Consider the following 104735-nt stretch of genomic DNA (forward strand, 5'->3'; position numbering starts at 1 on the left):
TTCATTGTAATGCTCAGAAGTCATGATCCAATTTAATAGGTGGCCTGTCACGAACCAGTCTTCCTATGGTTGAGGTGTTCCCCCTCAGTAAAAAGGAACTGCCGTAGTCTGGTAGTGGTGCCATTTTAGGTAACCCCATAGGTGGCATGTGTTACGTAGTCATATGGCCAATACTGTATTCTGTAAATATAATTACAATACAGACTTGTACTTGCTCTTTAGAGAAGTTCTGTGCATCTTATGTTGAAAACCATATTCACAGAAACCTAGTTGCAGACTACTTATAAAATTGTAACCTGTTTCATGAACACCAGTTCTCTTTTAGGACAAGAATGACTGTGTAACCTTAAGGACAATGTCTCCATCACAGGTCCCAAGTGTAATATTATAGTAAGGGTATATCGTTAACATAACTTGTGATGGTTTAAATGTTCAGATTGGGCATGTCAAATCAATGAACTATATCAACGTTTTTATTTACATTTTACCTCACAACCTTTTGATAGTGGAAAGGAAAAACTTGATATGCATTGAATGTAGGATTTTCACCCTTGTGAAGTAAGATGTATCTTTAAAAGTATTGACTCAGGCAACAACTTTATTGTTCAAGCAAATATGGTGTAAACAGTACTGGAGGGGCAGAGCAAGCAGGCGGGCTTCCTTCAACTTTGGGGATACACTGAGGGTGGAGTTTCTGTCCCCGTCTGTGCCGGGGTGAAGCCAATAATGGTGGATAAATAAAGATAGTTCACTCAGGCTGTTTACCATTGTCTACTTAAAGGGGTGGTTCGCCCATAGACACCCAATGCGATAGCAGCTGGGTCAGGTCTACTTAGTTCATTGACTTCAATTGAAACAGAAGAATAGGGAGTGGGATGTCACGCTTCCTCTTCCATCTCTGGTGAAGCTCTTCATTCACCTGGCTACCCAGAGGTTATGCGGTAGGGTGCAGTTGAGGCCACTATAAAGTAGATGGGAGACAACGTGGTACCCAAGGTGGAGAAAGGGAGCTTAATGGGATGGGAAGGGAGAGAGGCGGGTACCTGTGAGTCGAGTGTTGTCGATATAAGGTCAAGTCAAATGTGAGTGTGCGTCTGCCTGACTGCCTGTCAGTCAGTTGCAATTCAAAGCATAGTCTACCTCGTCAGTGGACCGTTGCATGGTGATGAACAGGGCTCCTACTTCGGCTGGCGGACTTCTTCCTGGCATTAACGATGGTCAGCAGACTGCATCGAGGGGTGAAGGACAGCAGGAGGATCTGATAGGTGCTCATCTCCCATGTGGCTCAGTTGGTAGAGCATGGTGTTTGCAACGCCAGGGTTGTGGGTTTCGATTCCCACGGGGGACCAGTACGGAGAAAAAATGTATGAAATGTATGCATTCACTACTGTAAGTCGCTCTGGATAAGAGAGTCTGCTAAATTACTAAAATGTAAATGTAAATATCTCCTGCAATAGAAGTGTTGAATGCTAAATAAAGTTAATCTCATGGTGATTGGATGTCAAATAAATTCTTGCCAATAGTTGAGAAGAGCTGCTGCTGCTAGGCTAGTCTCAGATCTCTATGTCCACTTACCCACATCTACTAATCATAGACCAGGGGGTCAATCTGAAGTTATAGAAGGAATGAGGGAGAGAGAGAATTCGCCATCAGAGAAGGAGTACTGATCTAGGATCAGGTCCACTCGGCCCATATAATATTTATTATGATTTTACCTTTTTGCAAATTCTTGTACATTAATGAAATATTATCCATACTGTAAATCCATATGTACTTGTACTAGCTAGCACTGTAGTACCTAATATAGGATACTTGTATCAGTTGTTATAAATTAACTTCATGAAAATGAACTCCAATAAAGTTGCCCTCCAGTGGCCACCATGACTCCTCCAGCCACATCTGGAACTCCAAGAAACACACACAGAGCTGGGCAAAATAAATAAATGCAAAATACAATTAGCTATTCATAGGTTGCACCTCTGTCACTGGTTCGCGTCATGCATTTGTGGAGTTAGTTTTAGATGGCACGGTGCCCCGGGTGCATGGAGATTTTTTTTAAGGACTAATGGAATAAAATACAAACTCCGATCAACCGGGGGGCACAAGGCCATGCAATACGAACATCTCCATTGTTATGCACGTTCTCAAGACGCACAGCCAAAGATAGAACAATGAGACAGATTCTTCACCGGATGTATAAATGTAAAGCATCCGCTTGGCGTTTCCACTCACTACCAAACATGGTAGTGAGAGGAAGCCCAGTGGCCGGCAGTGGGAGATGGAACGAGATGGATTTTGGCCGACATTCTGCACATTTTCTCATCGATGAAACATTTGATCTCAATGCAGTTTTCTGTTCCCAAAACTAGAATATGTTATGAACAGAGTGGACTACTTTTGTAGACTTTAACCTTTGCCAAAGTTGTAAAAAGATCACGTTGTTTAGAAGGAGTGCAAAGGCGACTTGTTATCGCACACGCGCACTTCACAGAGTAGGCGTTCCCTAATGGGAATATGCAGATGTGTGCTAGCTCGTGTTTGGTTCTGCCCACTATGACTAATTTGTTCCCATTGGAAACGAATATTTGGCATAGCTGTACCCAAAAGTTGTGACAGATGGAGGCTAAGAACTGTTTCGTGTAATTAACATTATATGGAAATATGACATTGCTAAAGTAGGCAAATGTTTAGTAGAAATCTACTTTGCCATTCATTTGGCGACATGATAATGATGGCAATGTCATTCGCTAACAAAGTTCGTCAACAATAGCCAGCAATGCTAACGGTAGCTAGCTTAAATCTGAGTTGGTCTCCCCTCGATTTTAGCTAGCTAACGTTATACATCTAAAGTCATTCTGACGACATCCAAATGACTTAGAGGTTTTCCTAATAATCATTTGACTCCTTTTGCAATGTCATATTTCCAAACCACTAGTGCACTTTTGATTAAATTAGCGCGCATTGAGTACGCTTGATCAGTCGGAAATGGTTCTCAGATAGGGGCTTGCTTGTTCTTGAGAATAGCGATAGCCACCATAGTGATTCTCTCGAGTGGCGAATTTCAGTGCATAATTCAGATATAGTTTACTAGCTGGTTGTGCTAGAAATGCCAATCACGCTACCTAATAGCTTCAATGCATCATCCAAATGTGACATTTCAAGACAAAAAGGGCATGCCTAAACTGTTCCTCTATGTCCTCTTGGTTGTGAAGGTAGCTACTAATCCCCTTTCCAGAGATTTAGGCCCAAATGTACAGTCCATGGGGATCTAGAATATGAAGTAAACGCCTGACTATTTTGGGTCACCACCTGTTTGGATGTATTTAAGATGCATTAGTTTGTATCCATGAAGCTGTCCATGTCCGCCCAGTTCATCAAGGAATAACGTCGAGGTCCGATAGTTTTTTTAAAATCTGCTGTACAGCCAGAGAACTCCGATTTCCCCACAATGTATGTAAATGAATGACACCATTTATTTTGCTCAATGACACTAATATCTCCTAATGCCTCAAACCGAGTAGAAAATACAAGTTAATCAACTCAAGCAAACTGGACATAATGTCAACCTGTGCAAGAGGAAGACAAGCGTGCCAAGTAGCCTATGCTAACGTTTCAGCATTATAAAGGCTATTTTTCATCAAATACAACTGAGTTATTTTGCAATAACTACATCTTTCTCGTTATAACGTGACTTTTCTCATGAGTTATTGAATTATTACCCAATGTGATCTAATTTCGTAATAATTATATAAAAAATATTGCTGAGTGGCAGCAATATACCACTGTAGTATCTTGTACAGCTGAAGTTCACTGCATCCACATTTCTGCGTGAAACACGTGCCATTTTCCAGCTATTCCACCGGTTGCATGTCACTAAAGGCTCCAGTACAGATAATGCAGCTCAGCCTGTGCACCCATATGTATACTTGATAACAAATGTCCACATGGCAGTTGGGGGCGGGCCACAACCTGCTGTATCTGGGCTATTCGCCATAATTGGCTAAATCCATACCCAACCCTGCAGTAAATCGTGACATACTCAGTATGGGACATGATCGACTTAATTACCAAAATGATCAAATTTACTCTGTAGTAAAAGTTGACTCATATCGATGCCACATAGGCCATTTGAAACCAGAGAAGTTGGTTCTTAGGGTCAGTTGACCTTTAAACAATTTTTTTCTCAGAGCCTGAAATGAAGTCTTGTCTTGCAACATTGATATCAATACTATTTACAGGAAATATTTGAACATATTTTATTTATTGATGAAATACCAAACAAATCACTGGTTTTTCCTCATTTGTTTTCTCTTATTTACAGCAGGTCAAATATTTCAGCAAACATACAACAAATACTTGGTAGGTAATTAATGTCAAACTTTATAGTACATCAAGATTAGGGGAAATGGGAGTTTCAGATACTTTATAAAGCAAGTTTCACAGATTTACAAACATTATAAATGATAATAGAAAAAAAGGACGCATTATTCATTTAACTACTGCAAACAAAATTATACTTTAAAACAAATCATACTTTAAAATCTGTACAAGCACTTTCTTAAACATCCATAAATTGCCACAGAAGAGGAAATGGAGGTCTTTAAAAAGTCCAGTTTGCCGGATACACAGATTGATTTAATTTCTATTTTACAATAACTCTTTAAAAGAGGAAAAGGATGAAATAAACCTGTACATTTGTACAATAGGTCCTGCATTTTACGTATGTGGTCTTAAAGGGGAAAAAAAGCAAAAAACATGAGATGAGGAAGACAAAATCCTTTCACTTCTCTTGACCTTCTCTTTTCCTCTTTTAACACAATGATTCTCACTTGATGTGCATCGGCTTTTCATCTGTTTTTAACCGCTTGCGTTTAGGCTGCACAAACTCATCCTCGGAGTCTTCTGTGAGATCCGCCTCCTCTCCAGCTGGGGCCTGGGGCTCCTCAGGTACCTCTGGTACCTCAGGCTCCTCTGGTACCTCGGGGAAACTCTCATCTGGATAGAGCTCCAGCAGCCTCTCCTCAAAGTACAAACTCACAGCTTTCCCTGCCTCCGCCACCTCTGAGTCCGCCTGCCGGGAAGGAGGGAAGGAAAGAGGGGGAGAGTATGAGGAAGGGCGAGGTGGGGTGTGCGGATACCATTGAACAGGAGGGATGAATGGGTAAGGAATGGGAGGAGTACATTAGTGGGTTAACATTCCTAGTGGCAGAGTTGGCAGCTGAACCTTTACCCTCCATGTGTATTAGAAACAGCTTACCTGCACATTACTCTGTTTCTCCTCATCATATACCTGGATTATTCGAGACATCTAAAAAAGGGGCGATAACAGTACAATAAAATACAAAAAAGCAGAAGGGGAGGGGGGGGGATTTCACAGTACAGACAGGTTATAGGTAACAACCATGTGTACCGTCACTACCCTAGGTCTTTGGGCCTAAGGAAAATACATCCCTTAGTGAACTTGTGTCCAAATATGATTTGCATCTGTCATCCCTCCATAAACTCTTGTTTCACTTACTGAGGTTGCAGCTTACAGTCATTGGGTAAATCTTGTCATTTCATTTCCCAGCTAGTCTAGTCTATGGTCGGTCTTTACCTGGCTGCTTCTGCCTGCTGAGATAATTCTGAACAGCATCCATAGCCTTGCTAGGGGTCCTGGCGTATTCCTGGGAGTGACAGGTTTCACTTCCTCTCCCTGCTAAATTGTTTAGCTTGATATAGTATCCTTGACACTGACAGTTCCTTCACTGATACCTAGTAAGTGTCCTTGGAAATCATAACTTATGCATATGTAGCATATATGGCACATTGAGCTGAACTGCTGACTATGTCAACTGCAACCAATAGGAAATCTTTTAACGTCACCATCACAACTCAGTTCCTCATTGATTTTCTCAAGGTATCATATTGTTTCCCTCTGTTCCATTTCAAATCAATGTTGAAAACCAACCACTTTGTAAATTACCTTTCCCCTAAACACATCACTTGAAAACATGTTCGACACTATCAAAAAGATCCAATTCAGATAGACACATTTTGACTTACAAAGCCAAAGATGAAAATCCCACACACATGGGACAACTCTTTTGCATTCAAAAGGTTAAGTATTTGGGTTAGTATCAGATTTAAACTATTCATTATTACACTAAAAGGAGAATGTAGCTTTTTTGTTTTACAACCAAATCTAATTTTGATGTAAACAGCATCTTAAAAAAGGTACTAGACCCTTTTTTTGTGCATTTTCACTTTTGAGAAACTTACCACTAACCAGCGCTTCATTTCCTTATCCTCTTTGTTCCATATGTTGGCTCTGACAAATATGAACAAAGGCTCCAAAATCACCCAAATTAGTCATTTTAGAAACAGAAAAGCTATTAGTATATTGTTGCAGGTCTTTACATGTTGTACACATGAAATTGTGGCATTCTGAACTTAATCCACAACATTATATTTCATTTTGTTGCAACTCGACTGCTACGTCCATTCTACAGGTAACTGCCAAAGTAACGGAAACACGCGAGTAAATGAGGGGTATAAAGTATATTGAAAGAAGGTGCTTCCACACAGGAAGTTCCAGACACTTGTAGAATCTATGCCAAGGTGCATTGAAGCTGTTCTGTTGGCTCAACACCCTATTAAGACAATGTCGGTGTTTCCTTTATTTTGGCAGTTACCTATAGCAGCAGGCTACACTGAGAATGGAACAGCTGAATAGGGGAAACGGCTCGAGTCGCACAAAATGGAATATAATGTTGCAGATAAAGTTCGGAATGACAATTTCATGTGTACAACAGCCGAAGACCTACATCACTATACTGAGACCGTTTCTGTTTCTAAAATTACACGTGGCTGTTTTTGGAGCATTTCTTCATTTTTTCCCCAGAGCCCCCATACAACGAGGATGAGGAAACATATTTTTTTTAAAGGGTCTGGACCATTCTATAACATTTGGTTGTAAAAAGCTAACTTCTGCTTTAAGATCCAGGACTTGTGTGGCACAGTCAATGACAAACTACAATGAACAAAAATATAAACGCAACATGTAAAGTGTTAGTCTCATGTTTCATGAGCCGAAATAAATAATCCCAGAAATGTTCCATAGACACAAAAATCTTATTTCTATAAAATTTTATGCACAAGTTTGTTTATATCCCTGTCAGTGAGCACTTCTCCTTTGCCAAGAAGCTGATTAAACAGCATGATCATTACACAGGGGCACCTTGTGCTGGGGACAATATCGTCTGACAAGGGGTGCTGAGGAGTATCTCTGTTTGTGATTAAAGCCCTTTTGTGGGGAAAAAACGAAATCTGATTGGGTAGGTGTGCAGCCATGGGTGCCAGTCATGCAAAATCCATAGATTAGGGCTTAATACATTTATTTCAATTGACATTTCCTTTTGTGAACTGTAACTCAGTAAAATCTTAAATTGTTGCATGTTGCGCTTATATTTGTGTTGATAGAAACAGTTAGCTATAATGAATACAGACAAAAAGGAACCCATTAGCTGTTTAAAGGGTAATCTCTGCAAGAAAGTTATTTAGAATGACAATCTCTGAACTAATATATTGTGGCAAAAATGACAATTATAGTCAATGCTTTATAGGTTTGCTTGTTTTGTTAACTCCTCAGTAAACAAATCAAGAAGTCTTATGATAGCAGACTATCCCACTACGTACAAAATAACTGACCAGAAAGACATTACATTAGTGGCCATGAAAATATTCAGGTTAGAAAAACAGCAAATTAGTTTGGCAACACCACATTCACAACAAACATTATAGCGTGAGTACACAGTAACTGCATTCAGTCATCCAGTGTTAATCCCTGTGGGTGCACAAGTCCATGCCAAACGGTGTGATAAAGATCAACCTTCTGAATAATGTATTCCCAATGTCAGCATACAGTATTAGTGTGCATGTGGCCTCCTGCATCCACTCAACTATCAGTCAGCCCCATCTCCTAGTTAAATAAAGGTTAAAAAAATAAAATAAAAAATAAAACGTATTTTTTATTTTTATCTCTTCATGCCTGGAAGTCATGCCCACTCACCTCGTTGTACTTGGCACAGTTGCTGAAGACCAGGCGCACATCCGAGACAAAATCCTTCGGGCTCTGGTAGTGTTGGACATGCTTCAACTGTAGCTTCTGTTTCACCAGGGTCAAGTCCATGGGCTTCTTGATGATCTTGTAGTAATTAGGGATCTGGTGAGAGGGAAACACTGTGGTTTGAGAGCCATATTGGTTCATTAATTTAACATACAGAACATTATGGTTATAGTCACAATGATGAAGTAATGTGGTGCTGGGGGTATAGGGCAGGGTCAATAAACCAATCAAATGTATTTATAAAGCCCTTTCTACATAAGCAGTTGACACAGAGCTTTTACAGAAACCCGGGCCAAGACCCCAAAGAAACCAATGGTAGAATCAAGAACACAGTGGCCAGGAAAAAGTCTCTAGAAGGAAGAAAACTAGAGAGGCTGTACTCAGTAGAGGTGAAGAGTACATTTGGCCATCAAGGTCAGATATAATAACGGTGGCATTGCCTTTTACATGCTTGAGATACTTACAGAGGGAGGGACAGGCTCCTGGAACCCCTCACTGAGATCATGGCAGAAAACATACAGCAGGAGGCGCTCACACCTCTGCAGGGAGTGAGAGATAGGGGTGGTGGTTATGCAGGAGAACATTACACAAGTCCTTATCATTCCTCAGCTAGCAGAGAGAAAAGCAGAGCGAGAGAGACTGAGGCATGTGTCCCAATGTCTGAACGCAGCAAATAAAAATGGAAGGAGTAGCACATCAGGCTTCATGAGGACAAACATACTAAATACAAGTTGCCAGGAACTCACATACTCCATTTTAGTCATTAAACAGACACTCATATCCAGAATGACTTACAGGAGCAATTAGGGTTAAGTGCTTTGCTCAAGGGCACGTCGACCGATTTTTCACTTAGTCGGCTAGGGGATTCGAACCAGCAACCTTCCGTTTACTGGCCAACCGCTATGCTACCTTAGAAAGCTGTACTGCCTTCATTCACACTGATTCACTCCTCTAAAGTAGGGCTCTACAACTCTGTTCCCAGATAGCTACCTTCCTGTAGGTTTTCGCTCCAACCCCAGTTGTAACTATCCTGAAACAGCTAATTATTATTATCAGGTGCGCTAAATTAAGGTTGGAGAGAAAACGTTCAGGGCGATATCTCTCCAGGAACAGGGTCAATGGAAATTCACTGATATACGTAGTGAGGAAATGTATTGAATTGGCAGTAGAAACTACTAATCCTATGGAAAGTCCTTTCAACTGTAAGCAGGGTGTGGGGTGTCAAACTTATTCCATGGAAGGCCTAGTGTCTGCTGGTTTTTCCTTTCAATTAAGACCTAGACAATCAGGTGAGGGGAGTTCCTTACTAATCAGTGACCTTAATTAATCAATTAAGTACAAGGGAGGAGTGAAAACCTACAAACTCAGCCCTCTGTGGAAAGAGTTTGACACGTGTTCTAGGTATTACAGGTGGATGGTTCCACTGACCCTCTGGTCCTCAGGACTCAGGCCCTGCTCACTGTTGTCCTTTTCGCCACGAGGCTCGTCGTCAGGCTGGTACTCCATCTCCGGGCTTGCCAGGCTCCGGCAGAACGTGCACATCCACTCTCCACTGAGAGGGGAGAAACAGAAAGAAAATGTGAAGCAATAACCCAGATATATAGACATGGGAAAATGATAGCTGATGTATAGCAAGATATCAGCAAGGAATGTAAAAGGCTTTGAGTTAAAGGTGCTATATGAATGAAATTCATTCTCATGCTGACATCTGTAGTCAACGCCAGCCTGTGTGTGCGCATCAGGGGCTGACCTCGGGGAGCACTTCAAGGTGGGGATGTGACAGGTGATGTGGAAGACTTTGGGGCAGCGGTCGCAGCAAAGCAGCTCTCCCCCGTTGTTGCACACAGCACACCAGTCCTCGTTGGGGTCATCCTCCTTCCCTCCTGCACCGCTCTGGTTGGTCCCCTGTGCAGTGCGTGGAGAGCGCAGGGCAGCAGACGCGGCTCCCTTGCCATTGGTCAGCAGTGCGGCAGAGGCCACAGTGGATGTGCTGCTGGTGGTGATAGGGGCGTTGCCAGGTCTGTTGGCCCCACTGCAGGCCTCCTGGTCCTGGGGCTCAGTTTTGACATGCTCCCCCACCTTCTTGAGGATGTCCTGGACAGAGGAGCCAGAAGTCACAGAGCCCAACACGGGGAGAGGGGGAGTACGTCTGCTCTCTGAACTACTCATCTGTGGGACAAACACACACAACAACAAAAAACTGAACCCTTTCAAGTGGGTTAAGTTCATTCAGAATTCTGGTTTAGCGTCAAGAAGTGAGGCCGAAAACCTCTGATGTTCAACAGACAAGCATCTTATATAGATAGCCTCAGGTAGACCGATACCTGCTAGATATAAACTTAGCAACAAAAAAAAACGTCCCTTTTTCAGGACCCTGTCTTTCAAAGATAATTCATAAAATTCCAAATAACTTCACAGATCTTCATTGTAAAGGGTTTCAACACTGTTTCCTATGCTTGTTCAATGAACCATAATTAATAAACATGCACCTGTGGAACGGTCGTTAAGACACTAACAGCTTACAGACGGTAGGCAGTTAAGGTCACAGTTATGAAAACTGAGGACACGAAAGAGGCCTTTCTACTGACTCTGAAAAACACCAAAAGAAAGATGCCCAGGGTCCCTGCTCATCTGCGTAAACGTGCCTTAGGCATCCTGCATGGAGGCCTGAGGACTGCAGATGTGGCCAGGGCAATACATTGCAATGTCCGTACTGTGAGACAGGACGGACAGCTGATCGTCCTCGCAGTGGCAGACCACGTGTAACAACACCTACACAGGATCGGTACATGCGAACATGACACCTGCGGGACAGGTACAGGATGGCAACAACAACTACCCGAGTTACACCAGGAACGCACAATTGCTCCATCAGTGCTCAGACTGTCCATAATAGGCTGAGAGAGGCTGGACTGAGGGCTTGTAGGTCTGTTGTAAGGCAGGTCCTCACCAGACATCACCGGCAACAACGTCGCCTATGGGCACAAATCCACCGTCGATGGACCAGACAAGGGGAGATGGTCGGATTTGCGTTTATCAAAGGAATGAGCGTTACATCGAGGCCTGTACTCTGGAGCGGGATCGATTTGGAGGTGGAGGGTCTGTCATGGTCTGGGGCAGTGTGTCACAGCATCAGACTGAGCTTGTTGTCATTGCAGGCAATCTCAACGCTGTGCGTTACAGGGAAGACATCCTCCTCCCTCATGTGGTACCCTTCCTCATCCTGACATGACCCTCCAGCATAACAATGCCACCAGCCATACTACTCGTTCTGTGCGTGATTTCCTGCAAGACAGGAATGTCAGTGTTCTGCCATGGCCAGCAAAGAGCCCGGATCTCAATCCCATTGAGCACGTCTGGGACCTGTTGGATCGGAGGGTGAGGGCTAGGGCCATTCCCCCCAGAAATGTCCGGGAACTTGCAGGTGCATTGGTGGAAGAGTGGGGTAACATCTTACAGCAAGAACTGTCAAATCTGGTGCAGTCCATGAGGAGATGCACTGCAGTACTTAATGCAGCTTGTGGCCACACCAGATACTGACTGTTACTTTTGATTTTGACCCCCTTTGTTCAGGGACACATTATTCAATTTCTGTTAGTCACATGTCTGTGGAACTTGTTCAGTTTATGTCTCAGTTGTTGAATCTTGTTATGTTCATACAAATATTTACACATGTTAAGTTTGCTCAAAATAAACGCAGTTGACAATGAGAGGACGTTTCTTTTTTTTGCTGAGTTTAGATCTTGGTCTAGATAAGGTAAAAGGAGCTGAAAGAGCTGGGCAGTTAGGTGTGTTACCATGCATGCGCTCCTCCCTCCATCCTTCCCTTGTTCCGTTTTGACGTTGGAGGTGGTGGTTCCCGAGAAACCACACTCCTTCTCGGCACCGGGCTCCTGCTTGACTCTGACCTGCTGTTCCATTGGGCCGCTTGCTGGCCCTGGCCTACCCGCAGATCCACAGCTTATGACACACACACACACACACACAATACCTCCCTTACATAAATATATGTATAACTATGTATGCCAGTGAGATTCATTGTTCAGGAGTGACTAGCTTACTCAACGGTTCAGTATCTGCAATGCTGCTTTCTACCCATCCTATGGATGTTTCACAGTTTTATGTAATAGTGTCATTTTCTCACAGTAATATGAGAGCCCTTGTGTTTGAGCAGAGGTCTAGTGCTTGGCCTGTGTGTCATTACCTGCCCCTGCTTCCTGTGCTGGACGTACTGGATGGCCGCACAGGCGTGTGGGAGTTTGATAAGCCTACGGGTGGGAGATAGAGAGTGAGCAAGGATGAGGCAGTAATATAGAAGTCATGTAAGAAAAACGATTTTCTTCGTTAAACGTGATAGCCATGACAGTGATTTGAGCAAATTATTTAAAATCATAGATCGGATTGAAGCTGTGTGTGAAGAAAGTGTTTGTGCTCGTTGTAGTAGAGTCGTCCTCCAGTACCTGAGGAGCCAGGGGAGTGTGTGGAGGGTCCGTGGGAGAGGTTCATGTTCCCGGGGGGCCCCAGGCCCAGCTGAGGGTATGTGCTGGCTAAGATGTAGCGACTCAGTAGGGCATCCAGGCTGCTGGAGCCCGCGTCTTCCAGCTGATGGCGCCACAAACATCCAGCCACAGGATAACACTGAATTAGTGGTCATTTTTAGTTCATCTTGTGAACATTTCTGATGAAGTATCGCCATGTATATGTATGAGCACCACATTTGATTTTATCTAAGTTGAGCCAGGTTCCGTTCCGCTTCCCACCCCCTCCCCCGAGCTCCTTCACTGAGCACAGATAGGTATAAAGCAGTATGGCAGAAACTATACTGAACAAAAATATAAAAACGCAACACGAAGTGTTTCATGAGCTGAAATAAATTTTGTTCACAAATGTATTAATATCCCTGTTAGTGAGCATTTCTCCTTTGCCAAGATAATCCATCCACCTGGCAGGTGGCATATCAAGAAGCTGATTAACAGCATGATCTTTACACAAGTGCATCTTGTGCTGGGGACAATAAAAGGTCACTAAAATGTGCAGTTCTGTCACACAACACAATGCCACAGATGTCTCAAGTTTTGAGTGAGTGTGCAATTGGCATGCTGACTGCAGGAATGTCCACCAGAGCTGTTGTCAGAGAATTGACTGTTAATTTCTCTACCATAAGCCGCTTCCAACGTCGTTTAAGAAAATTTGGCAGCACGTCCACCCGGCCTCACAACCGCAGACTACGTGTAACCACGCCAGCCCAGGACCTCCACATTTCTGTCTGTAATAAGGCCCTTTTGTGGAGAAAAACTAATTGATTGGCTGGGCCCTGCTCCCAAGTGGGTGGGCCCCATCATGACTGCGCCCCTGCCAAGCCATGTGAAATCCACAGATTAGGGCCTAATGAATTTATTTCAATTGACTGATTTCCTTATATGAACTGTAACTCAGTAAAATCTTTGAAATTGTTGCATTTATATTTTGTGCAGTATACATTGAATATTCATCATATTACTCATACTTATCCAATCCCCTCAGATCTACAAAAGGCAAAGGGGTGGGGGCCAGGAGAAAGGATGAGAATGGAAGCAGGCATGGTGAGATTTGGAAGTGCGTGACATGTGCCTGGTCCCAGAGGGCTGTGTGCACCTGAATGGGGGGGATGTTTGGTAGGCATGGCAGGTTCTCTGGGTTGGTGACGGAGGGGATGAGGTCGATGGCGCCCACTATGGGGCTGGCGGGGCCACGGTGGGCATGGGCGCTGGCCATGCTGGCACTGGTGGGACTGGTGGGGTTGGCAGCGCTCACGTTGTGGAGAGATGCCACTGGGAAGGGTCCAGCATGACCTGGGTTTGAATGCTACAGGGACAGAGAAGGAGGAAGTCAAAAACTAGAGATTTGCGGCAGGGTTGAATATTTATTAAATTGTTTAATTCTACCAGGTCTACAACGTGCTGAAAGGTCATTTTTGGAAGAATAATCACGAATCATGCCCATGCAACAGGAAACACGACTACTAGGACTGTGACAATACCAATATCGCAATATTCTTTCCATGGCAAAAACACAAAGCTGACCGAACTATTTGGTCCTTTAAAAACCTGCTGTATGTAAAATATAGTGTGCTATAGCTTGGACAATAAATAGTGACTCTAGACAACATCATGATGTTTGCTTCCGACATTAGGGATGTTTTCCTTAAGACGTTAAATCCGCTTTGTGTTTTGTTTCCTTGCCACGATACTAACGAGTATCGCAATACTGGTATAGTCCCGGCCGTAACGACTACCATTTACGTATAAGTAGAAAAAGTGTCAAACCCCAGTGAGATGTAACAAACGAAACCTGTGGTCGCTCATCTCAGAATCTACAGTCATCTAAACACAAAAAGGTACCCATACATACACAGTGAAAATCCTACTACCAAATGGCGACAGTTGCGCCAATCAGTAGTACCGGTTTCTGCATAAAACATATTACATTTTAGTCATTTAGCAGGCGCTCTTCTCTAGAGCAACTTACAGGAGCAATTAGGATTAAGTGCCTTGCTCAAAGGCACATCAACCGATTTTTCACCTAGTTGGTTCAGGGATTCGAACCTGGGACCTTTCGTTTACTGGCCCAATGCTCTTAACCGCTAGGCTACCTGCCGCCCTATTGTTTACTGTATATGTGATTGTTCTTGTTATTATTTTATGGATATCATCTTTGGATGTGTTGACTGATCAATTTCCCTTTTGTGGAGTAATAATGCATCTATACCTCAACTCAATTCATTAAATGTTTTTATCCCCTCAGGGACATAATGCAAGTGGTGTAGTCTGACCTGTCTCTGCAGCTGAGGCTGCATCATGGGGGAGTACTGCTGGCCGTTGGGCATGCGTGGCTGGGCGCTGGAGCTGGGCATGCGGCCCTGTCCTGGGGGCAGGCGCAGGTGGTGGGGGGGGTACATGTTGGGCCCGCCGTTCATGGGGCCCCTCTGCTGGGCCTGCATACTGATGAGGCGCGGGGGCTAGGGAGAGACACAGCAGAGGACAGACAGTTGTATTTTCGGGTAAAAGTATAACTGTCATGAACAAAATCATTATAGCAACAGATTATAATATTCAGTACTATTATAGGTCCAACAAAACATTTAACCTGGGTTGACAAAGGCACTATCAAACAGTGATGTAGTCGGGGGGTAAATGCTGATCACAGTTCACGGTGAGCAAATTAACACTTCCTATATTTTCAATGCATTTTTCCGCAATAAGTGGATAAATGCTTGTGCAAAATAAACTAAGTGAGTAAGCGGTCTTAAAGTGCATTTACCCTCCACTACACCACTGCTATCGATGAGAACAATGGTACCCTAAAAACATCAAGATATTCAGTCCTCCTCAGTCTTACCTGCTGCTGTACCATCTGAGGTACAGCCTGCCTGGGGTGCTGCTGGGATATTTGGGAGGCAATACGCATCTGTTCCTGGATCCTCTGTTGGTGTTGCTGCTGTTGTTGGTGCTGTTGTTGCTGCTGTTGTTGGTGCTGCTGTTGGTGCTGCTGTTGGTGCTGCTGTTGGTGCTGCTGCTGCTGCTGTTGTTGGTGCTGCTGCTGGCTGTTGTTGGTGTTGTTGGTGTTGGTGCTGCTGCTGTTGTTTCTGCTGGGCGAAGGCTTGCTGCTGCATGTGCTGCTGCCGGAGCTGGGCCAGGTTGATCTGCCCCGGGCTTTTGCCATGGCCCGGGTGGCCGTGGCCCGGGGAGATGGGCCCCACCATAATGTTGGGAGGGTGCTGAGCCTGGGGCATCTTCTCGATCACCAGGTTCCCTACAGTTGGGGGATGAGAGAGGAGAGGCTAAAGTAAGTGACTGAGTATGTCTACGCGAAACCAATCCATCAGCTATAGGTAGTCTATGCCAAACCAATCCATCAGCTGTAGGTAGTCTATACCAATCCATCAGCTGTAGGTAGTCTATACCAAACCATCAGCTGTAGGTAGTCTATGCCAATCCATCAGCTGTAGGTAGTCTATACCAATCCATCAGCTGTAGGTAGTCTATACCAAACCAATCCATCAGCTGTAGGTAGTCTATACCAAACCATCAGCTGTAGGTAGTCTATACCAAACCATCAGCTGTAGGTAGTCTATACCAAACCATCAGCTGTAGGTAGTCTATGCCAAACCATCAGCTGTAGGTAGTCTATGCCAAACCATCAGCTGTAGGTAGTCTATGCCAAACCATCAGCTGTAGGTAGTCTATGCCAAACCATCAGCTGTAGGTAGTCTATGCCAAACCATCAGCTGTAGGTAGTCTATGCCAAACCATCAGCTGTAGGTAGTCTATGCCAAACCATCAGCTGTAGGTAGTCTATGCCAAACCATCAGCTGTAGGTAGTCTATGCCAAACCATCAGCTGTAGGTAGTCTATGCCAAACCATCAGCTGTAGGTAGTCTATGCCAAACCAATCCATCAGCTGTAGGTAGTCTATGCCAAACCAATCCATCAGCTGTAGGTAGTCTATACCAATCCATCAGCTGTAGGTAGTCTATACCAATCCATCAGCTGTAGGTAGTCTATACCAAACCATCAGCTGTAGGTAGTCTATGCCAAACCATCAGCTGTAGGTAGTCTATACCAAACCATCAGCTGTAGGTAGTCTATACCAAACCATCAGCTGTAGGTAGTCTATGCCAAACCATCAGCTGTAGGTAGTCTATGCCAAACCATCAGCTGTAGGTAGTCTATGCCAAACCATCAGCTGTAGGTAGTCTATGCCAAACCAATCCATCAGCTGTAGGTAGTCTATGCCAAACCAATCCATCAGCTGTAGGTAGTCTATACCAAACCAATCCATCAGCTGTAGGTAGTCTATACCAAACCATCAGCTGTAGGTAGTCTATGCCAAACCAATCCATCAGCTGTAGGTAGTCTATGCCAAACCAATCCATCAGCTGTAGGTAGTCTATACCAAACCATCAGCTGTAGGTAGTCTATACCAAACCATCAGCTGTAGGTAGTCTATGCCAAACCAATCCATCAGCTGTAGGTAGTCTATACCAAACCATCAGCTGTAGGTAGTCTATGCCAAACCAATCCATCAGCTGTAGGTAGTCTATGCCAAACCATCAGCTGTAGGTAGTCTATGCCAGTCCCCTAGACATTGCCGTGTAAAATTATCTGCCATCCTACCATGATGCAAAGGATACAAGCGTAAAAAGAAAAAAGGCACAGACATGTAATGCACCGAGTCCAAACTGTGAAACTATGCCAAACAATCTTCCAATCTTCTGGTCACCATTGGGAAGCACTATCATCAGTGTGCAGGTAGAGCACATCTCCCGTTCTATGCAATGCTTTATACTGTACCATCGGTGGCCAGAAACAGATTTCCTTGCATACTTGTCTGCATGTAGAGTAGTAAATCCTCTCACCTAGGTTGACCACGTTCTTGGCCCAGAATGTGGGGTCACAGAAAAAGCGAACAGCTCCGTTAGCCTGAGGCACTGGCTCCAGTCCAGCCTTCAGGACCTTGCGCAGCTGGTAGATGATCTGCACAGACACATATGAAGATATTGGGATGTTATTGGTTTGCAGATACTTTATATACACTATAGTTTATAGAGAGGATCAATTTAGGATAGGGCAACTTCTGCATATTATAGTTCACTCTTTGGCCTTTGTGGAGAATAGGTTGTGTGTGAGCTTTTCCTTGAGACTGTTTGTGTATGTTTATCTGTTCTCCGTACCAGCCTCTTGCTGTAAAGCAGGGCGGTGCTGCTGCCACTGTTAATGGCAGAGTGGGTGAAGTTGAGCACATGGAGGATCTGCCTGGCCAGGTTGGCGATGTCTGTCTGCTGGGTCAACAGCTTCATGCTCCTCTCCTTAGTCACACTCTGGAGGACCAAGGGACAAACGGTAGGGAGAAACGTTACCAACAGGCATCCACCCGCCTATGCAATTAGGGTGAAGCCTGACCCTTTTTTATTAAATTAAAACAGTATCCAAGTAATGTCACAGAATAAACTTTACATCATCTGGCAATGTAGGAGCCAAATTAAGTTCAGTGATTCTTTGGTATTCATTCTTCTCTAGACAAAACATTGAGGGACGGTTTACCGAACCCTAATCTTGGATTAAAAATCTCCATTGAAAATGTGTTTTAGTCCAGGACTAGGTACAATCTCTCTAGGCCTGAAAGCATAAATTATTATAACTCAAGTAATTTGGGGAATTTTAAAGGCTCTGAGGGATGAGTTCAAATGCATTCCTTGCATAGGTACCATGATGGCCTTACCTCAAGCTGCTGCAGTAAATACTTGCCCTTCTTGTTGATTTCGTTGATAAGAGTGAACACGGCTATCTTGATGTCATGTTCCACCTTCTTATGGGTATCAGTAACTTCCTTTATCCTGGATGGAAACAGGGACGGAAACAAGGACACTCAAACTAGAGACACACTAGTAAACTATAAAAGAGCACTTTACTTCTCAACCCATAAACAAGCCCTTAAGAAATCTCTGTAGGGTGGGGAAGTGGCCCCTAGACGCTGATCTGATCAGTTTAGCCTTTCCCCACCTATGGTTAAGATTGGAGAACGGGAAGATGATTCTAGATCTGTACCTAGGGGAAAGTTCACCCTGCAGCTATGAAGTCTCCAAACAAGCCACGTTCACAGGAGAGATGGGAATGCTGCTGTACCTGCTTGTCACCTGAGAGTGAGAGTAGTGAACGTAGGTCTTTTTCTCCTGCAGTTTGACCATGTGTGTCTCGATGATGCCTTTCTGGTTCTGGAAGGCCTCCTCCAGAAACTGGTACCTGAGAGAAGAGAAACTCTGTTCAGCAAGGAACACCAAGGCTTAGATCACTGGACTAGATCGCTGTTTTTCTCATTGTGCCCGATCCTCACTGGATATGTGTGAATGTAATACAAAACCAAACGTATTTCCATTCACCACCACTGACCAGAATTCACTACAGATTTTGATTTCCTATTCTAAAGATCATATGTTGTCTATGCACTACTGCATGTCCTACCTGTGCTCCTTATGCTCCAGCAGTTGGCAGTCCCGGCAGGTGAGTGTGTCACAGGTTTCACAGAAGAGTTTCAGGGGCTCCTGTTTGTGGATGGGACAGAACACAGGCCTCTGTTCCGACACACCTACAGACTCTACAGAGACCGAGAGAAACAAAAGAAAGAATACGAAATAGAGAGAGAAATAACAAGACAACTTTTTTTATTTGTTTTTAAGAGTGAAAGAACATGTGAGATAAAGAAATACATTAATTAATACAGTGTATAGTACTGCATGTCAGCTATAGTGAGAACCAGCAGGGCCAATCTACTACTAATGGAGCACTGACTGATTCTGCAGCACGTTACCATGACAACAGCCAGTCAGCTGTGAAGTTATAAGGCCTGGATAAACTACAGCCATCCTAAGAGTCACCAAATGCCTACACCAAAGCCTTCTACTTGCAAATAGAAACCTCCGACCTACACGTCCAACTAGGCTATGTCAAATTGTCACTTGATATTCTAGGTTATCCATCACATATTGTGTTTAGGTTTGTTGGACAGTTTACCTTCAGAGACATCCTCTTTCTTGCGGATTTTGTGGTCCTTGGTGATTTTAACCCTCTGGTGAGCCTCGATGCAGGTTTTGCACAACCACTCTCCACATTCTGCACAGAACCCAATGGTATCTGCATTGTCCTCACAACTGGTGCACATCTGAATGAGACAAAACACACAACTTTGGCTAGATGCAGCTGATAATGAGGGAGTTGTATTAAATCAACCATCCACTTGAACTTAACTGAATTAAATTACAGTTAAATTGTGGTATACCTGTGCAGATTTTTCATCTGAAGTCTTGGAGGCCTCGGTGGTGTCCTTGACAAAGTAGTTGTCAATTATGTCACTTTGTTTGCAGTCTTGACAACAAACTACACACCGCATGACATTCACTAGAGTAGACAGAGGAAAGAGACAAGATAGAAGCACTGGTTAGGCCTATAGCCTAAGTGGTGAAATTGACAAAGAAATCATCATCTTGAAATCAGCAACAACAAAAAGATTTTCTCGCTAATAGTTTGCATACAGATACTACAGAGGTCAGAGGCTATTCAAAAGGCCTGTGTAGAAAAGAGATGGATGCAATCATCAAGTTGGATCAACTACTTTAACTTTTGCCAACTTGTCCCAAACACACAAAAAAATTGGGGGGGACGAAAATTAGTTTTATTGCATCTACAATCTGAACTGTGGGGGTAGCTTTGTTTAAAAAACCATGTCAGTTCACCTTTTACAATTGGTTGGTGCTTAAATGTATTAATAATAAAGATGCTACAACTGAATTGGTAAGTACCATAATAGCGGACCATGAAATACATTGTAGGGCCTAAGTAGGTGGGTGCTACACACAGGCAGTTCCCGTTTGAGGGTTGGGAATATAAATCCATGAAATTATCATATTCACCCCAATATTTCATATTCTTTTCAAGATTTCTGAATAATGACAGATTGATATATTCACATGAGACACAAATCAGTGAGCTGTATCAAAAGTGGGCAATGATATGTTGAAAATACATATCCCTTCAGCTAAATGTTGAATAGATAATCCTTAACTGCTCCACCCCCAAACTTAACTCCTCTCAACTCCCTTAAACCCATTAATTACATTTCCGAGTACATTACTGGATGCAGCACAAACCAGCTCAATCCAGTTTGAGCCAGTCTATACCGGCTCATGCTGCACACAGCCGGTTTGGTGTAAGCCCCAGCTGCAAGGGGCTGTGAGTGATTGGCTGTGAGTGCAGCTGAAAGGGTTTAGGAGACCACACCACCAAGACTGATCTGCCACTGCAGCTGTGAGACTTTGAACCGAGGCAAGTCAGGGCGCATACAAAACACATACATGCAGTGCACTGCACACAAACTGTATCGAAATAGAATTTCACATTTTTCAAAATCATGGTCTGTTATTGTTACATTATACCATTTATATGACCTAATAGGTGAGGCAGAATTTCATGCATGAATCTTTGAATATAACATAGAAAAGCAGACTAGGGGAAAACTAGGAAAATGGCCAACTTATTAAATAGACATAGCCTAATTGTGTTGCACCTGTCATGCCTGACCTTTCAAATAGCCTACATGTGTATGATGCTGACAATCTTGTACCATTAGTCCACATGTTTGTTTATTTAATGGTTAGGCTGTACTGCTACATATCTACATGGAATCTAAAAACAGATGCCACATTCAGACAATCGCCTTGAGGGCAAGGCAAATAAACCAAAATATAATGTTGTATGATTGGCCAAATACTTAATTTAGGCCTATGATTGTTATCATTTGAATCTTTGTAAATAAACAATGTGTATCTTCAAAATATGTTTAACACCATGATATCGATCTCATGGACTGAAAGTCCATGCATCCATAGTTCAATCTTTAAATGTGAGTGTTTACATTCCACAAACCAAATTCATCAGCTGTATGGAGTCTATACGAAACCATCGGCTGTAGGTAGTCTATACCAAACCAGGTGGCAATTTTATTTGATCTTTTCTAGACTTAGTGCAAATAAGGCAATATGAGATGGCACCCAGTTAGGCCTAGGTCTATTGCTCTTATTTAGGAGTTTATTTAAGTTTTACATCAAATCTCAACCATGTTGATAAGAGAGTGTGGGTCATAATAGAAAAAAAGAACAACCCTTGGGTAGTTCTGACCACAGTGGCCAAAATACCATAGGCATCAAATAGAAATAGGCCCAGATCTTTTTCTGCTCGTTGGCACTCATTGCCTTCTGGAAAATGCCATTATGACACATCGGCCTACACCTAGTCTGGTCCTCCAAGATCTGTTTGCGTATTGCAGCCAACCCCCTATGTTCATTGTCAATGCCAAAAGTTTGGCACATCAAAGACCATAAGGGGATGGCTGCAATACGCAAACAGATCTTGGAGGACCAGACTAGGTGTAGGCTGATGTGTCATAATGGCATTTGAGAAGGCAGTGAGTGCTGGCAAGCAGAAAGGGCAGTGTTCCTGGGCATTATCAAATGTATCGTAATGGTTGGGGGTCAAACGTGTTTAGCCCATGGCCTAACTACATGGTCTGTCCACATGACCACCCCTAGAAGGTCCCAACTATAATGGAAAACATTTTACCTTGATTTAATGCCAGAAATAAATGGGGGAATTGTGTTCTTGGTTGCCCATTATCCAGACCTAAGCCTTTACTTACCCATAAAATGTATGTACATTAGTTTTGAATGTCAGTAGTTAGCCTAAGGTTAATGTAACAAGATCTGGTTTACTAGAATTTAGTATTGTCAAAGTAAATAGTAATCCACAATTGTGCCTAGGGAGAAATAGGCATGGACTAAACATTACAGAAAACTGCAAAAAGTTGGTTAGTTGACTTCTTTGGACATTACTGTGTAGGTGAATTGAATTTGAACTGGGGGGAAAAAAACGGAAAAATGCTAAATAATTACACCTGGAAAGCCAATAATTTATTCTCAGCAGAAACCAAGAGCACCATGTTTCATCCGTCATTTGATTTGTCAATGGCATTATAGGTCTATGTATAATACATATAAAATAATTAGGTGGATGCCTATATTGGATGCCTATATTGTCCTATTACACGTATATATGCAAAATGTATTTTTTGCAAATCCCAACTCCACATGATTTGGGTTAAATGCCAAGATTTTTCACCTTGTCGGTTCCGGTATTCGAACTACCTACCTTTCGGTTACTGGCCCAACGCTTTAACTTCGAGGCTACCTACACCTATTCTGGTGTAGTTGTCATGTCATGCAACGATCATGTTGTGTGGATGGACAAACTTCCCACCTTGAGAAAGGATGGTGAAACTGAATTTTGGGTCCTAAGCCAAGGCGCTTTACTGATAAGAGAAACTGAGAATAATTGTATTCTGTATCTGGCTGTGGGGCACATGTGACATTCAATATGAATCCTCTTCTGGCATAAACAAACCATGCAACTCTATGTACATTTACTTGAAGAGCAGTGCAGATGCAAAGTTAGGTAACGTTAACAGAATGACGGCACAAACCATCATTCTGTTACCAAATGTTGCATATGGACTGTTCTTCGAGTAAATGTGTTTCTGTAACATTTTCAGTGGAAATTGTTAAGTAGTCCTTGTGCATAGAGTTGTATGGATTATTTAACTTTACAATCATTGGTTTTTGTTTGACACACATTTTAAAGCAAAAACTCCAAGTTACCTTGGAATTGCCCATAGCCGGCCTATCAGGCCCAGGGGCTGTTGCCTATTCAGTATGCTGTTGTATTACCATAACTAGATTAGGGCCATTGTGAAACATGTTATTTTAAGAGTCACAATGTGAGTAATATATATACACTATATATCTCCATATGACGGCTATTAATCAGTGAAAAACAATATTATCCTGAAACTCGCCATCAAGTCGACTTAGCATGTCATTATGCTTGCTGACCATTTGGCAGCTGCATGGTACTCAACGTTAATACATAATTGTTGATACGTGGTACCTACACTGCAGTAGCTAGCAATTTTACATCCACTGCCCACTTGAAAGTAGATTACACTCACCTATGTGGGTGTCTGGCTGTCCGTTCGGCCCAGGCACCTGTACGGTAACTTGTCGCTCTGGCAGTGGGATACATTTCAAGCAAAATGAGTGAAGACACGGTAAGAGTTTAGGTTCACAGTCACGGGTCTGGAGACTTTGTTTACACACAGCGCAAGTATCCATAAGGTTTATTGGGATGACGGGGTTGGCTGGTGGAACTGTTGGAGGTGGGGACATATCGGTTGTGAGTGTTGGTGAGGTTCCAGCTGTATCCCCAGCAGCCGAGGACTCGGTTGTCCCCCCATTGGTGTTCCCAACTGGGCTGCTGCTAGTGCTGCCTTCTTCCACTGCGCCCGCGCTGTTGCTGCTAGCGTCCCCTCCTTCGCTAACGTTAGCGGGTGTAGGCACCTGGGAAATATTCTCCTGGGATTGTGAATCCTCTCCTTCTTTCGAGTTCGACTCTATGACAATCACCGCATTCACATTTTTCAATTCGGTTGTCCCGCCATTGGTGTTCCCAACTGGGCTAACATTACTGCTAATGCTGTCTTCTTCCCCTGTGCCCGCGCTGTTGCTGCTAGCGTCCCCTCCTCCGCTAACGACGTCGTTAGCTGGTTTAGGCATCTGGGAAACATTCTCCTGGGATTGTGAATCCTCTCCTTCTTTCAAATTTGTCTCTATGGAAATCGGCGGATTCACATCTTTCAATTCTGGGTCTCCGCTATCCTCTCCCTGAGGTTCTGAATCTAATTTGGAAGAGCTCTCCATATCCTCTTCGCCTTTGTTGTCCGCCATCTTCCTTCCTCTTTGAACCGCAACCGGCAGGACGTCCTACGTACCGAGTAAAAAAACGTGTTGTCTACGTCATTACGTAATTTACGGTCTTACTCTTTGACTGTCTGTCAATAACAGAGTATTAACATTCCAAAATAATTCGTAGGAACCAAATATGACAAGACATTTTAGATCATGTTTGGATAATATCAAAGTAATGCTTTACATTTCCAAAACATTTGAAATATTAAAATAAAAAATCTAATCTCATGCACAAGAATTGTAGCATTTGCTTAGTTTAGTCACGCCCCCCAAAAATTAGGCCTGACTCATTGTCATATGACAGCAGGGAATTCTGCAATAGAGTACCACAGTATGAGTCATAATACCCATAAAACCTAGCGGTCAATCAGGGAAATGGTTCCAATAATTTTCCCATAAGGGATTTTAGAAACACTAAAAAAGGGCTGTTTCGTGTAGGTTTACCCTGGCGTAACGTTTTGATAACCGTGTAGATCTCTCTAGGACAAGGACTTTTATCAATTTATTTGCCTCTATTTACACCCCAAAATGAAACGCTAATTAGCTGCTAATTTTGCTATCTTAAAAAACTACAAATGCCATGATCATCTGGACAAAACTGCTGAATCGAGGTAAAAGTAAGAATCTCTGGATTAACTAAATTGAGTAATGAATAAATTAGCTACATTTCTTTAAATTGACAATTCTATGAACTGTCTTGTGCAAGTTTTAAATTGACACATTACCTGTTAGCAAAAGTGTAAGAAATGACATGCAGGAGCTTGCTGGGATTTGTAGTTTGCATGATGTCTACTTCCATGCTAATTAGCATTTTCGAATCGAGAGTAAATAGAGCCGAATATACTGATAAGTCACCTTGTTCGAGATTTACATGGGTATTAAATAATCACACCAGGGTAAGCCTACATGAAACACAGCCCTTATTTTAAGTGTTTCTAAAATCCCCTGTTGGGAAAATGAATGGTGAAATTACAATTGGAACCAATTCCGTTTGACCGCCAGGTTTTATTGGTATTATGACACCTCCACTGTGGGGCTCTATAGCTTCTCATTTTCAACTTGGTTAATATTCACTGACAGGCTTTTAACAGGCAAGAACCAGGGCCCATCTGTTGGTAGTACTGTTGACAGTAGACATAACCAATCCATGAACAAACACATGTCTCAACATCATTTTATTATAAGTGTATTTAAAAAAAAAAAAAAAATATTACATGTACAAAAACTTTTTGTATCACAAATGTTCTAAACATGCTAGCATGTTTTTGTGCACAGGTACTTGACTATATGCAAAGAAATCATGTGAATTTGGTAGACAGCATCATTAGTTATGCTTAACTCTACCTCATTTTAGAACTATTTAAATTGACAAACGTTTAAAAATTGACAAGAGTTCACTTCTTAAGTGATCTCGAGGTACAATGAAAAAGCTCTTCACACGGCCCATGGTTTTTCAATGGTCACTGTCTGACACTAATCTAAAGAAACTGTGGAGCCAAGGCAAATATGTTCTTCTGAAAGTATTGAGAGTCCTTTTCTTTTCATGTTGGTTCTCAGCTGCAAGCTTAACATTTTATTTTTTGTAGAAGAGGTCTCGCACAAGGCTCGAGTTCTAGAAGTCCTGTCGAATATTTTCCTTGTTCTCGTCACCCTGTTGCTGTTTGAGCTGTCCAACTTCATTCTCCAACTGGACGATGGCACGTTCAATCTCATAGTTCTTACTTACGAGGGACACCCAACTGTTACGAGAGACAGCAAGGATTTAAAAATCATTGACAATCATACCACATTTAGAGAACAGTAATGAAAAATACAACATTTACAGAACTGACTTTGACTCCAGCTCTCTCAGCTTGGCCCCGCCTGCAAGCTGATCATTCTTTCGTTGCCAGTTCAAGTCCTGAATCTGCTTTCTGCAAAAATGACAAACAGAAAAGGCTGTTAAAAAAACATTTATGCAGAAGCTTGTTGACAGTTTGTCAGACTCTTTCCAAAACTACAACTAAACAAGCTAACCATGAATGTGATACATGACTTGTAAATCTTAACAGAATATTTTCACACCATTTACTTACCTAAATTTCTGTAGTTCCTTTTGAGCCAATTCAATCATAAAGGCCAGGTTACTGTAGAGTGGAAATAATGACCAATATTAAGGCAATGTCAAAAAGTTCCTGTGAACCTATACTTTACTCTTCAGGACAAGCATGTGTAAACCCCCCCCCCCCAAAAACAGCTCTTCTTTCCTGTCCGATTTAAATCACTAATCGAGCCCCATTTGTTAAGTCAAATCAGTTTGGTTGTCCTCTGACTCTTTCCTGGACTTTAAGATAAATGAAGAGCTCTACTGTGCACAGGCAGCAGCCACTGACTCACTCATTGTAGACCTTCCATGCGTTGGTGCCATAGTGTGCCATGAGTTCCAGGTTCTCAATGCGCACTGCCTGATGCTCCAGCTGAGCCATGGAGTTGTTCACACAGTCCTGCCATGCAGTGATGTCATTCTTCTGCCCCGACGATGGAGCTGGAAGCTCATATCTGCACAGATTAAAAATAAAACAGTTGGGTGTACACTCCGGACAACGAGGGTTTAAATGCATCACGTTAGAACTGAATGGGTGAATGTTAACAATATTTTTTAACAGGACTATTTTTGCTATGTGCAAAAGAGTAGACTGGGTTGACCTCTTCATGCTGAGAAGTTCCAGAGGCTGCCGGGCTGCTAGCCTCTCAAACTCGTTCCTCATGATTTCAGTCTGATGGGTGATATATAAGCATTAGTATTTGCTTCACATAATGTAATTGTACAGCATCATAGATTACACAGTTGACAGTGAGTCAGTCAAAATCCATAATCATATAACAGCATGACATGTGCATATTCATTTATGGCTTTTTGTTAATAGAATGTGGAACTGTGTAAGTGATACTTACTTCAAAGGTAGTGAAATCAGGTGTGGGTATATAACTGAGATAGTTCTTTGTCGGTCTGTATCTGCGAGTCTCCTCTTCTACCAAGGCTGCAGCCTGTGTATGGAAATAAATACATATGAACAGACAGCATAGTACTACAGTAACGTTAAACTAGCTAGACTCGTACCTCTTTGAGGGGTGACCTAGCTAGCTACTGTATGTTATTGTACGTTAGCCGATGATGGCGGTTGCTTGAGGCATGATTCTAAAACGACCAGATGAGCAAGACCATGCTGTTTTTTTAAATTGGCAGTAGCCTGGTAACGTTACTTTGCTTCCATGGCTTGCTCATGTCTATCATAGGTCCTTGGGACGTCACCCCATTTTACGTTGACATTTTAGTCACTTAGTAGACGCTCTTACGCTTCGATCACACCGACAGTGTTATGGAACACCAGCAGTACATTAATTGTTGCCATCCCAATAAAGTTGACATGTGAAATGGTTAAGGTTAGGTAAGGGACGTTCTAAGGATCCCTGCTTGCTAACTATAGCTAGACTAGCGAACGTTAGTTAGCAACTGATAACAATGCCTATGGAGCAGATACTTACCGCCTCTCTGACGCCAGCTGCATCATAACCCTGGTCAAAATACGGTAGGGCATCTACAAATACGTCACCAGCTACTGATGAAGTTCCAGACATATTCAGTTTAGTTGTTTGTTTGTTTACTAGCTAGCACCGCTAACTAGCTAGTTGTTTTAGCAGCAAAACAACGCGGTCGTCACTAGTTACCACAGCCACAAAGTCATAAACCCCGCCATTTATACAATTTGTCTTATCATTTTAAACCTAACCACTCTGCTAACATCAACCCCAACCTTAAATTATGATCAAAAAGCAAATGTTCGTTTTCATGAAGTTTTACGATATAGCCAATTTTGACTTTGTGGCTGTGCTAATTTGTGGAACCCTAACAACGTGGCCGGCCCGAAGATTTTTATAACTAAACCAAGATAGATTACAGCCTGCCGTTTTCAATTGGAACAAATTAGTCGTAGAGGGGAGAACAAGAAAGCATGTGGGCCGAGCTTAACACGAGTTTGCGAGATCCTATTGGCGCGTTCTAGCCTACATCTGCATATTTCCGTTAGGGAACGCCACCTCTGTAGTGCGCGTGTGCAATAACTAAATTCGCCTTTGCACTCCTTTTGCAAAGGTAAAGTCTACTAAACTTAGTCCACTCTGTTCATAACATATTCTAGTTTTGGGAACAGAAAACTGTATCGAGATCAAATGTTTCATCGATGAGTTAATTTGCAGAATGTCTGCCAAAATCAATAACGTTCCATATTTGGTAGTGAGTGGAAAGGCCAAGCGGATGCATCACATTTGTACATCCGGTAAAAGATCTGTCTCATTGTTCTATCTGTGGCCTCTCGCTCCTGCTGTCTTCCGGGAGTCTGAACATATTTTCCTTTGGCGTTTGATGGTGGCCTTTGGCTTTATAGCGCCCCCTACGCCCTGGAGTAGTTCTTTATCTAAATTACTTTTTCATATGCAACATAGCTAGTAATAATATCTAATTTGCATCCTGAAGTTAGTGTTCATTATGTAATAGTTTATTTAGGTCAGTGTTTCCCAAATTCGGTCCTCGGGACCCCAAGGGGAGCACGTTTTGGTTTTTACCCTAACAGTACAATGTTGATTCAAATGATAAAATATAGATTTTTACTTGAAATCAACTGTGTACTGCTATGCCAAAAACCAAAATGTGCGAAGTTTGGGAAACCCTGATTCAGGTCATTAGGACTAATTAACACAAAAATAGCATGCCTTTAGGAAATAAAATATATTGTTGGTGACAGTAGTGGAGACATGAATGAATACCACACTTACATTTAGTATGAGCACATTTATTAAAGAAAATGTATTGTGGACATTTCACTTGCAATTTCTTTTATATATACATAGTACCAGTCAAATGTTTGGACACACCGACTCATTCAAGGGTTTTTTCTTTGTTTTTTACTATTTTCTACATTGTAGAATAATAGTGAAGACATCAAAACTATGAAATAACACATGGAATCATGTAGTAACCAAAAGTGTGAAACAAATCCAAATATATTTTATATTTGAGATTCTTCAAAGTAGCCACCCTTTGCCTTGATGACAGCATTCTTGGCATTCTCTCAACCAGCTTCGAGGTAGTCACCTGGAATGCATTTCAATTAACAGGTGTGCCTTGTTAAAAGTTAATTTGTGGAATTTATTTCCTTCTCTATGCATTTGAGACAATCAGTAGTGTTAGAAGATGGCCCTATTTGGTAAAAGACCAAGTCCATATTATGGCAATAACAGCAAAAATAAGCAAAGAGAAACAACAGTCCATCATTACTTTAAGACATGAAGGTCAGACAATGCAGAACATTTCAAGAACTTTTAAAGTTTCTTCAAGTGCAGTCGCAAAAAACATCAAGTGCTATGATTAAACTGGCTCTCATGAGGACCGTCACAGGAAAGAAAGACCCAGAGTTACCTCTGCTGCAGAGGATACGTTCATTAGAGTTACCAGCCTCATAAATTTCAGCCCAACAAATGAATGCTTCAGAGTTCAAGTAACAGACACATCTCAACATCAACTGTTCAGAGGAGACTGCGTGGCGAGAATCCGTCTCCGCACCACGTGCTCTCACCACTGGTGTCCCCAGGGCTCAGTTCTAGGCCCTCTCCTATTCTCCCTATACACCAAGTCACTTGGCTCTGTCATATCCTCACATGGTCTCTCCTATCATTACTACGCAGATGACACACAATTAATCTTCCCCTTTCCCCCGTCTGATAACCAGGTGGCGAATCGCATCTCTGCATGTCTGGCAGACATATCAGTGTGGATGACGGATCACCACCTCAAGCTGAACCTCGGCAAGACGGAGCTGCTCTTCCTCCCGGGGAAGGACTGCCCGTTCCATGATCTCGCCATCACGGTTGACAGCTCCATTGTGTCCTCCTCCCAGAGTGCTAAGAGCCTTGGCGTGACCCTGGACAACACCCTGTCGTTCTCCGCTAACATCAAGGCGGTGACCCGATCCTGTAGGTTCATGCTCTACAACATTCGCAGAGTACGACCCTGCCTCACACAGGAAGCGGCGCAGGTCCTAATCCAGGCACTTGTTATCTCCCGTCTGGATTACTGCAACTCGCTGTTGGCGGGTCTCCCTGCCTGTGCCATTAAACCCCTACAACTCATCCAGAACGCCGCAGCCCGTCTGGTGTTCAACCTTCCCAAGTTCTCTCATGTCACCCCGCTCCTCCGCACACTCCGCTGACTTCCAGTTGAAGCTCGCATCTGCTACAAGACCATGGTGCTTGCCTACGGAGCTGTGAGGGGAACAGCACCTCCGTACCTTCAGGCTGTGATCAGTCCCTACACCCAAACAAGGGCACTGCGTTCATCCACCTCTGGCCTGCTGGCCCCCATACCTCTGCGGAAGCACAGTTCCCGCTCAGCCCAGTCAAAACTGTTCGCTGCTCTGGCACCCCAATGGTGGAACAAGCTCCCTCACGACGCCAGGACAGCGGAGTCAATCACCACCTTCCGGAGACACCTGAAACCCCACCTCTTTAAAGGAATACCTGGGATAGGATAAAGTAATCCTTCTAACCCCCCCGCCCCCCCCCCAAAAAAAAGATATAGATGTGGTTGTTCCACTGGATATCATAAGGTGAATGCACCAATTTGTAAGTCGCTGGATAAGAGTGTCTGCTAAATTACGTAAATGTAAATGTGAATCAGGCCTTCATGGTCAAATTACTGCAAAGAAACCACTACTAAAGGACACCAATAAAAAGCAGAGACGTGCTTGGGCCAAGAAACACGAGCAATGGACATTAGACCGGTGGAAATCTGTCCTTTGGTCTGATGAGTCCAAATTTGAGATTTTTGGTTCCAACCTCCGTGTCTTTGTGAGGCGCAGAGTAGGTGAACATATGATCTCTGCATGTGTGGTTCCCACCATGAAGCATGTAGGAGGAGGTGTGATGGTGTGGGGCTGCTTTTCTGGTGACACTGTCAGTGATTTATTTAGAATTGAAGGCACACTTAACCAGCATGGCTACCACAGTATTCGGCAGCGATACGCCATCCCATCTGGTTTGCGCTTACTGGGACTGTCATTTGTTTTTCAACAGGACAATGACCCACACCCCCAGGCTGTGTAAGAGCTATTTGACCAAGGAGAGAAATGGAGTGCTGCATCAGATGACCTGGCCTCCACAATCACCCGACCTCAACCCAATTGAGATGGTTTGGGATGAGTTGGACCACAGAGTGAAGGAAAAGCAGCCAACAAATGCTCAGCAGATGTGGGAACTCTTTCAAGACTGTTGGAAAAGCATTCCTCATGAAGCTGGTTGAGAGAAAGCCAAAAGTGTGCAAAGCTGCCATCAAGGCAAAGGGGTGGCTACTTTGAAGAATCTCAAATATATTTAGATTCGTGAAACACTTTTGGTTACTACATGATTCCATGTGTTATTTCATCGTTTTGATGTCCTCACTATTATTCTACAATGTAGAAAATAGTAAAACTAAAGAAAAACCCTTGAATGAGTAGGTGTGTCCAAAGTTTTGACTGGTACTGAGATGTGTGTGTGTGTGTGTGTGTGTGTGTGTGTGTGTGTGTGTGTGTGTGTGTGTGTGTGTGTGTGTGTGTATGTATGTATGTATGTATATATATATATATATATATATATATATATATACATATATACATACATACATATACACAGTTGAAGTCGGAAGTTTACGTACACTTATGTTCGAGTCATTAAAACGTATTTTTCAACCACTCCACAAATTTCTTGTTAACAAACTATAGTTTTGGCAAGTCAGTTAGGACATCTACTTTGTGCATGACACAAGTCATTTTTCCAACAATTGTTTACAGATTATTAAACTTATAATTCAGTGAATCACAATTCCCGTGGGTCAGAAGTTTACATACACTAAGTTGACTGTGCCTTTAAACAGCTTGGAAAATTCCAGAAAATGATGTCATGGCTTTAGAAGCTTCTGATATGCTAATTGACATAATTTGAGTCAATTGAAGGTGTACCTGTGGATGTATTTCAAGGCCTACCTTTAAACTCAGTGCCTCATTGCTTGACATCATGGGAAAATCAAAAGAAATTAGCCAAGACCGCAGAAAAATGTAGACCTCCACAAGTCTGGTTCATCCTTGGGAGCAATTTCAAACGCCTGAAGGTACCACGTTCTTCTGTACAAACAATAGTACGCAAGTGGAAACACCATGGGACCACGCAGGCGTCATACCGCTCAGGAAGGAGACGTCTTCTGTCTCCTAGAGATGAACGTACTTTGGTTTGAAAAGTGCAAATCAATCCCAGAACAACAGCAAAGGACCTTGTGAAGATGCTGGAGGAAACAGGTACAAAAGTATTTATATCCACAGTAAAACGAGACCTATATCGACATAACCTGAAAGGCCGCTCAGCAAGGAAGAAGCCACTGCTCCAAAACCACCATAAAAAAGCCAGGCTACGGTTTGCAACTGCACATGGGGACAAAAATTGTACTTTTTGGAGAAATGTCCTCTGGTCTGATGATACAAAAATAGAACTGATTGGCCATAATGACCAAAGGCAATGCTACCAAATACTAATTGAGTGTATGTAAACTTCTGACCCACTGGGAATGTGATGAAATAAATAAAAGCTGAAATAAATTATTCTCTCTATTGTTATTTACATTTCACATTCTTAAAATAAAAGTGGTGATCCTAACTGACCTAAAACAGGGTATTTTTACTAGGATTAAATGTCAGGAATTGTAAAAAACTGAGTTTAAATGTATTTGGCTAAGGTGTATGTAAACTTCCGACTTCAACTGTGTGTCACACACAAACTGTACAATAGTTAAAAAGTACACAACTTCAGTCAATAGGATTGAGGTGTGACTAGTTTATGGCTTTCTAAACCCACATGGGAACAAGGTTTTTATCAAACTTTGAAGCACTTTCATCTGTCATATCAACTTGCTAAGGTATTCAAACAGGTTCATACAATGTCATATTTAGTTCACAATGCATAAGAGTAGCTAAACATAGTAAACAAAATATTTTGTTACAGAATGAGCTATACAGAATTGAGCTATTCAAAATCTGTTAGAAATGTCAATATAATGCATTATCTTAATGATTCAAACATTACTTGGAACATTTGTCAAGGACAACAAAATGTCAGAGAAAACATACATTAACCTCAGTTTAAATGTGATGTCATATTTAAAGTTACAATCATGCACACAATACAATTATTCTTACTTTGTTTTGTAACGGAGTGCTGAAGGGTAACAAGAGTAGGCTACCTTATTTTTCTCCAACTAGACAAGTTCAAAACTAAATGTAAAAATAACTATATCCATAACACTGAGAGCAAACACTCAAAACACTTGATTAAAACCAAACAAAAAAAATGAACAGCAAAAACACAAATAGGCACGGGTTAGTCTTGTAGCTGAAATGTTTTGTGTAAATTTCATAAGTACATGGTGTTTGCTCCCGCCTTTCTTCTGCCATGTCAAGTCTTCATCGAAGCTTGTTCGCACATAAATGCACATTTCCAGTTTTCCTCCAATTACAATCACACTTCACTCTGGCATGGAGTGCTTTTAGAGTATGGTCTTGTCTCAACCCGAGCCCTATATCTAAGACTGTGGGCCTATGTGCCAAACACCGTTATGTTCTGATCGATTCAAGTACATATCTATATCCGTGACATCATTTGCACACGTCTTGGCCAATCCCGCGGAAGATCCTCATCTTCTCCTACAGAAGCATTTTCAACCAGACCGCTGACATTGTCACTTCTTCGGTAGGAATTTCATCCCTGAAAATAAAATGGACAAAATAATTTACCTCACAGTAAAAAGGGTATTTGTTGAATTGAATGTTATCAATGGAGCACTACTAACCGAGTCCTTTGAGTCCCTTGAGGAACCCACTAGATTCAGGCTCAGGGTTTGAGGACAGATATTCTGCAGCTCTAAATTCAAAAAGCCCTGTGGGAGGGGGAGAAAAGAGCATAGTACAAATCACGCAAGGAAATACATTTAGGTGTTTCTGAACTGCTTTTACCAGCCCAGACTGTCATGTCAGATAAGAGGTGATTAGTTTGAGGAAGGAAGAACGTATTCTCAAAGTATTCCAACGGGGCCACTGATAGGCCTCTCCCTGACCTTTGCCCCCTCCCTTGCGCAGCTCCTTGTCATGGATGAAGCCGGCGAACATCTGGGTGTCCATGAAGAGCTCCAAGAACTGGCGGACTCCGCGGGAGGGGTGAGACTTGCGGAAGCTCTCCCTCTGCAGCTCCCAAGCCCGGCTGGCGCTGCTCTCACCCATATGGAGAGAGTAGTGGCCCACCAGCTCCACAAAGAAATGCACAAAGGCCTCCGACACCAGGGAACTCAGCCCACACTGCTGGCCTGCAGGGAATAAATGTTTTATTGTCACACACACACACCTGATAGGTGCAGTGAAATGTGTTGTTTTACTGGGGCAACCATAGTAGTACGGCGCCCCTGGAGTAAATTAAAGTTAAGTGCCTTGCTTAAGAACACGTCTACAGATGTTTCTTCTTGACAGCTTGGGTATTCGAACTAGCCCTTTTGGTTACTGGCCTGCCGCCCTAGGCTACGCTACCTGACAGACAGATAGGGAGGGGGACAGTCACTTATAATGTAGATGGTGTTAAAATGGAGAGGCGAGTGAAGGATGCTTCAAGAATTGGCTTTCTATACAATTACCCTATATCCAACACATGGACAGAGAGACAAGGGGACTGAAAGGAGACATTGTTTCTTCAATGTTTTGGCTGCGAGGCCATTTTCAAGATGAATATGTAGTAATAGGTAGCTGTGCAAACCTCCTGTGCAATCTCCTTCATCTTGCCTCAATATCTGCTCTCTCTCCTCCAGGATCTCCAGCAGTGCAGCCTGAAGCTTACTGGGCAAGATACAGTCCTCATCACCAAGCTTGGAAACAAGGAGTAGTTAACAGGACAGCCCAGGGCAACTCACATCATGCAAGAGATGGCCTACTACTGATGTGAAACAAGGCAACTGGCTACCTGTGTACTGTGATTCACCTATGCCAGGGATGCACAACTGGCGGCCTGCAAAATACATTTTGATGTTGGGGGGACGGGGGTGGGGGTATTGGTGTCAGTCAGTGTCTCAAATTACTGTTGAGTTAAAATAGTAGAATGTACAAGGTTCAAAATAGAAATTTGGTTGTGCATCAGCTGTTTTTATCTTGTTATGTCAGTCACTGACAGTCACACAATTAGCCTATGTAGGCAAACATTTTTTTTAGATTGGGTAAGTTAGTCTAACAAGGGCCCCCAAAAGGCTAGGGCCTGTATAATATCATTCACTAAGACTACACTATGTACTTTCACTCTGACTGCATATGTGGGTTTGCAGACCCGCGTGCCACTGCAGCACCTCATGATGAGTTCCAATTTTTTGTGGCCTCCACCCCCATCAAAGTTGAACATTCCTGACCTATGCATTAAAAATGGTTGTCATAGAAACTAGCCATCAATATCAGCAGCCCAATAGGATCTCTGAGTGAGAAAGAAGCGAAACTCCATAGCTACTACTATTAAATACTCTCACTATATGAACTTGGATTACATCCAAGATAGTCAAGCTCTGGTATGTGTGAAATCATCAAGTTGCATTAATATTCAACACTGTCACTTGGAACACAGACATGCACAGACAAAGTGTTCCTCATACCCTATTCAGTTGTGTTTTGGAACCACACCTATCTTTCAGGAGTTGCAATTAAATACACACCTGTTTGACAAACTTGTCCATACATAAATCCACAATAAGCACCTAGAATGCAAAACAGAGACAGAACCTTTAAATTATCAATGACAAAATTAACGCAGGTCAAATGTATTGGGCTTTGAATTAGACATCAGAGACTTTCTACCATTAACTGTTGGTAACACTTTGTTAGTCCTACTGTAAAGACGTTCATAGAACTACCATTAGGTGGCAGTATAATACTTTATTAAAAGGTAGACTCAGCGAAATGACATTGCCACTAACAGCACCACAGATATTGAGATGAGCGAGATGCAACACTTCGCTCTCACAGTCACCTACAGTATCTGCGTTACAGCGTGTTAGCCACAGGACCAAAACAGCGGAGAAGTTGAACCTTGCGCTTAACCTCTCTTAGTTGTTGTGGAAATTGACCCCCTATGCGGTTTACTTTCTGCATCTACGTCATATCACGGAGTCTACCTTTAAGTCTGGTAAACAACTGTGCGCAACAGATTTCTAAGTAACCCTAACCCTATATCAAGGAACTAGTCAGTCGGGTACTTGCTCATCAATTCTGACGAAATAGAAAATGTTTTCCTTTGTAGCATGGCCATCTAGTGACTAGCCACTGGAAATCAGACGGTGACCTTTGTCACTGACCTCCTCTATGGGCAGCTCCAGAAGCTCGGGCAGGCAGGGCGCCAGCGCCCCCATGAGGAAGGGAGTGGGAGAGCAGCTGATGTCTAGCATGCTAGCGGGCAGCACAGGCACAAATGTATGCTGCCAGGTGAACGGGTAGAGCAGCGCCAGCGCGGCATGGCCACAACGAGACAGCACACTGAAGAGAAGAGAGAGGGATGAAGAGATGTTGAACTCCTGAGAAGAGGCACCCACTTTACAGACAACGCATGTGAAATATATGGAGTCCATACGGTCTGTATAATACCATTCACTAAGACTACACTATGTACTTTTACACCGACCAACAGGAGAGCAAAGCACACAATACATTCCACCCTGGACCAGTGGTATGTTGTTCCTGCCCTCCTACTGTCACCCAAGCCGAGCTGGAGACGACAGTGAACCTGTGTGTACTAGAGGAAACTCCTTACCTGAGTTTGTCAGCAATGAAGATGACCCTCCTCTCCAGTAGCAGAGAGGCAAACACCTGTAGGAGTCTCCCAACGCTCAGGCACTGCAGCAGGCTCTCAAAGTCCACATGCTCCAGCCTTGAGTCTACCGGCCGGCACAGCGTCAGCACCTGATCACACAAGTACACACACAACGACACACAAACAAACACACAGGTTGGCTATTGCTCAGTTATTTGACCAAATACAACTCTTACAACAATAGTTGATTGCTGGGCAGAGACATTGCACATGATTGCGGATGTTGTTGACATAGTGTCTGCAATAAAGAGGTAGGAACTTAACTAAACGGTGTCACTCCTCTTGTTACTTCTCCGAACTCCCTAGGAGATTTTTTTTATTTGTTTTGCTCGAATCCTTGCCTACTTTTGAAAAAGGTCAAATGTAATCGAGGAGGGGAGGAAACAAATGTGCTTGTATGAAATGGGACTCTCCTCCACTAGCACGTCATCGTGCAAATTTGGTTTGCAGGGGCTGATTCCCAAAATAAATGTGTAAAGTAGTAAAAATGTCGCTAGTTGTGCAAAACATTTAATATGTAAAAGGATAAGTAGTGTATCGCTTTTAAATGTGTGCATGCTTTTCTCCTTCGCGAAAACTGCTGATTCAAAGGGGGTGTTGCGGATTTTGAAAGACTTACACGCCGGGAGGATACACTTGTGCTTCCTCGGCGGGAGGCGGCTATCGAGAAGAGGAAGACACTCCTCTGTTCGCCTATTAATGAATTGACACTCTCCTACATATGGCGACCACTTTGCAGTTTCCGGATCACGGAGGAGAGGAAGATGAAGTCGTCGAGGAGAGGACAGACTTTTGCCCCATCTCCCCCTGTAGTTACTCTTTACATGGAGTCCTAGAGGTCCTCTTAGTTGTGTGGTTGTGTTACCTCATTTCCTGAGCCCGGGAGGAAGCTCCTGAGTGTGATGGTGCGTCCAGGGGCAGGGAAAGGAGCCTCCATGACGCTACGCATGAAGGGGGACACTAGGGCTGGACAGATCTCCCTGCGCCGCTCTACCTCCTCCAAGATCTGAAAACACACACAGTATATTAGTGTTGCACGGTATACCGGTACCACGGTAATATCACGGTACAAAAACGTCATGATACCAACATTTTAGAATACCGTAGTACCGTTTCATATGATACTACAGATTTTTTCTAAGAACCTGCTGGCGCCTGTTATAAAATGTTTATAAAGTCAATTTTGTTGAATTGAAGCAACAACCACTAGTCTGTTGAATGTGCAGGTCCGATAATATCCACTTCACTTTCATGTGCATATCACGTGTGGCAGCTGTAATCAGCCAGCCGCATCCCCTATCCTGCTTCTCTCCGTCCGCTCTTCATGCGTGTTTATTCCGCCGTCATTTAAAAAATACATATAATTTAGCAGTGATAGCGAGGGGGGATGCAGACCCTGATGAGTCTTCAGTTCTTGCATTTGTAACATTGGAGCAGCGAGCAATGTTGACACATTGTATAATTTCATCGCTTGTTATAACCAAGAGCACAGACCAGTCTAAGTAGACTAGGCAAGGTCACTGTCATGCAGCCTCTGAGTGTCAGAGGGAAAATGGAGCACTGCTTTGTGACATGATTGATTGCAGCTTTACAGCAAAGAAAACAGCTCGTCTCTAGCCTAAACCATTAAAAAAAAAAGACCCATACCACCGGATCTTTTTCGTTCTATTGGGATTCACACGCATTTTATATAATTTCACAAACCATGTCACAGGCCGTTTGAAACTGATCCAGGGTCACTAATTATTGGTTTGATAACAAACAACAGCTAACAACCTGGTAACATGACAGTAGTTTTAGGCAAATTTGATTGGCACAAGAAGAAAGGAAAACTGTACTACTCATGAGATGTGCTTCAAAAAGGTAGGATTCACATAGTTTAGACTTACATTAGGCCTATATCAAAAATATATTTCTTTCTGGTGTCCCTTCAATTCTGTTTGGTGCCTAACGTTTTCAAAATTCAAAAAAGGCACTCGAACATCTGAGCCATCTCCGCTGCAGGTGCACAGTAACAGTTGAACAAGATGAGGAAAAATAAGAAATCCGCACACTGCTCGATAGGATCGCTGCTCTTTAATAAGCTGATGCAGCACTCCATCACTCTCCTTCCTGGTCAAATAGCCCTTGCACTGCCTGGAGGTGTGTTTTGGGTCATTGTCCTGTTGAAAAACAAATGATTGTACCACTAAGCGCAAACCAGATGGGATGGCGTATCGCTGCAGAATGCTGTGCTAGCCATGCTGGTTAAGTGTGCCTTGAATTCTAAATAAATCACTGACAGTGTCACCAGAAAAGCAGCCCCACACCTCCTCCTACATGCTTCATGGTGGGAACCACACATGCAGAGATCATCAGTTCACCTACTCTGCGCCTCACAAAGACACGGAGGTTGGAACCAAAAATCTCACATTTGGACTCATCAGACCAAAAGGACAGATTTCCACCAGTCTAATGTCCATTGCCCCCGTTTCTTGGCCCAAGCAAGTCTCTGCTTCTTATTGGTGTCCTTTAGTGGTGGTTTCTTTGCAACAATTCAACCATGAAGGCCTGATTCACGCAGTCTCCTCTGAACAGTTGATGTTGAGATGTGTCTGTTACTTGAACTTTATTTGGGCTGCAATCTGGAGGTGCAGTTAGTTGCCGATTTCTGAGTTGCAGTTAACTCTAATGAACTTATCCTCTGCAGCAGAGGTAACTCTGGGTCTTCCTTTCCTGTAGGGGTCCTCATGAGAGACAGTTTCATCATAGCGCTTGATGGTTTTTAACAACTGCACTTGAAGAAAAAATGTTCTTCAAAGTTCTTAAAATGTTCTGGATTGACTGACCTTCATGTCTTAAAATAATGATGGACCGTCATTTCCCTTTGCTAAAAATAAAGAGAAATGAGTAGGTGTCCAAACTTTTGACTGGAACTGTACACTGAACAGTGTGAAGTTCTATTCAAAACATTGAATTTAAGTGGGAGTTTCAGTGGGAGGTTTTTGGAGAACGTTTAGAAAGAGCTCGGCCACAGATTTTTTTACACCGTAGTATCGCAATACTACTCGGTATTGTGATACTTGGCCTGGTATCGTATAGTTTGTAAAATGTTGCCTTCGTGACAAGCCTACAGTATATAACTCCATAACTACACCCCTAAACACAAAGAATATCCTGATGACAAGTATCAACAAAGGACTACACCAGGACTACATAACATACTAGCTGCTTGCTTCATTGTCTATGAACAAAACTGTTATTTACAATAAATTCACACATGTTCCTCTTGCCTGAACAGACTCAAAAATGGGTGGAACATAACACATCCTAAAATATATAAATGATCATTCTCAAAACACACCATTCTGATTAGCTAGGACATTTGAATAGACTTTAATTTGAACCCTTTGAATCTGTGTACAAGCATGGTAAAATGTATTTTATAAACTGGTTTGAGCCCTGAATGCTGATTGGCTGAAAGCCATGGTTTTAATTACGTTGGTAACCAGTTTATAATAGCAGTAAGGAACCTCAGGCGTTTGTGCTACAGTGCATTCGGAAAGCATTCAGACCCCTTGACTTTTTCCACATTTTGTTACGTTACCCCCCCCCAATCTACACACAATACCCCATAATGACAAAACATTTTTTTTGCAAATGTATATAAAAAAAACTGAAATATACATTTACGTAAGTATTCAGACCCTTTATGCAGTACTTTGTTGAAGCACTGTTGGCAGCGATTACAGCCTCAAGTCTTCTTGACACTACAAGCTTGGCACACCTGTATTTGGGGAGTTTCTCCCATTCTTCTCTGCAGATCCTCTGAAGCTATGTCAGGTCTCTCCAGAGATGTTCGATCGGGTTCAAGTCCGGGCTCTGGCTGGGCCACTCAAGGACATTCAGAGACTTGTCCCGAAGCCACTCCTACGTTGTCTTAGCTGTCCTGAAGCCACTCCTGCGTTGTCTTACCGTTGTTGTCCTGTTGGAAGGTGAACCTTCACCCCAGTCTGAGGTCCTGAGTGCTCTGGAGCAGGTTTTCATCAGGGATCTGTACTTTGCTCAGTTCGTCTTTCCCTTGATCCTGACTAGTCTTCCAGTCCCTGCCGCTGAAAAACCTCCCCACAGCACGATGCTGCCACCACCATGCTTCACCGTAGGGATTGTGCCCTGTTTCCTCCAGATGTGACGCTTGGCATTCAGGCCAAAGAGTTCAATCTTGGTTTCATCAGAACAGAGAATCTTGTTTCTCATGTTCTGAGAGTCTTTAGGTGCCTTTTCGCAAACTCCAAGAGTGCTGTCATGTGCCTTTTACTGAGGAGTGGCTTCCATCTGGCCACTACCATAAAGGGCTGATTGGTGGAGTGCTGCAGAGATGGTTGTTCTTCGGGAAGGTTCTCCCATCTCCACAGAGGAACTCTAGAGCTCGGTCAGTGACCATCGGGTTCTTGGTCACCTCCCTGACCAAGGCTCTTCTCCCCCAATTGCTCAGTTTGACCTGGCAGCCTGCTAGGAAGAGTCTTGGTGGTTCCTAACTTCTTCCATTTAAGAATAATGGAGGCCACTGTGTTCTTGGGGACCTCCAATGCCACAGAAATGTTTTGGTACCCTTTCCCAGATCCATGCCTTGACACAATCCTGCCTCGGAGCTCAACGGACAATTCCTTCGCCCTCATGGCTTGGTTTTTCCTCTGACGTGCACTGTTAACTGTGGGACCTTATATGGACAAGTGTGTGCCTTTCCAAATCATGTCCAATCAATTGAATTTACCACAGGTGGACATCTCAAGGATGATCAATGGAAACAGGATGCACCTGAGCACAATTTCGAGTCTCATAGCAAAGGGTCTGAATGCTAATGTAAATAAGGTATACTTAAAAAAAAAATGTAATACATTTGCAAACATTTCTAAAAACCTGTTTTCGATTTGTCAATATGGGGTATTGTGTAGATTGAGTATTATTTGTTTCATCCATTTTAGAATAAAGCTGTATCGTAACAAAATGTGGAAAAAGGGAAGGGCTCTGAATATTTAACGAATGCACTGTATATGGCCAAAATACCAAGGCTAATGGCTGTATCGAGGCACACAGCATTGCGTGTGCATAAGAACAGCAATATATGGCAGGTAGCCTAGTGGTTAGAGCGTTGGAACAGTAATCGAAATGTTGCTAGATCGAATCCCCGAGCTGACAAGGTACAAATCTGTCATTCTGCCCCTGAACACACTGTTCCTAGGCCGTCATTGGAAATAAGAATTTGTTCTTAACTGTCTCACCTAGTTAGATAAAAGGTACACACACACACACACACACACACACACACATATATATAAACTCAACAAAAAAAAAACGTCCCTTTTTCAGGACCCTGTCTTTCAAAGATAAATCATAAAATTCCAAATAACTTCACAGATCTTCATTGTAAAGGGTTTAAACACTGTTTCCCATGCTTGTTCAATGCACCATAAACAATTAATGAACATGCGCCTGTGGAACGGTCGTTAAGACACTAACAGCTTATAGACAGTCGGCAATTAAGGTCACAGTTATGAAAACTTAGGACACTAAAGAGGCCTTTCTACAGACTCTGAAAAACACCAAAAGAAAGATGCCCAGGGTCCCTGCTCATCTGCGTGAATGTGCCTTAGGCATGCTGCATGGAGGCCTGAGGACTGCAGATGTGGCCAGGGCAATAAATTGCAATGTCCGTACTGTGAGACGCCTAAGACAGCGCTACAGGGAGACAGGACGGACAGCTGATCGTCCTCGCAGTGGCAGACCACGTGTAACAACACCTACACAGGATCGGTACATCCGAACATCACACCTGCGGGACAGGTACAGGATGGCAACAACTGCCCGAGTTACACCAGGAATGCAAAATCACTCCATTAGTGCTCAGACTGTCCACAATAGGCTGAGCGAGGCTGGACTGAGGGCTTGTAGGCCTGTTGTAAGGCAGGTCCTCACCAGACATCACCGGCAACAACGTCGCCTATGGGCACAAATCCACCGTCGCTGGACCAGACAGGACTGGCAAAAAGTGCTCTTCTCTGACGAGTTGCGGTTTTGTCTCACCTGGGGTCATGGTCGGATTGGCGCTTATCGTCCGATTCGCGTTTATCGTCGAGGGAATGAGCGTTACACCGAGGCCTGTACTCTGGAGCGGGACCGATTTGGAGGTGGAGGGTCCGTCATGGTCTGGGGCGGTGTGTCACAGCATCAACGGACTCAGCTTGTTGTCATTGCAGGCAATCTCAACGCTGTGCGTTACAGGGGAGACATCCTCCTCCCTCATGTGGTACCCTTCCTGCAGGCTCATCCTGACATGACCCTCCAACAAGACAATGCCACCAGCCATACTGCTCGTTCTGTGCATGATTTCCTGCAAGACAGGAATGTCAGTGTTCTGCCAAGGCCAGCGAAGATCTCAATCCCATTGAGCACGTCTGGGACCTGTTGGATTGGAGGGTGAGGGCTAGGGCCATTCCCCTCAGAAATGTCCGGGAACTTGCAAGTGCCTTGGTGGAAGAGTGGGGTAACATCTCACAGCAAGAACTGGCAAATCTGGTGCAGTCCATGGGAAGGAGATGCACTGCAGTACTTAATGCAGCTTGTGGCCACACCAGATACTGACAGTTACTTTTGATTTTGATCCCCCCTTCATTCAGGGACACATTACATTTCTATTAGTCACATGTCTGTGGAACTTGTTCAGTTTATGTCTCAGTTGTTGAATCTTATGTTCATACAAATATTTACACATGTTAAGTTTGCTCAAAATAAACGCAGTTGACAGTGAGGACGTTTCTTTTTTTTGCTGAACACACACACACACACACACACACACACACACACACACACACACACACACACACACACACACACACACACACACACACACACACACACACACACACACACACACACACACACACACACACACACACACGGCCTTATTGCTTAATTATATGAAGAGTTTAATCACACTGCTGGTTACCTTAGCAAACAGGTTGAAGCAGCCCAGCCTGCTTACAATACAGTGAACTTCAGGCAGTCTTTTCCCCTTTCCGCTTGGCTAAAAGGCACAAATAAACACGGAAATCAGCATGAAAACCAACCCTGCCGTTCAGTATCAACAATATTATTGCAACACTGTATCAACCCTGGCATTCCAAGGGTAACAGTGCAATGCATTTAAAACACACAAATCTAACATTAAATGTACAGTCATGGATTTAACACGTGGACAAATGGGAAATTAGGTTTAGTTTGGGTCACTGATTCAGAGGTTTTACGGCCTATGACTGTAGTATATCCCTTAGAGATGTTGCGTAAGCACTTTACTGCCTAGTCCTCACACACACAACGTAATGACTCATACACACACACTCACCAGGATCTTACGACAGTAACAAAACCACCGGCTGCCATCCTCTCCCGTCAAGACAAAGGAGAAGGTTTCACTAGAAAGACGGATAAAAGCATAGACAATAGGACAGAGATGCACAATGTGATAGAGTTAAGCAGTGTTCTAGTGCACTCTCCCTGGGGGGAAAAGACAAAGCATGGCATATGAACCGCAATCATGTTCCTCTTTGTCTGAATCACTAGATAATCTGCCTTTCATTGGATATGTCTTGGACTTAATTCTTATATCATCATATAATAACTTAATTTTAGCACAATGATTATTACAAAAACGTTGCTACTTTTGAAATGTTTTACCTGGTCCAATGCTCATATTAAGTGGTTGTATGAATATTTATATTACATGAATACCCTTATTGTAACACCACTGCTACATACTGTTACCATAATGTGAATATGACAGAAGCTTACCTGTGCAGGTCTGCAGAAGGCCGCCAGTCCTGAGAGTCTGGGAAGCAGAACATGGGAATGGCCTTCAGCCGGTCGTCAGCTTCACGGGAGTGACGAGAAGACTTCTCAAACTATAGCGGTTAAGAAAGGATAAAGATACAGAGCGTCTAATTTTACTCCCTGGCCAGCAAAACAGAAACAATAGTACAATGGTAACTAACAAAACAAAACATTCTGGGGTTTCCTTTGAGCTGAGCCCATCCATGGTACATCAAGCAGTATTTCCCCTATAAAAAAATGTGTAAGTGGGTCTATCCGCCTAGCTCTGTTGCCCCCATCTGAAAGAGGTTGGCTTTAATTGGTTTCAATTGACAATAACCTGGTTGGGAAACTGTTGCGTGATCTCAGGGGTGTAGGTGTTTCCTGAAAAACTCTTTCGGAGTGACACCACCACAAAGAACTGAAAGAGCTGCTGTTGCTGGAGCTGGATCAGGTCTTTCTCCAGGGTGCGGTAGCCTGGTCTCCGCTTTAGCGTGGACTGAACATAGACTGAGCGCCTGGACCCTCCTGGTGGAGACAGTGAACATTTTTCAAAATACCTAATAAGTGAATCTGGTTGGGAACAGGATCATACATCTCTCTTTGATTAAATGTGAATGGAAAACGGATGGATCTACATGAGTGTAGACGGCGTAGGACATTGACTGAACTCAACATTCTCAAAATGTCTGCCAAACATTTATTTGAGAGTGAAATCTCACTTTCAATATGAATGACAATTTGACAAGTATCAGGTCAATGCTATAGTAGTACCTTTAGTGTTGTCCTCTGGGTCACTTTCAGTTCCACTGGTCTCCTCTGTTCAGAGAGCGAGAAAGAGAGTGAGAGTGTGCGCTTGCGAGATACATAGACACAGAGAAAGAGCGAGACGGGAGTGTAATAAAGGGATGAAAGAAAGAGACATCATAGGAGACTGACAGTGTCTTTGTACTGTATTTGTAACAGTGACGTAATGTATCTCAAAACGCTGGGTCTTTACAGAGAGCAGTTTATCTACATCTTGTAGACAAGTTGAAGGGTAATAATTGTCATACCTCGAGCTGAACCTCCCTGGCTCTTCACTCTCTTCTTCCCTTGCTTGGTGTTGAAGATCACATGAATCTTGTTGACATACTGCATCACGGAAACCACACACACACACACACACACACACACACACACACACACACACACACACACACACACACACACACACACACACACACACACACACACACACACACTGATCTGATACAAATAAAAATCACATTCATGTGATATATCATCACATGTCTGGCCACTTAACCTAGTAAAAAAAATTGTGGCCAATCAAATAAATGTGATTTAAGCACACTTCCTTGTTGCACTGAAAAAGGTTGTTTTCTAATGGGCACTGGTTTGGTTTGGATTGTATAGGGCCATCAGTCAAGTTTCAACTTGAGCAGTAGAATGAGTGACCTGGATCCAGAGCCAAGCACACAGGAAGCTCAGACTTATCTCCAAATTGACAACGGAGTGTAGACCTACAACACTAGCTTGGCTTCTTAATGTGTAGTCATGCAAACAGACCAATCCACCTAATAGCATGCTTTTCCCACTCAGAGAGTCAAAATTACATACAACCTCCGTAGTAGTTTGAGGTAATACAATTTCCACGTTGTAGAAAAAGCTTATGAAATGCTTGTGTGTGTTTACCTGAGGCAGTCTGTGTGTTTTATGGGTGGTTGTGGGTCGCTTGGGTAAGGCAGGTCTAGGGGGGGCTTCTGTAGGTGAGGGTTGTGTCGCTGCCAGTGAGTCCTTCCTCTCCACCCGCAATGTGAGAGGCTTGGGAGGAAGCTGCGACACAGGAGACATGGTGTTAATGAAAGATTAAAGCATGTTTTAAAAAATATATATTATACTAATTGTTTCACATTTCCTGTAACAGCTGTCATTACTACCTTTGGGGTGAGAGGGTTCTGTCTCTGTGCCATGGTCCAGGGTCGGGGACGCCCAATGGGGAGACACATAGCAGGAGACGGCTTGACATCCTCATATGGGTTGTCTCTGGTCAGGGGTTCAGCTGGACATGGTCAAAGGTGAGGGAGATAGATGCCATACACAGTATACATACAGTAGATATTTGCTAATAGTCCATGACTAAGTCAAAGTGGTCTTAAATGGCTGCCTTTCTTTCCCATCCACCACTGATCAGAAAGGGACTTGACAGTTGTCAATATTGAGAAAATCTATATCCCACCTTTTTCTTTATCAGTTGTTACGAAGAGAGAAATAAGGAAAGAACGGATCTTATATTAAAGGTTCCTGATATTGTAAGGCAACTAAAGGCGTCAGCAAGCTTCAGTTTGGCTGGTGCCGAACCGAACAAGTGTGCTCGCATACTCCCTTAATAAAAGACCTTCACTTGAAAAAACAAGAAAAAAAAGTGGCAATAGTACTGTTCATTTTGAGACGCCGCAATCAGAATGAATTGAAGATAACTCAAGAAATCGCTCATTCATTTGTATGTTTTTCCCAAAGAGATCTTAGTCGTGCAATTTTACATCTAACTAAGATGTTTGGTGCAGTATTTTTCAATGTGCATGAAAACTAGTTGTCTCTTGTTGTTCTTCTTTGGGACTGGGTTGGCAGATCACGTCCAACTTAAAATGGTGCATATACAGCCAACTACTGTTCTAACGTGTGAGGCCAGTCACGGCCTACCTACATTCAATTATCTTAATTATTCCTGTTCCTAAAAGTAAAAAAATATAAATAAATTGCACCAGAAACTAACCCTACAGCTATATACCACTATTTCATAAAAATATACATCTCCACCCCATTAACTCTTCTGCAGTAAAATCTCATACACCCAGGTACTTCTCTGAAACTGCCACCTACACTCATTAAAAACCCACTACCCCATTCCACTACTTTGACCAGATCTGTTCCTGAACCATGCCAACTGCCTGGGTGGACGGGACACCCCCCCCCCAACACACCCTGTAACTCTTCGGGAAGTAAAATCTTGTATACCCAAATACTTCTCTGCAGCTTCCCCCAAAACATCTATTTTCTGTGATTTATTTTCCATTTCTTACTGAAGAGTAACTCACTCCATCCCTCTGTACTGGCAAAAATCTACTGCTCACTGGGATCCTCTCAAGATCCCTCACCCCATCCTCCTCCATTTTCTTCACTGCCTCAGCATAGGACACCCTCTGCACTACTCTGACTCTGGCCAATTCAATCTGCCTCTCTCACACCTGACACTTCTGATCCCCAGCAACATGAGCACCCCTACAATTGTCACACACAACTTTATCCACCAAAACTACACAATCCTCTGTCCCATGCCCTCCTACACACTCCCCACATATTGCAATCTCCCTCCTCCATACTGCTACATGACCATAAACGTTGCACCTGAAACAGCACAATGGATTCTAGACAAAAGCGCTAATAGGATAACTGATATATCCTAACATGACTTTGTCTGGTAGACTGACTCAAAACACAAAAGGACTGACAATGACTGCTCTGTTTCACCACGCTCCCCACCAGCTCTGTGTTGCACCAAATGGCAGGCATCACAAAACACCAGGAATTTTCAACTTCAATTGCTCCAACTCCACACTTAACGCTACCCCAGAAATGACTCCTTTCAATTGTGCCCTATTCCTAAGAGCAAAGCAAGAAACAGATCTTGACCCAAGTTGCGTGACACAAAGTGCCTTCTCCCTCTGGTCAGAAGTAACACAAACAAATATCACAAGTCCACTACAGGTTACATTCACTAATTCAACTACACCCAACTCCATTCTCACCCACCCTGAAACCACAAATGGATCTGCCAAAAGATAAGGGTCCACTTTCTCCCAAAATGTCACTCCTACTGGTCCAGATTCTTCTTTATCGTGTCTGACGCCATTCTTCCTCAACATACATCTTCCCACTACACTCGGCTCTTCTCCTTCTTCCTCGCTGTCTATAATCACATCTGTCCGTTCACCATGCTCTTGCCCCGCCTTCATCCACTGCATTGCTTACTGATGGCATTTCTCAAAAACACAACTTCTGTTCTTTAGTCAATTTCGCATGTCTAGCTATTTCTGACCTCTCAATGTTCTCGTCTCTCGTTGAATGACAACAAAGACTTTATTGAAGAATCCCTACTGTTGACCCATCACCGACGACGGGACGTAGACTTCGGCTCTGAACTTCGGCTTGTCTCCAGAAAAAACGTGTGCCCGATCAGCCCAAAAAAACCTCACCGAAGTCCAAAACAAACAAAAATGTCACAAAATGTCATCATAATATATGCACAAACTCTACTGAACTGTTTCCGCTAGGAAGCATGCAGATGCCTTAAGGCTGCCTTGGTGAAGTAAGGGTTTTTCTGGATCAAAATGTGGCTTAGGTGGTGGGTGTGGCGGGGCCGTGGCAGTGGGCATGGCCAATGGCGTGCTGACTTACCGAATATATTAAAGGCCTTCTTGGCTGCAAAGACAACATTTTGCTGTTGAAGCTAATTTCCTACAATTCTACAAATTTTGCCATGGGGCGGAGAGCAGAAATTGCTGACAATTTTTTGTTGTTGTTGATATATCTGCAATTCTAAACATTTTGCAATGACTTATGCTATGTTATTATGCTATCTGACTGACTCAAACATTATAACAAAATCAATGACAAAAATACTCCTGAATGCATCATTTTTTGAATTTTTGATTCTCCCTGACTTTATAGCTTTTATTTTGGTGATTGTTACTTCTCAAAGATGATCTTATTTAAAAATGTATAAGACCATTATCTTTGACATACAATATATGGTTTTAGTAATTTAAGCTTTTTTTTCAACCCAGAAAAAAATATCCTAAAAAACACTTAGGCGGTCCGCCCAAGAATTTTCTATGCAGAAAAAACCCTAGTGAAGTATCTTTTTTCGGTTTGTGTCAAGGGAGGAACTCACAGATAATGTCCTCATAAAAATTGTCGTCAGAGAAGGCGTGGTATAGACTGGAGCGCTTGGCCTCACTTCCCAGTGTGTCCTGCTGCGCTGTCAACCGCACCACATCCTCAAACTCAAAGGACTTCCTGTGAAGAGGGAGGGAGAGGGGACATGAGACGGGGCCAGTCAGCAGGCTATTGTTCAATGTATTATTCAATGTATTGTCCGCTTACGTTCAGCCAAAGGGTCTCGGCATTGAAAGGGTTTTCGCAAGTTGATAGTGAAGATGATAAAGACCGTAGGAAGGCGAGTCAGGGAGGAAGTAAAGCTGAGAAAAAGGGTGTTAAATAGAAGCAAGGAGAGCTTAGAGCAAAATATATTGAACACGTGGATAATAGTTAAGGTCAATACGGAGAGTGTGAGCAGGAGACAGCAGGAAAGAGATACAAGAGTAGGCCTAATAGATTGATTGAGAAAAAATGTATTCAAGTTGGGAAATTTGTGAAATTTAGGCCTTACCCTAGCCTTTGTTAAAGACACTTCAACACTGAGTCTGTAGATGTTACAAAGCCAGGTTTTATGTGAAACCTTACTGTGTGCTCGTGTGGAATTGCCCCCATAAAGAGACTACAATAGTGGAATACAACAATCAAGGCCAGTGTGTGTTGTGTTATGTGTGTGTGTGTGTGTGTGTGTGTTAAAACAACCAAATGTGACCCCTGGACCGTTGGATGCTGTGGAAGTAAGCCATATCCAGACAATGGTCTGCAATGCTGCCAAAGATCATGTGACATCACACCTGGAGGCCGCCCAAATGCTAGACTCTGATCCTTCTCTCATGCAAACTGTGCCTCAAAAACACTCTCGTTCTCCTTCTTTCAGACTTAACATAAAACAATGCTACATTTAGAACTAAGGACACTGTATGAGAGAGAGCACAATAGCTCAGGACAGAGAAAGACTTTCACCCCAAGTAATTGTTAACCTGGTTGTTCGAAATACAAAAACATGTTTTCCTTTAACTAAAGCCATTGCGAAAGGAAAATGCTAAAACCTTTCTATGTTTAAAATGGCAAACTAAAGACCTCCTCTATTCTACTCTGGCATAACTCACGCCCACTGATCTTTTAGATTTAGCCTTGTGGTGTCGGTATCATGATCTTACCTGCTATTTTTGTGTCTGGAAAACCCATTGCCACGGCTGACAGGACACAGGGGTGGTGGGAAGCTAGGTGGGTGGGTTATGCCACTGCTCTTGGTGTTGGATTGGTTGGCAAATGGAGTCCTGCTATTCCATTGGACCCAGTGTGTTGGGGTGCCGTCTGCTCCTTGATACTGAAACGTCCGTTGTGGTTTCAGTGGAGGGTGAGTCACTGGACCCACAGAACTCTGAGGCTCTGCTGAGGTATTTCTTCCCTTTTCCCAGAACAACTCGTCACCCTCCAGCCTCCGCCAGAAGCCCCTTGAGGTATAGAAATTCCCTGGGGGCAGGCTCTCTCCATGGTCATCAACTGACAGAGGTAGGTGTTTGGTAAACTTAACTTCCAACACACCACCCACCTTCAGTTCACCATTGGTGGGGATTATCCTATCTAATTGGAAAATGTTTGTAGTGTCTGTTGTAAGAGATTGCAAAGGCGCTATAAATGGCTTGGACTCTGGTATTGCAGTTGAAGTCTTACTGAAACAGGAGTGATTCTGAGGGGGATCCAACTTTCTGCTGACGCCTGTGTGTATGCCCCGTGCTTGTAGGTTTTCCCTGAAATCTAAACCCAGGCTTTTAGCTTTGCCGTGAGGTCCGCCTCTCCTACTGTCACTACATACTCCGTTATCCAGGACATCCCCAGAAAGTGATTGGGATACAACTGGTACATGAGCTTTGACCCTATCAGCCTTCCCACCGCTGTCTGGTTGACAGAGGCCTTCCCACTGAGAGATCTTCTGCTTGATGTTGAGGCCTGGTTTGTGGGTTAGAAGCCTCCCTGGGTCGTATGTTAGAAGCCTCCCTGGATCATTGGTTAGAGTCCTCTCTGGCTCCTGGGTTAGAGGCCTCCCTGAGGGTGGTGCCTGCCAGGCCACATTAGCCTGGCCCCGTCCACCTCTCCCCTCTCCTCTCCCCTGCTCTAAGCCCAAAGCCAGCATGGTGAGAGGGGGCACACTGCCAGCTCACCCTCACTGCATGGTTGGTGGAGGCATGAGGGCCCTTCCGGTGTACAGACAGACACTGTTAAACACAGTGAGTCTGTCCTGCTGCTGGTTTAGCCACAGTAGCCTATGGAAGGCAATGAGTTTTACAGGGGTCTGTGTTCTATCCTTTTCTTTTTAAACCACTCTTCCTTTAAACAGAGTCTGCTCTTTTCCCTCCTTTCCTATTAAAGAAAGACCTGCAAAGCAAAGGACACAAAGGTTACTCATCCATTAACGCTTCAAAACAACACTCCGAAGAGAAAGCAAAGAGAAACCTGTCGAAGAGAATGTACAATCTAGTGAGAAGGACAACACTATTTCAACAGCACACTCCTGATGTAGTGGAAGGCGTACGGGATGTGTTTGGCCGGAGGAAGCTGGAGAGGATAGGCTCCTGTCAAGGTCAGTAGCCAAAAATAAAACCCGGAGAAGAAAAGAAGGCAACGGCAGGAACAAGGCGCCGGAGCTTTTAGCAGCCAGAGGGGTGTCAGTCAGTCAGGGAGCCGCCACCCCCCCCCGGAGAGTTGGCTGTCCCTCTCTCCCATCCTTAACCACAGCTGTCCCATTACAGAACACCATGATAGATTAAAACATTTTATCTAATTTACTCTTATCTCAAACATCTCTTTCAGTGGATGAGGAAGGACAGATATTTCAAGTATGCTTATGCCGACTTCAGCACATCTAGGCCTTAAAGCCGTGAAAACATTAACTGAAGATAGGAGCAATGACGCACAAAGGGCCTGTGACAAACAATTAAGATAAATTCTTGATGATTCCGGTTAATCCATATCACAACCACAGTAATGTTGTATTACTGTAAAATGTGTTATATATTGCTATTCCTATTTGATAGGAACAGACAATTGAAACATTTACATTTTGAGTCCTTTACAGTGAATTGCTCCATATTGGGTTTAGCTTGTGCTAAAACTACAACTGAACAGTTTGGCATGCAATACTCATATTCATGATCTTGCACAGGCCCCTCATTGTATGTACCATCCAAACTGTATGGTGAGGCCCAAGTCCCTATGTGAAATCTTCCCTAAATATATTCAAACTCCTGTTCCGGGCAGATTCCTTTCCAATTTAGTTACTGTACTCTGTTTGCTGGAAGCAAAGTTCTTGGACACGTTGCACATTTTTTTGAAAGCTGAAAGCATTTAGAGAAGGGAGACATGGTGAAATTCCACAGTGCTGCTCATGATAATAATAATTCTGTGCTGCATTCCAGCAGAGCCAGCTAGGAGGAGGCTAGGGAATCAATTTGACCAGAGACAGTCGTCATTCAGGCTCCGCAAATTATGCCTTTTGTTTGGTTTGACATAAATCTAAAATATGTAGTGTACTCTCACAGCCAGGACATCCTACACTGAAAACTGTGTGTTATACAGGAAGGCCTATCCTGCATTTCCTAAGACTAAGGAAGAAAGCATCAACCAACTGTCCATAATTATGGTTAGGAGACTTTCACCCAGTTAGAAGCTTTGGTTTCAGTATTGTTTACCAGCTATAATTAGAATTTTAACAGTCATGAAGGATGGTCAGGTTGTCATTCCAGGGTACCTTTGAACTTGTAGTGTCACCCCAGTAAAATCCAAACAGGGATCATCAAGACCCAAACCTACCAAGATAAAACCTAATTGCACCTTCAAAACAACCACAGCTAAACCACCCTCTCCAAGAATTGCTGCATGACTGAACTTGCCCTAGGTGGGGTACCAGAGAAAGGGTATGGAGTCTGGTTTCTCTTAAAACAGTAAATGTAGTTTCTATTAGGTAATGTGGAATCTATTTTCCTTCTCACACTGGACAGAGGGGTATACTACAAAGCAGGATCAATGGGTTAGCCAGCTAACTTTGATGAACAACCAGAAATTACTATTGATTTTCTGGTACATTAAGAAAGCTAAACTTAGATGTGTTTTTGGTTGTTGAGTCAATGAGGCCATGCCCATTTAATGATTATATTTCAAAAAAATTAAAAGTTATTTCAGAAGACTTAGGCAAGTTAGCTGGCTAACTTATTGAACAAAAGCCGACAGATGGCAATATTGAGTCGTTTATCTTACCATCCAAATGCATTTTACGCAGCCGGCAATACATTATCCACTCAGGATGCATATGCTTCGATGTCCTCAACTTTAATGGCGAAAAGACATGAAAGAAAATTGGAAAATGTGTTCCTTATGAAACACCATTTTCCACCATCATGCTAGAGTGGCTAAATGCTAATCCCGGATGGTGTGTATCGCATTCAGCCAATCAGCTTGCAGCAGTCGATTTTTTCACCACTAACCTAAAGCAGCGCTGTTTCGCATTAGTGGAAACCAAGACTGTTCTCAGGGCAGGTCTGCCGGTAACATAGCAGGTTAGGAGAATTTACGCAGAAGGTTAGGAGAAGTAACATGGCAGAATAGGCGAATTAAGTTAAGGTTAGGAAAAGGCTTAGATAAAATGCTAAAAATGTTCCAGACGAGACACAAATCAGAGAGGAAGAGAGAGGCCCAACTCAGCTGAAAATCTGTCTCCATCCAGCAGGTGTTTTTTTTCTTCATTTCACCCGCTGCGCTCCCGAGTGGTGCAGCAGTCTAAGGCACTGTATCTCAGTGCAAGAGGCATCACTGTAGTCCCTGGTTTGAGTCCAGGCTGCATCACATCCAGCCGTGATTGGGAGTCCCATAGGCCAGCGTCGTCCGGGTTTGGCCGGGGTAGGCCGTCATTGTAAATAAGAATTTGTTAAATAAAGGTTACATTTTTTTTGAAGAAAATATTTTTGGTATGGAGGTCAATTAATGGCTTTTTTTCTACATGAGGTTTATTTGATCGAATATAAGTTTCATAATGCTTAAGTTGTTACAAGTGTTCCTCATATAAGTAGGACACGTGACATCCTGGCAAATTTGAGAAAAAAAACACTTTATATTGGAGTTGTCTCCAGATGGCTATGTTAAAAAGGCAACAACCAATAGACACAGAGAAAAGACAACTGTGTGTGAGAGCCAAACGCTTGCTGCATGAGTGGACCAAACTGCAGACTAAGAATGGAATCCTTGACAGAAAGGTTGGTTAGTCATCACTAGAACATTCAAGGCCACTGTGTTGAAACACCTACATAATGACATGGGGCATGTGAGTGCAGATAAGGTTGATCACCTGACGAGAGAGCAATTTTATTGGCCATTTATTCAACAAGAAGTTCAGGACTATGTCACAAAGAAATGTAGTTGCATCAAGCAAAAAATACCAAATGTGCCACAGAAAGCTCCAATGGGCAAGCTCACATCAATTGCTCCCTTTGAGTTGGTCTCAAAATACTGTTCTACGTGTGTGTGTGTGTGGGGGGGGGATGAATACATCTTAGGATCAGTCGATAATTTCACAGGGTTTACACAGACTTACGCCACCCGCAACAAGTCTGCAAAGACAGCAGCAGAGAAAATCGGATATCCTCAAGAGGTGCCACCACGATCAAGGCTGGGAATCTGAAAACAAACTCTTTGGAAGCCTTCAGGAGCTGGCAGAGGTCGGCCACTCCCGCACAACGCTAGATCATCCTCAGAGAAACCTAGTGGAACAGATTAATCTTACGCCGCTACAGATGTTTCGCACTCTTCCTGAAGAAAATGATTCACAAATGGAAAGACCACTTACCTCATATCGTACATGCATACAACTGCACTCGTAACGAAGCAACAGGCTTCTCACCATACTTCCTTCTCTTTGGCTAGCCACCTCGCCTGCCCATTGACCGGTTGTTTGGCCTCAATCAGACTGATGAACAGGTGTCACACCCAGTCTATGCTCAGAACTGGGCCACCAAAATATTGGAAGCTTACCGAGTTGCATCTGAAAACAGTCAAAAGTCCTCGGGTAAAAGCACAAGAAACTACGACCATGGTGCAAAGGCAGTGGCCCTCCAACCTGGAGACAGAATCTTGGTGAAGAATATGTCAGAGAGAGGAGGACCGGGCAAATGGCAGGCCTACTGGGAGGCAGGGTGGTAGAGAAGATTGGGGAAGGACCAGTCTACAAGGTGGAAAAGGAGAATGGTGCCAAGGGCATCAGAGTGCTCCATCGCAACATGTTGATGTTAATGAATGACCTACCTGTGGAACATGAGACCTTGGAAGAGAGGAAACAGCCTGCTTGAAAAAGAACGTCAAACACAGAACATGGAGGAGATGGGGATGAAACTTCAGCAGACTGATGAGGAGGAAGCCATCTGGTCCCAAGGAGTTAACCCTGTTGCAAGCACAGAACACCCAAGACCTCAGACAAAAATCACTGACAGAACAGGTCTATGCGTTTCATCCCCGTTTTCAGGATACAGAAGGTAGTCAGGATGAGAACATGGAGCAAGAATCAGAGATCCTAGAAGAACCAAACAATGAGGATGGGGTCAATGCCAAAGGGAGAGAGGATCATGTTGAAAGGAAATATGGTGCTCCCGAAACTCAAGACAATGAGACAAAAAAAACTATCTGCCACGCTGATCCTCAACACTGGAGCTCCACAGGGGTGCATGCTCAGTCCCCTCCTGTACTCCCTGTTCACCCACGACTGCATGGCCAGGCACGACTCCAACACCATCATTAAGTTTGCAGACGACACAACAGTGGTAGGCCTGATCACCGACAACAACGAGACAGCCTAGAGGGAGGTCAGAGACCTGGCCGGGTGGTACCAGAATAACAACCTATCCCTCAAAGTAACCAAGACTAAGGAGATGATTGTGGACTACAGGAAAAGGAGGACCGAGCATGCCCCCATTCTCATCGACGGGGCTGTAGTGGAGCAGGTTGAGAGCTTCAAGTTTCTTGGTGTCCACATCAACAACAAACTAGAATGGTCCAAACACACTAAGACAGTCTTGAAGAGGGCACGACAAAGCCTATTCCCCCTCAGGAAACTAAATTGATTTGGCATGGGTCCTGAGATCCTCAAAAGGTTCTACAGCTGCAACATCGAGAGCATCCTGAATGGTTGCATCACTGCCTGGTACGGCAATTGCTCAGCCTCTGACCGCAAGGCACTACAGAGGGTAGTGCGTACGGCCCAGTACATCACTGGGGCTAAACTGCCTGCCATCCAGGACCTCAACACCAGGCGGTGTCAGAGGAAGGCCCTAAAAATTGTCAAAGACCCCAGCCACCCCAGTCATAGACTGTTCTCTCTACTACCACATGGCAAGTGGTACCGGAGTGCCAAGTCTAGAACAAAAAGGCTTCTCAACAGTTTTTATCCCCAAGCCATAAGACTCCTGAACAGGTAATCAAATGGCTACCCGGACTATTTGCATTGTGTGCCCCCCCCAACCCCCCTTTATACGCTGCTGCTACTCTCTGTTTATCATATATGCAATAGTCACTTCAACTATACATTCATGTACATACTACCTCACTTGAGCCGACCAACTAGTGCTCCCGCACATTGGCTAACCGGGCTATCTGCATTGTGTCCCACCACCCGCCAACCCCTCTTTTACACTACTGCTACTCTCTGTTCATCGTATATGCATAGTCACTTTAACCATATCTACATGTACATACTACCTCAATCAGCCCGACTAACCGGTGTCTGTATGTAGCCTCGCTACTTTTATTGCCTCGCTACTGTATATAGCCTCACCACTGTTATTTTTCAGTCTTTTTACTGTTTTTATTTCTTTACTAACCTATTGTTCACCTAATACCTTTTTTGCACTATTGGTTAGCATTTCACTGTAAGGTCTACACCTGTTGTATTCGGCGCACGTGACAAATACACTTTGATTTGATTTGAATGGTTTGTCATGTATGAATGACCTCACTGATTCAGATCAGCAGTGCATAGAGGAAGGGATGGATGTCAGAAGATCCCAACAGATCCAAAAACCATGGGGCATACTAACCTATGACACACTTGGACAGCCAACCTACCAAGTGTGGAGACCTAACATCCGAAGCCCATACAGAACCCACTCAGTTACAGACAATGAGTAATGTCAGGAGACACAATTTAAAGAGGGGAAGAGTGTAGCGGGTTGAAAATCTTTGAGTTAGAACTAAAAGTAAAGGGGATACTTTTTTATTTTTGATGGACTAAGTCTATACATTCCTATGTCAGGCATTTATTATGCAGTAGTAGATGCAATTACAGCCAGGACACAAGAGGGTACTCTAACTTTTGTGTTGGTTTAGGAATCAAGGGAGTTCTGAGCCGGCTTCATTATTAAAACAGTGTCACTTTTCCCCCGCATTTCAGATTACTATCCTACTGCTCTCACATTCCCATTCTGAGTGTAGTAACATATTTTCACTATCCATTGAATACAGGCGTTTGACTTCGACCACATCATCGAATATTCAAAAAAGGATTACAATAATGAGATGTATCCACCAATCCAAAGGATAGGCGGAAGCTAGCCAGCACGCCGTGCCGCTTTGAGGACAACGACTCCCATTTTTGGGGAGGAGAGACAAGTATCTTGTCAGTATATCCATAATCTTTGCTCAAAATGTATTGTAATGAAAGAGTCAGGGAGCAGGTCTCGAACCCTCGACCTTCTAGCCCGAGGTCCGGCGCGCTATCGACTGTGCCGCAAAAGCATGCTCGTGCGGCAGAGTCGATTTCCGCACTTATAAACCCAGGGTCGTTACACTACTCCCTCTTTTCAAAGAGTGCGTCCTCGCGCTAGCTTGCGACTCTACGTCTTACAGGAATGCGCTCACCAGCCAAGCACACGCACTGTCGTGGATGCAAGGTTCGATCACTTCTGACACCAATGTAATGAAACAGCAGGGAGCAGGTCTCGCACCCTCGACCTTCTAGCCCGAAGTCTAGCGCGCTATCGACTGTGCCGCAAAAGCATGCTCGTGCACAGTCGATTTCCGCGCTTACAAACCCAGGGTCGTTACAGTATCTAGCTACAACCAGCAGGTGTAAAAGAAAAAGCACCCTTGATCTGATAGTTTCAACCCGATTGGCTGAACGCGATGCACACCATCTGAAATTAACATTTAGCCACTAGCATGGTGCTGGAAATGGTTTTCATATGGAAAGTATGAATATTTTCCCCGTTTTATTTTTCTTATCACATTAATAAAGTTTCTGAGGAAATTGAAGCCTATGCAGCCTGAATGTTTAATGTTTTAGGTACCAACTGGTCCACTAGGGATACGAATGTATTGCCGGCTGCATATAATGTGTTTCTACCTTAAAATGAAAAGACTCAATATCGCTATCTACCGGCCTTGGGATAGCTAACTCATTGATCTTGCTTTGTAGTATACCCCTCTGATCTCAGGCCTGCCATAATTTATTTGTAAATTCATGAAGAGAAGAGTTGTGCTGTTTACATCCAATTAAGATTATCCTAACCAGGATATTTAATTACATAGATTAACTCAACAAAAATATATCAATCACACCGTGCATGACATGGTTTGTTGGTGAATTAGCTGAAATTAAGATAACTTTTAGGACTTTCTTTCAATAACACCAGCACTCATTTTTTATTAATTGATTGTGACAAAGGATCAGCAACACGTTACTGATCATTAGTAGCAGCTCATCAGCAAATGAAATATGAGACCAGATAACGGGGACACCAAGCAAGACGCCTAATCTCTGACAGTAAATATTTTGCTTTACTTTTAATCCACTGAATCGTAGGGAAATATATTAACGTTACCAGTGTGTTGCTTTCGAGGTCCGCTTGCAGCAATCCCAACTTCTTAAATAGCAAATCAAGTATTGTAAGCAGCAAATTAGACCTGTTCCCTGTGTTTAGTTTTAGACATCAGTATTACCTATATTTTCCGTCTTAGTTGAGTCATTACAAGTGTTTCCCACAGAAGTAAATCACGATGACTTCCAAATCGGGCGTTTCATTTCAGTCGCTAGTTCGCGAGCTAGCTAGCTAGTTAGCCACACACTAGTCCTTGTTAGCTGATTAGCCGCTAAAGCTAGCAGTAGCTAACTACTGTATCACCGAAATGTCTTATTTTAGACCAAAAACTTCTGTTTTCTTCCAACTACCGTCCACCAATCTTGGACAGCAAGGAATAAGCAGGCACCGAAAAATTTGCTAGTAGCACAACTCGAACCAAGTGAGAGTTTTTAGGGGGCTCCATATTGATCCTGGGAGCTAAAACGTCACCACCTCCTGCTGTCATCGACGACTGGCTTTAGTAGGCAGATTGACACAATCACAGGAATATGTCATTTGTATCCCCTCTGAAATAAGCAACTGACGGGGCAAGGGCATCAATTTAAGCAAATCAATACAGTCATGGTTTGGTTTGACAAAAGAGATTCATACAGAAATCAAATTAAACCATTTGACATTTAATTTATTTGTTTCAAATCATTATTGTAACAGTGTCATCCCACAATAGGCACATTAAGCATGAAATGTGTTTTCACATAAACAAGTAAAAGAACAGTGAAACCAATTAAATGAAAAGATGGAATACATCATACAGGATGATCACTACATACGCAACCTGTTACATTTAACGGAGTTGACCACAGCCCCGAGATAACACTAAAAACACATGACCCATTCTAATAAATAGACCATGTGGTTTGCCATGAGAGAACACTAGTACACAATAAGGTTTTGTCTTAAAGAATCGATACATTTAGCAGGGGCTGTCAACATAAAACATCAAATCTAAGATTTATCAGTCAGTCTTCAGACCCTCCTTGATGAGGTTGAGCTCATAGCACAGTGTCTCGTAGCGATAGGCCATACGGATCTGGGCCACATTGGTCTTGCGGATGTCATTGCCCTCAGGGCCCTCCTTCAGATAGTCGGCACCCAGAAAGTGAGTCTTCTCCTGTAGATAAAAACCCAAGGCAACACGTTTTGGTTCTGACAAAACTTAGCCATGGCAGTCTACAACAGTGTTGTGTAATCCAACACATTGCTTTATTGTGTATGGGAAAGCCTGAAATTAGCCATGAATCATGGCATGTCTTTGTAAAAATATTTACAGTTTAAGTCGGAAGTTTACATACACCTTAGCCAAATACATTTAAACTCAGTTTTTCACAATTCCTGACATTTAATCCTGGTAAAAATTCCCTGTCTTAGTTCAGTTAGGATCACCACTTTATTTTAAGAATGTGAAATGTCAGAATAATAGTAGAGAATGATTTATTTCAGCTTTTATTTCTTTCATCACATTCCCAGTGGGTCAGAAGTTCACATACACTCAATTAGTATTTGGTAGCATTGCCTTTAAATTATTTAACTTGGGTCAAACATTTTGGGTAGCCTTCCACAAGCTTCCCAAAATAATGGGTGAATTTTCGCCCATTCCTCCTGACAGAGCTGGTGTAACTGAGTCAGGTTTGTAGGCCTCCTTGCTCGCACATGCTTTTTCAGTTCTGTCCACAAATATTCTACAGGATTGAGGTCAGGGCTTTGTGATGGCCACTCCAATACCTTGACTTTGTTGTCCTTAAGCCATTTTGCCACAACTTTGGAAGTATGCTTGGGGTCATTGTCCATTTGGAAGACCCATTTGAGACCAAGCTTTAACTTCCTGACTGATGTCTTGAGATGTTGCTTCAATATATCCACATACTTTCCTCCCTCATGATGCCATCTATTTTGTGAAGGGCACCAGTCCCTCCTGCAACAAAGCACCCCGAAAACATGATGCTGCCACCCCCGTGCTTCACGGTTGGGATGGTGTTCTTCGGCTTGCAAGCCTCCCCCCTTTTCCTCCAAACATAACGATGGTAATTATGGCCAAACAGTTCTATTTTTGTATCATCAGACCAGAGGACATTTCTCCAAAAAGTACGATCTTTGTCCCCATGTGCAGTTGCAAACCGTAGTCTGGCTTTTTTATGGCGGTTTTGGAACAGTGGCTTCTTCCTTGCTGAGCGGCTTTTCAGGTTATGTCGATATAGGACTCGTTTTACTGTGGATATAGATACATTTGTACCTGTTTCCTCCAGCATCTTCACAAGGTCCTTTGCTGTTGTTCTGGGATTGATTTGCACTTTTCGCACCAAAGTACATTCATCTCTAGGAGACAGAACGCGTCTCCTTCCTGAGCGGTATGATGGCTGCGTGGTCCCATGGTGTTTATACTTGCATACTATTGTTTGTACAGATGAACGTGGTACCTTCAGGCATTTGGAAATTGCTCGCAAGGATGAAACAGATTTGTGGAGGTCTACAATATTTATTCTGAGGTCTTGGCTGATTTCTTTTGATTTTCCCATGATGTCAAGCAAAGAGGCACTGAGTTTGAAGGTAAGCCTTGAAATACATCCACAGGTACACCTCCAATTGACTCAAATGATGTCAATTAGCCTATCAGAAGCTTCTAAAGCCATGACATAATTTTCTGGAATTTTCCAAGCTGTTTAAAGGCACAGTCAATTTAGTGTATGTAAACTTCTGACCCACTGGAATTGTGATACAGTGAATTATAAGTGAAATAATCTGTCTGTAAAGATTGTTGGAAAAATGACTTGTGTCATGCACAAAGTAGATGTCCTTACCGACTTGTCAAAACTATAGTTTGTTAGCAAGAATTTTGTGAAGTGGTTGAAAAACAAGTTTTAATGACTCCAACCTAAGTGTATGTAAACTTCCGACTTCAACTGTATATATAGATATATTGACACAGTGTGGATAAATTGTGGGTCTCTGAGGCAGTATATTGTTTATCCTGTTTGTCATCTGTTGTGTTTGTTACCTCATCAGACAGGCCACTCTGCAGCACACTGTTCCTGGAGATCTCACACATGTCACAGGTGCTGAGCTTGAACACCTGGGCTGCAATGGCGTACTCCTCCATCAGGGGCTCCTGAGGACACACAGTCAGAGCAAAGTGAGCTGGGCATCTCGCTTACTCTCTATCAACCATTGCCATTTTGAACTTAAAGGTTAAACCAATGAACGGCACCCTAGGTCAGTTGATTGGCACGAAATGCACCAACATGAACATTTTACATTTACATTTTAGTCATATAGCAGACGCTGTTATCCAGAGCAACTTACAGTAGTGAATGCATACATTTCATACATTTCTCTTTTTTTCCCCCATACTGGTCCCCCATGGGAATCAAACCCACAACCTTGGCGTTGCAAACACCATGCTCTACCAACTGAGCCACACGGGACCACACGGGAACCAAGAGAGCCCCAAACATACAGATCGTCCTACACAACACAGACAGTACCGGACGGGCACCCAGTTTGGCCTCACCTTGGTGTAGTGGAACTGCATAGGGTCATCAGTGGACAGGGAGACGATCAGGCCCTTCTTGAGGAACTCCAGAACAGGATTCTTGGCATACTCCAGGAAGAGACTGTTGTTGCTGAGTGGAGACATGGCAATGGGAATCTGGGCCAGGAAGTAGAGGTACTGCAACACGGGGCTCTGTTGGGTGGGAGTGTTAAATATAAACATCAACATTAAGACCGTTGGAGTTAGTTGTGTCATGTGTTGATGGTGCCAAAGAGAGGGGGCTATTTTGTTTGGAGAGGCTACTGACCTTCTTGAGATTGAGGCCGTGAGAGATGTTGTCAGCGGTCATGAAGGAGGCCAGCAGATGGGTGACGGCTCCAGCCTCTCCACAGTGGGGCCTGAACTGGAAGGTGTTCATTCCCCTAGCTCTAGGAAGCAAACATAAACACAGACTCAGAGACAGAATGATGGCCATGTACTGTAAGACACTGATAATGATACGGGTGTATCATGTTTGGTTTTTACTTTTTCTGAAACAATTTCTTGAAGGACATGTGGATTGTGATTTGACATGTGATACTCACTTGCGTAAGTGGTTGATCATAGTGATGTTGGCATACATGTAGTAGATGTAGTAGCTGTAGGAGGGGTTCTTGACAATGTCCCACTCCTCTGGCTTGGGGCTCTTGGTGCAGAACATGTGACCACTGTGCTTGGACTCGTCATCCACACTGTCGAAACCTGTCACCTACAGAACAGAGAAAGATGGAGAATTAAGAGATTGCCTTGATATTCGATGCATTTTCGACATACCAATTTTTCTTTTTATAAAGTGATTGAAAATGTCAAATTTTAAAAATCGAATTCCTCCCTTCTGAAAACATTTCCATCAAGGCTGGAGAACAATCATGAATTAGGACATTCGAGTGAAATAGCCCTTGAAATCATAAATAAAAAATGTAAACCTCCTTTATCCCTGGTCTCTCATGCCAGTCTCACTCACATGCTTGAGGAAGATGCTGAGCTCAGGGTTGGCGTGGGGTTCGATGGTGGCCTGGAAAATAGGCATGAAGATGTTCTCCAGCATCTTTCCAAAGTGGGGCACAAAGTTCCTGCCTCTAAAGATGTCACTGAGGTGGAAGTACAGAGAATGAGCAGTTAGTAGTTAGTCAGACATTATTCTAAATGCACGAATATCATTATTTAGAGAGCCATTTAAAAATATATTCTGTTCAGGTTTTGTTTTTTACTTTCAGTGCCAACGTGACGCTCATAAAATAGTATCATTTTTGACTGAGTTTGCCAAACTCTGTATATCCATGCCTCTAGTATTTCTAACACTTCCTGAAGAATCTAATCGTAAAAAGGGTACAGAAAGAGGGAAGTACATTCACTGATGAACAGAGGGATAGAACTTACTAGATCCTGGGCACTTGAATCATCCACTTGAGTTGAGGGGAGAAGACTCTATGCTTGTTGAACCAGCCGGAGAGCTTGGCCCACTCGTTAGGTTTACAGCCATAGATGGAAAGACGGGGTTCGGCATATTGGTACCTGGCATCCTCCAGGTCCGATGCCACTTCCTGGGTGCGAAAAAATTGAGAATTAGCTGGTTGTAATTAAGCAGTGTTTACAAAAGGGATACTAACTCAGCCATAACAGAGTCTAACCTTAATGATCCTGGCAAAGTACTCTCCGTCGATGTGGTTCTCTGTCTTCATGTACAGGTCACGCAGCTCACTGGCTCCCACAGGGTTGTACTTGGCATTGAACTTGTCAAAACGCTGAAAGGTTTGTCTGCCCTTGAGAGAAGAGGGTGAGAGAAGCATGTAAGACCAGGGAATGTACATACTGGCAATGGAAAAATAATCAAAATATCAAAGCTGCATATTGTTTCACTATATGCATTTTACTGTATAAGCATTCTACGGCTTCTGCCAAGAGATTTGGAACTTTATTACACAGGAGGTAGTAGCACACTTTCATTTTGGCCACAGGACTGCATTTCCCCTTTGAACGCTACACTAGCTAGAGGTAGGACTCACAGCGTGCACATCTAGGGAATCGACAGTGAGATCATAGGGGTGTAGGTTGAGGTTGGCAAACAGTTCCTTCATGGTCACATCTTTGCCCTTAATATTTTGCACTACACGGTCAGCGTCCACCCTGTACGACTTCTTGATGAAGCGCAGGAGGTGCTTCTGGTTCATGCAGGCAGCTGCATGGATGTGGGTGTCCACCTACAACAGCACACACAGGAGTTAAGAGAAAAAATAGTTATGAGTTACTGACAAGTTATTATGAGTTCTCTTTGTGGTGTATTGACACTGCTTGAACAACAGGGGGAGCAGAGCACACAACATTTGCTATTTGGGAGCAGAAGCGGAAGTCGCACCCAGGTTGTAGGAAGTTAAAGTAGCCTACTCTAAAGCCCATAGACGTCTTTTGCATTCACAAATATAAGATATCTGTTGAAAGGTCTTTTTTGTAATTTTGTTATTGCTGTCATTTTTATCAATGAAATGAAACTGGTGTAACAGGGTGAAGATTTCCCTGTTACAGGCAGTTGTTTTCAGTGTTGAATGTGCTCTGTGATTGACCATGTCTAGGGCCCCACTTTTAAGTGCAGAAATGGAGGCACTGTGCTTTTACGTTCATGGCTAGGGAGGATACAGCTTATGTCAAATTGACGCCAAAAATGTGCTTTTTTGTTGTTGTTGCATTTCAGCTAACCCTTTTCCTAACTTTAATCTAATTCTCCTAACCGGCTACAAAAAGTAAATTCTGACAAACTGTATACTACCTAGCCAAAACCTGCTTTTACCGGTATTTTCAGCATTATCCACTATTGTTGCTACAGGCAGAAAATCCTAGTAATTAATTGTTCTGTAATTTCCGATCAATAAATCAATGTCTGGTTGTGCATGTGTGTTAAGCCAGCACCTTAACCATTACACCAAGAGGTCTTAGGAGGTTTAATAAGCTAGGCTAATACTAATATGTTTTGTAAGGTGGTAGCTATCTACCTTCCTGCAGTTGTAGAAGTCCCTATGGGGGTTCAGCTTCAGCTCCTTCATCTCCTCCATCTCGTTCAGCATCTCATGCACGTTGAACTTGGACATGAGAAACTTCAGACGACGGTGACTGTATGTCTTACTGGCACCCAGGAAAGACAGACAAAAATGTAATGTGGATCTTGTAAAGTTGTTAGGCATTTCGTGGTGTGATATGTAGTCCATATGTTGGATTATTTGTTCCAGACCAGCCCTAAGGCTGCATTTACACAGGCAGCCCAATTCTAATCTTTTGCCCAATTATTGGAAAAAGCTGATCTGATTGGTCAAAAGACAAATTAGTGGAAAGAAAAAAAAGATCAGAAATGGTCTGCCTGTGTAAACGCAGCCTAGCTCACTTGATGCAAGTGTTTAAGCAGGGTTGGATCAAAAGCCAGCACATACACACTGCTGTGGCTCTGCTGGGTTGGAGTTAACCTCGCTCCCAGGCTATTGCGCACAGCACATATTACCAAATTCATAGATGCTAACTACCTTTAGCGTCTATTGATGAAGGTATCTTCTTCTAGGGAGACTTGTGTTAAAAGGCCCGATGCTCTGTCTGAACATGAACACGCATAGCTTGTGGAATATATCTTTGATATCAGCGAGAAATAATAAAAAATAAAAAAATTACTACACACCTTTATAGAGTTAGGTCTTTATGGAGTAACGGTAGGCTCGCCTACACTCCTTAAGAGTACATTCTTGGGCTAAGTGCATATAAGCATAGGACATAGTCCCGTGAGCTCAGTTGGTAGAGCATAGCCAGGGTTGTGGGTTTAACTCCCATGGGGGACTCGTATGAACAAATATGAAAATGAATGCACTCACTACTGCAAGTCGCTCTGGATAAGTATGTCTGCTAAATGACAATTTTTTTTAAAACATCAACGTTTAAAAGTTGGCCTTAGTGGGAGTGACAACAGAATTCAATGGGAGTGACCTTACTGATTAAAGTATTTGTAATTAAATTAACGAATCACATGACTGCGTGGCGTGGCTCCAAATGGAGGCAAGACCCAGGCAGGAATTTGTGTTGCGCACAAGACACGTACCGGGGAGGGTGAAGAGGAAGGGGTTGTGGGAGATGATTGGTTGGTAGATTAAGCCAATGCCTGTGTGTCAGGAGTTTCTCCTGATCATTCTGTATTGGTGATCCCACGGGGTTTGTGCTGATTATACGGAAATTGTGACAGCTGGTTAAATGGCGTCCCTTGAGAAGACAAGATCAAGATGTATGTCAGGAGAAGTGCAGTATTATCTTAAGGAGACGCATACTTGGAATATGGAGGAGGAATGGAGGGAAAAAGAGGAGGTCAAAGAGAGAGAGGGAGGAATAGGGTGAGCTTGAGTAGGTTAAAAATAGCAGGAAAATGGAGATGGTTTGTTAAAGAAGAATGGTAGAAAGTGTAAGCAGAGTGAGCTGAAGACAGGAGGAGAAATGGAACTGAATGAGGTCAAAGTACTGGAGGTGGTAGGTGTGGTGAAGTTCTCAGATCCCGAGGCTTGCACCGAGGGTCAGGATAAAGATGAGCCTGTGACAGTAGGAGTGAAGTTTTTGGAAAAAGTGGCCCCTAGCCTTTTGGCTGATCCATTTGTGGTTTCAGGGTGTGTAAAAACAGAGTTGGGTGCTGTGGAATCGGCGAGGGTAACCAGAAGTGGTCTTTTGATAATTGTTTGTGTTTCTGCTGGTCAGAGGCAGAAGGTGATCCGCGTTAAACGAATGGGGGCAAAAAAAATTGAATTGTTTTGCTCTCAAGAAAAGGGCACCATTGAAAAGAGTGATTACTGATGTAGCAGGACATGTAAAAGTTGACCAACTGAAAGGGAAGATTCCCAGAGTTTGTGATGCTCGTCGTTTGGTGCGACGCAGACAGGGTGGCGTGAGTGGTGAAACAAAAGAGTCATTGTCTGTTCTTTTGAATTTTTATGTTGAGTCTTTGCCCGACAAAGTGATGTTAGGATATATAAGTTATCCTGTACAAGCTTTTGTGCTGAATACATTACGTTGTTACATGTGTCAAGCTTATGGGCATGTGGCAGCAGTGTGTAGGAGGGAGGTTACTAGGTGTGAGAAGTGTGCAGAAAGGCATGAGACAAAGGAATATGTAGCATTGGGGAAGGTAGTGGTATGTGTTAATTGTAAGGGTGCCCATGGGGTTGGGGGTCAGAAATGTCCTGTGTGAGAGAGGCAGGTTGAGGTTTCCAGGGTTAGAGTAGTGCAGAAGTTGTCATATGCTGAGGCAGTGAAGAAAGTTGAGGAAGATGGGTCAAAGAGGAGGGATCCTGGGAGGAGTGGTGTGAGTAGTAGATCTGTACCAGTACAGAGGGATAGGCCAACAAGTGATATATATTATTCAGTAAGATTGGATTTTTTGCATTTACAGCAATGGTTTTCAACTGTACTACAGGGATGGAACGTAAGTCGCAGAAAATTGAGGTTGTGGTGGCAGCTGCAGAGAGGTATTTGGGTGTGTGAGACTTGACATCAGAAGAGTTACAGGGTGTGTTAAGTGGTGGTGTCCAATCCTTTCAGGTTGTTGGCCTGAGGTAGGACTTAATAGATTTAAATAGTAGAGAAGGGTGGTGTCCTTTTGTATTATTTGTGAGTGTGGTGTTAGATGGTAGGGTACTATTTATTTATTCTTTCAAGCAAAGTATAAGGGAGTTGTACTCCAGTCTAGTAGGTGGCGGTAATGCAAAAGGTATTGGATGCCAACTGCCGTTAAACCTCATCGAAGAAGTTCTGTATTGGCTAACCAAGGCCAGGTTTGCCACTTTGGTCCACCAGACTCTTCACATTTGGCCGGAAGTGTCTTGTAATGACATTAGGTTGGAGTTAACCTCCCATTGTGCAGTAAAACTCACGTTGGGCCCTGTGCAATCAGAGCAATGAGGAAGTTCATGTCGTCAATGAAGGTTTCGTAGTGGGGGGCGGGCATGTTCTCGATGGGTTTGTGTTGGTCGGCCTCTGCTGCGTCTTTGTACACATAGATGACACCGTCCTTCATACGCGCTACCCAGCTCAGGTTTTCGGGCAGGCACTTGGTGTTGAAGGGGTCCTCGCCCTCCTTGGGTGGGGATGTGAAGACTGGCAAACAAAATGGTAGCTGTTAGATACTTTCTTGGCAGTAATCATTTGTCACGAGAAACTACTGCATTCATACCCCAGACATCACACTTGCCAGCCTATTCACTTACCTGGTTGCACGGAGTGTTCAGGCTTAAAGGGCTCTCCCTCAATGTCCCTCAGGTACTGGGATGTGGTGAGGGGGAAGCGCTGGTAGGCCAGCCTCATGTACTTCTCTCTGATGGTCAGAGCACGGTACACACCCTTACAGGAAATCTCAAAGTCATCCATGGTTACCTATGAGTAGCAAGGGGAATGATGGAATAAGTGCCCTGTTCCAATACTTTAAAAAAATAAATGCATCCTTCCATCCCTTGAAGTAATCACTGATCTAACACAAATGGATAATTGTCAGCAAGTTGTCAGTTTACAATGGGACCAAATAATTTGATAATATTCATTAGTGGGTTATGTAGTAATGCTTAAGTTGGCAGAGGGGAAAGTGAACTACAAACAGTTTGATAAGCAGGCCCCACATCCTCCTTATGATTTCTCTCTGAAAATGTCAGAGACATTTTTTTACTTAAACCCAGGCATCCGCTGTGGGCTCCTAGTCTACAGCGTAGAGGGATCTATTCCTTGAGGAGGCTTCCCTACAGGAGGTCAATGACCCAGTGGCCCTGGGTCAAGTTCACACCCAGGGCCACAAGACATTTGCTGCTATTTGAGGAGGAGAGGGAGGAGGCAGTATAGATAATGTAATGTAAATGTAATAATGTGTTATGTATGAGTTTATGAGCAGGTCCATCCTGTTGGACCAGGTCTCTCTTGCAAAGGGGATTTGATCTCAATAAGTCTAACCTGGATAAGAGAGAAACATAGGCTACATAGCTAAGATATAATACCCCAGAGGCGTAGTCTCCAATGATGGCCACTCTCTGGAAGTCAGGCACTTCTAGGTAGGTTGGGGTGTCCAACAACACCTCCGCCACAGGTGCCAGCACCTTCCTGGCCTGGTCACTCATGGACGGAGGCAAAGTCATGATGCGAGACTTTTGCAGTCTCTTCTTACTGCCGAGCAACAGGGGAGGTGCGACAGACAAAGAGTGGATTTAGTGATAAGGCAAAGGGCGAGACTATATGGACATGCCTGGTACACCCAAATTGATGACATATGTCACACAGCTGAGACGAATGGATTCGGTTCAGTCAGTCATACCGTCGTCCTGATGAGCCCATCCCAGCTAGTTAGTTTATGCTGGTTAGCTGGCTTGGCAACAGCAGCAGCATGGCGCTAGTCAAAACTGGTAAAATAAAGTGATATTTAGTTCAATGGGCGAGGGAGAAATAACTTGTATTGGTCACCATCTGGATATCACCGTGACATGCCAATTAAATGTTCTGCAGCTGCACCATCGAGAGCATCCTGACCGGTTGCATCACCGCCTGGTAGGGCAACTGCTCGGGATCTGACCGTAAGGCGCTACAGAGGGCAGTGCGTACGGCCCAGTACATCACTGGGGCCACGCTCCCTGTCACCCAGGACCTATATAATAGGCGGTGTCAGAGGAAAGCCAATAAAATTGTCAGAGACTCCAGTCACCAAAGTCATAGACTGTTCTCTCTGCTACCGCATTGCAAGCGGTACTGGAGCTCCAAGTCCAGGACCAAAAGGCTCCTTAACAACTTCTACCCCCAAGATGAGTCTGCTGAACAATTCATCAAATGGCCACAGGACTATTTAAATTGACACCCCTCTCCATTTGTTTTGTACACTGCTGCTACATTTACACCCCTACCTACATGTACAAATTACCTCAACTAACCTGTATCCCAGCACACTGACTTGGTACCCCGTATATAGCCTCGTTATTGTGTTACTTTTTACTTTAGTTTATTTGGTAAATATATTCTTAACTCTTCTTGAACTGCACTGTTGGTTAAGGGCTTGTAAGTAAGCGTTTCACAGTAAGGTCTACACTTGTTGTACTCGGCACATGTGACAAATAAAGTTTGATTTGATTAGCTAACGTAACGACAAGCTAGTGCGAATGACCAGTGCAAAGGTCTGTTATCAAGGTGCTTCCCACTGCGCATCTTTATCACGTCGCTGGCGGTAGCTAACGTAGCCAATTTTTTCCATCCCACTTGATTCTTTTTAGAGTAGGATAACAGCCTACACGAGAAATAAATTGTAATATTGGTAGTAACTATCTGGATGTCACCGTGATTGTCTACTTTCTCAATGGGGAGCGTTTGCGCTGCACGCTGCAACACAACAACACGCCGGGGACAGGGTCCTTCGCTCCCACTTGCCGAGCACTGCTGTCCGGTAGTAAGGATGGGAAAGTAGCTTGCTTGTGTAGCAGGCAATATCAGGCCAGTGTAACACCTAAAGCACATTTATAGGTAGCGATGTTCACCGACCAATGTACAAAGCAATTATTAACGAATACATTGTTGTAAAAAAAAATAAACGAACAGTTACTCTAATGAAAACGGAATGATTCTAAACACTGTCTCAAGTCCCAACTTCGGCAGACAAGTTTCGCATTCAGGCTGAAGTTTCTAGCCACAAGCGGCGGGGGGAGTCATTAGAACGACTGACTGAACTGAATTTGTTCGTCACCATTCAAGCGCGACATAGAGCTTGTTGTAGTCCTAAAAAAACGTTAATGAGTTACCTCTGGTTCGTTCAGCCATTCCTATGGTTTTTTAGATAAACGCCGAGGATAACACAGGCTTAGGAAATCTCATACGTTTTGTCCTTTGATATAAGTCAGTTAACATGACCTTTTTTAATTATGAAGCCTTTGTGCTTTACGTGATTTTAACAATTATATACACGCTTCAAAATTCACAAAAAGTTACGTTATCCGATGAAGATGATCATAGAACAAAACGTATAAGATCTCCTAAGCCTGTGTTTACCACAGACATTATTTTCGGTGTTTATCCAAAAACTAAAAAATGTTAAACAACCATGGTCGGAGTTAGTGCCTACAAAAAAGAAGCTATTACTATTGCTCTCTCTATTTAATACATTTTGGGGACTGGGCGTGTCCTTATCGCCTCTCCCCTATTATATTGACGAGGCACAACTATTTTTTATATATATACACACACAGTACTAGTCATGTTTGGACACACCTACTCATTCAAGCGTTTTTCTTTATTTTACAATTTTCTACGCTGTAGAATAATAGTGAAGACATCAAAACTATGAAATAATACATATGGAATCATGAAGTAACCAAAAAAGTGTTAAACAAATCAAAATATATATTTTGTATTTTAAATTCTTCAAAGTAGCCACCCTTTGCCTTGATGACAGCTTTGCATACTCTTAGCATTCTCTCAACCAGCTGCATAAGGAATGCTTTTCCAACAGTCTTAAAGGAGTTCCCACATATGCTGAGCACTTGTTGGCTGCTTTTCCTTCACTCTGCGGTCCAACTCACCCCAAACCATTTCAATTGGGTTGAGGTCGGGTGATTGTGGAGGCATCTAATGCAGCACTCCATCACTCTCTTTCTTGGTCAAATAGCCCTTACACAGCCTGGAGGTGTGTTTTGGGTCATTGTCCTGTTGAAAAACAAATGATAGTCCCACTAAGCGCAAACCAGATGGGATGGTGAATCGCTGCAGAATGCTGTGGTAGCCATGCTGGTTGTGTGCCTTGCATTCTGAATAAATCACAGACAGTGTCACCAGCAAAGCACCCCAACACCATCACACCTCCTCTTCCATGCTTCACAGTGAGAACCACACATGCAGAGATCATCCATTCACCTAGACACAGCGGTTGGAACTCAAAATCTCAAATTTGGACTCATCAGACGAAAGGTTTAATGTCCATTGCTCGTGTTTCTTGGCCCAAGCATGTCTCTTCTTATTATTGGTGTCCTTTAGTAGTGGTTTCTTTGCAGCAATTTGACCATGAAGGCCTGATTCACACAGTCTCCTCTGAACAGTTGATGTTGAGATGTGTCTGTTACTTGAGCTCTGTGAAGCATTTATTTCGGCAGAAATTTCTGAGGCTGGTAACTCTAATGAACTTATCCTCTGCAGCAGAAGTAACTCTGGGTCTTCCTTTCCTGTGGCGGTCCTCATGAGAGCCAGTTTCATTATAGCGCTTGATGGTTTTTGCGACTGCACTTGAAGAAATTTTCAAAGTTCTTGAAATGTTCCGGATTGACTGGCCTTCATGTCTTAAAGTAATGATGGACTGTCGTTTCTCTTTGCTTATTTGAGCTGTTCTTGCCATAATATGGACTTGGTCTTTTACCAAATACGTAAATCTTCTGTATACCCTCCGTACCTTGTCACAACACAACTGATTGGCTCAAATGCATTAAGAAGTAAAGAAATTTGACAAATTAACTTTTACCCAGGCACACCTGAAATTCTACAATTAACCTTTAGAAATTCTACAATTAACCTTTAACAAGGCACACCTGTTAATTGAAATGCATTCCAGGTGACTACCTCATGAAGCTGGTTGAGAGAATTCCAAGAGTGTGCAAAGCTGTCATCAAGGCAAAGGGTGGCTACTTTGAAGAATCTCAAATAGAAAATATATTTTGATTTGTTGAACACTTTTTTGGTTACTACATGATTCCTCATGTGTTATTTCATAGTTTTGATGTCTTCACTATTCAACAATGTAGAAAATAGTAAAAATAAAGAAAAACCTTTGAATGAGTAGGTGTGTCCAAACTTTTGACTGGTATTGTATATATTATATATATACTACCGTTCAAAAGTTTGGGGTCACTTAGAAATGTCCTTGTTTTTGAAAGAAAAGCACATTTTTTGTCCATTAAAATAACATCAAATTGATCAGAAATACAGTGTAGACATTGTTAATGTTGTAAAGGACTATTGTAGCTGGAAACGGCTGATTTGTTATGGAATATCTACATAGGCATACAGAGGCCCGTTATTAAGCAACCACCACTCCTGTGTTCCAATGGCACGTTGTGTTAGCTAATCCAAGTTTATCATTTTAAAAGGCTAATTGATCATTAGAAAACCCTTTTGCAATTATGTTAGCACAGCTGAAACTCTCGTGCTAATTAAAGAAGCAATAAAATGGGCCTTCTTTAGACTAGTTGAGTATCTGGAGCATCAGCATTTGTGGGTTCAATTACAAGCTCAAAATGGCCAGAAACAAAGGACTTTCTTCTGAAACTCATCAGTCTATTCTTTTTCTGAGAAATGAAGGCTATTCCATGAGAGAAATTTACAATAAACTGATGATCTCGTGCAACGCTGTGTACTACTCCCTTCACAGAACAGCGCTTTATCAAACTAGACACTCAAATGTACTTGTCCTCTTGCTCAGTTGTGCACCGGGGCCTCCCACTCCTCTTTCTATTCTGGTTAGAGCCAGTTTGCGCTGTTCTGAGAAGGGAGTAGTACACAGCATTGTACGAGATCTTCAGTTTCTTGGCAATTTCTCGCATGGAATAGCCTTCATTTCAAGTTCAAGAAAAGACTGATGAGTTTCAGAAGAAAGTTATTTGTTTCTGGCCATTTTGAGCCTGTAATTGAACCCACAAATGACGAGGCTCCAGATACTCAACTAGTCTAAAGAATGCCAGTTTTATTGCTTCTTTAATTAGCACAACAGTTTTCAGCTGTGCTAACATAATTGCAAAAGGGTTTTCTAATGATCAATTAGCCTTTTAAAATTGTAAACTTGGATTAGCTAACACAACGTACCATTGGAACACAGGAGTGATGGTTGCTGATAACGGGCCTCTGTACGCCTATGTAGATATTCCATAAAAAAAATCTGTCGTTTCCAGCTACAATAGTCATTTACAACATTAACAATGTCTACACTGTATTTCTGATATATTTTATGTTATTTTAATGGACAAAAAATGTGCTTTTCTTTCAATAACAAGGACATTTGTAAGTGACCCCAAACTTTTGAATGGTAGTGTATATAAGTTGATGAAATGCCATGTGCGTCCACTTATATCAGGAGTAAACCCTCTATTTCACATCTTCCTCTCTGCTAATACCCACCGTTTCTCAATATCTTCTTCAGTGTGCAGGTGGTAGGCCATTTCCTGTTTTAGGATGGGACAGTCATCTTGCTCTTCAAACAAGGAAATCTCATCGCGGACGCCCTCACCTTTGGTCTCAGATGCAAAGACTTCCTCTGCAAAGGCACGCATGTGCTCATCGGTCTCTGGCAGAAACATATACAAACGTGTTACCCACCCCGTTTTTTGCAAGGTAATAGCAAGTTACTAAGTGTGAACTTTTCTTATGTCATATGCCACATAACATCTTGTTTCCCAAAAGCTTTTAAGTTCACTACACAGGACATGATGCAATGAAATGGACAACATGGAGCGCTGACCTGAAACAAGCACTGAACATGAAACAAGCTATCAACAGCATAGATACAACAGGTGTGAATGATCAAGCAAGCTAGGATGGTCAAATCCATCATGATTTAAATTATTGGTTGAAATGATCTTGTAAACACCGAGGTAGTACCACAGAAGGAAACATTAGACATACCTTATTGCAACAGTTCAAAACACTCCCCAGCAGCACATGCTTTGTGTGTATAAGACCAAGCAGAACTTGGTCCAACGTCAACTCCCACAGCTCTGAGCACTAGCTTGGACTGGTAACACAAGGTTCCATGCACACAGAGCTACAGTAATCCAGCACAAACAATAGGGCCCGACGACTCACATAAGCACTCAAAAGCTTGCTCTACTGATACATCAAATATCTACAGTACAAACAAAACAGCCTTCTAGAGCCAAACAAGACAAAAGAGGCTGTGATACTGCACAACTGCAGAAACTCTTGGCCTATCTTGTTCATGGAGTCAGAGTATCTCTGGACTCAACAAGGCCCAGAAACCTCATGCGCCATCAGACTGATACATTTATTGACTTATTCATTTGTCTAGCATCCACTGCAAACTCTATTCTATGACAAATAAGTGAGTGAATGAATGTTGGCAGTCACACATTTCAATGGTGGGACATACATGCAGGGTCAGGCTACTCTAGGATTGCTGTCTTCTTCTCACCCTTCATACTTACTTTGACCTGATACTGCATTCCGCAGCAGGAGAGGAGAGGATAAACCAAAAGGGAACCAATGAAACAAAATAAAATCAGGTTACGAATTAAATTAATGAGTTAGATAATGTTATTACACATTAAAATGAATGAGACACCCTTCCCTGGTCTGTTTCATTTGATCAAATGACAGAAAACCCTTTTCCCATTTAGAAATGCAACATGTAACCATCCAAGGATTCAGCATGAGATAATGAACATAATGATAGTCAATTGAGTTAACTCATAAATGTGTTGATGAAATACTAACAATGAATCACAACATGACTGAAAAGACACAACAAAATCAACTAAAGCGGCAATGGATGTTTATCGAGTTTAAACATTAATTAACAAGCAAGAAATGACTTACAGAAGTAAGGCAACCGGTCATTGTTTTTGGAAGAATATGAATCATGATATTTAGGGAGCATGTTATGTTTAAATTAAGATTATTGCAAAACAGTATGTCATGGTTCTAAAATAGTGGTCAGTCAGACACTGGTTCATTTCTAATGTTAGATGGTTCCTCCCCCTGAAAGTAGCCTATGGGCCAAGATTAACTGTAATCTATGTTTGTTTGTTTTTTTACCAGCTATTAAAAAGTTAAATGAACTTTAGCCAATGCTAGCTAAAATCTAAATAATTGGGGCATGTGTTCAAGTTTTCTAAAATCCATGACCAAATTATTTCAAATCAACTTGGTTTGACGTGATGATTTGGCCTTTTCTTATTTTCTTTTTTCTTACATTGTGTCACACTCTGACCTATGAGAGTTGTTTTTTCTCTGGTTAGTTAGGTCAGGGCGTGATATGGGTGGGCAGTCTATGTTTTTTGTTTCTATGTTTTGTTCTTGTTTTTCTATTTCTAGGTTGAGTTTTGGATGATCTCCAATTAGAGGCAGCTGGTTCGTGTTGTCTCTAATTGGTGATCATATTTAAGCTGGGGTTTGTCTATGGGGTTTTCTGGGTAGTTGTTTTCCGTTTTGTGAGTATCACCTGGCGGAACTGTTGGCTGTCATTTTGTTGTTTTTGTTTAAGTGTTATCATTAAAGTAAATATGAGCACTCTACACGCCGCGCCTTGGTCCCCTTTATACGACCCTCATTACACATTGCATGAATGTACCCCTATCACTTCCATGGAGTTTTAGCTAGTGTTGGCTAAAGTTAGCTGAAGTTTGTAGTGGCTGTTTAAAGAAAACCGGACCATGGATTACAGTATCTCCTAGCCCCTAAACTACTTTCAGGGTGAGGAACCATCCAACGTTGAGTTGTAAAATACTGAACTTCTCCTTTAAACCCAACTTTTAATATAGATTCTCTATTGAGCATGCATTTTAGTCCAGTAGTAGGCTTAATGGAATTATTAATGTTGTATCTCTAAGATCCATGCAAAGAGTAGAATCATCCATGAGATTCCCAACATTCAGGGGATGAGGGAAAGAAAACATTTACTCATCCCTTCACAGCACAAACAAGTCTGGAGTACCAAGAGCATCTTGTTTGTTGAGTTTCCTGTCATGCATTCCCATGTACAGTGACTCACTGAGACAGGCCACCTTTGATTAATTTATTCTCTATACCCCCTATACTCAACTGGCAGACCGGGTCCGGACCCAGAACAGGGTCAATAGGGACCGTAGGTCTCGGTAAATAATTTTAAAAAAAAATCATTAAACACACATTAGACACGGAAGAATGCATAGAATTGCAGAAAATGAGCTTTAAAACAGTAACATTTTCTCTCCTCCAACAAGAGGGGTGTGAAGAGTTTGGGGTTGCATGGGTTGCGAGGTGGGGGTCTGTTACTACGCCGATAAATGACATTATCCATCCAGACGTTTCCCATCTAGGAAATGTGTGTGACCGGAACTTAACAAATAGTACTTGAGTACTCCTGCTCTGTACGTTATCCTTGGATGAAGAATAAATGTTTTTCTAAATGTCACACCCTAATCTGTTTCACCTGTCTTGTGCTTGTCTCCACCCCCCTCCAGGTGTCACCCATTTTCTCCATTATCCCCTGTGCATTTATACCTGTGTTTTTTTGTTGGTCTGTTGCTAGTTCGTCTTGTCTCGTCAAGTCTACCAGCGTGGTTTTTCCCGTGCGCCTTTTCTCTCTAGGCCCTGTTTTCTAAACTCAGCAAAAAAGAAACGTCCTCTCACTGTCAACTGTGTTTATTTTCAGCAAACTTAACGTGTAAATATTTGTATGAACATACCAAGATTCAACAACTGAGACATAAACTGAACAAGTTCCACAGACATGTAATGAACAGAAATGGAATAATGTGTCCCTGAACAAAGGGGGGGGGGTCAAAATCAATAGTAACAGTTAGTATCTGGTGTGGCCACCAGCTGCATTAAGTACTGCAGTGCATCTCCTCCTCATGGACTGCACCATATTTGCCAGTTCTTGCTGTGAGATGTTACCCCACTCTTCCACCAAGGCACCTGCAAGTTCCCGGACATTTCTGGGGGGAATGACACTAGCCCTCACCCTCAGATCCAACAGGTCCCAAACGTGCTCAATGGGATTGAGATCCGGGTTCTTCGCTGGCCATGGCAGAACACTGACATTCCTGTCTTGCAGGAAATCACGCACAGAATGAGCAGTATGGCTGGTGGTATTGTCATGCTGGAGGGTCATGTCAGGATGAGCCTGCAGGAAGGGTACCACATGAGGGAAGAGGATGTCTTCCCTGTAATGCACAGCATTGAGATTGCCTGCAATGACAACAAGCTCAGTCCGATGATGCTGTGACACACCGCCCCAGACTTTGACGGACCCTCCACCTCCAAATCGATCCCGCTCCAGAGTACAGAACTCAGTGGAACGCTCATTCCTTTGACGATAAGCGCGAATCCGACCATCACCCCTGGTGAGACAGAACCGCGACTCGTCAGTGAAGAGCACTTTTTGCCAGTCCTGTCTGGTCCATCGACGGTGGGTTTGTGCCCATAGGCGACATTGTTGCCGGTGATGTCTGGTGAGGACCTGCCATACAACAGGCCGACAAGCCCTCAGTCCAGCGTCTCTCAGCCTATTGCGGACAGTCTGAGCACTGATGGAGGGATTGTGCGTTCCTGGTGTAACTTGGGCAGTTGTTGTTGCCATCCTGTACCTGTCCTGCAGGTGTGATGTTCGGATGTACCGATCCTGTGCAGCTGTTGTTACACGTGGTCTGTCACTGCGAGGACAATCAGCTGTCCGTCCTGTCTCCCTGTAGCGCTGTCTTAGGCATCTCACAGTATGGACATTGCAATTTATTGCCCTGGCCACATCTGCAGTCATCATGCCTCCTTGCAGCATGCCTAAGGCACGTTCACGCAGATGAGCAGGGACCCTGGGCATCTTTCTTTTGGTGTTTTTCAGAGTCAGTAGAAAGGCCTCTTTAGTGTCCTAAGTTTTCATAACTGTGACCTTAATTTGCGTACCGTCTGTAAGCTATTGTCTTAATGACCGTTCCACAGGTGCATGTTCATTAATTGTTTATGGTTAATTGAACAAGCATGGGAAACAATGTTTAAACCCTTTACAATGAAGATCTGTGATGTTATTTGGATTTTTATGGATTATCTTTGAAAGACAGGGTCCTGAAAAAGAGACGTTTCTTTTTTTGCTGAGTTTAGTTCTTCCAGTTTTGACCTTTCTGCCTGAACCTGCCTGCCGTTCTGTACATTTCTGACACTGCCGTGGATTACTGACCTGTGCCTGCCCTGACCCTGAGCCTGCCTGATGTTCTGTACCTTACTGACTCTGCCCTGGATTACTGACCTCTGCCTGCCCTGACCCTGAGCCTGCCTGATGTTCTGTACCTTACTGACTCTGCCCTGGATTACTGACCTCTGCCTGCCCTTGACCTGTCATTTGCCTGACCCCTGTTTTGTTAATAAACATCTGTGAATCGAACTGTCTGCATCTGGGTCTTATCCTGAGTCCTGATAGTACGAACTGGCCATTACTGACACGGCAGACTTGGACCAGTTCCGCAACGCCGTCTCCTATCTAGGAGCCACCACTGAGAGACACAAGGAGTTACTTCGAGATCTTATGGAAGGATTCCAGACCTTGGCGGAACGCCGTGACCATGCCTTGAATACATTGCTGGAGCAATTCCGCGGATTTTCTGTTAGGCAGCAATGCCCTCTTATGATTAGAATGACACTCAGTAACTTGTTAGTCTTACAGGGTGCTGATGGTGACGATACAGTTCTATTCAGTACCGGTATTACAAGGAAGACATCACATGACCCAGCTGTTTAACAAAATGTTTTGATAACAATAGCCTAAGAACAAAAAAGATCAGAAATGGGCTACTTGTCTAAACACAGCTTAAAGGCATCACACACATACAGTTGAAGTCGGAAGTTTACATACACTTAGGTTGGAATCACTAAAACTCGTTTTTCAACCACTCCACAAATTTCTTGTTAACAAACTATAGTTTTGGCAAGTCGGTTAGGAAATCTACTTTGTGCATGACACAAGTCATTTTTCCAGCAATTGTTTACATACAGATTATTCCAATTATCATTCACTGTATCACAATTCCAGTGGGTCAGAAGTTTAGATACACTAAGTTGACTGTGCCTTTAAACAGCTTGGAAAATTCCAGAAAACGATGTCATGGTTTTAGAAGCTTCTGATAGGCTAATTGACATCATTTGAGTCAATTGGAGGTGTACCTGTGGATGTATTTCAAGGCCTACCTTCAAAACCAGTGCCTCTTTGCTTGACATCATGGGAAAATCAAAAGAAATCAGCCCAAAAAATGTTTGTGTATCTCCACAAGCCTGGTTCATCCTTGGTAGCAATTTCCAAATGCCTGAAGGTACCACGTTCATCTGTACAAACAATAGTACGCAAGTATTAACACCATGGGACCACGCAGGCGTCATACCTCTCAGGAAGGAGATGCATTCTGTCTCCTAGAGATGAATGTACTTTGGTGCAAAAAGTGCAAATCAATCCCAGAACAACAGCAAAGGACCTTGTGAAGATGCTGGAGGAAACAGGTACAAATGTATCTATATCCACAATAAAATGAGTCCTATATTGACATAACCTGAAAGGCCGCTCAGCAAGGAAGAAGCCACTGCTCCAAAACTGCCATTAAAAAAGCCAGACTACGGCTTGCAACTGCACATGGGGATAAAGATCGTACTTTTTGGATAAATGTCCTCTGGTCTGATGAAACAAAAACAGAACTGTTTGGCCATAATGACCATCGTTATGTTTGGAGGAAAAAGGGGGAGGCTTGCAAGCCGAAGAACACCATCCCAAACATGAAGCACAGGGGTGGCAGCATCATGTTGTGGGGGTGCTTTGCTGCAGCAGGGACTGGTGCACTTCACAAAATAGATGGCATCATGAGGAAAGAAAATGATGTTGATATATTGAAGCAACATCTCAAGACATCAGTCAGGAAGTTAAAGCTTGGTTGCAAATGGGTCTTCCAAATGGACAATGACCCCAAGCACACTCCCAAAGTTGTGGCAAAATGGCTTAAAGACAACAAAGTCAAGGTATTGGAGTGGCCATCACAAAGCCCTGATCTCAATCCTATAGAAAATATGTGGGCAGAACTGAAAAAGTGTGTATGAGCAAGGAGGCCAACAAACCTGACTCAGTTACACCAGCTCTGTCAGGAGGAATGTGCCAAAATTCACCCAACTTATTGTGGGAAGCTTGTGGAAGGCAACCCGAAACGTTTGACCCAAGTTCAACAATTTAAAGGCAATGCTACCAAATACTAATTGAGTGTATGTAAACTTCTGACCCACTGGGAATGTGATGAAAGAAATAAAAGCTGAAATAAATGATTCTCTCTACTATTATTCTGACATTTCACATTCTTAAAATAATGTGGTGATCCTAATTGTTACGAGGATTAAATGTCAGGAATTGTGAAACTGAGTTTAAATGTATTTGGCTAAGGTGTATGTAAACTTATGACTTCAACTGTAGTGGTCCACATGCATATTGGTCCACATGCATGTTCAATGTAACATATAGTCATGTCTCAGACAGATATACTGGAACTGGGAAGACTCCCCACCACTCTGAAGAATTTTGTAAATTTGGACTGCTTGTCCATAGGTTCAAATTACGCCTTAATGACTTCGTATTAAAGCTGTCAAGCCAATTCTCTGCCCACCAATTATAACGTCAAAGTGGTACTGACAGACAAGTACCTCAATAGGAATTTATCACCTGAACAGTTGGCTGGTCTGTGCTCATGCCACAAGACCTGGTGTGACTGGATTAGTCAATCAACATATCAAAGCTTTCTGATATTGAGTCAAATTGAGATTAGGAACTTTTATCCTGTATAAATCCTTACAATTAACATTTCTGAATGGATTGTCTGAAAGAAAACTTTTTCTGACAAGACATGAGGGGACAAATCAGCAGAGGTAAGTGTCCAACAAATTTGAGTTACCAACACATATTTAGAGTTTGACATTCACAATAAAATATGGGTAGTCCATTAAAGGTCAACTGCCCTTTACTGGCCTATGTGGCATCGATAGGAGTCAAACATTTATACTAGTGTCAAAATTTACTACGAAGTGTAAATAGGATAATTTTGGTCATAAAGTCAGTCTCGTCCAAAACGGAGTATGGTTAGTGACTGCTTCATGACTTACTTGAGGATTTGGTTTGGATTACAATTATGTCAACAATTAATTCCCCCTTTTGCCTATTAACATGTGTGGTGGTTTTCTGTTAAAAGACAGCGCAGGTTCCCTTTGCATGGCCCGGTGCCCCGGGTGGGCAGAGACCTCTCCTTAGGATGACCAATGGAATGGTCAAAAATAAGCAAACCCAACCCACCCAGGTCACGCAAAACGAACTTGCTAGCATTTCTTAATGATCATTGTTGAAACACTAGGTTAAATTAGGAAGTGCAGTCACCCTTATAAAAACAAGATATTAAATAAATATAAACCCTGGAAGATTGGAGAGAGAAATCATTGTACTTGAATAAAGGCTATTTACGAAATAACTATGTTTTCATATATAAAATACTGCACTCTGGAAATCTGTGTTCTACTGGCTACAATGCTGCATGACAGGACTATCAACATTCTCAGGCATGGCTTGAAAGTGGGGCAGCAGTCTGTCACTACAATCGCAGTGGCACCCACGAAAAACGACTCACCTGGCATATTGACTTTAGGCATGGTTCCCTTCCACAAACTCGATCCCTGAGGACTGGCAAAGCTGGTCAGCTACTGGACTGGTGTAGTGGGAAGTGTGGAGCCCTCTGCCTCTCCAATGCAATATGAAACTGTGCTTGCGCTGTGTAACCAGAGCTTGCTGTGCCCACACTGGATACATGACAGAGGATTCCGCGTCACCACTCTATTTTAAGTTTTAACATGCCAAGTCTCACTGACAAGTACACATAGCAGGAGAGAGGGTGAGGGTCTGGTGTTACCAGTTCAAAAGCACACACTCATTTTTTTCTGGACAAGTTCAAGAGCATAGACATTTTTTTGAATCCAGAAGGGTGGTGGTCATGGTCAGAGTGGGAAAACAACTGGAAAATAATTATCTGGAAAGGATGAACAGTATGCGAAAGGAGAATATCTTATATTTAAGATTACATTACCTATTACTCAGTGAACATTTTCTTACACTTTTTAACTCTTACTCTGTCATTTATACTAGTCCATGTACACAATTAAACATTTAAAATATCTAGCAGTGTTTGCAAATCATTGCAAAATGTCTTCAGCAAAAGCTATTATAGTAGACTCATATTGTGGTGTCATTGTCAGCTGTGAAAAAGTTGAGCATCAAATATTCAGCTGCAACAGTAAAGAACCCGCATCAAACTACACTTCTCCCTCAAAAGATCATACTCCAAAAGCCTTTGAACACTGTACAGGAAAGGGCAGCTTTTCATTAGCCAATAATAGGTAGTTTGCCAGTTGGAAAGGTAAGAACATACAAAAGCTAAGGAACACCAGACAAATCCTGCCTGAAAAGCTGCATGGTCCAGAAAAAAAGGCTTTTGGCTGTGTAGTTTCCAACAACACTAACAAGTATGAAAGAGTAACCACTTGAGTAACTGCTTCAGTATGGTTTTAGATCCCATCATAGCACTGAGACTGCACTTGTGAGGATGGTAAATTACCTTTTAATGGCGTCAGACCGAGGCTCTGCATCTGTCCTCGTGCTCCTAGACTTTAGTGTTGCTTTTGATACCATCGATCACCACATTCTTCTGGAGAGATTGGAAACCCAAATTGGTCTACACGGACAAGTTCTGGCCTGGTTTAGATCTTATCTGTCGGAAAGATATCAGTTTGTCTCTGTGGATGGTTTGTCCTCTGACAAATCAACTGTACATTTCGGTGTTTTCACTATATATTTTACCTCTTGGCGATGTCATTCGGAAACATAATGTTAACTTTCACTGCTATGCGGATGACACACAGCTGTACATTTTGATGAAACATGGTGAAGCCCTAAAATTGATGGTTGTACAGTCGTCTCAAATAAAACTGTGAAGGACCTCGGCGTTACTCTGGACCCTGATCTCTCTTTTGACGAACATATCAAAACTGTTTCAAGGACAGCTTTTTTCCATCAACGTAACATTGCAAAAATCTGAAACTTTCTGTCCAAAAATGATGCAGAAAAATTAATCCAGGCTTTTGTCACTTCTAGGTTAGACAACTGCAATGCTCTACTTTCCGTCTACCCGGAAAAAGCAGTAAATATACTTCAGTTAGTGCTAAACACGCCTGCTAGAGTCTTGACTAGAACCAAAAAACGTGATCATATTACTCCAGTGCTAGCCTCTACACTGGCTTCCTGTTAAGGCAAGGGCTGATTTCAAGATTTTACTTCTAACCTACAAAGCATTACATGGGCTTGCTCCTACCTATCTTTCCGATTTGGTCCTGCCATACATACCTACGCGTACACTATGGTCACAAGACGCAGGTCTCCTTACTGTCCTTAGAATTTCTAAGTAAACAGCTGGAGGCAGGGCTTTCTCCTATAGAGCTCAATTTTTATGGAATGGTCTGCCTACCCATGTGAGAGACACAGACTCGGTCTCAACCTTTGAGTCTTTATTGAAGACTCATCTCTTCAGTAGGTCCTATGATTGAGTGTAGTCTGGTCCAGGAGTGTGAAGGTGAACGGAAAGGCACTGGAACAACGAACCGCCCTTGCTGTCTCTGCCTGGCCGGTTCCCCTCTCTCCACTGGGATTCTTTGCCTCTAACCCTATTACAGGGGCTGAGTCACTGGCTTACTGGTGCTCTTCCATGCCGTCCCTAGGAGGGGTGCGTCACTTGAGTGGGTTGAGTCACTGACGTGATCTTCCTGTCCGGGTTGGCGCCCCTCTTGGGTTGTGCCGTGGCGGAGATCTTTGTGGGCTATACTCGGCCTTGTCTCAGGATGGTAAGTTGGTGGTTGAAGATATCCCTCAAGTGGTGTGGGGACTGTGCTTTGGCAAAGTGGGTGGGGTTATATCCTACTTGTTTGGCCCTGTCCAGGGGTAGCGTCGGATGGGGCCACAGTGTTTCCCGACCCCTCCTGTCTCAGCCTCCAGTATTTATGCTGCAGTAGTTTATGTGTCGGGGGCTAGTATCAGTCTGTTATATCTGGAGTATTTCTCCTGTCTTATCCGGTGTTAATTTAAGTATGCTCTCTCTAATTCTCTCTCTCTTTCTCTCTCTCTTGGAGGACCTGAGCCCTAGGACCATGCCTCAGGACTACCTGGCCTGATGACTCCTTGCTGTCCCCAGTCCACCTGGCCGTGCTGCTGCTCCAGTTTCAACTGTTCTGCCTGTGGCTATGGAACCCTGACCTGTTCACCGACCTGCTGTTTTCAACTCTCTAGAGACAGCAGGAGCGGTAGAGATACTCTGAATCATCGGCGATGAAAAGCCAACTGACATTTACTCCTGAGGTGCTGACCTGTTGCACCCTCGACAACCACTGTGATTATTATTATTTGACCCTGCTGGTCATCTATGAACATTTGAACATCTTGGCCATGTTCTGTTATAATCTCCACCCGGCACAGCCAGAAGAGGACTGGCCACCCCTCATAGCCTGGTTCCTCTCTAGGTTTCTTCCTAGGTTCTGGCCTTTCTAGGGAGTTTTTCCTAGCCACCGTGCTTCTACACCTGCATTGCTTGCTGTTTGGGGTTTTAGGCTGGGTTTCTGTACAGCACTTTGTGACATCAGCTGATGTAAGAAGGGCTTTATAAATAACATGTATTTGATTTGATTTGAGATTACATGATTTTATGGGTGTGTGTGGATCCATTTCCATCATGCAATGGTCCTACTTGTCTTGCACTGCAGAATTGACATCCTCCCCTCCCTGACAGGGTAAGGGTTAAAACGTGTAAGAAAAAAAGATAATGTAATCTGAAATATAAAATATTCTCCTTTCGCCCACTGTCACGCTCTGAAAGGGTGCCAAAACTCAACAATTTAGCTAATCGGACTTAAACTTGCTCAGCAAAGTAAACCAATCTGACGAGATACTTTTATAACATAAAGGACGTATTGAGAATAAATAAAAAGTTCTGAAATGTATTTTGAGTAACCTTGAAAAGACAAGATAAGACATATCTCCCACTTTGGAAATGTGTTTGGAGTGGAAGCTCATGGAAGCTTTTTGAGGACATCGTTTTTTTGGTACACTTTCGAGACGGTACTGGGATAAAACTTGAGGCCAAGAACACACTGAACAACTGAGCCCCTGCCCCAACCTCATGCCTGAATCTCCAATGCCCCCCCCCCAAATACACAAGCAATCTATTTAGAGAATGCAATCCCAAATGTCAAAGCTTATTTCCATGTGATGTGCAGCCAGTTAAAGACATCAAGTAAGAGAGATGGGTAAAGTGGAGGGGGGTGGGCAGTGGGGGGCACTAGGTAAAGAGAGGAGGGAGTTGGGAAGTAGGGGAACATTGGGTATAGAGGAGAGAGGTTTTATTTTGTGAAAATCCCATTGAGACCAAGGTCTCTTTTACAAGGGAGCCCTGCACATAATCATACAAATTCACAATATTTACAATTCCAACACCATAAAAATGTACAATATTTACAAGAAATTTAATACAAGTAACTAACAAAACAGGATAATGATAAACAAACATTCCTCAGTAAAAAATAAATAAAGCCATCCAGTCTAAACAAATGCAAATCTACCTAAGGTGGAAACCTAAGGGATCTCCAGAGTTAGCCATCCCTGTGATCGGGTCTGGTGACTGGTATGTCTGTAATATAACAACGAAGAAAGACAGCCTTTCCCAACTACAGTTCTCGAGTACTCCCAACATTTTGATTGGAGCCCTGGACAAGCACACCGCTTTGAACTTGTCAATGAATCATCAAGCCCTCGTTAAGTTTAATCAGGTAAGTTTGTCTGGGGCTACGACAAAAATGTATGCTGTTGGGGAAACTGGAGGACTGGAGTTGGGAAACACTGAAGCAAGTTATGGTGAAAGTTTGTACAAGAGGGATTTATAAACAAAAAGAGAGCACTGAGAATGGTAGCTGACTCTATAGCCACTCCTATCTGTCATATTTTTAATCTGGGCCTAGAGGAAATTCTTTGTCCTCAGGCCTGGAGGGAAGCCATAGTAATTCTGCTACCCAAGAGTGGTAAAGCAGCCTTTACTAATTCTAACAGCAGACCTATAAGCTTGCTGCCAGCTCTTAGCAAACTATCTTCTTATTATCAATTTCTTTCAACCAATCATCCGTCATTTGTTTCAGTGCAGTACATGTTGAGTGCCCTTCTCTATAACCAAACTGACCAAATACAATGCTATTTCTCTGTAAACAAATGTAAACAAATTAACAACAGACTTTCAGCATGCTTATAGAGAAGGGCACTCAACATGTACTGCACTGAAACAAATGAAGGATGATTGGTTGAAAGAAATTGATAATAAGAAGATTGTGGGAGCGGTACTGTTAGATATCAGTGCAGACTTTGATATTATTGACCATAACCTGTTTGTTGAAAAAAACGTATGTGTTATGGCTTTTCAACCTCTGCCATATCGTGGATTCAGAGCTATCTATCTAATAGAACTCAACGTTTTTTTTTTAATGGAAGCTTCTCTAATGTCAAACATGTAAAGTGTGGTGTACCACAGGGCAGCTCTCTAGGCCTTCTACTCTTTTCTATTTTTACCAATGACCTGTGTGTCCATGTATGCTGATGATTGAACCATATACGCTTTAGCAACCACAGCTAATTAAGTCACTGAAACCCTTAAGAGTTGCAGTCTTTTTTTGGAATGGCCAGTAATAAACGGGTCCTGAACATCTCTAAAACTAAGAGCATTGTATTTGATACAAATCATTCCTTATATTCTAGACTTCAGCTGAATCTGGTAATGAATGGTGTGGCTGTTGAGCAAGTTCAGGAGACTAAATTACTTGGTGTTACATTAGATTGTAAACTGTCATGGTCAAAACATATAGATTCAGTGGTTGCAAAGATGGGAAGAGGTCTGTCCGTAATAAAGAGATGATCTGCGTTTTTGACACCACACTCCAAAAAGCAAGTTCTGCAGGCTCTAGTTTTGTCTAATCTTGATTATTGTCCAGTCGTGTGGTCCAGTGCTGCAAGGAAAGACCTAGTTAAGCTGCAGATGGCCCAGAACAGAGTTGCATGTTTTGCTCTTCATTGTAATCAGAGGGCTGATTTAAATACTATGCATGCCAGTCTCTCTTGGCTAAGAGTTGAGGAGAGACTGACTGCATCACTTCTTCCTTTTATAAGAAACATGAATGTGTTGGAAATCCCAAATTATTTGCATAGTCAACGTACACACAGGTCTTACACACAGCTCTTACCCCACCAGACATGCCACCAGGGGTCTTTTCACAGTCCCCAAATCCAGAACAAATTCAGGAAAGCGTACTGTATTATATAGAGCCCTTATTGCATGGAACTTCCTTACATCTCATATTGCTCAAATAAACAGCAAACCTAGTTTCAAAAAACAAATAAAGCAACACCTCCCTGCACAACGACTCTCCCCTATTTGACCTAGATAGTTTGTGTGTATGCATTGATATGTAGGCTATGTGTGGCTTAATTTTTTTTAAATGTAGTTCTGTCCTTGAGCTGTTCTTGTCTATTGATGTTCTGTATTATGTTCTGTTTTACGTTTTGTGTGGACCCCAGGAAGAGTAGCTGCTGCTTTTGCAACAGGTAATGGGGATCCTTATAAAATACCAAAAAATACCAAATTGATTTACGCGACTTAAGAGGGGCCATCCTACTTTCTGATACAGAATGCAGTGATGTCTACTGAACCTATTGCACGTAATAAAGTGTAGTGCGCTATAATAAACTGTATCCAATGGCTTCAATAGTGGCAGCTGCATTCATATAGAACCCTCAAACTCAATCCTGGACTTTGAAGCCAGTTACACTACGTTTTTTTATTGTTCCCCTCTAATCAGGGATTGATTTAGACATGGGACACCAGGTTTCTGCAATTGATTATCAGGTAGAAAAGAAAACCAGCAGGCTCCAGACTTCATACGGTAGGAGTTGAATACCTAAATCATCAATATGCTTTTGAAAGATAGCTTTTCTTCAAACCAGACTCCCAGATAGACACTATCAACGTGGGCACCATCCAATATACACTACCGTTCAAAAGTTTGGGGTCACTTAGAAATGCCCTTGTATTGAAAGAAAAGCACATTTCTTGTTCATTAAAATAACATCAAATTGATCAGAAATACAGTTTGGACATTGTTAATGTTGTAAATTACTATTGTAGCTGGAAACGACAGATTTTTTATGGAATATCTACATATATGCGTGTATTATCCGCAACCATCACGCCTGTGTTCCAAAGGCACGTTATGTTAGCTAATCCAAGTTTATAATTTTAAAAGGCTAATTGATCATTAGAAAATTATGTTAGCACAGCTGAAAACTCTTGTTCTGTTTAAAGAAGCAATAAACTTGTCCTTCTTTAGACTAGTTGAGTATCTGGAGCATCAGCATTTGTGGGTTTGATTACAGGCTCAAAATGGCCAGAAACAAATAATTTTATTCTGAAACTGGTCAGTCTATTCTTGTTCTGAGAAATGAAGGCTATTCCATGTGAGAAATTGCCAAGAAACTGAAGATCTCGTACAATGATGTGTACTACTTCTTTCACAGAACAGCGCAAACTGGCTCTAACCAGAATAGAAAGAGGAGTGGGAGGCCCCGGTGCACAACTGAGCAAGAGGACAAGTACATTAGAGTGTCTAGTTTGAGAAACAGATGCCTCACAAGTCCTCAACTTGCAGCTTCAATTTTTATTTGATTTATTTCACCTTTATTTAACCAGGTAGGCTAGCGGAGAACAAGTTCTCATTTGCAACTGCGACCTGGCCAAGATAAAGCATAGCAATTCGACACATACAACAACACAGAGTTACACATGGTATAAACAAAACATACAGTCAATAAGGAACAACAACAACAGAACAAAAGAAAACAAAAAGTCTATATGAGATAAGTTAGGGCAATAAATAGGCCATGGTGGCGAAGTAATTACAATATAGCAATTAAACACTGGAATGGTAGATGTGCAGAAGATGAATGTGCAAGTAGAGATACTGGGGTGCAAAGGAGCAAGATAAATAAATAAATACAGTATGGGGATGAGGTAGGTAGATAGATGGGCTATTTACAGATGGGCTATGTACAGGTGCAGTTATCTGTGAGCTGCTCTGACAGCTGGTGCTTAAAGCTAGTGAGGGAGATATGAGTCTCCAGCTTCAGAGATTTTTGCACTTCGTTCCAGTCATTGGCAGCAGAGAACTGGAAGGGAAGACGACCAAAGAAGGAATTGGCTTTGGGGGTGACTAGTGAGATATACCTGTTGGAGCGCGTGCTATGAGTAGGTGCTGCTATGGTGACCAGTGAGCTGAGATAAGGCGGGGCTTTACCTAGCAGAGACTTGTAGATAACCTGTAGCCAGTGGGTTTGGCGACGAGTATGAAGTGAGGGCCAACCATCGAGAGCGTACAGGTCGCAATGGTGGGTAGTGTATGGGGCTTTGGTGACAAAACGGATGGCACTGTGATAGACTGCATCCAGTTTGTTGAGTAGAGTGTTGGAGGCTATTTTATAGATGACATCACCGAAGTCGAGGATCGGTAGGATGGTCAGTTTTACGAGGGTATGTTTGGCAGCATGAGTGAAGGATGCTTTGTTGCGATATAGGAAGCCGTTTCTAGATTTAATTTTGGATTGGAGATGCTTAAAACCTGCTGGGGCTAGGGGGCAGTATTTTCACGGCTGGATAAAAAACGTACCCGATTTAAACTGGTTACTACTCTTGCCCAGAAACGAGAATATGCATATAATTAGTAGATTTGGATAGAAAACACTCTAACGTTTCTAAAACTGTTTGAATGGTGTCTGTGAGTATAATAGAACTCATATGGCAGGCCAAAACCTGAGAAGATTCCATACAGGAAGTGCCCTGTCTGACAATTTGTTGTCCTTCTGTTGCATCTCTATCAAAAATACAGCATCTGTGCTGTAACGTGACACTTTTTAAGGCTCCCATTGGCTCTCTAAAGCCGCCAGAAAGTGGAATGGGGTGTCTGCTGTCTCTGGGCAAAGTACAACAGCTCTGTTTGTGAGTGGTCAGCCTGGGGCCAGTGAGACTGAGATGCGCGTTCACAAGAATTCTCCATTTTTTTCTTTCAGCCATTGAATGAATACAACGTTGCCCGGTTGGAATATTATCGCTATTTTACGAGAAAAATAGCATAAAAGTTGATTTTAAACAGCGTTTGACATGCTTCTAAGTACGGTAATGGAATATTTTGAATTTCTTTGTCAAGAAATGCGCTCGCGCGTCACCCTTCGAATAGAGACCTGAACGCACGAACAAAACGGAGCTATTTGAATATAACTATGGATTATTTGGAACCAAAACAACATTTGTTGTTGAAGTAGAAGTCCTGGGAGTGCATTCTGACGAAGAACAGCAAAGGTAATCCAATTTTTCTAATAGTAATTCTGAGTTTAGTGAGTTCCAAACTTGGTGGGTGTCAAAATAGCTAGCCGTGATGGCCGAGCTATGTACTCAGAATATTGCAAAATGTGCTTTCGCTGAAAAGCTATTTTAAAATCTGACACCGCGATTGCATAAAGGAGTTCTGTATCTATAATTCTTAAAATAATTGTTATGTATTTTGTGAACGTTTATCATGAGTAATTTAGTAAATTCACCGGAAGTTTTCGTTGGGTATGCTAGTTCTGAACGTCACATGCTAATGTAAAAAGCTGGTTTTTGATATAAATATGAACTTGATTGAACAAAACATGCATGTATTGTATAACATAATGTCCTAGGAGTGTCATCTGATGAAGATCATCAAAGGTTAGTGCTGCATTTAGCTGTGGTTTTGGTTTTTGTGACATATATGCTTGCTTTGAAAATGGCTGTGTGATTATTTTTGGCAGGGTACTCTCCTGACAAAATCTAATGTTTTGCTTTCGCTGTAAAGCCTTTTTGAAATCAGACAATGTGGTTAGATTAACGAGAGCCTTGTCTTTAAAATGGTGTAAAATAGTCATATGTTTGAGAAATTGAAGTTATAGCATTTTTGAGGTATTTCGCGCCACGCGATTCCACTGGCTGTTGACTAGGGTGGGACGCTTGCCCAGGGAAGTTAATGTGAGTCTGGAAGGAGATTTTACAGTCTAACCAGACACCCAGGTATTTGTAGTTGTCCACGTATTCTAAGTCAGAGCCGTCCAGAGTAGTGATGCTGGACGGGTGAGCAGGTGCGGGCAGTGATCGATTGAATAGCATGCATTTAGTTTTACTTGCGTTTAAGAGCAGTTGGAGGCCACGGAAGGAGAGTTGTATGGCATTGAAACTCGTCTGGAGGTTAGTTAACACAGTGTCCAAAGAGGGGCCAGAAGTATACAGAATGGTGTCGTCCGCGTAGAGGTGGATCAGAGAATCACCAGCAGCAAGAGCGACATCAGTGATGTATACAGAGAAGAGAGTCGGCCCGAGAATTGAACCCTGTGGCACACCCATAGAGACTACCAGAGGTCCGGACAACAGGCCCTCTGATTTGACACACTGAACTCTCTCAGAGAAGTAGTTGGTAAACCAGGCGAGGCAATCATTTGAGAAACCAAGGCTGTCGAGTCTGCCAATAAGAATGTGGTGATTGACAGAGTCGAAAGCCTTGGCCAGGTCGATGAATACGGCTGCACAGTAATGTCTCTTATCGATAGCGGTTATGATGTCGTTTAGGACCTTGAGCGTGGCTGAGGTGCACCCATGACCAGCTCTGAAACCAGATTGCATAGCGGAGAAGGTACGGTGGGATTCGAAATGGTCGGTAATCTGTTTGTTAACTTGGCTTTCGAAGACCTTAGAAAGACAGGGTAGGATAGTTATAGGTCTGTAGCAGTTTGGGTCTAGAGTGTCACCCCCTTTGAAGAGGGGGATGACAGCGGCAGCTTTCCAATCTTTGGGAATCTCAGACGATACGAAAGAGAGGTTGAACAGGCTAGTAATAGGGGTTGCAACAATTTCGGCAGATAATTTTAGAAAGAGAGGGTCCAGATTGTTAAGCCCAGCTGATTTGTAGGGATCCAGATTTTGCAGCTCTTTCAGAATATCAGCAATCTGGATTTGGGTGAAGGAGAAATGGCGGATGCTTTGGCGGGTTGCTGTGGAGGGTGCCGGGCAGTTGACCGGGGTAGGGGTAGCCAGGTGGAAAGCATGGCCAGCCGTAGAGAAATGCTCAATTATAGTGGATTTATCGGTGGTAACAGTGTTTCCTAGCCTCAGAGCAGTGGGCAGCTGGGAGGAGGTGCTCTTATTCTCCATGGACTTTACAGTGTCCCAGAATTTTTTGAGTTAGTACTACAGGATGCAAATTTCTGTTTGAAAAAGCTGCCTGTGTATATTTGTCCCTAACTTCCCTGAAAAGTTGCATATCACGGGGGCTATTCGATGCTAATGCAGAATGCCATAGGATGTTTTTGTGCTGGTCAAGGGCAGACAGGTCTGGAGTGAACCAAGGACTATATCTATTCCTAGTTCTACATTTTTTGAGTGGGGCATGCTTATTTAAGATGGTGAGGAAGGCACTTTAAAGAATAGCCAGGCATCATCTACTGATGGAATGAGGTCAATGTCATTCCAGGATACCCCGGCCAGGTCGATTAGAAAGGCCTGCTCGCAGAAGTGTTTTAGGGAGCGTTTGACAGTGATGAAGGGTGGTCGTTTGGTCGTAGACCCATTGCGGATGCAGGCAATGAGGCAGTGATTGCTGAGATCTTGATTGAAAACAGCAGAGGTGTATTTGGAGGGCGTGCTAGTTAGGATGACATCTATGAGGGTGCCCGTGTTTGCGGATTTGGGGTTGTACCTGGTAGGTTCATTGATAATTTGTGTGAGATTGAGGTCATCAAGCTTAGATTGTGGGATCGCCGGGGTGTTAAGCATGTCCCAGTTTAGGTCACCTAGTAGCATGAGCTCAGAAGATAGATGGGGGGGCAATCAATTCACATATGGTATCGAGGGCACAGCTGGGGCAGAGGGAGGTCTATAGCAAGCGGCAACAGTGAGAGACTTGTTTCTGGAAAGCTGCATTTTTAGAAGTAGAAGCTCGAATTGATTGGGTTCAGACCTGGATAGTAATACAGAACTCTGCAGGCTATCTTTGCAGTAGATTGCAACACTGCCCCCTTTGGCAGTTCTATCTTGGTGGAAAATGTTATAGTTAGCGATGGAGATTTCAGGGTTTTTGGTGGTTTTCCTAAGCCAGGATTCAGACACGGCTAAGACATCCGGGTTGGCAGAGTGTGCTAAAGCAGTGAGTAAAACAAACTTAGGGAGTAGACTTCTAATGTTAACATGCATGAAACCAAGGCTTTTACGGTTACACAAGTCAACAAATGAGAGCACCTGGGGAGTGGTACTATTCTCAGTCTAATTTGACCATAATTAGTGCTTGTAGATTCAATGAAGAGTACCCGCAGAACATCAGTCTCAATGTCAACAGTGAAGAGGCAATTCTGGGATGCTGGTCTTCTAGGCAGAGTTGCAAAGAAAAAGCCATACTCAGACTGGCCAATAAAAAAAAGATTAAGATGGACATAAGAACACAGACACTGGATAGAGGAACTCTATCTAGAAGGCCAGCATCCCGGAGTCGCCTCTTCACTGTTGACGTTGACACTGGTGTTTTGCGGGTACTATTTATTGAATCTACAAGCACTAGTTATGGTCAATTTAGACTGAGAATAGTATCTAGTTATGGTAAGGGGTGAAATAAGTATAGCCAGTTACAATTGTAACGGTTTAGCAGATTATAAAAAAAGAAGATCAATCTTTACATGGCTAAAAGAAAAGGAATATAACATATACTGTTTACAGGAAACTCACTCTACATCCTTAGATGAAGTTGCGTGGAAAAAGGAATGGGGTGGTGAAATAATTTTCAGTCATGGACAAAGGAACTCAAAAGGTGTGATGATATTAATTAACAAAAATGTTGATCTGAATGTGCAAATAGTCAGGAATGATTCGCAAGGAAGGTGGATCCTTTTGAATATTAAAGTGGACGAAAAAGAGATTTGGCTCATTAATCTACATGGTCCAAATCAGGATGATCCATACCTCTTCGAAAACATTTATACCAATTTATTGAACTTACAGGCAACAAATGATCAAATCATTATGGTAGGATGTACATATATTCTTATCGGCAGACTCAATAGCCTTGGTTTCTCAAATGACTGCCTCGCCTGGTTCATCAACTACTTCTCAGATAGAGTTGTCAAATCGGAGGGCCTGTTGTCCGGACCTCTGACAGGGTTCAATTCTCGGGCCAACTCTTTTCTCTGTATATATCAATAATGTCGCTCTTGCTGCTGGTGATTCTCTGATCCACCTCCAATCAGACGAAACCATTGTGAATACTTTTGGCCAATCTTTGGACACTGTGTTAACAAACCTCCAAACGAGCTTCAATGCCATACAACACTCCTTCCGAGGCCTCCAACAGCTTTTAAACGTTAGTAAAACTAAATGCATCGTCTTCAACCGATTGCTGCCCGCACCCGCCCGCCCGGCTAGCATCACTACTCTGGACGGTTCTGACTTAGAATATGTGGACAACTACAAATACCTAGGTGTCTGGTTAGACTGTAAACTCTCCTTCCAGACTCACATTAAGCATCTCCAAACCAAAATTAAATCTAGAATCGGCTTCATATTTCGCAACAAAGCCTCCTTCACTCATGCTGCCAAACATATTCTCGTAAAACGGACTATCCTACCGATCCTTGACTTTGGCGATGTCATTTACAAAATAGCCTCCACCACTCTACTCAGCAAACTGGATGTAGTCTATCCGTTTTGTCACCAAAGCCCCATATACTACTCACCACTGCGACCTGTATGCTCTCGTTGGCTGGCCCTCGCTACATATTTGTTCGCCAAACCCACTGGCTCCAGGTCATCTATAAGTCTTTGCTAGGTAAAGCCCTGCCTTATCTCAGCTCACTGGTCACCATAGCAGCACCCACCCGTAGCACGCGCTCCAGCAGGTATATCTCACTGGTCATCCCCAAAGCCAACACATCCTTTGGCTGCCTTTCCTTCCAGTTCTCTGTTGCCAATGACTGGAACGAATTGCAAAAATCACTGAAGCTGGAGACATATCTCCCTCTCTAACTTTAAGCATCAGTTGTCAGAGCAGCTTACCGATCACTGTACCTGTACACAGACAATCTGTAAATAGCACACCCAACTACCTCATCCCCATATTGTTATTTATCTTCTTGCTCTTTTGCACCCCTTTACCTCTACTTGCACATCATCATCTGCACATCTATCACTCCAGTGTTAATACTAAATTGTAATGTTTCGCCTCTATGGCCTATTTATTGCCTTACCTCCCTAATCTTCTACATTTGCACACACTGTACATCGATTTTTCTATTGTGTTATTGACTGCCCTGTGTAGGGTGCTGTCTTTCGGATAGGACATTTAATGGGTGTCCTGACTCTCTGAGGTAATTGTTTTTTCCCTGAGTTCTCCCCGCATTCCCAGCATAAGGCGCTCGTCGGTACAGTCGTGGCTGGGAATTTTATCGACTGAGCGTTCGCCCTTAGTTTAGGGATCCCCATTATTCCTGTGGTTAGACCTTTCCCGGGACACGCTCTGGATAGTCGACCATTAGGGTCCGGGCTAATTAGGGAAGTCACCATCTCCTTGGCCATGGTGACGCAGGGGGATCATGAGGAGAAAAACAGTCTCTTTCTCATTGACTCTCCTGCGTTTCCCGTGGTACTAGGCCTTCCCTGGTTGGCTCGTCATGACCCCACCATTTCATGGCAACAGAGGGCTCTCACCGGGTGGTCGCAAGAGTGCTCGGGGAAGTGTGTAGGGGTTTCCGTTGGTGCTACCAGGGTGGAAAGTCCAGACCAGGTCTCCACCGTGCGCATTCCCCCAGAATATGCTGATTTGGCTCAATTACCACCCCATCGACGGGGGGATTGTGCGATAAATCTCCTGGTGGGCGCTGCACTTCCCAGGAGTCACGTGTATCCCCTGTCACAAGCGGAGACGGAGGCTATGGAGACATACAGTGAGGGAAAAAAGTATTTGATCCCCTGCTGATTTTGTACGTTTGCCCACTGACAAATAAATTATCAGTCTATAATTTTAATGGTAGGTTTATTTGAACAGTGAGAGACAGAATAACAACACAAATATCCAGAAAAATGCATGTCAAAAATGTTATAAAATGATTTGCATTTTAATGAGGGAAATAAGTATGTGACCCCTCTGCAAAACATGACTTAGTACTTGGTGGCAAAACCATTGTTGGCAATCAGAGGTCAGACATTTCTTGTAGTTGGCCACCAGGTTTGCACATATCTCAGGAGGGATTTTGTCCCACTCCTCTTTGCAGATCTTCTCCAAGTCATTAAGGTTTCGAGGCTGACGTTTGGCAACTCGAACCTTCAGCTCCCTCCACAGATTTTCTATGGGATTAAGGTCTGGAGACTGGCTAGGCCACTCCAAGATCTTAATGTCCTTCTTCTTGAGCCACTCCTTTGTTGCCTTGGCCGTGTGTTTTGGGTCATTGTCATGCTGGAATACCCATCAACAACCATTTGCAATGCCCTGGCTGAGGGAAGGAGGTTCTCATCCAAGATTTGACGGTACATGGCCCCGTCCATCGTCCCTTTGATGCGGTGAAGTTGTCCAGTCCCCTTAGCAGAAAAACACCCCCAAAGCATAATGTTTCCACCTCCATGTTTGACGGTGGGGATGGTGTTCTTGGGGTCATAGGCAGCATTCCCCCTCCTCCAAACACGGCGAGTTGAGTTGATGCCAAAGAGCTCCATTTTGGTCTCATCTTACCACAACACTTTCACCCAGTTGTCCTCTGAATCATTCAGATGTTCATTGACAAACTTCAGACGGACATGTATATGTACTTTCTTGAGCAGGGGGACCTTGCGGGCGCTGCAGGATTTCAGTCCTTCACGGCGTAGTGTGTTACTAATTGTTTTCTTGGTGACTATGGTCCCAGCTGCCTTGAGATCATTGACACGATCCGCCCGTGTAGTTCTGGGCTGATTCCTCACCGTTCTGATGAGGCAACTCCACGAGGTGAGATCTTGCGGCCCCAGGCCGAGGGAGATTGACAGTTCTTTTGTGTTTCTTCCATTTGCGAATAATCGCACCAACTGTTGTCACCTTCTCACCAAGCTGCATGGCGATGGTCTTGTAGCCCATTCCAGCCTGGTGTAGGTCTACAATCTTGTCCCTGACATCCTTGGAGAGCTCTTTGGTCTTGGCCATGGCGGAGAGTTTGGAATCTGATTGATTGATTGCTTCTGTGGACAGGTGTCTTTTATACAGGTAACAAGCTGAGATTAGGAGCACTCCCTTTAAGAGTGTGCTTCTAATCTCAGCTCGTTACCTGTATAAAAGACACCTGGGAGCCAGAAATCTTTCTGATTGAGAGGGGGTCAAATACTAATTTCCCTCATTAAATTGCAAATCAATTTCTAACATTTTTGACATGTGTTTTTCTGGATTTTTTTGTTGTTATTCTGTCTCTCACTGTTCAAATAAGCCTACCATTAAAATTATAGACTGATCATTTCTTTGTCAGTGGGCAAACATACAATATAAGCAGGGGATCAAATACTTTTTTCCCTTACTTTATGTCTCTGAATCCCTACGTCAGGGGTACATTTGGTCCTCCACTTCTCCCGCCTCCTCGAGTTTCTTTTTTGTGAAGAAGAAGGAGGTAGGTCTGCGCCCGTGCATTGACTATCGAGGTCTCAATCAAATCACGGTGAGGTACAGTTACCCGCTATCTCTCATTGCCACGGCAATTTAGTCAATGCACGGGGCGCGCTTCTTCACTAAACTGGATCTCAGGAGCGCGTACAACCTGGTGCGTATCCGGGAGGGAGACGAGTGGAAGATGGCATTTAGTACCACCTCTGGGCATTATGAGTACCTCGTCATGCCGTACGGGTTGATGAATGCTACATCAGTCTTCCAATCCTTTGTAGACAATATTTTCAGGGACCTGCACGGGCAGGGTGTAGTGGTGTATATCGATGACATTCTGATATACTCGCTACACGCACCGAGCATGTGTCCCTGGTTTGCAGGGTACTTGGACGACTGTTGGAGCATAACCTGTACGTCAAGGCTGAGAAATGCCTGTTCTTTCAGCAGGTCGTCTCCTTCCTAGGGTATCGCATTTCCACGTCAGGGGTGGAGATGGAGAATGACCACATTTCAGCCGTGCGTAATTGGCCGACTCCCACCACGGTAAAGGAGGTGCAGTGGTTTTTAGGGTTTGCCAACTACTACCGGAGATTTATCCGGGGGTTTGGCCAGAAGGCTGCTCCCATTACCTCACTGCTGAAGGGGGGTCCTGTACATTTGCAGTGGTCGGCTGAGGCGGACAGGCTTTTGGGCACCTAAGGGCTCTGTTTACCTCGGCTCCCGTGCTGGCCCATCCGGATCCCTCTTTGGCGTTCATAGTGGAGGCTGGGATAGGAGCCGTGCTCTCTCAGCGCTCGGGCACACCACCGAAGCTCCGCACCTGTGCTTTCTTCTCGAAGAAGAAGCTCAGCCCGGCTGAGCGGAACTATGATGTGGGGGACCGGGAGCTGTTGGCTGTGGTTAAAGCTTTGAAGGCGTGGCTAAATTCCCTTTCCTCATCTGGGCTGACCACCGCAACCTGGAGTACATCCGGGCAGCGAGGAGACTGAATCCTCGTCAGGCAAGGTGGGCCATGTTCTTTACCCGTTTTGTGTTTACCCTCTCCTACAAACCAGGTTCCCAGAATGTGAACGCAGACGCACTGTCCCGGCTGTATGACACAGAGGAGCGGCCCATGGATCAGACTCCCATACTCCCGGCCTCCTGCCTGGTAGCGCCGGTCATGTGGGAGCTGGACGCGGACATTGAGCAGGCGTTACGTACCGAGCCCACTCCCCTCCAGTGTCCCGTCGGGCGTCTGTACATTCCGTCTGCTGTCCGTGACCAGTTGATCTATTGGGCCCACACGTCACCCTCCTCTGGTCATCCGGGGATCGGTCGGACAGTGTGCTGTCTGAGTGGGAATTACTGGTGGCCTACCTTGGCAAAGGACGTGAGGGTTTATGTTTCCTCCTGCTCAGCGTGCGCCCAGTGTAAGGCTCCTAGACACCTGCCCAGAGGTAAGCTACATCCCTTACCCGTTCCACAACGGCCTTGGTCACACCTGTCGGTGGATTTTCTGACGGATCTTCCTCCCTCACAGGGAAACACCCCGATCCTGGTCGTTGTGGATCGTTTCTCTATGTCCTGTCGTCTCCTCCCTCTGCCCAGTCTCCCTACGGCCCTACAAACTGCGGAGGCCCTGTTTACACACGTCTTCCGGCACTACGGGGTGCCTGAGGATATAGTGTCTGATCGGGGTCCCCAGTTCACTTCGAGAGTCTGGAGGGCGTTCATGGAACGTCTGGGAATCTCGATCAGCCTCACCTCGGGTTTTCACCCCGAGAGTAATGGGCAGGTGGAGAGAGTGAACCAGGATGTGGGCAGGTTTCTGCGGTCTTATTGCCAGGACCAGCCAGGGGAGTGGGCGGCGTTCGTGCACTGGGCCAAGACGGCGCAGAACTCGCTACGCCACTCCTCCACTAACCTCTCCCCCTTTCAGGGCGTATTGGGGTACCAGCCGGTTCTGGCGCAGTGGCATCAGAGTCAGACCGAGGCTCCTGCAGTGGACGAATGGTTCAGGTGTGCGGAGGAGACATGGGAAGCCGCCCGTGGTCACCTCCAGTGGGCCGTGCTGCGCCAAAAGACCAGCGTGGACCGTCACCGCAGTGAGACCGGGTCTGGCTCTCGACCCGAAACCTGCCCCTCCGCCTGCCCTGCTGGAAGCTGGCTCCGCGGTTTGTGGGGCCATTTAAAGTCCTGAGCAGAGTGATCGAGGTGTGTTACAGGTTACAGCTCCCCCCGATTACCGTATTAACCCCTCGTTTCAAGTGTCTCTCCTCAGGCCGGTGGTGGCTGGTCCACTCCAGGAGTCTGAGGTGCGGGAAGTTCCTCCTCTCCCTCGATCGGGCCCCGGCGTACTCCGTCCGTTCCATCCTGGATTCGAGGCGTCGGGCGAGGGGCCTTCAGTACCTCGTGGAGTGGGAGGGGTACGGTCCGGAGGAGAGGTGCTGGGTTCCGGCGGCGGCCGTGTTGGACCCTGAAATGCTGCAGGAGTTCCACCGTCTCCGGCTGGATCGCCCTGCGCCTTGCCCTCCGGGTCGTCCCCGAGGTCAGTGTCGGCGCGCTGATGGAGCTGCACGTCAAGGGCGGGGTACTGTCACGACTTCCGCCGAAGTCGGCTCCTCTCCTTGTTCGGGCGGCGTTCGGCGTCACCGACCTTCTAGCCATCGCTGCTCCATTTTTCATTGTTCCATTTGTTTTGTCTTGTTCCCTGCAAACCTGGTTTACATTCCCTAATTACACTGCTATATATTCCTCTGTTCCCCCCCATGTCTTTGTGTGGAAATGTTTTGTGTTACGTGTTTTATGTGACGCGCCAGGCTGGTTTTCCATGATCCGTGTTTATTTCACGAAGTATGTTTATTTGGTAAACTATAGCTTTTGTGACTGTTTTTGCGCTTTGCACTTTTGCCATTTTTGCTGGAGGTTTTGACGCAGTTGTGTCCATCTGCTGTTGGCTCCTGCCTAAATAAAGTGTGCGCCTGTTCACAACGCTCTACTCTCCTGCACCTGACTTTGCTACCAGTACGCACACCCATGACATTCATGTAGTTATCAGAAATGTACGGGAAGGTCTGCTCAATCCAAGAGCACAACCAATTGATTACAGCATTACCCCAAAAATGGAGGAGGCAGGTGGCAGCGGGAGGAGGTAGGGAACTGGTCTGTCTGCCCAATATAAAGGATCAAAACTTGCGGAGGAAGAATAATCGCATAAATAGAAAAGTATACCAGTTTCACTTGAGGACCACGATGTTGACAACTGTGCTATATAGATTGCAAAATAGTTGGGAAGAGATTTTTGATGTACCGATTCCATGGTACAGGGTGCATGAGTTGATATATAAAACAATGCAAGACTTCGTGCTTTTCAGCTAAAATTGTTATATAGAATTCTTGCCACCAACAAAATGTTGAATATGTGGGGCATAAAATCATCGAAGCTCTGCAGTTTTTGTTGTGAGGATACAGAATCAATAGATCATTTATTTTAGTATTGCCCTCAGGTAGCCTGTTTCTGGTCTCAGGTTCAGGAATGGCTGAAAATGCATAGCAGTGATCTAAAATGTATCCTAGAAATAGTACTCTTATGAGATCTGGAGAGACCGGGTCAGTCAATTACTAATACTCTTAGTAAAAGTATTTATCTTCAACTCACAATCTGTGGATTCTATTCGATTAGATAGATTGAAATTGTAAGTTAAACATCACAGCATAGTTGAAAGATACTGTAAGATAAAAGTAAAAAAAATAAGTCAAAATAAAACATAATAAAAAGTACGTTTGAATGACACTGAGGGGCAGTGTTTTTACAACTAATGCCAGTTTGCCTGAGGCTGATGCCGTGCAGGTGTTTGTACACATGCATATACACACACTCTCATTCAAATAAACGCATACAAGAACACACACATACATGTAATAGTGCCAGACATGCACACAAACATATACAGTTGGCATTGCTGTTATGATTTTAGTTGTCCTTAATGTCCTTTGTTTTAAATTTATTTTATTTTTAAATTATTTTTTTACATTGTTGTTTGCTGTTTTCTTCTGTATTTTTCTTTTTTCTCTTTAGTTCAATCTCTTGGTTGTTGGTGCATTGGGGGGGGGTTCTTGGGGGTTGGGAATGGTATTAATCATATTCTTTTATTTTTCTTCTGGGGGTGGGGGGGGGGCTGTGGGAGGGGTCTCGAATGGTTGAGGGACAGCTATTGGGGAACTGCGGGGGGATCTTGGAGGGTTCAGGTTCACGTTTTTTGGCCTGGTGGGAGATCTGTCAACGTGCCCTTGAGCAGGGCATTGACCCTGGATGCTTCTGTGTGTTGCTCTGAATGGGAGTCTGTTGGATGACTGATAGGATGTAGTTGTTGAGCGGCTTCACTGCAAGTATATTGTATGTTTCGATATAAAAAAAAGAAAGAAGAATAGACTGATGAGTTTCAGAAGAAAGTCCTTTGTTTCTGGCCATTTTGAGCCTGTAATCGAACCCACAAATGCTGATGCTCCAGATACTCACCTAGTCTAAAGAAGGACAGTTTTATTGCTCCTTTAATCAGAACAACAGTTTTCAGCTGTGCTAACATA

General features: G+C 43.4%; 4 protein-coding genes and 1 long non-coding RNA gene across 8 annotated transcripts; 1 reads left to right on the forward strand and 4 right to left on the reverse strand.

The window, feature by feature from the left end:
- Positions 1-4242: 4242 nt before the first annotated feature.
- LOC106566845 (E3 ubiquitin-protein ligase TRIM33) lies at positions 4243-24509 on the reverse strand. Its single transcript, XM_045693124.1, has 21 exons — positions 23699-24509; positions 19922-20040; positions 19657-19804; positions 19108-19240; positions 18772-18888; positions 18368-18482; positions 17820-17966; positions 17505-17622; positions 15724-15898; positions 15485-15689; positions 14919-15104; positions 13742-13951; positions 12568-12709; positions 12312-12375; positions 11905-12067; positions 9858-10276; positions 9536-9659; positions 8572-8646; positions 8051-8203; positions 5258-5308; positions 4243-5071 (listed from the first exon to the last, which is right to left on the reverse strand). Exons 1-21 carry the CDS (start codon positions 24471-24473, stop codon positions 4826-4828), a joined length of 3885 nt encoding a protein of 1294 aa, XP_045549080.1. The 5' UTR covers positions 24474-24509; the 3' UTR covers positions 4243-4825.
- Positions 24510-25655: 1146 nt separating this feature from the next.
- LOC100196191 (breast carcinoma amplified sequence 2) lies at positions 25656-28193 on the reverse strand. Its single transcript, NM_001141220.2, is given in 7 exon segments — positions 25656-26233; positions 26327-26407; positions 26570-26620; positions 26871-27032; positions 27180-27250; positions 27429-27521; positions 28020-28193. Coding segments are annotated over 7 exon segments (678 nt in total). The 5' UTR covers positions 28113-28193; the 3' UTR covers positions 25656-26106.
- Positions 28194-33374: 5181 nt separating this feature from the next.
- On the reverse strand, positions 33375-60569 carry LOC106566846 (DENN domain-containing protein 2C). 3 transcript variants are annotated; one of them, XM_014135318.2, is made up of 19 exons: positions 60201-60569; positions 51383-52601; positions 50239-50363; positions 47225-47346; positions 46980-47120; positions 46340-46418; positions 46059-46103; positions 45625-45812; positions 45267-45376; positions 44821-44890; positions 44425-44502; positions 38305-38445; positions 37380-37528; positions 36928-37105; positions 36289-36330; positions 35352-35460; positions 34666-34911; positions 34402-34488; positions 33375-34316 (listed from the first exon to the last, which is right to left on the reverse strand). In XM_014135318.2, exons 2-19 carry the CDS (start codon positions 52357-52359, stop codon positions 34291-34293), a joined length of 2913 nt encoding a protein of 970 aa, XP_013990793.1. In that variant the 5' UTR covers positions 52360-52601; positions 60201-60569; the 3' UTR covers positions 33375-34290. The 3 variants fall into 3 exon arrangements, with proteins under 3 accessions (XP_013990793.1, XP_013990792.1, XP_013990794.1); XM_014135317.2 differs by having other exon boundaries at positions 60083-60569; XM_014135319.2 differs by lacking the exon at positions 60201-60569 and adding an exon at positions 54480-54940.
- LOC106566848 (uncharacterized) lies at positions 34666-36296 on the forward strand. Its single transcript, XR_001319954.2, has 2 exons — positions 34666-34765; positions 35404-36296. It is a non-coding gene; the product is annotated as an uncharacterized lncRNA (long non-coding RNA).
- Positions 60570-60717: 148 nt separating the features above from the next.
- On the reverse strand, positions 60718-84157 carry LOC106566847 (AMP deaminase 1). 2 transcript variants are annotated; one of them, XM_014135321.2, is made up of 16 exons: positions 84005-84157; positions 76817-76828; positions 75774-75939; positions 70640-70805; positions 69866-70031; positions 69533-69755; positions 66635-66764; positions 65654-65848; positions 65279-65410; positions 65028-65191; positions 64612-64738; positions 64193-64356; positions 63916-64036; positions 63627-63800; positions 63114-63224; positions 60718-61232 (listed from the first exon to the last, which is right to left on the reverse strand). In XM_014135321.2, exons 1-16 carry the CDS (start codon positions 84024-84026, stop codon positions 61077-61079), a joined length of 2229 nt encoding a protein of 742 aa, XP_013990796.1. In that variant the 5' UTR covers positions 84027-84157; the 3' UTR covers positions 60718-61076. The 2 variants fall into 2 exon arrangements, with proteins under 2 accessions (XP_013990796.1, XP_013990798.1); XM_014135323.2 differs by lacking the exon at positions 76817-76828 and having other exon boundaries at positions 84005-84135.
- Between the last annotated feature and the right edge of the window lie 20578 nt (positions 84158-104735).

This window comes from Salmo salar, chromosome ssa13 (assembly GCF_905237065.1).
Source record: "Salmo salar chromosome ssa13, Ssal_v3.1, whole genome shotgun sequence".
Lineage (NCBI taxonomy): Eukaryota > Metazoa > Chordata > Actinopteri > Salmoniformes > Salmonidae > Salmo > Salmo salar.

Excerpts from the sequence above, each read along its gene's own strand:
- LOC106566847 (XM_014135321.2), bottom strand. The coding sequence starts at position 84,026 with ATGCCTAAAGTCAATATGCCAG. Across the intron at positions 64,037-64,192 it reads ATGATCAACCACTTACGCAA|AGCTAGGGGAATGAACACCT; the intron begins GTGAGTATCACA and ends TTTGCTTCCTAG. Across the intron at positions 63,225-63,626 it reads TGCAGTTCCACTACACCAAG|GAGCCCCTGATGGAGGAGTA; the intron begins GTGAGGCCAAAC and ends GTGTGTCCTCAG.
- LOC106566846 (XM_014135318.2), bottom strand. The coding sequence starts at position 52,359 with ATGCTGGCTTTGGGCTTAGAGCAGGGGAGAGGAGAGGGGAGAGGTGGA. Across the intron at positions 50,364-51,382 it reads TCCAGACACAAAAATAGCAG|GAAGTCCTTTGAGTTTGAGG; the intron begins GTAAGATCATGA and ends CCCTCTTCACAG. Across the intron at positions 37,529-38,304 it reads TCCCGGGCTCAGGAAATGAG|GTGCTGACGCTGTGCCGGCC; the intron begins GTAACACAACCA and ends TTGTGTGATCAG.
- LOC106566845 (XM_045693124.1), bottom strand. The coding sequence starts at position 24,473 with ATGGCGGACAACAAAGGCGAAGAGGATATGGAGAGCTCTTCCAAATTA. Across the intron at positions 17,967-18,367 it reads ATTTACTGCAGCAGCTTGAG|AGTGTGACTAAGGAGAGGAG; the intron begins GTAAGGCCATCA and ends TTGGTCCTCCAG. Across the intron at positions 5,072-5,257 it reads AGAAACAGAGTAATGTGCAG|GCGGACTCAGAGGTGGCGGA; the intron begins GTAAGCTGTTTC and ends CCTTCCCGGCAG.